Source organism: Podarcis vaucheri (genome assembly GCF_965113315.1).
Source record: "Podarcis vaucheri genome assembly, chromosome: 11".
Classification (NCBI taxonomy): Eukaryota; Metazoa; Chordata; class Lepidosauria; order Squamata; family Lacertidae; genus Podarcis; species Podarcis vaucheri.
The window spans coordinates 526,266-655,357 of record NC_138749.1 but is presented as its reverse complement, the minus strand read 5'-3'; the positions used below and the strand labels follow the sequence as shown (position 1 = coordinate 655,357).

General features: G+C 52.4%; 8 protein-coding genes and 1 long non-coding RNA gene across 13 annotated transcripts in view; 4 read left to right on the top strand and 5 right to left on the bottom strand.

The window, feature by feature from the left end:
• Positions 1-1,890, top strand: part of LOC309514316 — a 2,077-nt gene extending 187 nt beyond the window's left edge. Inside the window, exons 1-2 of the long non-coding RNA XR_014211917.1 lie at positions 1-655; positions 839-1,890. The exon at positions 1-655 is cut by the window's left edge and continues 187 nt beyond it. This is a non-coding gene — a long non-coding RNA (uncharacterized lncRNA). The remainder of the gene's footprint in view (positions 656-838) is intronic.
• The window catches only part of TESK1 (testis associated actin remodelling kinase 1), a 27,812-nt gene extending 21,482 nt beyond the window's left edge, over positions 1-6,330 (top strand). Inside the window, exons 8-10 of the mRNA XM_082242088.1 lie at positions 2,311-2,400; positions 3,439-3,586; positions 4,370-6,330. Coding sequence (XP_082098214.1) covers positions 2,311-2,400; positions 3,439-3,586; positions 4,370-5,313 — 1,182 coding nt within the window. The 3' untranslated portion in view covers positions 5,314-6,330. The remainder of the gene's footprint in view (positions 1-2,310; positions 2,401-3,438; positions 3,587-4,369) is intronic.
• A 1,757-nt stretch (positions 6,331-8,087) lies between these two features.
• LOC309543007 (B-cell differentiation antigen CD72-like) lies at positions 8,088-28,815 on the bottom strand. Its single transcript, XM_082242176.1, has 8 exons — positions 28,418-28,815; positions 28,223-28,330; positions 23,466-23,555; positions 22,892-23,197; positions 13,605-13,786; positions 12,149-12,240; positions 9,952-10,072; positions 8,088-8,563 (listed from the first exon to the last, which is right to left on the bottom strand). The coding sequence occupies exons 1-7, from the start codon at positions 28,485-28,487 to the stop codon at positions 9,955-9,957; spliced, it is 966 nt and encodes a 321-aa protein (XP_082098302.1). The 5' UTR covers positions 28,488-28,815; the 3' UTR covers positions 8,088-8,563; positions 9,952-9,954.
• A 6,545-nt stretch (positions 28,816-35,360) lies between these two features.
• Positions 35,361-44,985, bottom strand: LOC309543009 (B-cell differentiation antigen CD72-like). The gene is made up of 7 exons (XM_082242180.1): positions 44,670-44,985; positions 44,491-44,580; positions 41,690-41,779; positions 40,363-40,749; positions 39,008-39,177; positions 38,073-38,152; positions 35,361-36,151 (listed from the first exon to the last, which is right to left on the bottom strand). Exons 1-7 carry the CDS (start codon positions 44,737-44,739, stop codon positions 36,013-36,015), a joined length of 1,026 nt encoding a protein of 341 aa, XP_082098306.1. The 5' UTR covers positions 44,740-44,985; the 3' UTR covers positions 35,361-36,012.
• Positions 44,986-47,138: 2,153 nt separating this feature from the next.
• On the bottom strand, positions 47,139-53,235 carry LOC309542981 (B-cell differentiation antigen CD72-like). Its single transcript, XM_082242130.1, has 6 exons — positions 52,773-53,235; positions 52,386-52,475; positions 51,398-51,700; positions 50,366-50,535; positions 49,199-49,281; positions 47,139-48,396 (listed from the first exon to the last, which is right to left on the bottom strand). Exons 1-6 carry the CDS (start codon positions 53,206-53,208, stop codon positions 48,258-48,260), a joined length of 1,221 nt encoding a protein of 406 aa, XP_082098256.1. The 5' UTR covers positions 53,209-53,235; the 3' UTR covers positions 47,139-48,257.
• A 4,432-nt stretch (positions 53,236-57,667) lies between these two features.
• Positions 57,668-64,054, top strand: LOC309543014 (uncharacterized protein). 3 transcript variants are annotated; one of them, XM_082242188.1, is made up of 5 exons: positions 57,668-58,669; positions 60,171-60,542; positions 61,783-61,932; positions 62,813-62,962; positions 63,525-64,054. In XM_082242188.1, the coding sequence occupies exons 2-5, from the start codon at positions 60,197-60,199 to the stop codon at positions 63,866-63,868; spliced, it is 990 nt and encodes a 329-aa protein (XP_082098314.1). In that variant the 5' UTR covers positions 57,668-58,669; positions 60,171-60,196; the 3' UTR covers positions 63,869-64,054. The 3 variants fall into 3 exon arrangements, with proteins under 3 accessions (XP_082098314.1, XP_082098316.1, XP_082098315.1); XM_082242190.1 differs by lacking the exon at positions 57,668-58,669 and adding an exon at positions 59,059-59,128; XM_082242189.1 differs by lacking the exon at positions 57,668-58,669 and having other exon boundaries at positions 59,936-60,542.
• LOC309543003 (beta-1,3-galactosyltransferase 5-like) lies at positions 64,008-67,486 on the bottom strand. Its single transcript, XM_082242168.1, has 2 exons — positions 66,826-67,486; positions 64,008-66,302 (listed from the first exon to the last, which is right to left on the bottom strand). Exons 1-2 carry the CDS (start codon positions 67,198-67,200, stop codon positions 65,634-65,636), a joined length of 1,044 nt encoding a protein of 347 aa, XP_082098294.1. The 5' UTR covers positions 67,201-67,486; the 3' UTR covers positions 64,008-65,633.
• Positions 67,487-71,191: 3,705 nt separating this feature from the next.
• On the top strand, positions 71,192-82,718 carry LRPAP1 (LDL receptor related protein associated protein 1). The gene is made up of 8 exons (XM_082191696.1): positions 71,192-71,394; positions 72,703-72,847; positions 74,580-74,704; positions 76,179-76,299; positions 77,314-77,478; positions 78,352-78,434; positions 79,976-80,152; positions 81,848-82,718. Exons 1-8 carry the CDS (start codon positions 71,215-71,217, stop codon positions 81,911-81,913), a joined length of 1,062 nt encoding a protein of 353 aa, XP_082047822.1. The 5' UTR covers positions 71,192-71,214; the 3' UTR covers positions 81,914-82,718.
• A 7,880-nt stretch (positions 82,719-90,598) lies between these two features.
• TMEM8B (transmembrane protein 8B) lies at positions 90,599-116,148 on the bottom strand. Of its 3 annotated transcripts, none has more exons than XM_082241896.1 (13): positions 116,043-116,148; positions 110,165-110,354; positions 107,084-107,291; positions 105,391-105,524; positions 104,094-104,365; positions 102,518-102,858; positions 100,083-100,179; positions 99,788-99,911; positions 98,918-99,060; positions 98,062-98,240; positions 95,352-95,498; positions 92,950-93,066; positions 90,599-91,045 (listed from the first exon to the last, which is right to left on the bottom strand). In XM_082241896.1, the coding sequence occupies exons 1-13, from the start codon at positions 116,116-116,118 to the stop codon at positions 90,701-90,703; spliced, it is 2,373 nt and encodes a 790-aa protein (XP_082098022.1). In that variant the 5' UTR covers positions 116,119-116,148; the 3' UTR covers positions 90,599-90,700. The 3 variants fall into 3 exon arrangements, with proteins under 3 accessions (XP_082098022.1, XP_082098023.1, XP_082098024.1); XM_082241897.1 differs by having other exon boundaries at positions 110,165-110,351; XM_082241898.1 differs by lacking the exons at positions 107,084-107,291; positions 116,043-116,148 and having other exon boundaries at positions 110,165-110,255.
• Between the last annotated feature and the right edge of the window lie 12,944 nt (positions 116,149-129,092).

Sequence of the window (129,092 nt, the reverse complement as noted above, 5' to 3'; positions counted from 1 at the left end):
CTCTCCTGGTGCCAAGATGGAGAGGAGCTTCTGCCTGGCCGTGCTGGGCAAGAGAAAGGGGCTTGGGGGGGAGGAAGCCCTTGCTGTGGTAGCCCCCTCCCCACCTCTAATTCCACAGCAGCCTTGACTTCAAGGTGAAGAAGACAGGAGGGCCGCAAAGAGACCCCCTGGGTTTTCTGCAAGACTTTCTCTCCTTTTTGCTTCCTGAAATTCATTCTGATTCTGCAGATAAAATATCTGGGAGAGAATTCAGCAAGATGTGTTGCTAGTGGGCGAGAACGGTCCAGATCCAAGGATCCCCGGGGGTGCACCGTGTTGTAAACAGAATCTGCCCTTTTCCCTTATGGGGTATCCAAGAGCCCATATAGAGTCCTTACGTGGGTTCCCTATTGGTAGGAGAGAAGAACAGAGGCCAAGCAGAGAATATTGAGAAGCAAAGCAGCTAGTAAGCGTGATCTTTATTAAACTGTTGCAACAGGGTCCCCACGAAGGGAGGGAGGAGAGAACGCAGAACAATGGGTTCCAAAATGACTCCCAGGCTGCGCACCTGGTCCTTCAGTGGCACTGTTACCCCATTCAGGACCAGGGAGTCTTCCACACACCCCGCCCCATCCCCCCAAAACAGGTCTTCTGTCTTGTCATCTAATTTTAGAGTGTCAGCCCCCCACTCTTGATGATTGTTTGAATGTTGCCTGTGGATGGCATTGTGCCGATAATACTCCGTCCCCAGAACTGCCCCATCATCCCAGAAAGAGGCCTGCTCCGTGAGATAAAGGCTGCCAACCTTCCGCCTCCGGAGAATGCCAGATGTGAGGGGGGGGGCCTCTGCCAGGCTGAGCGCTTCCCCTTTTGGAGGGGGGCATGGAAAGAGGGACTGGTCCACCCTCTGGCCCTGCGGAGAAGGCCCTGCTTGCCACCTCGTGGCCAGGAGCTGCGTTGCACAGATCTCTCTCTCTCTCTCTCTCTCTCTCTCTCTCTCTCTCTCTCTCGGCGAGGGAGGGGCCTGCGATAGCTCCTTTAGGCAGGATGAGCACAGAGCCGAATTTGTTTCCTCCCCTCACCAATACTTGTGACCCTTCCATCATTTTTGGCTGGGTCTGCACTGACCACTTAGCTTAGCTTCTCCAAATGCATGTCATGTTTGGGTCAAGCAGACAGGTGAAGGGTGACAGAGGTTCATGAATTGATTTTAGAATGTATTTCAATTAATTGATTGTGATTTTATGTAAACTCTTTTATTTTACAGTTGTTATCTGCTCTGAGCCCAGCTTTGGCGGGGGAGGGCGGAATATAAATAAAATTTTATTATTATTATTATCGGTCTCCAGCAGGCTCTCAGGCAGTGGTGGCAAAAAATTTAGAGATCGAGTGCCCAAACTGCAACCCAAACCCACTTATTTTTCGCAAAGTGCCAACACAGCAATTTACCGTATTTTTCTGTGTTGTTGAGCTATTTTGGGGTAAGGAAGGTCATAAGAACTTAAGGAGAGATGGCTGGACCACCTAGTCCAAATGCCTGTGCAAAACCAGCAAGCAGGATTCGAACACAAAAGCCCTCTTCTCCCCTCCTGAGGTTTCCAGTGACTGGGGCACAAAAGCATTGCTGGCTCCAACCGCAGAGGCCAAGTCCAGCCCTCCTGGCTAGTAGCCATTGCTAGCTCTCTCCTTCTCCATAAATTTGTCTAGTCCTCTTTTCAAAGCCATCCAGGCTGGTGGCCATCACTGCTTCCAGTGGCAGTGAGTTCCAGAGTTTAAGTATGTACTGGCTAAAGAAAGACTTTCTTTTCTCTGTCCTGAATCTCCCAATGTTCAGATTCCTTGACTGTCCACAAGTTCTAGGGTGGAAGGAGAAACTCTTCATTTTCTTCATGTCATGGCTATTATTATTTTTTTTAAAACTTCTATCATGTCACCTGCTGATCTTTTCTCTAAACTAAAAAAATCCCAAACGCTGCAACCCTCCCTTTAGGGGAGTCTCTCCACCCCCTGGAAAATTCTGGTGGCCCTTTTCTGATCCCTTTGCAACCCAGAAATACCCTTTTTCGGAAGAGGCATTCAGAACCAGACACAGCCTTCCTGATGTGGCTGCAGATTTGTATAATGACATTATGACATCGACAGTCTTCTTCTCGATTCTTTTCCTAGTGATCCCTAGCATGGGCCATTTCCTGCAATTTAATCTTTCTTGGTTTTAAATATTGAATCCATTCATCACAAAAAGAACTGCAGTTTAATCTTTATTGATTTTAAATATTGGGAACGGGCCTTTCTCACGGCCGAACTCACCTCCCTCTCCCTTCTTCCCTGCAGGACTTTGGTCTGGATGTGGCCGCTTTCTGCAACCTGGTGGGAGCCGACTGCCCTGCAACATTCCTCCAGCTGGCCTTCCACTGCTGCAGCGTAAGACCCCCCCATCACCCCCCCCGACCCGAAGGAGCCTTCAGGCTGCCAGAAGGGAGCCTCTTTGCCCCTCCTGGCCCTATACCCCTGCGAGAGAATCAGCCCTGGCTGGGTGTGGTGGTTTTGCAGGGGCTGGAGGGGGGCAAATCCTGAGGAATGCAGAGCCCCAGCCCCAGCCATGACCACGAATGCATATCACTGGCCTTGAGAGCACCTTTTGGGTTCAATTTAAAGGAAGCTTTCCTGGCTACTTTCCTCCCTTGAGAGCCCTCTGCTTCTAGCCTCCTGTGGCAGGAAGTTCCACCGTTTAGCTACATGTCGCCCCCAAAACTACTGTATTTGTTCTTGTATAAGACGATGCTTTTTGCTAAAAAAGGGGGGGGATTGGGTGTCGTCTTATATACAGATAGTGAATGGTGGGGGGGCGTGCGATTAATGGCAGCAGCAAGCAGGAGATTGGCAGTGGTGATTGGGCGGGTGTTTGGCAGCTGTGCCCAGGCGGGCAAGCAATTGGCGGCTTCGGCAAGTAGACAGGTGGACTGTTGGTGGCAGCGAGTGGGCAGACAATTGGTGGCTGCGGTGAGGTGTGTGATTGGCAGTGGCGGGCAGGCAGGTGAGCGATTGGCGGAAGTGACCTCCCCCATGTCCCCCAAAAGCTGAACAACTTAATTTTGGGTTAAAAGAAATAGGGGTCGTCTTATACACAGAAAAATACAGTACTTCCCTTTAGGAGGGACTGAAGTTGGTGAGAACTGCGTACCATGCCCAGAAATCTGTCCTGCTCCCAGTCTTGGTGGGTCTGGGTCTCCGAGGGGAAGGCAGCCCTCCCCCTGAGGCAGGCTGGACCCCCCGCTTTCCGTCCCATAGACCCCCCTGGTTCCTGGCCAAGGCGACCTTTTTGTCTGCTGGGGAGGCAGCAGCCCACCAAGCCCCCCACCCACGAAGCCTTGGGGCTTTGTTTTGCAAGTGCCCCCCCCCCCAGACGGGGTGTGTGTGTGTGTCTTCTGCTGAGCCAGCTGCCTTCTCCCCCTCCTCCAGATGGAGCCCACCTCAAGGCCCTCCTTCCTGGAGATCACACAGCGCCTAGAGGGCATCTTGAAGCAGCAGCTGGCAGCCAGAGACGCCCGAGACGCCCTGCAGAGCGACAGGACCAGCGCCCCGGGGAGCCCGGCACTCTCCCTCCGTGGTACCTTTCCCAGTTTGGCTTTCCATTCCTGCGTCACAGCGGGTTGGACTAGATGACCTCTGGGTCCCTTCCAGCCCTGCAATTTTTTATTTAGATAATCTTTATTAATTTTTTAGTTACATGCTGTACATTACATTTTACAATGGTACTTGCTCCTAAGAGCTGACTTTCCTCCTTCCTTCTCCTGGCTTTTTTATGTCGTCTTTAACTTTTCGCAATGTCTTCAGCTCTGCACTGCTATGGTTCTAAGTGCACAGCCTGTTTGGGAAAAGGCATTGGACTCTAAACAACAGCTTAAAAAGTATTCCTTTTAACCAGCCTTCTGCCAACTGCCTTGCCTTGAAAGTGGCATATAATATATTTTTTTGCAAATTAGTATTCTATTTATTCATTACATTCATACATCACCTTTTCCTCCAAGGAGTTCACAGTGGTTTGCATGTTCCTCCTTTGCAACAAGCTTGAGAAGTAAGTTGGGCTCAGCGCCAGGGACTGCCTGCCAAGGTCAGCTTCCTAGCTGAGTGGGGATTCGAACCCTGGGCTCTCCCAGCTCCTAGTCCAGCACTCTAACCACTGGGCAACACTGTAGTGTCGTGGTAACGCCACGCCTGCTCCAAAGGACTCCTGCCCTCCTGAGTGATGTGGGTCCAAGCCACAGCCTTCACTTGGTCCTAGAAGCAGAGAACGGCAGAGCTGGAGGGGAACCTAAAGGCCATCTAGTTGTCATGCTTTGAGGTCTGCCTCTGGGTGACCCCCTCACCCCACTTTCTCCCTCTGTTCCAGACAAAGCCGCCCAGGACCCCCTGCTGCCCGCCACGCCCCCCAGCCTGCTGGGCCAGCCTCCCGTGCCCCCGGAGCAGCGCCTCTCGCGCAGCCAGTCGGACATGGTGCCGCCCAGGGCTCCGCAGGACACCCCCCAGCGAGTCAACCCCTTCTCCCAGCGCCACGACCTGCAGGGCGGCCGCATCAAGCTCTTCGACACGCCCAGCAAGTCTCTGATCTCGCTGACCTTCGACCTGCCACCCCCCTCGCCCTTCCCGCCGGGCACCCCCGTCACCCCGGAGCCGGCCGTGGAGGCCCACTGCGACTTCTCCGAGCCGGCTGCCCTGGCCCGCAGGTGCCGCTCTCTGCCCGCCTCCCCGGAGATGCCCCGCCGCGGGGGTCCTCGTCCCCCCCAGCCCCTCCTGTCCCTGGACTGCAGCAGCCTGGAGCGCCCCCTCCGCTCCCCTCCCTCCGGCGAGCTCATGGACACCAGTCCCGACAGCCCCCCCTGCGCCCTCCCTGCGGAGCCGGCCGCCCCCCTGGCGCCCTCCGTGGCCAACGGCAGCTTCATCCGCACGGCCGTCTCTGGGATGGAGCCCTGGCCCTCCAACGGGGTGCTCTTGAACAACAACAGCAAGCCCCCCAGCTGGGGAGGGGGCTTCTCGGAGCTGAGCGTGCCCCCGCCCGGCTCGGGGCCTCCGCTGGAGCACGCGGGGTCGGCCCTGGCCCTGAGTGGAGGGGGCAGCGTGGGGGTGCTGGAGCAGGAGGAGGTGCTGAGCTGCCCCGCCTGCTGCCTGGGGCCCTTTGGCTTCAGCTTCGCCTCCGTCTGCCACCGGCCCCCCGCCAGCGCCCCCGCCTACCAGAACCTCAACTGCGAAGCCAAGAGCCTGCTGTGCCCGGAGAGGCACCACAAGGGCCCGGTTCTGGCAGAGCCCAGCCTCAAGCTGCCCGAAGCACAGTCCTAAGGCGGGACACACAGAGGCCCCCCCTGAGCCCAGCAGGGCGAAAGGGGGGCTGCGGACCCACGACGGACACTCTTTGGGCGGCCTCAGGGTGCCATAGCGCATTCAAGATGGCACAGCCGGTGCCAGCGCTCGGCCGGTTCTCAGGGCCTGGCGAAGCAGAGGAGCCTGTGGGGCCATGTTTTTTGGGGGCGGGAGGTTAAGATTCCATCCTGTGGCCTTTTGTAGCAAAGGGGCTTCCCGGTGCCTGGAAACCCCCCTCCCCACCCCTGGCAGGAGCTGTGGGAATGAAGGGGGGGTCCCTTCCCATGAGCCAGGCGGAAGTGCAATAAGGTGGCCGCCCCACGGACCCCCGTGCAGTTGGACTGGGGAGGGGGGCCACACACCAGCATCCGAGAGCCCCCCCCCCAGGTTTCTTTCTGGGTGGGGGGCTTTGCCCACCCCAGTGCAGTGCCTCCCTCTGCAAACCCAGGCCTCGTGAGACCTCCTGGTGTGGGCTGGAAATAGTGGCCTGGGGACCAGTGGGTCTTGCCCCCCAAATAATACTTGCCCTGCTTGTTTGGGGGGGCCACAGAGGAGAAAGAGACTCTAAGGACCGGGGGCGGGGTCAGGAGACAGAAATGGGGGGGCAGGGAAGTGTGCTTGTTTGCGTGTCATATTTGGGGACTAGGAAACTGGGAGACACAAGTTTGGACCCGCAATGTTGGGGGGCTCAGCCTCCCCCCTGGGTGCTCCTGAGCTGTACGAGTGTTGGAGGGGGCAGGCGAGTGGGGGGGGGAGTTGGGGGCAGAAACCGGCTTCTGTTCCCAGCACTTCTCTCCTGCCCATGTGCAATAATGATGAGTACTTATTTCTGGCTGCATCTCGCCCCCCCCCCGCGAGGCTCAGCGCCCCCCCTCCGGCCCCCCTATACTCAGTGCCCTGGTGGGATGCAGCTGCATTTTTAATAACGACAAATGCTGCTTTATGTATTCAGCTTATTTAAAGTGTTGGAGAAATAAAACATGACGACGGTCAAAACGGCCTGGTTTTTGCCCAAAGTGTCCTGGGATCTCAGATCTGGCTGGTCAGGGGGCTTCAGCAAAGGGCTGGGTCTTTGGCTTGGTCTGCATCTTCCTTTTTTGCTTTAGAGAAAAGACGAGGAAGAAGCCGCGCAATAGGAGTTTATAAACTCCGCATGGCATGTGAGAGTGGAGAGAGAAAGTTTGCCTCCCTCTCTCATAACACGGGACACACAGAGAAGCTGGATGTTGGAAGGTCCTGTGTGAGTGTCTGGAGCATAGCTGTCAACCGTCCCTTATTTGGCGGGAAAGTCCCTTATCCCAGCACCGTGTCCCACTGCTGTCCCTTATTGATGATGTCCCTTAAATTTCCCGGGTTTCAAAGGAAGCAGCTCCTCTCCCTCCCTCCCTGCCGACCGGGGGGTGGAGCTTGCATGCCTTGTGCTAATCAAATCGGCCGTGTTGCCTGGGGACTTGCCTTTGCTCAGCACTTCCCAGCGGAGAGGGGACGGCGCAGCCTGGGAGTTATTTTGGACTCACAGCTGTCCATGGAGGCGCAGGTCAGTTCTTTGTCCAGGGTGGCTGTCTGCCAGCTCCATCTGGTACGCAGGATGAGACCCTCCCTGCCTGCAGACTGTCTCGCCAGAGTGGTGCATGCTCTGGTTATCTCCCGCTTGGACTACTGCAATGCGCTCTACGTGGGGCTACCTTTGAAGGTGACCCGGAAACTACAACTAATCCAGAATTCGGCAGCTAGACTGGTGACTGGGGGCGGCCGCCGAGACCACATAACACCGGTCTTGAAAGACCTCTCCCAGTACGTTTGGCTCCCAGTACGTTTCCGAGCACAATTCAAAGTGTTGGTGCTGAACTTTAAAGCCCTAAACTACCTCGGCCCAGTATACCTGAAGGAGCATCTCCACTCCCATCGTTCTGCCTGGACGCTGAGGTCCAGCGCCCAGGGCCTTCGGGCAGTTCCCTCGTTTCGGGAAACCAAGTTACAGGGCAGAGGGCCTTCTCGGTGGTGGCAAATGCAATCCCTTCAGATGTCAAAGAAATGACTATCTGACTTTTTGAAAACAACGGAAGGCAGCCCTGTTTAGGGAAGCTTTTAATGACTGATGGTTTGATGTATTTTTAATCATTTGTTGGAAGCAGTCCAGAGGGGCTGGGGAAACCCAGCCAGATGGGCGGGGGTATGAATAATAAATTATTATTATTATTATTATTATTATTATTATTATTATTATTATTATTATTTCCAGGACAGGCAAAATAAAGCCCTTCTTCATGCAGTGCAGGGTTAATACTGTGGAACTCCCTCCCACAGGAGGCAGAGACGGCCACCAGGTGTGACCAGGCTGGTCCAGTGTCCCAATGTCAAGGCCTGTGTTAAGATTAGGGCTGTTCAAGGAATTTTGCTGCCCGAGGATGAGATGGCACCTCATTCCATGCCCAAGATCTGATGGGACCAACAGCTGGATTGGACTTTGGTGCTTCCTGTGGGGCCACATCCTTTCCTGCACTTGACGGCAGCATGCGAAGAGGCTCAGGCCTGGCAGCTCACACAGGCCGGCCCAATCCAGACACACCCGCCCATCCGCAGCCCAAGGTGGCTGCCTCTCTTGGCCTTGCAAACGTGATGGTGATGCTGCCAAGGAGCGTGAACAAGGGATGCCCCTCCCCATGTGGACAGGTGAGCCTGTTGGGAATCTCAGGTGAGATCCCCACACGGTGGAAGTTGCTCCCAGTACCAGGCACCATGCAGCAGCCGAGAAAGTTTCAGATAGTTTACTGTTGCAGAAGATAAGGCTCCGTCAGACAGTTCCAAATGTTGATACAGCTTGCAGGCTTTTGCAGATACAGGTACAACTACAAGTACAAATGATCTCCGTTGCTCCAAGTTGAGCCATTCGAGACGTAGCATTGGGCAAGCAACACAAATAACAGACAGACAGACAGACTAACTGCAGACTCACAGACTGACACTCGTGAGCTGACACGCATTAATTACAAATATAGTTGGGGCACTGGGCTGCTATCATAGCAACTGGCTTGGCTGACCTTGCACCTGGGATTAGCTCATCCATGGGGAGATTTACATTCATGAAGGAAAGTGACCCCTTCTCATGTCCAGTTGTTCCAGCAGAACTCTGAGGCCAGAGCAGCTCCAGAAGCGCCGTCCCTTCTTCAGAGTCCACCAGTTCAAGTCCTGAGACGTCCCGATTTGTGCGGCTAAGACCTGCAGTGATCTGCAAATTCCAAGCATTAAATGGATGCCCATGAGGAACATTTCCTGGGTGGCTAGCTAAACAAATAACTATGGACCCCAACACAATATTAGAAATACATTAATGAGAAGAACAAAATGGGTTTTCTGTGGCTTGTCGTTTGTTCCCGTTCAGCAGTAAACAGCGGGTTTTCCCAGAAAAAGCAGCAGGAGGAAAAGAAGCAAAAATCCCCACCCTCTGGACCCGTGACTTGAATATTGTGGGACAAACATCATTACCATCATCATCATTTTATTATTTATACCCTGCCCATCTGGCTTGGTTTCCCCAGCCACTCTGGGCGGCTCCCAACAGAACACTAAAAACAGAATAAAACTGCAAATATTAAAAACTTCCCTAAACAGGGCTGCCTTTAGATGTCTTCTAAAAGTCAAAACAAATTCCATCCAGTAGCACCCTAGAGACCAACTAAGTTTGTTCTTGGTATGAGCTTTTGTGTGCATGCACACTTCTTCAGATACACTGAAACAGAAGTCACCAGACCCTTATATAGAGTGAGAGGGTGGGGAGGGGTATTACTCGGAAGTGTAGTGGGAGATGGGTGACTCAATGGGCATGGTAAACTTCTTGACCACTGGTCTTACAGGAAAAAGCAAGCGGTGAGATGGCCAAAAACAGCTGTATCATGTTTAACGAGATAAGAATCCAATGTCTCTATTCAGACCAGGTCTCTCAGTTCTTTATTTCCTTGACATCTGATGGGAAGTGGGGGGGGGGGCTGAGTTGCAGGAACCAAAGAGTAGGAATAAATGCAAATGGTAAAAATTAGAAAGAAGCCCCCCAAGGATTGGGGATTAGGACCTGTGGTTTCTAGCTTGTTCATAACTGATCCAAAGTTAGCAGTGAGGTGACCAAGTCTGCTAATGACCCGAAGCTGTTCAGGTTGTTGAAAGAGCTGTGAAGAGCGGCAAGGAGACCTGTCCAAACTGTGCGAATGGGAGGGGAAATGGTGAACGCCGTTCAGTGCCAGCCAGGGTCAAGTGATGCACTTTGAGGCAGAAAATTCTGATTTCATGTACAAGCTGGTGGTTGTCTGAACTGGAAGCGATGGACCAGGAGCGAGACCTTGGGGTCACAGCAGAGAGCTTGTTGAAGATGCAGACCAAGTGTGCCTTTGCCGCGAAAAAGGCAAAATCTCTGCCGAGGTCATTAGGAAAGGAATTGAAAACGAAACTGCTAATGTCATGAAACTGCCATGATACAAATCTGGTGCAGTGACTGCACGTGGAACATTGTTGTAGTTGCCACACCTGAAAACAGATATTGCTGAGGTGGAAAAGGTTCAGAAAACAGCAGCCAAAATGACCGAGGGGCTGGAGCAACTCTGCCTCCCCTAATTCATCTCTTACCTCTCAACCAGGAAATGGCTGCTCAGGGCTGGCTGCCGCCTCACAAATGTACGGATGTGGCGTTTCTTCCTTATCCACTGAGATGATTCCACTCTTCAGAGTTCCAAACGGATATTCCCATCTCTGACTTTCACTTCTGAAAGGTTCAAAAAGCAATTTATGAAAGAACTCAAGGGACAAAACCCACCCTAATTCTCTCTCACTGCACAATGGGCTTCCCACTGTTGTAAACAAAATCTGCCCTTTCCCCCTTATGGGGTATCCAAGAGCGCATATAGAGTCCTTACGTAGGTTCTCCATCACTTGGAGAAAATAACAGAGGCCAACCAGAGAATACTGAGAAGCAAAGCAGCTAGTAAGCCTGATCTTTATTGATTTGTTGCAACATTCATATCTAAATGTGCCCTTAAGACAGGATTTGTGAGGAAAGAGACAATGGGGAGGTTTCCCACTTTGACCTTGCAGATAAATAATTGAGGTCAATTTGTTCAGGACTTTTTGTGGGGGGTTTTCAGGCATGTGGTTTATATATTTATGTACGTGTTTGCTTGGTACATTTATGAACATTTAACATATATCTAAGACCTCAAAATTCCTATCACAGGGGTGTATGATGTCTGCTGGAGAGCAACCCCCCCCAACACAAACACCCACCCAATGCCTTGCTGGATCTAAGCCCGCCTGCTGTTCTCAGAGTGGCCAGGCAGGCACCTCCTGGGAAGCCCCCAGGCAGGACCTGAGGGCAGCCTCTCCCTGCTCAGGCTCCCCGGCCCCTGGGATTCAGAGGGGAAGTTGCCTCTGTCCTCCCCCTGCCCAGCTCAGACCCAGTTCTGGACAGGGAGTCTTCAGAGGACAAACCCGACGCACCACAGACCAGGGAACTTGGGGGTCAGGCAGAATCCCATGGAACAGGTCTGGAATTTCTACGGCAGATATCGTGCCACAATCTGAAAAGTCTGTGCGGAGAATTTACAGTTGCCTGGCTGGGAGTTTCTGTGCATTTCCTGCGCTGGGAAAGACTTTAAAAACACAAGGGGCATGTTCAGCTTTCGGCATCGCAGAATCCCAAAATTAGAAGGCAGGGAGAAACACAGAAGGGGACGCCTCCTGGTCTAAACAGGGAAAGGGCTCCTCGTATACAGACTGAAATATATGAGGGTGGGGACTTCTCTGTTCCAGTTCAAACGGGGAGGAAAGTGGATGATAACAGCTAGATGATGCTGAGATGTGCACAGCAGGTGGAGCCAGAGGCAGGCAAGGGAAGCGAAGGCTCCTCGGGTCCCCATCCTCCTCCCTGCAGAGTCATGCAAGGGCCACAATGAGATTCAGGAGGAGGAGGGGGAGGAGGGCTGCCTGGTGGGTCTGGCTGAGGGGTCTGGGGCAGCCTCTCCCCTGCCTCCTTGGATTTTGTCTGGATTCCCCTTCAGATTGACCTTGGGCTGTTTTGGACCTGGAGGGAGACTGATACCCCACTGAAATTGATGGCAGGATTAACTCAGGTCTATTCCTTCTGATGGAATGCGGGTGGCGCTGTGGGTTAAACCACAGAGCCCAGGACTTGCCGATCAGAAGGTCAGCGGTTCGAATCCCCGTGACGGGGTGAGCTCCCGTTGCTCGGTCCCAGCTCCTGCCAACCTAGCAATTCGAAAGCACGTCAAAGTGCAAGTAGATAAATAGGTACTCTTCCGTCGGGAAGGTAAACGGTGTTTCCGTGCGCTGCTCTGGTTCGCCAGAAGCAGCTCAGTCATGCTGGCCACATGACCCAGAAGCTGTACACCGGCTCCCTCGGCCAGTAAAGCGAGATGAGCACCGCAACCCGAGTCGGCCACAACTGGGCCTAATGGTCAGGGGTCCCTTCACCTTATTCCTTCTGGTGGCTCTGCTTTGATCAAAGCTGAGTTGGATACAGCCCTCTGTTTTCAAAAATGTGCTCAGTGTAATTCATCTCTCTTGCTTTGCATTGCCTTCTTCTTTTGCCAAAGTTTATGATCTTTTTTCTTTTCTGCCGGGGTCTTTTTGCCCTTCATAACTTCCTCAATTCTGCTTGTTGACCACCCTGCCATCCTCTTGGCCCTGATGGTTCTTTTCCTGAGAGGCTGTGGAAATTCTACCTGAGCTAATGTGCTTTTGCCTTCTGGGGGGATTGGATCTTTCCAATCCTGTAGTCATCCAAAAGGACCTTCTCTGGTGCACTTACCCTTCATAAGGGGTGTCATCAACCCAAGTGAAAACCCAACCCCGCTTCTTTGCAGACCATGTTATTTGCAGACCAATCCAGTAGTTATTTGGCTGTTGAGGAAAAAGATTGTTTTTAGCCAGTGAGTGGAGTCAGAATTGTGATGGATGAGTGAGTTATTTGGACAGTGAGCTGTAAGTATCCCTGAAGGAGCGTCTCCACACCCATCATTCTGCCCGGACACTGAGGTCCAGCGCCGAGGGCCTTCTGGCGGTTCCCTCACTGTGAGAAGCCAAGTCACAGGGAACCAGGCAGAGGGCCTTCTCAGTAGTGGCACCCGCCCTGTGGAACGCCCTCCCACCAGATGTCAAAGAGAACAACAACTACCAGACTTTTAGAAGACATCTGAAGGCAGCCCTGTTTAGGGAAGTTTTTAGTGTTTGAAGTTTTATTCTGTTTTTATTGCTCTGTTGAAAGCCACCCAGAGTGGCTGGGGAAACCCAGCCAGATGGGCGGGGGTATAAAATATATTATTATTATTATTATTATTATTATTATTATTATTATTATTATTATCATCATCATCCCTGGGGTCCTAAGGAGCTGCTGTTTCCGCTCCCCTTGACTGCATTTGTCCTGCTTCTGTTTCATTTTCTAGTCTCTGAGGCTCCCCCTTCCTTTCTTCCTATCAGCCAAAATGCCTCTTTCCTCAAGTGTGGCTTAAACCCTGCTCACTTTGGCAGCTTTACATCCAAGGTCCTTCCTGATTCAGGGATGGGTTTTCACTGAAAGGCTGGCTAAAACGGAGGAGGAAACCTTTGCTTAGCAGTGCCTTGCAGGGACACTGTGAGGTCAGGTGGGGCCAAACGGGGTCCCCACCCCTAGTGCTGAATATCCTTTCTTGTAGACCCCTGGATATGCTCTGCAGGTGGCGGGGGGGGGCTATCCCTAGGAGCCCCCCCTGGCCCACTTTGCCCATCATCAGAACAAGTTGTGGGTAATGGCTGACTATGAATGAGCAGCAGGCCGGATCATTCCTCCTTCATCGCTCCCTTGGAGGAGCAACAGGAGAGGAAGCCAAGCTGAGCGCAATGTCTGGACCGGGGTCTCCGTTTGCCAGCTGATTAGGGTTTCTTCAGGGCAGGTGAAACATACCTGTCTTGGTTCAGAAGCAACTGTTTGTTCACAGCAAGCCAGGAACCATTGCTCACAGCCATGTGTGAACTGGGCCACGCTGCACATCGCTCGCTCCCTGCATTCTCATTGCTTCCACTTGTGTGATTTTGACTTCCCCTTCTATGGTTTGGGTCCCCAGCAGTGTGAAATCAGTGGGTTTCATTTTGGGTGGAACTGGAGAATAACCTGCTTCTGGGTTTCTCTTACTGGCCAGTAAGGCTTGACTCTGGACTCAACGTCCTCTGCCCACCCTCCACCCCCTTGCATTATGTTGGAGCTACTTGTACCCTACAGTTATTACCTCCTCATCCCTTGCTATTACACCATCCCATAATTCCCTTGCGCTCCAGGGCTTTAAAATAAGCAGCTGAGATGATCTGGCTTGGCAGGCTTCTTGGCTGTTTCTCCAGCTCTTCCTTTCTGACGAAGGTGAAACCCACAGGCATTTCCACCTGAAGATCTTCCATCCATGGGGACAGCAGCCTGGGGGAGAGAAGGTCAAGGGAGCAGCTTTCAGCTTCTGAGCGGCTGGGACTGGCAGGTGGCCTCAGGCTGGCAGCCAAGACCTGGTGGGACACAGATCTATAGGTGGTACATGACCCCAGTCAAGCTAGCAAAAATCTACCATTTGCCTGATAATAAGTGTTGGAAATGTAAAGAAACTGAAGGTACTTTTTATCACCTTTGGTGGACATGCCCAAAGATTAAGGCTTTCTGGGAAATGATATTGTCAGAGCTGCCACCCAGTCCCAGCTCACATAGGACTAAGTCCGCCAGCGTTCACTTTATAAGAGTCTTTATTAAGTTACAGGTTTCATTTCCGAACTGCAGCGTGCAGCTCTACACCTTCTGCCCTAGGTCGGCGAAGACCCGTCTGAGTCCCCGCCTCTTGCACACCAGCTTAATACCCTAGCCTTGCTCCACCTCCTTCGCCTCTCCCTACGTCTCTGGGTCCTTCTGCCCCCCTGGGCCTCCTCCCTTCTACTCTCCTCTGACGCTGACCCCCCTGATCCTTCTGCCTCCTTGCGGCGGGCTTTGGGACCTGGCTCACTCTCCGGGCTGCTTACTGCTCCAGCTTCCGCTGCATTTGAACTTGGCGCGCGCGCCCAACTCTCTACTTTCCTCTTAACCGTTGCCTCGCTCTCTGAGGAGGGCGTGACCACCCCTGACTCGTGCCCTCCCTCCTGCTGACAGCCTCCGGAACCCGATGCCTGGCTACCTTCCTCCCTGCTGCTCTCAGTCTTGAGCGTGGGTCCCGACTTCCAGCTGCTACTCTCTGAATCTCCTCTGTTCCCTTCCTCCTGGGGTGTCCCCCCGGATCCCCCCCTTGCTCTGCTCACTGGGGCTCCCTTTTGGGAGTCCTCTGACTCACTGCTTAGGCTTGGAGATCTCGGGTCGTCATCATCACTCATTTTCCCTTCGGATTCCTCCCCCTCGCTCTCTGCTTCCTCCCTTCTCTGCGTCTCTGCTCCTGAACCCCTGACATCCATCCCCCCCTCGAAGCCCCCCCTTCCCCCCTCCCCGCTTTCAGGTGTGGGTGCTGGGTGCTCCATCATCACGGGAGGGAATGCCGGATACAGTTCGCTCCCCGTGGTTGGCCGCCAACTGAAGACCTCCGAGTCTTCCTCCTCGCGGTCGCCGACGTTGACCTGTTCCGCTTCCATCTCTGTACCGCCGTGCTCGAACCCAAGGTCCTCCCCGAACACGTCCATGTCAGTCTCTGCGTCGGTCGCTCGACCTGGCATCTCCAGCCACTTCCGGCGCCATTGCTCCTCCGGTCGATCGTCCCACCAATACGAGGTGTCTGACGCCGAACCCGCCGGCGATCCTTCTGGGGAACGGGTGCTCAGTGCGGGTTCCCCGTCCGAGTCGAATCCATGGAACGTGCTGGAAGAAAGTGTGGGCGTGAACAGCCAGTCGTCGAAGAAGCTCGCTGGCATGGGTCTGTGTGGGAAAAGGGCATGAAACTCGTCCTTGAGCAGGGGTTCCTCCAAAGCGTAGTCTGGCACCCAGCTATTGGCGCTGGCCCGGGTGCCCTCTCTGGCTAGGAGGTATTCGACTCCCTCTTCCCCCCATCTGGAGTCCAAAATCTCCGTGACCTCGTTGATGGGGTCTTGCTGCGTCACCCCTCGCGTCTCCGTCCGCTCCCGGAACGGACTCGGTGCCGTCCCTGGCTCCTGGAATCTGTGAGGTGCCTTGTAGGGAGTGAGCACCGACCTGTGGAACACCGGATGCATTCTGGAACCCTCCGGCAGCACCAGTCGGAAGGCTACCGGGTTGATCTGTGCTTCGACTTGGTACGGACCAATTTGCTTGTGTCCCAACTTCTTCTTGGCTAGTGACCTGGTCGGCACTGCGTGGGCTGCCAACCAGACCCAGTCTCCCACTTGGATCTCTTCGCCAACCCGCCTGTGCTTGTCAGCTTGCACCTTGTAGGCGTGCTTAGCTAGCTCCAGCTGCCGTCTGAGTTGATCGTGTACCGCCTGCAACTCTGACGCGAACGCGTCCGCCGTCTGTGGTTCTCCGTCCCCCACTCTCTCCCGTCCCGGGAAGGTTCTGGGATTCCTCCCATTGTTGGCGAAGAACGGCGTCACCCCTGTGGACACGTGCTTCGTGTTGTTGTAAGCGAACTCGGCGAGCGGCAGGTAATCCACCCAGGTCGCAGGTTGTTGATTGGCATAGCATCTCAGGTACTGCTGCATGATGGCATTGACCCTCTCTGCTTGCCCGTTGGTCTGCGGGTGTCTTGCTGATGCCAGATCGACCTTGACATTTAGAAAACTCATCAGCTTCTGCCAGAAATTCGAGACGAACTGGCGCCCGCGGTCGGACAGGATAGACCGCGACAGACCATGCACTTTGAACACGTGATCTATGAACAGTTTGGCGGTTTGTTCCGCCGTGGCCACCTTCGCACACGGAATGAAATGTGCCATCTTGGTGAACAAGTCCACCACCACTAGTACAGCTGTCTTGCCTCTCGAGCTGGGTAGATCCGTAACAAAGTCCAGGGCCACCCTCTCCCACGGTTCAAACGGCGTTTGCAGCGGTTCCAGCAGTCCCGCCGGTGGTTTGTGCACCGGTTTGGCCCTCTGGCAGGTGTCGCACCTCGCAACGTAGTCCGCGACTTCCCCTCTCAGTCTGGGCCACCAAAAGTCCCTTGCGACTAATTCCACCGTTTTCTCCGTGCCAAAGTGCCCGGCCGTGGGTGCGTCGTGCAGCTGCTGCAGTACCCTGGCGCGAAGTTCGTCTCCCGGCACGTAGATGGCCCCTTTACGTAAGAGCAAGCCGTCTCGTATCTGGAACTCGTCGCCCTTCGCCGTGCCCTTGTGCACCTCTGCCATCTTCGCCTGCGCGAAGGAGTCGTCCTGCAACGCCCGCCGCACCGCATCCAGGTCTACTGTGGCTGAAGCGCACGCCCACGCTGTTGGCGCGAAGATGTGCATGGCTGCCGCTGGCGTCGCCTCTTCGAGGTATTGCGGTTTGCGGGACAGTGCATCCGCCATGACGTTGGTGTCGCCTGGGACGTACTCTATTCGGAAATTGAAGTCAGCAAAGAACTCCGCCCAACGTATCTGCCTCTGGTTCAGGAACTGAGCCGTGCGCCAGTGCTCCAGATTCTTGTGATCCGTGCAGACCTGCACCGTGTGCTTGGCGCCGATCAGGAAGTGCCTCCACGCCTTGAAAGCTGCATGAATGGCCAGCAACTCCCTGTCCCAGATGGTGTAGTTCTGCTCCGACTTGCTGAGCTTTCTGGAGTAGAACGCTCCCGGCCTCCAGACCCCCTGTGGGTCCCTTTGCAGCAGGACAGCTCCCACTGCTCTATCGGACGCGTCTGTCTCTACCCGCATCGGTCTGCTGGGGTCGATATGCAGCAGTTGCTCTTCCGACGCGAAGAGACGCTTGAGTGCTTGAAAGGACTGCTCCGCCTGCTCCGTCCAGATGAATTTCTTTTTCTTGGAGCTTAGCGTGTCCGTAATGGCCGCCGTCTGCATCGCGAACCCCTTGATAAACTTGCGATAGAAGTTGGCGAAGCCGACAAACCGCTGGACCTCCTTCCGGTTGCGCGGGCTCTTCCAATCCAACACCGCACGAACCTTGGCGCTGTCCATGGCTAGCCCCTTGTCCGACAACTTGTAACCCAAGAAGTCCACCTCCGTCGTGTCGAACTGGCACTTCTCCAGTTTGGCGTACAGTCTATGCTGCTGCAGCCTCTTCAGCACCTCCCGAACATCTTGGTCATGGGCTTGCTGCGATTCGGAGAATATCAGGATGTCATCCAGAAAGCAGACGCACTTCTTGTAAAGGAGTCCCGCCAACACATGATGCATGAAAGCTTGGAAACAGTGAGAACCGTTTTGCAATCCAAACGGCATCACTCTGTATTCGTAGGTGCCCAGAGGCGTGAACATGGCTGTCTTCCACTCATCGCCCTCCCTCATGCGGATGAGATTGTACGCACCTCGCAGGTCCAACTTGGTGAACACGCGTCCCTTGCGCACCGTCGCTAGTAGGTCGTCAATCCTGGGCATGGGGAAATCAGAAGGCTTGGTCATCTTGTTTAAGAGGCGAAAATCCACCACCAGTCTTTTTTGGGGCGTGTCTTTCTTCTTCACGAAGAAAACAGGACTGCCCCCTACTGCCCTGGACTCCCGGATGAAACCGCGCTGCAAATTGTGATCTATGAACTGTTTGAGTTCCTGTAATTCGTCCTCAGACATGGAATACAGCTTCCCTTTCGGCAGCGTCGCCCCTGGTAGGAGGTCAATCTTGCAGTCATATTGCCTGTGCGGTGGTAGCTTGTCAGCCTCTTTCTCGCAGAAGACCTCCAGAAAGTCTGCGTATTTGTGGGGGACTGCTTGCAACGTTCCCAACTGCAGTTGTGATTCCTCCTCCTCTCCCTCCTGTCTGGGCAGGATGCAGTGTTCTGCGCAATAAGAGGAGCCGAAGATCAGCTGTCTCTGGTACCAAGCCAGTGTCGGACTGTGCCTGTCCAGCCAACTCATGCCCAACACAATGGGCGTGTCCGACAGTTGGGTGACATTAAAACTGATGACTTCCCTGTGGTTGCCAAGGCGCATCACCATCGGTGGCGTTTGCTTCACCACCTGCCCCCCTAGCAACTCTCTGCCATCCACTGTGACGACTTGCAGGGGCAGAGTGGCAGGCAGTAGCTGTATAGCGTGCTGCTCCACAAAATCCTGCGCTATAAAGTCTGCGTTGCTTCCAGAATCCACAGAAAGCGGCACTTCGATAGTGACGCCATCGGGTAGCTGGAGAGATGCTGTGAGCTGCACTACTGGTTTGGGTGGGAGGGGGTCCGTGGGTTGCAAGATCGCTGGGGACTGCTTCACTGATGCGTCTGGCTGGGCCCCAGTGCCTCTGTCTCCAGCCAGACATCGTCGTTTCCCTGCTGTGGTTCTCCTTGCTGCGTTGCTGCAGTCACCATTGCTGAGGCTGCAGTGTGCTTGTGGAGCCTCCGGGGACACTCTTTCGCCAAATGGCCTGGATCCTCGCAGATGTAACACTTCCTGTTCCCTCTAGGAGGCTTCGCTTTCACTGCTGTCGGTGCTTGGGCTCTGGCTGCTGACTGAGCCCTTGCACCTCCAACCTCCATCGGTTCCCCTCCCCCTCCAGGCGGAGGTGTGGATTGCGCACGCGCTGCTTCTCTTGGAATGAAAGAGAAACTTCTCGCTGCTTCGCGCCCTCCACGTCCTTCATCTCTGCACCATGGACGTTCTTCCAGCCTCACCCCCACAGTCAGCGCCCTTTGGACCACCTCCTGCGTGCTTCGGGGCCTCTCCCCCCTTGCAATCTCATCCTTGACCGCAGAGCTTAGACCCTCCCAGAACAGGTCTCTGACAGGGGGCGAATCCCGGTCCCACTCTAAGGCACTGACCAGCGCAAAAAAGCGGGCGTGGTACTGCCGGACGCTTGCCCTCCCTTGTTTTAGTCCATGAATCTCCCGTCGGGCAAGATCCACATCAATAGTAGACAAAAAACACGCATCCATCGCTTTGATAAAGGCATCTGCATTCTGAAGCGCCGGATCTTTATCCCTCCACAAATTGCGTAGCCACGCTTTAGCATCCCCATGCAAATGGGATAGTATGAACCCCACTTTCTCTTCCTCATCTCTAAAGTCTTTTGCCAGCAGTTGCAGTGCGCACATTACGTCTGCTCGAAAATTGGGGTACTGTTGTAAATTCCCATCGAAGTGAGCCACAAGCCCTCCTGCTCTCCGTGCCAACCCAACCCCCTCCGGTCTGGGTCCTGGCTGCCCGTGTTTAACCCATGCTTCAAACCTGGCGTGGAGATCTCTGTAGGCGGCTGCCGCATCCTCCTCCCTCTTCTTGGATGCCAGTACCTCCGCGTTCAATTGGGTAACTGCCTGTTGCAGCGCTGCAACTGTCTCTGCTTCCGTCATCTCTGCTAACCGTCGTGAGCTTGCTCCCAAACACCGATCCCCTCCTCCAGCTGCCTCTCTCTCCGCTGCGAGATATCAGGTGTCCGAAGCTTTTGAGAGACGGGTCTTACTGTCAGAGCTGCCACCCAGTCCCAGCTCACATAGGACTAAGTCCGCCAGCGTTCACTTTATAAGAGTCTTTATTAAGTTACAGGTTTCATTTCCGAACTGCAGCGTGCAGCTCTACACCTTCTGCCCTAGGTCGGCGAAGACCCGTCTGAGTCCCCGCCTCTTGCACACCAGCTTAATACCCTAGCCTTGCTCCACCTCCTTCGCCTCTCCCTACGTCTCTGGGTCCTTCTGCCCCCCTGGGCCTCCTCCCTTCTACTCTCCTCTGACGCTGACCCCCCTGATCCTTCTGCCTCCTTGCGGCGGGCTTTGGGACCTGGCTCACTCTCCGGGCTGCTTACTGCTCCAGCTTCCGCTGCATTTGAACTTGGCGCGCGCGCCCAACTCTCTACTTTCCTCTTAACCGTTGCCTCGCTCTCTGAGGAGGGCGTGACCACCCCTGACTCGTGCCCTCCCTCCTGCTGACAGCCTCCGGAACCCGATGCCTGGCTACCTTCCTCCCTGCTGCTCTCAGTCTTGAGCGTGGGTCCCGACTTCCAGCTGCTACTCTCTGAATCTCCTCTGTTCCCTTCCTCCTGGGGTGTCCCCCCGGATCCCCCCCTTGCTCTGCTCACTGGGGCTCCCTTTTGGGAGTCCTCTGACTCACTGCTTAGGCTTGGAGATCTCGGGTCGTCATCATCACTCATTTTCCCTTCGGATTCCTCCCCCTCGCTCTCTGCTTCCTCCCTTCTCTGCGTCTCTGCTCCTGAACCCCTGACAGATATATAATGAAATGAAAAAGGTACTTAAATGTACTTTCCTTAAGAAACCAGAGGCATTTCTCTTGGGCATCGTCGGCCAATTGGTGTCAAAGAAAGACAGAAATTTTTTTATGTATGCTACAACAGCAGCAAGAATACTCATCGCAAAGTATTGGAAGACACAAGATCTAACCACTCTGGAAGAATGGCAGATGAAGGTGATAGACTACATGGGACTGGCTGAATTGACTGGCAGAATCCGTGACCAGGGAAAGGAGGCTGCGGAAGAAGACTGGAAGAAATTTAAAATTTATCTTAAGAAACATTGTAAAATTAATGAATGCTAAAATGTTGAGGTTTGATAAATATGGGGATTATGGCTGTAGAAGATTAAGTAAAAGGGGGAAAAAAAACAAGGTGAAAATTAGATAAATTTAAGGGTGAGGATTTGCTGAAACAAATTTGGAAATTGGGATGCAGAAAGGGAAGGTACGGGGAAGTCGCTGAAGTAAGGTTTAAGAAAAAAGGATCTGAAATTATACATGTTTGTTTATGTGTTTGTTTGTTTGTATTGTTTTGTGTTTATATAAATGTGAAAAACCAATAAAAATTTTCAAAAAAAACAAAAAAAACCAAGACCTGGTGGGAGACAGACTTGTCCTGCCAATCTGCTGAGAGTCCAGGGTATCACCATTTGGGGGTGAGATTCATAATAAACAACTATCTGACTTTTAGAAGACATCTGAAGGCAGCCTTGTTTAGGGATTTTTTAAATGTTTGATGTTTTATCGCTGCTTATTATTATTATTATTATTATTATTATTATTATTCTGTTGGGAGCCACCCAGAGTGGGTGGGGTATAAATATTTTATTGTTGTTGTTGTTATTAATATTATTATTAGCATCCTGGCTGATTCCGATTTGGAGCTCTTCAGCAACAAATCTTGTTTGTTGCTTTGCAGAAGAGAATCTGTGCTAGGTCCAGTTCATGCGATATTATAGAGCAGCAGTGTCCAACCGGTTGACTGCGACAGACAGGTAGATTGCCGGAGTGTTCCAGGTTGATTGCAGGAGCCAAGAAAGTGACCCCCTGTTGCTCCTTAGCGCTCGCGACGTGCCCCACCCCTGGTGCTACATCCCATCGTTGCTTCTGATGCTGCTTAGAAATGTTGTATTCCCTCCCCTCAGCAGAGTGCGGGGAATGAGGGAGGGCAGCGGACTATAGAACAAGTGTTTTAATTCAATCCTTCCCCCCAAAATTTCAACAACTAATGCCAACTCTGGTTTGTCCCCCTGAAAAAGCTCAACAACTATGGGCAATGCCAATGGGCAGATCACTGCCAGTTTTATTATACTGGGAGCAGATTGCAGTCTCTATAGAGCTGGACGTGCCTGGTATAGAGAACAAGTGATGATTGGTGGTGCATGGTGGCTGCTGGGCACAAAAAGCAACATGTGACCTGGGAGATGCGCCCCAGAGGCTGTGCGAGAGTTTCAGTTTCATTTTGTATGTTCCTGGGATGTGGTGTGTGGATCACACGGAGCGCAGAGATGGGGCCCAAGGTTGTGGCACAGTTGCCATAGAGTGGCACCAACAGAGCCCCCTCCCAGCCCATCAACAGGCCACACCCCTGAAATAAATGCTCATCTGTCTAAGCAATGAACAGGGTGAGGGCTCCCCCAGCCCCCCATGCGGGAAGTGATACATAGGTAGCAGTCAAGTACAACATTCCTCGTTTTCCTAGAGTGGACATGCAAGGGGATGTTTGGTCCAGACAGTCGGAACTTCCCGTTTCCTCCTGGCTGAGACATACTTCCTTTTGCAAGTGTCTAGAGATGGGTGTGACCTTACCTGACCAGGTAACAAAAGGACAAGGCACGCAGCTCTCTCTCTCTCTCTCTCTCTCTGACTTCCTCCATTGTTGGAGCAGCTTTTTAGCTAGAAATGTCCTGTTGGCTTTCAGCCGACAGAGGACACTGGGATTATCCCCATATGGGACAGACTCACATGTATATCCTTTGTAACTAAGTCTGCCTTCAGGGATCCATCTGTGAACTGATAATGTGAGTAAACTTCTTATATATACGTGTTTATGGTGTGTTTATTCTTTTAAGAGGGATCTAAGGGAACTTACCAGGAACCTAACAGTGAGAGGCTTACACAAGCCTGCAACCAGCTACCTGCTGTGCGTTTAAAGGGGGAATGTAAAACTCTGCCAAGTAAAGGAACTTGCTAGCCCAAGTTAGGAAGGATATTAACAAACAATATATCCTCTCCTGCCTCTCTGAACATCCCCACACCACAGACCTACCCATCTGCTGGCAGGAGGTGGCTTGGCCCAGCGCTCTCTCGACCTGCTCCTTCTCATGCTTCAGATGCGTCAGGTTGCGGTCTGCTTGCCTCATTTGGTCTTCCAGCTGCCGCTGTGTCCTGTTCCCATCCCTCCAGCTCTCCTCCAGGGCCTTCCGGGTGAGACGGAGATCTCTTTCAGCCTCGCGGAGCAGCTTCTGAGAACCGGACAGGCTCTCCTCCAAGGTGTTGAGTCTCTGGGCCAGGAGGCTGCTCTGCGCCGCATGGTTTTGGGATTCCCGCTGGAGCTGCTGGGAGAGCTGCCCATCTGCAGAGGAGAAGGGGGGGGGGACACCAGGCTGGGCTCTTCCCCACCAAGAGCAGCCAAAGCAGCTGGTCTCCCTTGATGGCGTTTTCCCAGGGGACCACCCCCCTCAAGGCGGGCCCCATGAACGACATTATTCAAATGCACCTTTTCATGCCCAGAGCCCAGGGCAGAGAGGGCAAGCGGTGAGCCAACTGTGATCCCTCACCTCCCCCAATTGATTGGCTTTTCCCAGGGTGATGGATTTGGGCAAGGGGCACCCGCTACTCACATCGGACCCCCAGTCCTACGGCGGTGGCGAGAAGGAAGAGGCAGGTGGCCAACAAGGCCAGGATGGCATACCAGGTCCGGCGGTCTGACTCTGCAAGAGAAGCTCACTGGGATCAGCTGGGGGCTCTTCCTGACTGCTTTAAGCCCCAAAGCTGCCCGGTTGCAGTTGGGAAATGGCCACTTGCCCCTGGACCCTGTAACAGCTGGCGCTCCGAGGCATGTTCAGGGCTGTGTGTCTGTGCTGTGCATGGGAAGGAGGCAAGAAGGTGCACTTGTGCAGGGATGGATCCTGCCTTCAGTGCCCCTCGCTGGGAAGGCCTTCCTGAAAATGTTGAATGAATAGTTGTCGAGGAATGAACATGTTTTGAACTGGGTGCAGCCAAGCCTCATTCTCTGGGGAGTTTGGCCCATCCAGTCATTGTTCTCTAGTAAAAGTGGGAACTGGGAAGAGAATTAGCTGAGTGGCAGAACAGCCGCTCTGCATGCAGAAGGTGCCAGGATCAGTCCCTGGTGGCATCTCCAGGGGGGGATGGGAGAGGCCCCAGTCTGAAACCGTGGAGGGCTGCTGCCAGCCCGTGGAGACATTGCTGGGCTGGGTTCCCAAACACTCTGTGCTCCAAAACGCTCTGTATGGAAGATGTCTGGAATCTAGATCCCAAGTAGGAAAATGATTAGTCTCAGAATACACCTTTCCCCCTAAAAGGCAGCGATCCCCACCTCCGAAGCATCCATGATGATAACTCCAGTCTTTCCCCTCCATCTCCTCGGCTGTCTTCACGTTGCCCAGGGAGGAGAAGACTTGGTGGTGCAGACTGAAAGTTGGAAGCAAAGGGAGAGGGAAAGATAAAGGCCCGGATCCCATGAACCTGACACTGAGGCGCAAGGGTTCCAGCAACTGTATTGGGATCCCCCCCCCCGCCTCTCCCTGGGCTCCCCAAATCAGCTCTGGGTGGTCAAGAGAACCCCCAGGACAATGTGCAAAGGGAGGAGAGTGGGGAGAGTCGTTCAGCCTGGCAAGCAGAAATGCTTGTGCTGGTGGAACGACCAGAAGAGCAGGACTCTGGACTCTGAAGGACCCTTGATGGATGGTAATGCTGTCACTGGATGTGGAGGACAAGGGGCTGCAAGGAGGACTTCAGCCTGGGGCCTGTGGATTTAATGGTGATTAGATACCTGGCACAATACTCAGACTGCCTTACTTTACAAGGTCCTTGTAAGCGAAACTCTGAATGCTGAAAGTCACATGCATGTGGAATATTATTGCTTGGCTTATTATTCATTTTTTGAGCCGACAAAACCAGCTGGGCAGATGGGTTTTTAATGGTGTTACCTGTCCAGAAGACAAGGCAGGTCAGAAATCTATTGAGATAAATAGCCCTTTCATCATCTTGAACTTGTATTTTAAGTTTCTCAGATAAATGGAGAACCTTTCTTATCTATGCTGCTTTCTTACTTCTGCAAAACACCAGAATGAGTCATATTTGCTTGATAAAAAAAGTTCCACTTACAGTAAATAAGGAAAATAAAATGCAGACTTTGCATCTTAAATGTCAGTGGTCTCAAGACGTGCTGATTTGCTAAGCAAAGTGGCCCTTGGGGGAAGGGGAAACTGGCTTGGGCAACTTCAGGCAGTCTGTTCGTTGAGTATTTACTTGCGCCAAACTTAGGTGGACTTATTTATTCAGCATTTAGGTAGAGGTAAAGCATTTGTTCTGCATTGTTTGTGACTGCTTGCCCTTAGTCATTTGTTCACCACCCCACACTTTTGAATCCGTTTCCCCATCACTTTCCAAACCAAGAAAACTCAGATTCTTGCAGGTTGTACAGGATTTCTTTCCCTTTTAAAGTCTGATCCTTTTAAAAAATGGATTTGCTGCAGTTGGGTGTCAGAGTCCCGTAATCTGTGCAAACCTAAATGTCACCTGCAAATCAGTGGCAACCTTTGCTCACTTGTTTACGTAGAAGAGTTCTGTAACGCAGGGCGCTTCAGAATAGCACAATATTGCATAAAACCAGTCATCATCCTGAAACAACCTGCTCCCCCCCTCCTGCAACATGTGGAATAAAATGTGGCCCCTACTTTTAAAGCTGAAGTTTCGCACTCCCAGATTTGGAATTGTATTTTGAAGCTGCCTGCCTGTGTCAGATAAAAGACTGGATACTGCTGGAAAAGACACAGCTGCTAGATTTGGAGGGTCCTGATGTCAAACATGGCTGGCATGCTTGTATCTGGCATGGCAAAGAAGGAATACGTAAAAGCTTTGCCAACAAAGTTATTAGAAAAAACTTAATTAGGGTGTGGGGGAAATACAAAAAAATAAAACAAAATAGAAAACAAAACACCAAGGTGGTTATCCCCAATAGAAGCTGAGCCAAGGAAATATAATAATATGAGTGGTAACTGGGGTACCTATAATGATTTGTTATACTTTTCAGGAGAAGAAAAAATGAAGAGATTAAAGAATTTGTTTCAGACTAGCTAAACTATCATCAAATCACTTAAAAATGTAAGGTGAATAAAAAATGGGGATTTGCAGAAAAACCATCACAATTTGAAAAAGAAATATTAAGATCTAGAGTTTAAAAATTTTCCTCAAATATATAGGATATTATTAGATTGGGAAACTAAATAAAAATTTGTGAAATCATCTATGTTCAAATGGGCACAAGATATGGGTCACAATATTGATCTGAACCTGTGGGAACATTTGTAGAAAATAAATTTAAATTTAAACTGCTAGTTTAAACTGTTTAAAATGATCCACAGGTGGTACTTGATGCCAAGTAAACAAGCTAAAATGTTTAGAACTAAAAGTGGCCTATGCTAGAAATGTAAAGAAACAATTGGCACATTTTATCACTCATGGTGGTCTTGTAGAATAATAACATAATTATGGGAGGTGGTTTGTAATGGATTTAAGAAAATGTTTAAAAGAACTTTTCCTAAAAATCCAGAATCTTTCCTTCTGGGAATAATAACAATATAAATCCCCCCCAAAATCAAACTACTCTATGGATGTGACTACAGCTGCCCAAATTCTGGTAGCACGAAAGGGGAGAGCAGATGGCAGTACCATCAAGAGAAGAATATCTAGAACTTGCCAGTATGACAGATTAAGAAATAAAGACCCTATGGATTTATAAGGGAACTGGACATTATATATAGAATAAACAGAAAAACATTTTAACAAGAAAATAAGTGTAACAGACTGGGGGGGGGGAATGCTCAGCAATGGATGTGACAAAGTGGGACAGTGTAAGGCAATGGAAAGAATTTAGTAGAAGAAGAAAACGCAGAAAAGACAACAGACAGGAAACCAGAGAAAGAGTGGACAGGGAGTTAAAATTAAGGTTTTTAAGAGTTAGATATGCAGATGACACAACCTTGATGGCAGAAAGTGAGGAGGAATTAAAGAACCTTTTAATGAGGGTGAAAGAGGAGAGCGCAAAATATGGTCTGAAGCTCAACATCAAAAAAACGAAGATCATGGCCACTGGTCCCATCACCTCCTGGCAAATAGAAGGGGAAGAAATGGAGGCAGTGAGAGATTTTACTTTCTTGGGCTCCAGGATCACTGCAGATGGTGACAGCAGCCACGAAATTAAAAGACGCCTACTTCTTGAGAGAAAAGCAATGACAAACCTACACAGCATCTTAAAAAGCAGAGACATCACCTTGCCAACAAAGGTCCGTATAGTTCAAGCTCTGGTTTTCCCAGTAGTGATGTATGGAAGTGAGAGCTGGACCATAAAGAAGGCTGATCGCCAAAGAATGGATGCTTTTGAATTCTGGTGCTGGAGGAGACTCTGGAGAGTCCCATGGACTGCAAGAAAATCAAACCTCTCCATTCTGAAGGAAATCAGCCCTGAGCGCTCACTGGAAGGACAGATCCTGAAGCTGAGGCTCCAAGACTTTGGCCACCTCATGAGAAGAGAAGACTCCCTGGAAAAGACCCTGATGTTGGGAAAGATGGAGGGCACAAGGAGAAGGGGACGGCAGAGGACGAGATGGTGGGACAGTGTTCTCGAAGCTACCAGCATGAGGGAGGCAGTGGAAGACAGGAGGGCCTGGCATGCTCTGGTTCAGGGGGTCACAAAGAGGCGGACATGACTAAACGACTAAACAACAACAAAGAGTTAAATAAACTGGAGGAATAAGTTATGTTGCTATCATTATTAACAAATTATAATTTATTATTTACAAATAAAAAATTGTCCAGGAGCACCTTATAGACCAACTAAGCTTGTTCTGGTGTAAGCTTTTTGTGTGCAAGCACACCTCCCCTGGCTGCGTCAGACCAACACGGCTACCTACCTGAACCTATTATTATTTACATTATTATTATTCCCCCCCTTTCTTACTATTATGGGTCTGACTTTAACATATTATGCATTGATGATATGATAAAACAGAAAAGAAAAATAATTAAAAATCACTAAGTAGGCAGCATAGATAGATGCCATCCTATGGCCCCCATGCTTTTTAGGGAGCCCCGGGCAAAATAATAAAATTGGCTCATTAAAATGGTTGGTTGGTAAAATAAGAAAAGTATTAGGACATGATTTGTGAGGCCCTCTTCCCCCGAGGTTTTGACTACCTGGGGGCCTAAACAGGGTTTAATCCAGCACTGGTGAGGAGCCTCCATTTGGTGGAGGAGAACAAGCATCTCCAGAGCCCCCCCCCCTTTCCCTTCCCTTCCCTTCCCTCCTTCCTTCTCTGGCATCCTCCTCCTAGTGGGGAGGGTACCAGAGACTCACCTCTTGCATCTTCCGGTTCCCTGGGGGTCTCCTCTTCCTCTTCTTCCTCCTGCCCCCTGGTCCTGGGCCCCTGGATGTTCTCATAGGTGATCTCCCCATCATTTGGCTCTGGAAGACAAGGTGGTGTGAGGAACAGGTGGTGACATGGGGGGGGGGAGCTGGAGGGGGGGAGATCTGGGCTGGCTGCGCCTCTACCTTCCTCCTGGCTCTCCCTTCGAGGGACCTTCGCAAATCTCAGGTCAGCGTAAGTCACCCCCTGAGACATCCTGGGCGCTCCAGCCCTGCCCTGAGATGCCCCTGGGGTGGGGGGAGCAGTTGCCTGAGCCTCACATGCTCTGAGCGGGGAGAGTGGGGCTGGGCCACTGGTCCCCGGGAGCAGGTGGGACCCACGGAGCACCAGATCCGGACTCCTGCTGCCCCCGCTCTGTCAGGTGGGGTCTGGAAGGGAACGCCCTCCCCTGGTCCCCAGAGGGCAGGCGCCTGATGTGCTCGCCGTCTGTTCCTGCAGAGCAAAGCATGTGCCATGTGCGCAGTGTGGGGCCACAGTTCACTGGTTAAGTGTAGACCTCGTGCGCATGATTGAGGACGTGGGTTCATTTCCTTCCTCGTCTACAGTACAGCCATTCAAGCAGACTCCTCTAGAACACCTCTGGGGAATGTCCCTGCCACATCAGAGACAGGAGTATGAGCTGCCGTATTTTTCCGTGTATAAGACTATTCCCCCCCCCCCCAATTTTTGAAGTTTAAAATAAGGGGTTGTCTTATACACAGATAGTGCATTGCGTGTTTTCTTAATTTTGAACCCCCCCAAATATTTATACACTGGGGTGTGTTATACACGGGAAAATACGGTATATACAAAATATTAATTGAGGGAGAATTTGGCCATCTTACGGCCACAAAATGAACTTTCAAGTAATAATCACTATTGAAAATAAAAAAACCAGAAGACACTTTGGGGGCTTTTAAAACAGTTTTGGTCCAATGAAGGGAATCCTTTTGAAACTCTTACTTACGCCAGATATTTCCCCCTTGCAAATATCCCACATGATCCCAGGGGCAACATCAACCTGAGGGAGGGGATATAATAATAATAATAATAATAATTTATTATTTATACCCCGCCCATCTGGCTGGGCCTCCCCAGCCACTCTGGGCGGCTTCCATAAAAACCAAAAATACAATAAAATATCACACGTTAAAAACTTCCCTGAACAGGACTGCCTTAAGATGTCTCCTGAATGTCAGGTAGTTGTTTATCGCTTTGACATCTGCTGGAAGGGCGTTCCACAGGGCGGGCGCCACTACCGAGAAGGCCCTCTGCCTGGTTCCCTGTAGCTTTGCTTCTCGCAATGAGGGAACCGCCAGAAGGCCCTCAGCGCTGGACCTCAGCGTCCGGGCAGAATGATGGGGGTGGAGACGCTCCTTCAGGTATACTGGACCGAGGCCGTTTAGGGCTTTAAAGGTCAGCACCAACACTTTGAATTGTGCTCGGAAACGTACTGGGAGCCAATGCAGGTCTTTCAAGACCGGTGTTATATGGTCTCGGCGGCCGCTCCCAGTCACCAGTCTAGCTGCCGCATTCTGGATTAGTTGTAGTTTCCGAGTCACCTTCAAAGGTAGCCCCACGTAGAGTGCATTGCAGTAGTCCAAGCGGGAGATAACCAGAGCATGCACCACTCTGGCGAGACAGTCCGCAGGCAGATAGGGTCTCAGCCTACGTACCAGATGGAGCTGGTAAACAGCCGCCCTGGACACAGATTTAACCTGTGCCTCCATGGACAGCTGTGAGTCCAAAATGACTCCCAGGCTGCGCACCTGGTCCTTCAGGGGCACAGTTACCCCATTCAGGACCAGGGAATCCTCCACACCTGCCCGCCTCCTGTCCCCCAAAAACAGTACTTCTGTCTTGTCAGGATTCAACCTCAATCTGTTAGCCGCCATCCATCCTCCAACCGCCTCCAGACACTCACACAGGACCTTCACTGCCTTCACTGGTTCTGATTTAAAAGAGAGGTAGAGCTGGGTATCATCCGCATACTGATGAACACCCAGCCCAAACCTCCTGATGATCTCTCCCAGCGGCCGCATGTAGATGTTGAAAAGCATGGGGGAGAGGACAGAACCCTGAGGCACCCCACAAGTGAGAGCCCAGGGGTCTGAACACTCATCCCCCACCACCACTTTCTGAACACGGCCCAGGAGGAAGGAGCGGAACCACTGTATAACAGTGCCCCCAGCTCCCAGCCCCTCAAGACGGTCCAGAAGGATGCTATGGTCGATGGTATCGAACGCCGCTGAGAGATCCAGCAGAACTAGGAAACAGCTCTCACCTTTGTCCCTAGCCCGCCGGAGATCATCAACCAGTGCGACCAAGGCAGTTTCAGTCCCATGATGAGGCCTGAATCCCGACTGGAAGGGATCCAAATGGTCCGCTTCTTCCAGGCGTGCCTGGAGTTGTTCGGCAACCGCTCGCTCAATCACCTTGCCCAGGAATGGAAGATTTGAGACTGGGCGATAGTTGGCCATCGTGGCCGCATCTAAAGATGGTTTTTTAAGAAGCGGTTTAATAACCGCCTCTTTCAGCGGGTCTGGGAAGGCTCCCTCACGGAGGGAAGCATTCACCACCCCACGAAGCCCATCGCCCAGTCCTTCCCGGCTAGCTTTTATAAGCCAGGATGGGCAAGGATCCAGGAGACAGGTGGTTGGTTTCACTCGTCCAAGCAGCCTGTCCACATCCTCGGAGGTAACAGATTGGAATTGATCCCACTCAACTTGACTAGACAGAACTCTAGCACTCTCCCGCCCCGGCCCTGCTCCCACGGTGGAGTCTACTTCTTCCCGATGTGGGGAGACTGGATCTTACAAACGTATGTGGTAGTTTTGCAATTCCGCTTACCCATTCTGGGTTTTGGTATTTAAAGAATTGAGTTTAGTCTTGTCGTCTGCCATTCCAGCCTCCAAGCAGTGGGAGATTCCAGGGGTTCCTGGTGCTCACCCAGGGTCCGGTTTCCTCACAAAGAGCCACGCAATGGCGCACTGCTTTGGGCTTGAACATTGAGCATGGGCAATAGCCCCGGCTGAAAAGCTGATGTGCTAGAATCATGCAGCCAAAGAAATTCTAGCCCCCGTCTTTTCTATGATGTGTGGTAACCATTTTTGGATTACAATCATACCTCATGTTACGCTTGCTTCAAGCTACGTTTTTTCAGGTTGTGTCCCGTGGCGACCCAGAAGTACCGGAAAGGGTTACTTCCGTGTTTTGCCGTTCACACATGCACACAGCACAAGCGCTAAATCACGCTTCGCACATGCGCACAAACACCAAATTGCACCACGCACCTGCGCATATACGGCACTTCAGGTTGCGCTCTTTTCATGCTGTGAACGGGCCTCCAGAATGGATCCCCTTTGCAACCAGAGGTACCACTGTGTATGTGTCAAAAAGATTGTGTTTATAAGCCTCTCCCCAAGATTTCATGGTCAAATGTGGAAAGAACTGCAGAAATCTGATAGGTCTAAGCAACATGGTTGACGGCCTGTGAGTGATGCTGTCTTTGTATATGGGGGAAATGAATATTACTAAATATTTCCCTCAGAGAGGGAGTGCCAGAGTTTGGGCTCCACCTCTGCATCAGCCAGCACAGCTGAGGGTTGTTGTTTTTTTGGGGGGTGGGGTGGGGAGGATCCAACAGCACATAGCTGGGATTTTCTTTCCTTGGCATGAAAGTCCTTGGAGTTGGTAGGCATTATCTCTGATAGAATTCTTTCTTCTTATTATTTCCATGCACACATGCAAGCTGAGCCTCAGGTGGAAGGGGTCTCCCAGCACTAGCCCACAAGGCAGGGCAGTGGCCTCGGCCGCCCAAGGCTAGCAAGCCATCGGGGGGGAGCTTCTACAGCAAACGTTTTTCAAAGAGGGCCAGACTTGATGAAGTGAAGGGCCGTGAAGGCCAACCAAAGGGCCAACCAAAGTTGTTGACCTCTTTTAAGGACTGAAGTTATTGGGGGTCTTTTAGGATTTTACCCCAGGAAATAAACTGCCACAGGAGCTGGACTAAACCAACCAGTGGGCTGGATTAGGCCCCGAAACAGACTTTGGACATGCCTGTTCTACAGGATCCAACCGTTTCCTTTCTGAGTCAGGCATTATTCCCGCCCCTGTTTGATCCCAAGCTGTTACATCAGGTAAGCTTATCTGGATTGTGTCATACAATGTTGCATTGGTCCTTCCATGTGGTTCCTTCTTGCCTTCAGGATTATTTCAAATTGTTCCTAATTTCTCTTAATTGTTATACTTATTGATACTTATTTGATACATTTTGATCCCTTTTGGGCCCAGTTTTGTGGGAAAGTGGCATGGATACAAATAGAAATCTCTCCCCCCCCCCATTGTATATGGCTTGGCATAGGTTTGCCGTTCCCTAGACAGTCGGCGCTTATGGCTCACGAGGCCACTGAGAATTCCAGGAGCCTCCGACAGGCTCAAAGCAGGTCTGCAGCTCATAGGCTTCAATTGCAGGTTAGCATTGGGTCTGGAACACAGAATTTATTTATTTTTTTGAAAATTTTATTCATTTTTCATTTTCATTCATTACATACATCTCAAATTCTTAACGTTTACTACATATTCCTCCCTCCCTCCCCTCCAAGACTTCCCACAGCTTGCGATTCTGCTTTGTTTCTAATTTCATCCGCTTTGCTATCTCTCAACAGAAAAGGTTATTAATAACATCACATCAAACCTATAAACATAGAGATAAAAATAAAATTAACTGGAAATGGAACACAGAAATGGAAATGGAACACAGAAATTTAGTCCCCATCCTTCCTGCTCAATGAGTTCTGCAAGGGAGCAGCACTGAGGATGAGCAGAGGAAGAGGAGGAGGAAGCTAACAGCCAGGACCACCCCCTTGGGCAGGCCGGTGGGGAGTTGGGTGGGGGGAGACGGAGGTTGGTGGAGCATGGGAATGTAGAGTGGGAATCTAGCCCAGCCACTGCAATGCAGGAACCACAGCTCAAGAATCCCTGGCAGACGGCCACCCAACCCCTCCTTGACCACTTCCAATGAAGGAGAGTCCACCAGCTTCCAAGGCCAGGGGTGCCAACTTGAATAAAATATTGTAGGGGCCCAGGTAAGCCCCACCCCACACGATCGATCACATAATGCAGTGCACACACAGCATTTGAATGGAGATGCCCATCAGCTTTGTGGGAGCCCAGCCCCCTCAAATAACCCCCTAGGAGTTGTCCCCTATGTCCAAAGGAGTCTGTTCAACTGCTGAATGGTTCTTATTGTTCTTCCCAATATGGTTGGAATCCCTAAACTCCCCATTTAGGGACTAAGAATTCCCCACGTTCGATATTGGTCAGAGAAGAATGAGCTAAGTCAGGATCCGGTGAAAGCAAGGCAGATCTTTACTATTCTGTTGCAACAACTGTACCCACCTTCCTTGGTAGGCGGTGAGGACCCAGAACAAAGGTGCGCAGGAACTTTTGAAGGCTTTAGAAATTGCCCAGCCCCTTAGTTAGGACCACCCAAAAAGGATCAAACTTGTGCCACACAAAGAGGGGGTCTGCAACAGAAATTTGAGTCTGTGGCTTTTCTTCTGTCTGTCAAGATATCATGATGTGCCGCTTGTCCTATCTGACCAGTCTGGGCCATTCTTTTGAAATGATAAATACAGTAGCACCTCAGTTTGCATTACCCTCAGGTAACGCAAACTTTGGGTTGCAAAAGTGGCAAACCCAGAAGTGTTTCACCCCGTGCGCATGCACAGAAGTGGTCTACTACTCTGGTTGCGAATACCTCAGGATTTGGCCAGACCTCCGGAACGGATCCCATTCGCAACCGAAGGTACCACTGTACCTTAATTCCTGAATCCCATTCATCAAATTTCTTCTTCTTTCTTCTTCTTTGTTGATCCCTCATAGCCGAGTAAGATTGTCTTCTATGAACAGGGTCTTAACAGTGAGTCTGTAAGTGACTGTGGAGGCCAGTTCTGGATCCACATGTCCTTCCACAGTGGGGACATTGGTTTCCAGGTGGGAATGGAGCACGGTGAAGGTTTGCCAAGCGTGCCTTCCTCTTGGCACGTTTCTCCCTTGCGTCCTGAGTTCGAGTGTCTTCAAAGCCCAGGACACCTTTGGTCAAGGCTGTTCTCCAACTGGAGCGCTCACAGACCAGTGTTTCCCAGTTGTTGGTGTTTATACTACATTTTTAAATATTTACCTTGAGAGCACCTTTAAACCTCTTTTTTTGACCACCACCACTGCTGTTTAGTCATTTAGTCGTGTCTGACTCTTCGTGACCCCATGGACCAGAGCACGCCAGGCACTCCTGTCTTCCACTGCCTTTACCTGTTGACCACCAGCATTACGCTTTCCATTTTTAAGTTCAGAATAGAGTAGTTGCTTTGGAAGATGACAATCAGGCATCTGAACATCATGACCAGTCCAACGAAGTTGATGTTGAAGAATTATTGTTTTGACACTGGTGATCTTTGCTTCTTCCAGGACACTGGCACTAGTTCGCCTGTCTTCCCAAGTGATGTGTAAGATTTTTCGGAGACACCGTTGATGGAATCTTTTGAGGAGTTGGAGATGGCGTTTATAAGTGGTCCATGTTTCACAAGCAGACAGTAAGGTTGGTAGTATAATAGCTTTGTAAACAAGCATTTTGGTTTTCTCTGCCAATGTCCCGGTCCTCAAACACTGCACTTCAATCAGGAGAAAGCCACACTTGCAGAGCTCAGGCGATGCTGGATTTTGGCATCAATGTTGGCCCTTGTGGAAAGACAGCTGCCCAGGTAGGAGAAGTGATCGACATTTTCCAACATTAGAGCACTGAGTTGGATTTGTGGTGCTGCAGAGGGGTTGTTTTGGCCAGTCTGGGCCATTCTTTTGAAATGGTAAATACTTCAATTCCTGAATCTCATTCCCCAATTTTACACCTATTGATGTACAGAAGATGCTCTGTTGACAGGTCTGCTCTGCTTAACAGATACTTGCCAGACTGTTTTTTGCAGAGTGGGATGTGGGTCTAAACCACAGAGCCTAGGACTTGCCGATCAGAAGGTCAGCAATTCAAATCCCCGTGACGGGGTGAGCTCCCGTTGTTCTGTCCCAGCTCCTGCCCACCTAGCAGTTCGAAAGCATGTCAAAGTGCAGGTAGATAAATAGGTACCACTCTGGTGGGAAACTAAATGGTGTTTCCATGCGCTGCTCTGGTTTCGCCAGAAGCAGCTTAGTCATGCGGGCGACATGACCCGGAAAAACTGTCTGTGGACAAACGCTGGCTCCCTCATTCAATAAAGCAAGATGAGCGCTGCAACCCCAGAGTCATCCACGACTGGACCTAAGGGTCAGGGGTCCCTTTACCTTTAAGGCCCTTCATTCCACGCAGTTTACAGCAGTTTGTTTATTTAGAGGATTTACACATGAAAAATAGCAATTTGGAAAGGCACCCCCCCCCCGGCCAATACTCTGCTTTTGCAGAGAAAGATCTGAGGTCACTTAAGAGTGTGGCTCCGGGATTGCTGTCCTGCACCATTTCAGAATATAGTTTGTATGTGTGCCCACACTGTGTATTATTGAACATTTATTTTATTGTTTTGACAATTAGAGGGGAGTGTGCTTTGGTTGTTCTCGTGTAACACGCTCACCTGGAGACAAATAAGCTGCTGGTGATGGCAAGAAGGGGGTTCATTGCTGGAAGAAGGCATGCTGGCTCCTCCAGAGAAGGTCTTGCCTGTTGGGGGTCTTTGTGCGTACTTTGGCCCTACTGAGCTCACACTGGCCATGGATATTGAGCATTCTTCTCGCAGATGTATCTGGTTTTTGTTGAACAGTAACACATTTGTAGGGCTCCGTTGCTCATTTGAGCACAGGTGCTGTGGTAACCACAAGAAGTCACAAAATTTTCAGTTCTAGAAAAACAAAGATGACAGTCAAGGCAAAAAGCCCAAATTCCTCCTCACCATTCATCATTATCTAAGGCCCTTCTTCATCTGCCTCCTCCATGAGAGATCTGGAGGGTGGCAACATGGGAATGGGCCTTTTCTGTGGTGGCTCCCTGCCTGTGGAATGTTCTCCCCAGGGAAGTTCGCCTGGCGCCTTCATTGTACACCTTTAGGCGCCAGGCGAAAATGTTCCTTTTTAAACAGGCCTTTGCCTGATCTACATCCTATACCCTTTTTTAAAATGCTGGCTCTTTTTTGGGGGGGGTATTGAGTTATTGTTTTGATTTTGATTTTATATATGTGATATTTTACGTGAACCGCCCTGAGACCTTCGGGGGGCAGTTAAACTGCTCCCCCCAAATCCCAAGTTCCCACCACAGCCTCTAACTAAGGCCAGGACAATGACCGTTGTCACAGGCACCAGACATACACAACAGCAAAGAAGCTCAGAAAAGTAGTCTATAAAATTGTAGCAATAAGTGGATACCATGTATTGTATTGTTTCTTCTGACTATCCAATATAGAATCAAATAATAGGCCAAAATTTAACGGTTTAACCCATTTCCTTGGTTCCAATGGCTAATGGGTCCTTCGGAAGAGGGGAATCCAGGGCTCCCCTGCGGCCATAATCCCTTAAGTATAAGGTCAGGTACTCCTTGCCTCTCCCCAGGAAGTGGGAAAATGATAACAATGGACCAGACAGATATCCGTTGATGGGGTCTGCTGAAGCTAGGTGTTCACATAGCCCATGGGTAAGTAAACTAAGGCCTGGGGGCAAGATCCGGCCCAGTCGCCTTCTAAATCTTGCCTGTAGATGATCTGGGAATCAGTGTGTTTTTATATGAGTAGAATGTGTCCTTTTATTTAAAATGCATCTCTGGTTTATTTGTGGGGCATAGGAATTCATTCATTTTTTTGCCCCAAAATATAGTCCATCCCCCCCACAAGGTCTGAGGGACAGTGGACTGGCCCCCTGCTGAAAAAGTTTGCTGACCCCTGACATAGCCCATCTTCAGGAAAGCCCAGAGGGCAAGGATAGGTGTAAATATGGTAGTTCTCTTGGTGGTGGGTACTTAGAAGTTGTTGGGGACTCCTGTTACCAGGCAAGATCCCCTCCTTCTTTGGTGACACACACTGGTGATGCATTGATGATGTATCTGGAAATGTACTATTGGAGGGTGGGGGGAGGTCTTAAAAGTCCATGCAACCCCATGCTCGGGGTTCCTGCTCTGTGTGTTTGAACCTTGTTGCAACAATATAGATCAGCTCCACTGACCACTGTTGCTTCTTTAACTTGTCTGGAGATCCCTTCTTTTGCTGACCAGGAGAAACCCATGGGGAGTGGCACCCCAACGAGCTGGGCAGTGGAGTAAACTTGCACCCAGATTTTTTCCATAACAGGGTATAGGGCGGTATAGTAAGTAAGTAAGTAAGTAAGTAAGTAAGTAAGTAAGTAAGTAATGATAAGTTCTCCCAGCCACCCCAAAATGAGTCTCTGTGGGGCTGCCCTCATTTGCACCAGCCACAATTTTGAAGAATCTGAATTGTCAGTGGTGGCCAATTTAGGAGGAGCCTGTTTGGGGGCTGCAAAATATCTTCCGGGAGGAGAATCCAGATCCGTCCAAACCAGGGACAGGCAAAGTCTTTTTTTGCCCTGCTGCTTTCCCCAGGATAACCGGATCTTTACCAGTGAATCAGAGCAAAGGTCAATTCAGGTTTTCCACAGAATTATTTTCATTGATAAAGGGAAGGGTTTTGTGAGGCTAAGCCCTACAAGAAGGGGAAAGGCTGCAGATTCCAGGGGTGGCTGTAGGAGGAACTCTGCTCTCTTCAGCCCAAGCAAATCTGATTTAATGGGTAGCAAAGGGACCCTCTCTCTTCCACTTACCCTTCATAGCCCGTACCATCAACCCATTTCCAGGATTCTGATTGCTGGTCTTTTTCAAGTCCAATCCAGTATTGAGTTTTCTAAAAAAAAAGAATAAAATGTTCATGGAGAAAGACCTCCTTCCCAATGAGACTTTCCCTTCTCACTTTTTAAGAGGTTCTTATATAAAAGCAATACAGTTAATTAGAGTCTACAGGAAACTAGAGAGTAGCAGGAAAATTTGCTTTTTCTCTATCTGGCTATGGGGCAACTAGATACTCCAAAATCCGGTGCCCTGGTTGGCTTCCGGCCTATGGTCACCCCAGCACACACCTTGCTCAGGTGCAGAGTGGTCTGGAAGAAGACCCAGGTCCAGAATGCAGAAGATATGGACTGAGGATTAATTCTGTAAAGTGAAATTTAAAACCTTCTATCCCACATGTGTGGGCGAAATAAAAAACGGAAACGGGAGGTGAAGCCTTTTTAGCAGAATAAAACACTTAAATGTTTTTGCAGCTTACTGAAGTTTAGGAATGAGGCAGTTATACATTTCTATCCCCTTTTATTTGTGGTCTGCTGACCTTCCCCTTGTTCACATCTGTTTCAGAGACTGAATTGCATGTTTTAGTAAAAATTTTTTTTTTAAAAAAAAAACCCGTTTACTCACATTTCAGTGCAGGCAGCATTTACAGCAAATATAGTATGCTGATAAATACTTCTAAGCTACAGTAAAATAAAAGTTGGTAGTCTTGGCTAACATGGCTGCAAACCCCACACAGAATGTGCCATGGTACCCCTTCCAGTTCATGGGGGAAGGCTGCATCTGCACTGAGAAATCAAGGGGTTATCTGTCTGGTGGATATTTCTTCATGATCTGCTAGACTCTGGACTTGACTCCCCAGCACCAGCAGCCCCCTTCCTTAAAGTCTGAGGCATTTGCACCCCAGAGGTATTACCTTATCAATGAATGTGGCATCCCATAGTTCTTTTGCACTCCAGGGCTTTAAAACAAGCAGCTGAGATGATTCACTCTTGCAGGCTTCCTGGCTGTCCCGCCAACTCTTCTTTCCCCATGAAAACCACAGGCATTTCCACCCGAATAACTTCCATCCTTGGGGACAGCAAGCTGGAGAAGGCAAGGGAAGGTCAAGGGAAGGTGTTCAGCTGAAAGCCACCTGGTCTCAGGCTGGCTTAGGGTGGGACCCACTCCAGGGGGACCCAGGTCTGTCCCCAGTCCATGGGCTGAGAGTCTATGAGAGGGAGAGGGGGTGACGTGGGTGACGTGGATCATGGTGCCCACACCAAAGAGAAGTGAGTCTCAGGCTGGATGGGGGAGGGGATACTTTCCACATGTATTCCCAGACAGAGCCAGGGCTTTAGCAGGTGGGCCAGGGAGTCTGCAGGTGCTCCTCTGCCGGCGGGCAGCAGGCTATGCCTGCGGGTGCCATCATAGACACAGTGCCGCCTGCACAGGAATCCAGTGGAGAGACTGGAGCAGGGGGTCCTGGCCTCCCCAGGACCTGCCTCTCTCCATGTGAAGGTGGGGGTGGGGTCTGCAGGAAGTGCCTTGGCTGGCGTGGCACTTGGGGGCAAAGGCCAGTGTGCTGTGCCAGAGGCCAGGGCTCCTTGCTGACCGGGCTCCTCAGCCGGCTGGCCCAGACCCACCCTAGCTGCTGCTCCTCCTTTCATCAGCTGCCTGAATCCTGCCCTGCCCAGCAACCGGGAAATACTTGTGTATTTTATTTGTATTTCTATTTATTTGTTTCATAAATACATAAATACATTAAATCTATTGAGTGTGTATTAAATGTGTATTTAATTATATATATTTAATTAAACATATTACAGTCGTACCTTGGAAGTCAAACAGAATCTGTTCCGTTCGACTTCCAAAATGTTCGGAAACCAAAGCTTGGCTTCTGATTCGCTGCAGGAAGCTTCTGCAGCCAATTGGAAACTGCGTAAGCCGTGTTGGATGTTTGGTTTCTGAAAAACGTTCAAAAACCAGAACACTCACTTCTGGGTTTCGATCGTTTGGGAGCCGATTTGTTCGGGAGCCAAGGCGTTAGAGATCCAAAGTACAACTGTAATTGTGTACATTAAAAAATATTGATTATATTGTGAACACTTTAATATACAGTATGGAAATCTAATTCAGTGCGTACTCTTGCAGCCCACATGCTCTGAGAGGTTGGGCCACCCTGCCCATCCTGTAGGATCCCAATCCTCTTCCACCACCTGAGAGGCAGGTGATAGAATACGGTGCGCAGGGAGCCTGCCCAGCCTCCTGACCTGAATGCAACAGACATACCCTTCTGTTGGCAAGTTATAAGTAGCTCCAGTTTCCCCTCCATCTCCTCCAACTGCTGCTGAATGGTCTCCTTCTCCTCCTGCAGCCTTGCTGTGTCCTCTTGCTGCTGCTCTTTCTCCTCTTCCAGCTCCTCCTTCTCCTGCTGCAGCTCCTCCTTCTCCTGCAGCGTGAGCATCAGGCTCTGGTTGGCTTGCCTCAGCTGCTCCTGCGTCCGGTTCCCGGCAGCCAGGCAGCTCCGGAGGGTCCCGTTGGTGGAGTGGAGCTCCTCCTGGGCCTCTTCCAGCTGGGCCTGGGTCCGGGCCAGGCTGCCCTCCTGGGAGCCCATTCTCCGTTCCAGGGCACTGCCATCTTCCTTCGCCTGCTGCAGCTGCCGTGAGACCTGCCAGTCTGCAGAGCACAAGCAGGGGCAACATGAGAGGAGGAGGAGGAGGAGGAGGAGGAGGGAGCTTCAGGTGCCAGGCAGGCAGCGTGGCAGAGGGGAGCCAGGCTCCACTGCGGGAGCCCAAAGGCAGGCTGCTCAGAGAGATACAAAGGGGGGGTATACATCAGGGGAGTTTTGAGTTATGGTCCTGGAGGAGACTCTTGAGATTCCCATGGACTGCAAGAAGATCAAATCTCTTCATTCTGAAGGAAATCAGCCCTGAGTGCTCACCGGAAGGACAGATCCTGAAGCTGAGGCTCCAAGACTTTGGCCACCTCAGGAGAAGAGAAGACTCATAGAATCATAGAATCATAGAATCATAGAATCATAGAGTTGGAAGAGACCACAAGGGCCATCGAGTCCAACCCCCTGCCAAGCAGGAAACACCATCAGAGCACTCCTGACATATGGTTGTCAAGCCTCTGGAAAAGACCCTGATGCTGGGAAAGATGGAGGGCGCAAGGAGAAGGGGATGAGATGGTGGGGCTGTGGTCTCGAGGCTACCAACATGAGGAGGGCAGTGGAAGACAGGAGGGCCTGGCGTGCTCTGGTCCAAGAGGCGGACACAACTAAACGACTCAACAACAGCAACAACAACACATCCGAGGAGACAGTGAGGTACCCTCCAGATGTGAAGCTCCAGCTCGCCTTGAACCTGACCACTGACCATGCAGGTTGGGCTGGTGGGAACTGGAGTTTAACACTTCCTGGGGGGCACCAGACAGACCCTCTCTGAGCCCAGGCTCCAGGGTGGGCTCTGCATCAAATGCCTGCGACACTTATTATATTTTATTTATTAAATTTATGTGCTGCCCTTTATCCAAAGATCTCAGAGTGGTTCACAGACATTTCCCCTCCCCCATTTATCAGCCCAATGGGCTTGGGCAGGGGGCACCCGCTACTCACATCGGACCCCCAGTCCTATGGCGGTGGAAAGAAGGAAGAGGCAGACGGCCAACAATGCCAGGATGGCGTACCAGGTCCGACGGTCTGACTCTGGAAGAGAAACTCAGTGGGGTCAGTCTGGGGTTCCTGTGGGAAGGGGTCAATCCTCAAAGGAGGCCTGATCCTGTGTGGAGACAGGGAGCTGAAGGCAGCCCCCAATTCCCTGTCAGGGCCCAGCAAGCTTTGCTGCAATCGTGGCCAAATGCGTAGGCATTTGTGGGGAAGGAGCAGTCTCCTTTGGGGTCCTCTCTCCTCTTGTTCGGCGGGGGGTCCTCTCCTGCAGAGCCCAAACACCCCAAGCCACTGCCCCAAGTCAGACTGGTGGAATGGCTGCGGAAACCCCAAGATTCCCCCCAGATTTATATTCTGCATAGTTGAAAAGGGTCCAGTGATAAATTGAGTAAAAGGTTCGTGAAATTAAAGCCTCTTTGGGAGCCCTTCTTAAGTCTGAAAATCTGGAGGTACAAAATCTCAGGATGAAGAACATTCTAAACCCAGAAAAACCCAGGATGGGCAGCCTGTTCATGACCCCAGAACAGTTTGGAGGTGCCTGTTGTCTCCTTTCTGGAAGGCCCCAAACCCCAAAGACTCCCCTTAAAACAGGCTAGGAATTTCCCCAGCCCTAGAACTGCCTGGTTTGTTGGTGATCGTGATGCTATAAAGGGCTGTAAGTTTTACTTACTGAGTGCCAACCAGCTTTCAAAAAGGAAAAACCAGGACACACCAAAAGTTGTTGAACTTTTTTTTAGGAAGACCCCAAACCTGTTGAGTTCTGCTTTTAACTACGGATCATTATGGCAACTCTCATTTGAAATGCCCCCACTACAGTATATGTAGGCTATAGAAGCTGTGAGCTATTGCTAATAGCAATGCTCTTAACTTTCAACAACAAGGTTGCTGCTTTCCTTCTAAGTCACACGACTGCCCCCTTTAACTCTAAACTGAGGCTTTGTCCTTCTATCTCTGAACTGAGGGAGTGGGGGGGGGTCGGCCAATTACACTAATTAGTGAAAGCTGAACCGTTTGTATCATGTGTAACATTTTGGACGTTTTACTTGTTCCACTTCATGAGTTAAATGTTCTGCAATGGTCTCCAATCCTTTGTGCTTCTGGCCCAGTAGAGACTTGGTGCCTTGAGTTTCTTCTTGTTCATGATGACAGCGAAGTTCCCAATGAGGTTGTCAGAGCCTGTGCAACTCCATCTTTTTGTGAAATGGCCAGGACATCAAAGCATAGTGATGTCTTTTCAGGCACTATAACCCAAGCCAGATGCGGTCAAACTCTGCCTTCCTCAAAGCAGCTCAAGACTGAAGGGTAGTTAGGAGAGAACAATGTCTTCTTCCTTTTCATCCCACTGTTTCTTGCAGCAGTGGAGGTGGCGGTTGCTTTCCTGGTGGTGGGAATATTGAGCAACTGCCATGAACAGGACTCCTGAATCCTCTCTGTGGCTTTTAGTGGAGGGTGAATGGGTGTAGGGGATAGAGAAGCTAAGATAGAAATGTGGGGCTAAATAAAATTAAAACAAACCAAAAAACTGAGGGCGTGGGGCCACCCAGTTGTCTTCTTGCACGGAGCCCATTTCCTTTGTTCTCCTAATAACTGCTCACCCAGGCGATCCCTTGACACAGGAAGCTAGCCTGGCTTCTAGTTTAACAACTGCCTACACCCTTCCTTCCACAAACTCATAACAATATTAAGCAGTAGAAACTGCTCAAGGAGGGCCCCAATCCAGCAAGGGGAAAAAAAGCAAAGATATAATTAGGTGCTCAGTTTGTGAGCTTCCTGGGCAGCGAGTGTCACTGTTTCTTTGCACAGCGCCTGCCGAATAGTAGTGGGAGCTCAGTTGGCAGAGCCTGAGGCTCTTAACCTCACGGTCATGGGTTCAAGCCCCACACTGGGCGAAAGATTCCTCCGTTGCAGGGAGTTGGCCATCTGAAGGGGATTCTTTAGCTGTGATGCCTGCATTGCCTGTTTGAGGTTTGCTGTGACTCCCTTCATTAAGGACTTTGAGAAACAAAAGAAAGTTAAGAACCATACATAGAATTCTTTGGTTAAAGTCGCAAATTCACGTGAGGTTCTTTTGAGCACTTAAATTGTCCTACCTAAGATGTGCAATAATACAGGGTAGTATTATTGACCTATATTAATGGGCTTCTTGCCGTGAGCGCAGAGGATGAGGCAGATAAGAAACCGATTGGTTTTTTTAAAAAAAGAGAAGCCTACATTTTCAGACGATTTCTGAGAAATGTGTTTGTTTGTTTTTTTAAAAAAAACTTCTGCAAAACACCTGAAAGAGCCCTTTGGGGTTGATGGAGCTTTTTGCTTAAGTGGGAGAAATCCAGCCTCTGTCAGTTCTGTGGCTGCAAGGCCCCCAGTTGTAATCAAAGGGGTCCTCTTTTGAAAGAGAAACAGGGTCCTTACCTTTCAGAGAAGCCCCCACTGTATTCCTAAAAGACTGGAATAATTTTTAACATACTGAAAAGACCACTGTAAACAGTTAAAACCATTGGCAAGGATGCAATGACACTTATAATGTGAAATGAACTTTGGAAACTATGAATATGCAACAGATAGATAGATAACAGAAAAAAGATGCAGAAAAAGAAAACATTTTCTTTGGAAATGGAAGCCATGGAGGGAGGGGAGGAAGTGCGAAGGTTCAAAAGAACCTTTTTATTTTATGTTTTGAAATGGTTAACGTTATAATGTATAAATTTATGTAAAACCAATATATATATAAAAAGGACGTGGCTGACACTCACCTTTCGTGCCCTCGGTGGGGGTGGGAGTCCTCTTCTCCTGGCAGGGGGGGCCCTGGACGTTCTCATAGGTCAGCTCTCCCTCGCTGGGGTCTGGAAGAGGAGCCGAGGGGTGAGTCACGGGGGGGGGGACCTGGAGGGGGACCCTGGTGAGGGGATCGGGGCCAGTCGGCTCTGTGTACCTTTCTCCTGGCTCTTCTCCGGAGGGGTCCTCACGAAGCGCAGGTCAGCGTAGGTCACACCCTGTGACATCCTGGGGGGGGGGTCTTGTCTCACCTGGACTAGTGGCAACGAGAGAGGCTGGGCTGGGCTGGGGGGGGTCTCCTGGGCTCTCTGCAGAATAAAGAGGAAAGTGGTGGCAAATTAAAGAAAGTGAAATGTGAGAGACTTCCTGCAGTGTCTGAAAATAAAAGTCCTACCTTCCCCCTCCCCTGCAGTCTCCTCAGGGGACCCAGGCCAGCTGCACGGCCCCCTCGGCGCACCGTGGCGCATCAGAGCATGGCTTCCTCTTTCCCCTTTGCTCCTTCTCGTAATCGGGCAAGTCAGCGTCACAGGCCCATGGAAGGGGCTTCCCCTGCAGGGCGTGTTGCCCCGGCAGCAGAACTTGGACACCCCCCTGCTGCCCCCCTGCAGATCCAGGCCCTCCCCCTCCCGGACCAGTGAATTAGTCTGAGGCCCAGAGATGAATCATAGAATCATAGACTTGTAGGCTTGGAAGGGAGCCCAATCTAGTCTGACCCCCAGCAATGCAGGCACCACAGCCACCCAGCTTCTGTTTAAAAACCTCCTTTTCTGCCATTGGAACCCATTGCTCCCCCCACCCCCGGGCAGCAGGAAACAAGCTTGCTCCCTCTTCCGTGTGACAACCCTTGAGATATTTGAGGATGGCTCTCCTCTCTAGAATCATAGAGTTGGAAGAGACCACAAGGGCCATCGAGTCCTCTCTCCTCTCAGTCTCCTCTTTTCCAGGCTAAGCATCCCCAGCTCCCTCAACCGTTCCTCATCAGGCTTGGCTTCCAGACCCGTGATCCTCTTGGTTGCCTCCTCTGCACACCTTCCAGCTTGTCCTTAGTCTCCTTAAACTGGGATGCCCAGGACTGCAGGCGGGGTCTCACCAAGGCAGGAGACAGCGGTACTGTTACTTGCTTGGATCAGGACACAAGACTTCTGTGGATGCAGCCGAGTGTAGCATTGGCCTTTCCCCCTCTTCTGCTGCTGCTTCATCCTACTGTTGAGGTGCTAGGGAAGGGGTAGGACCTCTGGTGGGGGACGTATCCTGCTCCTTCTGGGGTAGTTTGGCCACCTTTGGTCCCCACCCTGCACTCTGCTCTCACCAGTGGCTCCTAGAAGCTGGCAGCAGGTGGCAGTGGCCACACCCCAGGAACGGCTTCAAGCAGCCAACTAAACAAGGCGAGGGAGGCTTGTTAGAATTCCTGTTCCGTGATTGCAGTCATGGGATTGTTGTCTTTCACATGACTGTGTATGTTTTGACTCCACAGAGTGGGAAGTGACAGAGACAGGATGTTTGTGTTCCTGTGTTCCGTGAAGTGGGACTATTGTCCTTTGTTCTTTGCTGTCTGATGCTAGAGAGAGAGGGAGCCGTGTTGCAGTGCTCCATGTGTGTTTATATGCAAATAAAGTAGATTAGCCAAAATGCTGAGTTGCTGAGGTCTGTCACACGAAATGCGCAAACTCCGCGGATCCCTAAGTGTGCCGGTGTCGGTTAGCATCGGTCGCTGTGATGTTCGGGCAGAAGAAAGCTTTTGAAGCTCCCGAACAAAAGACCAAGAGGGAGAGAACATGCCAGTCGGGCATGTGTCTCTGCCAAGGTCCTACTCGAGTGTAGGCCAAACTCCTAACAGAGCCGATGGGTCTCCAACCCATGAGGAGTTAGGGACTTACTGGATTCTTGTCTCATTACTCATGCTAAAGCTATATTGGGTCATTTGCATACTATCCCTTGCTTTTTCCTGTAGGACTAATTGCAGTCGTTAACAGCGGTCCACAGGTTGACCATACCCACTGAGTCAATCACCCATCTCCCACTACCCTTCTGAGAAAAACCCCACCCCACCCTCCCACTATATATAAGGGTCTGGTGACTTCTGTTTCAATGTGTCTCAAGAAGTGTGCATGCACACGAAAGCTTAGACCCAGAAAAAACTTAGTTGGTCTCTAAGGTGCTACTGGACAATTTTTTAATTTACGTATTTTGACTGCGTGAGACCAACATGGCTGCCACCTGAATCTCCCGGCATGTGAAGACAGGCTCTGGAAATTGAGCAGACAAGAGCAATAGTGGGTCCAAGGGTCAAGAAGGCGATTTCTGCCTGTGCTAAAGAGGGCAGTGAGGGGCAGGTGGGGCTGGTCCATCTGGGAGAAGGAAGACTCTGATCCTAAACCTCGGCTGCCTTGCAGGACACCTTCGGGAGAAGAAAGGCTAACCCTACACAAATCTGGAGTGGAGTCCCTAAGATGGTTGGCTGGCGCCTGGTATGCCTCTTTCCGGCAACGCCTGCAGCCAGGCTGCTGCCCAGCGTCTTGCTCTGAGAGAGAGGGGGGGGGGTGTCCATTGATTTGTTATAGCATTTGTCCAAGGAGAGGGACCAGCCATGAGCTCACACTCAGTTCCAATCTTATGTTTATTATTACTATTATTAGTATTGGTATTCTTAACAATAGAAAAGTCTTCATAATTATAAATAAAATTTGTTATATAGTTGCCTGAAAGTAACAGTTTCCTGAGTGGTCTTACGAAGCAAAAAGCAGCAACAACAAACCATAATACAATATCAGAAACAAAAAATGCAATAATTTGAAGAATGAAATGAAAGAAAAAGAACAAGACTTTCCTGCGAGTAGAGAGAGAATAAAGCCATTTGCAGCTCACCATAAACCACCCTTTCCTTTCGTGTGTTCCAGATCCAATACAGTGGTATTTCGGGTTAAGAACTGAATTCGTTCCGGAGGTCCCTTCTCAACCTGAAACTGTTCTTATCCTGAGGTACCACTTTAGCTAATGGGGCCTCCCACTGCTGCCGTGTCATTTCTGTTCTCATCCTGAAGCAAAGTTAGCAGAGTCTGCAACCTGAAGCGTCTGCAACCCGAGGTACCACTGTAATGGATCTGGCAGTGGCCCTCTAGAGGCTGTGTCACCTTGGAAATGTTCCCCTGACCCTCTGGCCTCGGGGAGGGAGAGGAGGAGGCCCCTCTCTGAAGGCAACCATTCGGAGCCTGACGCTGGAAGGCACAGCTTCCCAAACTGGTCTTGTCGGTGACACATGCATCGTGAGACATGCATCATTTTGCAACACAGTAATTCATGTTTACTACCAAACCGGAGGGTGTGTATCCACAGCAGGACCAGAAGAGGAATGACCGCTGGGAGGAGCAAAGAGAGAAGGAACGCCCTGCTGCATCTGCAGCAACACAACCGGATGCCTTCCTCTGCCCCAGCTGCAACAAAACATGTCTCTCCCTTATCGGTTTCTACAGCCACAGCCGCCGCTGCTGCTGCTTCTTTGGTGATGGGAACTGTAGCTCTGTGAAGGGGGTCTCTCCACACCCCTAACAAACTATGGTTCGCAGGATTCGTGGATGGGGGAACCATGGCTGTTATGAGTAGCACAAGATACACATTCAGTGTATATAGTAGAAAAGTTAGGCCTGATGGCAGGAAGGGGGTTCATTGCTGGGGAAAGGCATGCTGGCTCCTCCAGAGAAGACCTTGCCTGATGGGGGTCTTTGGACATATCTTGGCCCTACTGAGCTCACACTGGCTGTGGATATTGAGCGTTCCTCTCGCAGATGTATCTGATTCTTTTTGAACAGGAACACGATTGCAGGGCTCCGTTGCTCATTTGAGCGCAGTTGCCGCTAGAACTGCTACAAGTCCCAATATTTTTAGCTCTAGAAAGACAAAGATGACAGTCAAGGAAAAAAGCCTCAATCCCTCCTCACCATCCATCGTTATCTGAGCTTCTGGGCTTCAGCTCTCCCACCAATCCTGAGGATGATGGAAGTCTAGCCCAAAAAAGCTCACCTGAGGTCACTGTAACATCAGCAGAAGGGTGGGGAGGTGGGGGGGCACCAGTCAGATTTGGCCTAATCCTGTCCCTCAGCCAGATCCACTCTCACACACACTGCCCAATTTACATGCTAGATCAGGGCAAGGGAGGGGGGCAAATTAGCCCAGCTTCCTGGTCTCAAAGTGGCCCATCGGACACCCCCAATGGGACGCTCCAAAGCAAGGCTCCCCTCATGTGGTTCCAGCGGCTGGCATTCAGAGACCGTGGAGGCAGAGCAGAGCCTTCAGGGTCACTTGGACTGATTTTGTATCTGAATTATTGCTTTGCTCCCAAATTATTGTCCTGGAAAGGTTTTGTTCTGAATAGGCTGGGCACACTTTTGAGAAAATCAAAACTTTCCAGAAAACCTCAAAAATGGCTCAGTTTCTCCTGGGATACCAATGGAAACAATTTCACAGAAAACCCAGTTTTGCCCAGTGAGCAAATGTCAGCCTGGGTTTTCTGCAGAATTGTTTCCATTGGTAAAGAGCATGTTTCTGTGGGGAGGAGCCCTAAAAGAAGGGGAAAGGCTGCAGGCTGCAGATGCGGGGGGGGGGGGGCCCTGACGGGAGGAACTCTGCTCTGTTCAGCCCAAGCAAATCTGACTTGATGGGTAGCAAAGGGACAGTCTCTCTTCCACTTACCCTCCAAAATCCGTACCATCAACCCATTTCCAAGGGTCCCAGATTGTCCAAGCTTTACTAAGTCCAATCCAGTAATGAGCTCTCTAGGAGAAAGAATAAAATATTAACAGGGAAAGACCTTCCCAATGGATCTCTCCTTCCTCCCTATTTAAGAGGCTCATATATGCAGAACCAATACAGTTACTAATAGTCCTCAGGACACCCGTCCCAGAATCCTCCACAACACCCCTTCCCAGCTCTGTGTCTGGAGAGTTGGCTGATCTTATCTCCAGCCAAGGTCTACTGTTGCATCTCTGAGCCCCAATCTCTGAGTGGTGTGAGATCCCAAGGGATCCACCTGCTCACCCGGGCTTTGTGTCTCCTTTTGGAAATGAGGCACAGAGGAGACTGTGGTGTCTTTATGACATATGGTCTATTTGCAGTGCACATTTATGCGACCTGAGCCTGTGATGGAGGGGTTCACAGCATCAACACCCCCAAAGTGTCTTGTTTCTCACCACAGTTGCCTTGGGTTCCGTCCTGCTCGGCCTCTCTGACTTTCTCTGAATTTAGAGGAGTCTAGCACCCCTGACATTCCCTGGTCAGTATACAAAGTCTCCCAAATATATACCTCCCCTTCCCCCAGAAGTTCAACAGTATGACATCTACACCCTCCTGGGCTTCTTGTGGCTTGAGAACACACAAAATTCAGTGAGGAATGGCCCAGTGGAGGTAATGTATATGGAGCAAAATTGCTCACAGCTTCCTCAGGAGCAGATCCTGTGCACATTCTCCTTCACAATCTACATATGGGGCTAGAGTGACCCACTGAATCCCCACCAGTTCTATGGTGTTTCTTTGGCAAGTAAACTGAGAAATCAAGGGGTTACCGTATTTTTCGCTCTATAACACGCACCCGACCATAACACGCACGTAGTTTTTAGAGGAGGAAAATCCGTAGGCATGCCACTTGTAGGCATTTCCTCCATAACACGCACAGACATTTCCCTTTACTTTCTAGGAGGAAAAAAAGTGAGTGTTATGGTGCAAAAAATACGGTATCTCTTTCCCCTTGCTCCCTGTCCTGGTGGATATTTCTTCCTGATCTGTTAGACTCTGGACTTGACTCCCCAGCCCCAGCAGCCCCCTTCCTTAAGGTCTGAGGCATTTGCACCCCAAAGATATTACCTTATCAATGAATGTGGCACCCCATAATTCTTTTGCACTCCAAGGCTTTAAAACAAGCAGTCGAGATGATTTCTCTTTGCAGACTTCCTGGCTTTCCTCCCAACTCTTCATGTCATCTGAAATCCACAGGCATTTCCACCTGAAGAGATTCCATCCACGGGGACAGCAGCCTAAGAAAGGCAAGAGAAGGTCAAAGGAAGGCGTTGAGCTGAAAGCCACCTGGTCTCAGGCCGGCTTAGGGTGGGAGCCACTCCAGTGGCACACAGATCTGTCCCCGTCCATGGGCTGAGAGTCTATGAGGGAGAGAGGGTGTATGTTCCCAATCCAGAGACAAGGACCCTCCGAAAAGCACCTGTGTTGGGCCCAGTTCAGACCGCGTGGCCGACCATGCCAGCTGCTGAGCAGAGACTGATAGGATGGTCCTGAGTGCCAGGCAGATGCACACAAGAAAAGTTGCCCAGTTGCCACATTCTTTCCACCTGTGTGGATGACGTGAATCATGTCCACACAGGATGGGCTATGGGGACAGGTAAAAGGTAAAAGACCCCTGGACGGTGAGGTCCAGTCAAAGGCCACTATGGTGTTGAATCAAATCATCTTGCTTCTCAGGCCGAGGGAGCCAGTGTTTGTCCACAGACAGCTTTCTGGGTCATGTGGCCACCATGACTAAACCACTTCTGGTGCAACAGAACACCATGATGGAAACCAGAGCGCATGGAAACGCCATTTACCTTCCCACCACAGTGGTACCGATTTATCTACTTGCACTGGGGTGCATTTGAACTGCTAGGTTGGCAGGAGCTGGGACAAAACAATGGGAGCTCACCCCGTTGGGGGATTCGAACCCTAATCCTATTATTATTATTATTATTATTATTATTATTATTATTATTATTATTATTATTTATACCCCGCCCATCTGGCTGGGTTTCCCCAACCACTCTGGGCAACTCCCAATCCAATATTAAAAACACAATACAGCATTCAGCATTCAACATTGCCAGCCTCCTGAGCAGAGTGCAACAGGCATACCAATGTATTGGCAAGATTTGGTGTCTTCTATACTCTTCATGGTCTGGTCCAGCTGCTGTTGCAGCTTCTCCTTCTCCTGCAGCGTGAGCATCAGGCTCTGGTTGGCTTGTCTCAGCTGCTCCTGCGTCCGGTTCCCGGCAGCCAGGCAGCTCCGGAGGGTCCCGTTGGTGGAGTGGAGCTCCTCCTGGGCCTCTTCCAGCTGGGCCTGGGTCTGGGCCAGGCTGCCCTCCTGGGAGCCCAGTCTCCGTTCCAGGGCACTGCCATCTTCCTTCGCCTGCTGCAGCTGCCATGAGACCTGCCAGTCTGCAGAGCACAAGCAGGGGCAACATGAGAGGAGGAGGCGGAGGAGGAGGAGGGAGCTTCAGGTGCCAGGCAGGCAGCGTGGCAGAGGGGAGCCAGCCTCTGTTGGATGGGGGCACACACAGGCAGTCTTAGCCCATCGGAGCTGCTGCTCAGAGATATGCAAACACAGGCTATGCATGTCTTACGTATTGTACAAACGTTTCCTACATCAGGGGAGACGATAAGGTGCACTCCTGATGTTGTGGGGCTCCAGCTCCCCTTGACCCTGACCACTGGCCATGCTGCCCAGGCCTGATGGCAGCTGGAGTCAATAATAATAATAACAATAACAATAATAATTATAATAATAGTAATAATATTTTTTTAATTTACACCCAGCTCCAAACAAAATATTAGAAGCACAATGAAACATCAAACATTAAAAGCTTCCCTAAACAGGGCTGCCTCCAGATGTCTTGCCAAAGTCAGATAGTTGTTTATTTCCTTGACATCTGATGGGAGGGCGTTCCACAGGGCGGGTGCCACCACCGAGAAGGCCCTCTGCCTGGAGGGTGCCAGGCTCTCTGTCTCTGAGCCCAGGCTCCAGGGAAGGCTCTGCATCAAATGCCTGCGACACCCAAGGGTGCTCTCCCCCTCCCCCATTTATCATCTCAATGGGCTTGGGCAGGGGGCACCCGCTACTCACATCGGACCCCCAGTCCTATGGCGGCGGTGAGAAGGAAGAGGCAGGCGGCCAACAATGCCAGGATGGCGTACCAAGACCGACGGTCTGACTCTGCAAGAGAAACTCAGTGGGGTCAGTTTGGGGTTCCTGTGGGATGGGGTCAACCCGCAAAGGAAGCCTGATCCTGGAGGGAGGGCTGTGTGGAGACAGGGAGCTGAAGGCAGCCCCAATTCCCTGTCAGGTCCAAGCTTCTCTGCTGCATTTGTGGCCGATCTCATTTGTGGGGAAGGAACAGACTGGCCCCTCCTCTGCAGAGACAAGTAATGGGCCAAAATGCCCCCAAATCCTCCTCCTTCTCCTCATGGCAGGTGGAGGATCCAGGTGGGTTAAGACCTGGCTGGCACTCACCTTTTGTGCTCTCTGTGGCAGTGGGAGTCCTCTCCCCCTGGCAGGGGGGTCCCTGGACGTTCTCATAGGTCAGCTCTCCCTCTCTGGGGTCTGGAAGAGGAGCCGAGGGGTCAGTCATGGAGGGGGGCATCTGGATCTGGTCCCCTTGGCTCCATGTACCTTTCTCCTGGCTCCTCTCCGGAGGGGTCTTCACGAACTGCAGGTCAGCGTAGGTCACATCCTGTGCCATCCTGGGGTGGGGGGAGGCCCTGCTGTGCCTGAACAGATGGCAAAGGGAGAGGCCTGGCTGGCTGGGAGCTCCTGGGCTGTCCGAAGAAAAGATGAAATTGATGGCAAGCGAAAGAAACTGAAATCTGACAGGGTCCGTCAACCAACCACGAGCACCAGACTTCCTACAGCACTTGGTGTCTCGTCTATTTGGCATGCAAAGTCTCATGCAAGCCCGTCAAGGGACCCAAGGCATGGCCCCTTGGTGCACAGCGGAGCAGCAGAGTGTTGCAGAGAACGTGAGGCTTCCTCTTTCTCAGCTGCTTCCTTCCTCAGTTGGTTGCATTTGTTGGTGGTGCTTTTGTACAGAGCGATATTTCAAGCATTGGGCATCTGTCAGGGGTGCTTTAGGTGCGATTCCTGCATTGTAGGGGCTGGACAACATGATTCTTGGGGTCCCTTCCAATTCTGAAATTCTATGTTTCCAATGATAGTAGCTATATGGTATTATTATTAATTCAACTTATTAGGGTGTGATTAACTTGGCTGGGAAACAGGGAAATGTAAAGATCTCTTTTGTTACACTTGATGGGTGTTTGGTGGAGGGCAAGGAGAACCATGGGGCAGGGGCCAAGATGCTCAGATTACAGCCACCAGACCTCCCCTTTCATGATGTAACCGTGATGTATGAGTGATGTAGTTAGGGGGGTGTAACATGGGGATTAGCAGCTAATAAAAGTTTGGTGGCTCTTTTGTTGGGGGCTTCCACCTTGTTGCACCTGGTGGCAGGTAGGAGTCCTGTCTCGACGTCTTCAATCAAGACCAAGCCTCCTGGTTGCTGTTTTGCTCTGGTATTCCTGGCTTTTTGTCCAAAGGCTTTCTGTCCTTGTTTTTTGTCCAAGGGAGCCCTCAGATTTCTCTATTAACAAAAGGAACTTTAAAAATTGAAGGCAACATGTGGCATGAGTTTTTTAAATAACCAAAATGGTGTTACGGCTAAAATCTGGGTGCGGGGTTACTCTGCCACCCAGCTCATCGGACTAAGTCCGTGGGTCCCTGCGGAAGAAAATGAGCTCAGCCGGACGCAGGAGCAAACTGCAGAAGATCCAAGTTTATTGCGCAACAGGTTCAAGGCGAGATTGAACAGAGAGAAAGGGGTGACATGAACTTTTGAAATTTCCCTCCATATCCCAGAATACAGTGCATGAAACGTCACGAATACATTACGGGAAGGTTGGGTTTCACAAGTTACATCATGAATATACTTTACACGTCATGAATACATTATGAAAAGGTGGGATTACATTAATTAGCATTTTCGGATGAGGGAGGGGGGATATGCGGAGAGGGAAATATACATAGATACACATTTATTGAGTACCGGTGGTGGCAAGACAATGGGTCAGAGATATACATCGTCTGCCACCTAATATTGCCTAGAGGAAAGGTTTGGCGAAACGATCTGACAGGATTAAGAAGTTCCTGCGTACGTGACCTGTTGCTTTGGGGATTATGGAAGTAGGGATAGCATCATGGAGTCCACGGGGAACTGAGTTGAATGACACCGAGAGCGAAGAAATCGGAGTTACGGTTGATTTTATATCAATTCCTAAAGATTTCAATGATTTCAAACCCATTCTGTACTATAGGGCAAAAGCAGAAACAGAATGGATACATTGTAACAGGAGGTCCCTGGTTTCGGATCCATTGTTCTCGCCGTGGGGGGCCGTCAGCAGCTTGTCAGGGGTGAAATGAGGCGTGCAGGAGCTCCCTGAGCTAGCTTCTGCAGGACGAATGCATGGCTGTGATTGGCCAAAGCGGGGCCATAGGAATAAGCGGGGCCTCGGATGTTCCTAGAAGGAAGGGGGAAAGGAGCCCCCCCCTTCCATTCCGTATCAATGGTTATACCTGCATTCCATCTCCCATCAAAGGCTTGACCACTTATGGAATGGATGCTGCCCCCCCCCCAGACATATAGTCCCTGCAAGCACTAGGGAAGGGAAATGTTGTTGACCTCCCCCTCGGGTGTTTGTTTTCCTTCCCCTTTTCACTTTCTCTCATTCCTGCCCCCCCTTTCTTCCATCCTGGAGCCCAAGGCGATGCAGATGTGGCTCCCAGGCAGGTGCTGCCAGAAACAAATCTGAAAATAAGAAGAGCCTGCAGCTGGATCAGGCCAACGCCCCATCCTGGCCAGTATCCTGCCCCCCCCCAAGTGGCCAACCAGATGCCTCTTACAGGAAACCCGCAAGCAGGATTTGAGCGCAAGAGAATATCCCCTTCCTATGGCTTCCAGCAACTGGGATTTGGAAGCCCTGCTGCCCCCAGCTGTGACCATTGTGGCCAGGATCCATGGACAGAGCCCTCTCCCCCTCCAGGGATTCCTCTCATCCTCTTCTAAAGCCGCCCAATTTGGTAGCCATCTCTGCCTCCTGGGGGTTCCACACTTTAACTGTGCTGCGTGAAGACGGTCTTTTTCTTGTCTGTCCTGAACCTTCCAACATTCACCTTCATTGGAGGTCCATCAATTCTAGAGCCAGCACTTAATTTCAGAAAGGTGGTTGCCTCTTTTGCCTTCAGACACACACCACCCTATCACCAAAACATCCCCTAACTCCACCTGCAGGGGAAGATTGTGGGATGCCAACGGGTGGAGTGATCCTGAGTGCAAAAACTGCATGGCGGATAAGCTAAAGTTACCAGATTTTTTCCAATGAATCTGGGGACACTTTAACTAACTAACTAACTAACTAACTAACTAACTAACTAAAAAAAATTCCTTCCAGTAGCACCTTAAAGACCAACTAAGTTAGTTCTTGGTATGAGCTTTCGTGTGCATGCACACTTCTTAAGATACACAGTGTGCATGCACACGAAAGCTCATACCAAGAACTAACTTAGTTGGTCTTTAAGGTGCTACTGGAAGGATTTTTTTTTATTTTGACTATGACAGACCAACACGGCTACCTATCTACTAACTAACTAACTAACTAACTAACTAACTAACTAACTAACTACACATTCGGGATGTTGATGCTGCAGCGATGGCGGTGGCAGAGGGGCAGCCTCCTCCTTGACCTCAACCGCCACGTTTCCCCTTCCTCTGAGGCTTCTATCTCCTTTCTCCCTGAGCCTGGGCAGCCCCTGAGTAGTTGACTCTTCGGTGGTGGGGGGGGGGAGCGGTGTGCGGTGGGTCAGGCATGCAAGGCGGAGAAGGAGGGCTGAGAGTGGCAGCAGAGGGGAGGCTCAGGCAGCACGATGCCTCCCTTTCCATCGGAGCAGCCCCAATCCCATTCCTACTTGCGTGCAAGCAGGAGGGGTGGGGATCTCTCAGCTGGGAAGGGAGGCTTCCCGTTGCCTAACTGAGAGATCCCCGCCCCGCTCCTGCTTGCACGCAAGGGGGAGTTGTGAGGCTGCTCCGATAGGCAGCCTGAAGCTTCCCTTCCCAGCTGAGGTGCTGGGGTCAGGGAAGGTGGAGGCAGCCCAGAAGCTGCGTCTTTGAGCCCCTGCACCACCATCACATGGGGACTTCCGAGCAGCTCCTGAAGCCAGCCAGAGCCAACTGCTCCAGGCTGCTGTGTTTCCTGGGGACATTAGATGAAATCAGGGGACATTCCCTGGATGGAATTTGTCCGGGGACTTATTCGCAAATCCAGGGACTGTCCCCGAGAAATGGGGACATCTGGTAACCCTAGGATAAGCGCTGATCCTCCCCCGCCTGCCCCCAACTTTGCCTCTTTTGAAACAGGAAGTTTGCTTGAGGGCTCCTTTTTCACATGCCCTGAGGGTGCTTCCTCCGGAAAGGAGGTCTGCTTTCTGCTCTGCAACCTTTGCTAGCTGCACTTTCACTGAGTGTGCCAGCTGCGATATTGTAAGTCGGGACCCCCTCCCATTTGGGGAGGGGGCAGAGCTCTAATTGTTACATTGCTGCATTGTGCTGTGGATGAACACCTGATCTGTGGGTGCCTCTGGGACCCAATTCATCTGTGGGGCATTGCAGTGCAAGGAGGGTGTCACTATTTAGCTAGAATGAAGGCGTGTGCTGGCACCGGATATGGTTCTGGGGACTGAGGAGGCCTGTGTCTCTGATGCGCTCCACAGGCATGCGCCACTTAACGCACAGCTTCTGCTTTGGGATGGGGTTCAGCTGGGCATGTTTAGCCTGGAGAAGAGGAGGTTAAGGGGTGATATGATAGCCATGTTCAAATATATAAAAGGATGTCACATAGAGGAGGGAGAAAGGTTGTTTTCTGCTGCTCCAGAGAAGCGGACACGGAGCAATGGATCCAAACTACAAGAAAGAAGATTCCACCTAAACATTAGGAAGAACTTCCTGACAGTAAGAGCTGTTAGACAGTGGAATTTGCTGCCAAGGAGTGTGGTGGAGTCTCCTACTTTGGAGGTCTTTAAGCAGAGGCTTGACAACCATATGTCAGGAGTGCTCTGATGGTGTTTTCTGCTTGGCAGGGGGTTGGACTCGATGGCCCTTGTGGTCTCTTCCAACTCTAGGATTCAGCTGAAACCAACCTCCCACATGTGGTGACCATGACAGGGTCCCTGCTAAAGAACCCCCCTCCTGACTCCAGGCCCAAGAACAGGAGCAACAACATCCCAAAGGGGTTTCGCCAGTCCCCAAAGGAGGACTCATGGGAGTGGCTGGGGGCAGGGATACCAAAAAAGGATGTGGAAACATTGGAGTGATCAGTTCTAGTGCTTTTTTTTGAGACAGGTGCAGAACTGCAGCAAATCAGCCGGGCCTCCCAGGCTTTACAGACGCAGAACAGACACAGAAGCCAGGAGGGGGCTTGTCCACACCCAAGTCAATGTGCAGGTATTCATTAGACACAAAGCAGCAGACATCACTTTGGCCAGGACTTCCCCTCGCTTCACCTGACCAGATGAGGGCATAGGTGCCAAATAGCCCAATCCTACAGGTAGCTCCTCTTTCTGGACTCAGAGCCCAGCACCCCAAGATCACAGATAAGGCAAAGCCAGCTAATAATAATAATAATATTTATTATTTATACCCCCATCCATCTGGCTGGATTTCCCCAGCCACTCTGGGCGGCTCCCCACAGAATATTAAAAACAAAGAATATCAAAGCAAATAAATATAAATACAGATGAGCTCATTGCTGCAACCACTACCAGCTAATTGTGGGCTATCTTGACCACCAAGATGGTGTTTGCAGAGCTTCTGGAACAGTCTGCCTTTGGTTCAACCCCCCCTGGAGCCTTGTCGGAGCAGGTGCCAGGTGAGCTGCAGGGAGCAAGCAGCTGCAAAGGCCCTCTCCCTTCTTGCCACCCTGAGAACCTAAGGCTGAAGCTGGATCAGGCCAGTGGCCCTCTAGTCCAGCCTCCTGTCCTGTCCTCGCAGTGGCCGACCAGATGCCCTCAAGGGAGGCCCCCAGGCAGCGCCCCAGAGCAAGAGCTCCTCCCCTCTGCTTTCCAGCCACTGCCCTTCAGACGCGCGGCTGCCTCTGGACCGGGAGGCCGAGCCCGGGCATTGTGGCTGCAGCCCAAGCCGGCCTCCTCCTCCAGGGATGCCCCGGTCCAGGTGGGCGGCCATCGCTGCCTCCCGAGGGGGCGAGATCCGCAGTTTAAGGCTGCGCTGCGCGGAGAAGGACCCTCTCCGAGCTTCCTTGGGAGGGGGCGCAGGCAGGGCTGCCTCCGGGGGCGGCCTCGGGGTCCAGGTAGGTTGGCACGGGAGGAGAAGGGCTTCTTCCCTCAGGGTTGGGGTCCAGCCAGGGCGGCCGCGTTGCGCAGCTGGGAGAGGAGGGAGGCTTCCGGGACCCTGGAAGGGGGGGGGTCCCCTGGCTGCCCCCCGAAGGGGTTCCCTTCCCCCGGCCAAGGGTCCAGTCGCGCTCGCTGGTTGGCAGAGGCGCGGCGGGTGCAGCCCCCGGACAGGCCGGGCGGGGTCCTCGTTGCTGCTGCTGCTGCTGCCCTCGCCGCCTCCGCGCGCGCCCGGGTCCTGCGCAGCCTCGCCCGGCCCGGCCATGCGGAGCCCCGAGCCTCGTCGCCGCGGGCGGGCGGGCGGGCGGGGGCAGCTGCCGGCGGGCAGGCGGGCGGGCGGGCGGGCGGGCGAGGGACCGGGCGCGGCCGGGCATCCGCAGAGCCGCCGCTGGCCAGCCGGACCCCGAGCGCAGAGGCAGGTCAGGCGCGCCGGAGCCGGGAGAGGCGGGCGGGCGGGCGGGCGGGCGGGCTGGCGCTCCCTTCCCCGCCGGGTGCGCGCCTTGCCCTTGGCTCAGCTGCAGCCCCGGCAGGGAAGGAGGATGGGCGGGCGGGCGGGCGGGCGGAGCCCGGGAGTCGCGCTCCTGCTCGCGGCAGAAGACAGGGCCTCTGAGCGTGTGCAGAGGGGCGCCCGCCAGCTGCTGCGCGCTCTGGAAAAACAAAGGGCTGCCGGAAGCGGCCTCGGGCCTTCAGTCCCTTCGGGGGCCAAGAAGGAGGCCTGGCCGGGGGCCGGGTGGGCAGAGAAGGTGGCCCCCACGCTGCCGCTCGCCAAGCCTAGCCCGGGTAGAGTGGCAGGGGGAAATCTCCTCCGCAACTGCAGGCGCCGCTCTCCATGAACGGCGATTCCCCCATGCAGCTAGCTAGGCAGGGCTTCTTCCTCTGCCTGGTCCCGCCAGCTCTGCATGCCAGACAGCTGCCCTTCCAGACAGGTGCCCTTCCCTCCAGACGGAGGGGCATACCCGGCTGGCCTTGGGCTGGGCCGTGCAGCTGGGCATTGTTGACACTGGCCGGCATAGGCTCTCTCCCAGGTTTCAGGCAGGGCACCTTCCCAGCCCACCTGGCGATGCCAGCAGAGACCCCCCAGCTGGGGCCCCACGTGGGAAATGGCCATAGGGCCAGTCAGAGGCTCAGTATTGTCTCCCCAGTGGGAGGCAAGTGAGCAGGACCTGCTGCTGGGAAACTGGGAATTGTGAGGTGGGGGGAGTCCAGGAGCCACACTCAGGGATGCTGAAGAGGGAGCTGTCTGGGGTCAAGGGGAATCTGAGGCCCAAGGCAGGAGGTCTTGCAGGGGTCTCATCATTGCCTGCATGGGGGAGCCTGATGGTGGCAGCAAAGGGGAGTCTGGTGCAACTCCCCCCCCCCCCCAGCAGAGCTCCCTGGTTTCCTGCTGACCCTGGGCCCATCCGGCTCCTTCCTGGTGCCCGCCCTGGTCCTGCGAGCCCCTTCCTTCCGTCTTCCCTGCAGGTGCCCACCCCACGGAGCCGCCCTGAATGATGCCCAGGGGCCGTGCCTGGACCCAGCAGGAGATCGCCTGCCTCCTGGCGTTCATCGGAGGCTGCCGGCAGGTGACGCTGCTGATGGCCTCCACCTCACGCCCCAACGAGGCCCTCTGGCGAGACATCTCCCGCCGGCTGGCCCTGGCCGGCTACAGCCGCAACGTGGCCCAGTGCCGCTCCAAGTGGAAGGCCCTTAAGCAGGCCTTCTACTCCGAGTGGGAGACCCGGAGGCAGCAGGCTGGGGGGCGACCCGCCCCACAGGCACCCCCCCACTACAAGACCATGAAGAGGATCTGGGAAGCCGCGGGGAGACCTGTCTTTGGGGAGAGGCGCCTGCCAGGTAAGGGAGCCTCCTCTCCCCCTTGCCCCCCTTCCTTAGCCAGCTTTGGGGTGGGCTTCAGTGAGCCCCGGTCCTCTCTGCGCCACCCAGGATTTGGGGGATGTGAACAGGTACTGTGGCAGAAAGAGGCAGGTGGTGGGAGAGGAGAGGTAAGAGAGCAACACCAGAGGCCTCCCTACTCTTGCCCCCCCCCGGGTATTTTTCAGTCAGGAACAGGAAGGAACAAACCCTCTCAGTTTGAGCAGGTGCTGTTACCTGTACAAACATTTTATCCACAAGAATGAGGGAGAGACTCATTTTTAAAAAAAGAGAGAGAGAAAGAGAGAGACCAGAAATGCCCTGGATTTGCAAAGGATGGAGCTGTGTGGCCTCAAGCCTTGAAAATTTCTCTACTTACTGGCCCCATCTGAAGGTAACTGGGAATGCCAGTGCCTGGGTCCTGGACAATGGCTTGGCAACACAGGGGTGCATGTGGGGGGTCTGGGGCATACCCAGGCCTAATGCTTTTTTTAAAAAAAAAATGGGGATCGAGAGAAGCTGGCAGAGAGAGAGAGAGAGAGAGATGAGCAGAAGAAAAAGGCTGGAATGGATCTGGAGCTGTGACCTGCGCCAACGCCCAGCAGCAAGGCAGATCCATTCCAGCCTTTTTCTTCTACTTGCATCTATCTCTGTCATGTGGTTCTTCCTCCATCCAAGCACCACTTGCCACCTTGGGTGCATGTGAGATCAGTGGGGGTGAGGGGCTGCTTTTGTGGCATGCACGTAAGGAGGAGGAGGAAGGACTATCCTGCCCTCAGCCCCCCAGATCTGCCCTGCTTCTGCTCAGCTTGGCATGGGGCTTTTTCTCCTGCTTGGCCTTGTAGACCACTCTTGTTGAAGTTCTTTTGCCTCTTTACCTCTTCCTTGCCCTTTTTTGTTTGCTTGTCATTCCCCCCTTCCTTCATTGAAATATGTATTTTTTTAAAATCCCAGAATGCCCATCCTAATCAAATGTGCTGCTCGCATCTGTGCTTGTCAACTGCTGTCCTGCTTGGTTACTTGGTTACCTGTAGGCCATTGTGTTGGACTACAGCTCCCATCAGCTCTGGGCAGCACAGCTCTGCTGCCGCCAGCATCCTATGGCCATGCAGGCTGTGCCTGATGGGAGTTGTAGTCCAAACAAATGGGAGGACATAGGAGGAGACCAGGTTGCCAATGGCTGTCCTATGAGATTTGCCTTACGAGTCCATTTTCCTTCCAGATCTAGGGAAGCTGCCTCCCCACGAGGACGGGGGTGATCCAGAGGCCAAGCCGTCTCTGTCCTTGCCACCAGAGATGGCAGGCAGCAAAACCCAGGATCTGTGCGATGGGAGACGGTTGACTTGCGCAGCTTCTGCGTGTCAGGCTGCTGGTAGGTGTGTAGCTGAAAGCAGGGAGGGGAGAACCCACCAAGGCTTCTCCCAAGGCAGCAAAATCTGCTCCTCTGTTGGAGAGGCAGTGACGGCCACCAATCTGAATGGCTTTAAAAGAGGAAGAGACAAACTCCTGGAGGAGGAGAGGGAGATCTGTGGCCACTAAGCCGTGTTGGCTCTGCTCTGCCTCCATGGTCAGAGGCTGCAATGCTTCTGAATACAGAGGTCCCTTGGTTCTCAAAGTGAATCTGTTCCAGACGTCTGTTCCAAAACCAAAGCATTCCAAAACCAAGGCACGCTTTCCCATAGAAAGTCATGCAAAATGGGTTAATCCGTTTCAGACTTTTAATAACAATCCCCCAAACAGCAATTTAACATGAATTTTACTATCTAAAGAGACCACTGATACATAAAATGAAAGCAATAAACAATGCAGTTCATGCAATCAATCAATCAATCAGAAGCCGAACTGGGTTCCAGTCACACACACACACACACACACAAAGAGCCACAAAAACACAAAATAGCAAAAACACAGACCTCAGTGTAACACTCAAAATGGAAGTGTGGCACTTAAATCAGAAGCATAACACTCAAAATGGGGCATGTTCAACTTCCAAAAAAAGTTTGCAAACTGGAACACTTACTTCCGGGTTTGCAGTGTTTGGGTTCCAAGTTGTTTGAGAACCAAGGCACCACTGTATCATTTGCTGGAAACCGCAGGAAGGGGGAGTCACTCTTCTGCTCGGGTCCTGATTTGGGGTTTCCCAGTGGGGCAGCTGGGCCCCTGGCCTGACCCAGCAGACTCTTCTTCGGCTCTTAAGGAGAGAAGGGTTGCCTGCAGGAGTTGAACCACGAGCCCTTTGCCGACTCTTGCAGATTCCCCCTTGGCCTGCGAGGGCTCCTTGAGGCTCTTGCCAGGGAGCCCGGACCAGCCAGCCTGCACTGCAGAGAAGGACTCGCCTGAGACTGCAAGAGAGGAACAGGCGGCAGCGGACGATGGGCAGCCCTCTGGGCCAGACTGTCAAGGTGAGCGTCACTTCTTTGCTCTGAATGCTCCAAAAACAGGTGGGGTTGAAAGCACCCCAACATCACTGAAGCACACTTTTGTGTTGGTCTTCTGCAACCCCACATTCTCCCAATATCCCTCGACTGTGGCAAGGTGTGATTTGACATGCGGCACTTCAGGCCCATCTAGGGGAAAGTTTATGTTGTTGTTTTTACAGATTTTGGGGTCCTATTGAAGGGAATGAGAAAAATGAAAAAGGACACAAACTGCCTGGGGCCCAAGTGACCCCACAAACAACTGCTGCAGTTCCTTCCTTACTTTTCATGTCTGCAGATGCTCAGCTCAGAATCTCTTTCCGTTTCTTCCGGGAAGAGAATGCATTCATACAAGGCAATTTGCTCACCTTCCCTGATGGGCATTTACAAATGGCATAGGACCCCCCCCCCCAGGCTTACAAATCTCCTTCTGAAATCAACAGAAAATGTGTCCGTTCTCTCTGGTGCTTTTGGAGAGGTCCCCCTTGGGTGGTGTCTCTGCCCGGGCCCCCTGACCCTTGCTCCCGCCTCCTCCCTCCCCTCTCAGGGCCTGGCATCGTCAGTCTTCTGCAGAGCATGCAGCAGATCCTGGTGCAGATCCTGCGCACGTCGCGGCAGCAGCAGCTCCTCCTGGAAAGCCTGGCCAGCGACACCGTCTCCCACCTGCACGTCATCTCGGACAACCTGGTGCAGGTGGGCGAGACTCTGAACGAGTTGCTGCTCCACAGCCACGCGCACTCGGCCGATCCGTACGGCATCCGCACCCCTCTCCACGGGGGCCCATCCCAGCCCTGTTCCCCGGGGGCCCCACCTGCCTCTCCCCTCCTCAAGGAAGAAACTTGGCTGCTGCCTGCCGCTGGCTTCCGACCTCACGGCTCGGCCCCACCCTGAGCCACCTCCCTCTCCCAAGTTTTTGAGACTCCATCAGATTTGGGCAGGGGCAGCACAAGGGACTCCATTTGCCCCACTGTTCTGAGGGGGGGGGCATTTTCCAAGGTCAGTGTTTGTATCCTTACAGAAAAGCCTCCAGACTTTTGTAAAATTTTATTTTTTCAATAAAATTTGAAAATGAGGAAATGTATTATGCCTCTTTCCTGTGCAGAAACCTCAGAGGAGGGGAGAGAATATCCTGGCATGTTTGGGAGGGACACGTTATTCTACTCTTCTTGACATCCTAGCTTTCAACGTGCAGGGATTTATTTATTTACAGTGGAACCTTGGGTTGCAGACGTAATCCATGAGGGAGGCACGTCCGCAACCTGCAGCACCGTGTCTGCGCATGCACGTGACGTGATTTAGCGCTTCTGCGCATGCACGAGTGGCAAAACCCGGAAGTAACCCTTTCCGGTACTTCCGGGTTTCCCATGGTCCGCAACCTGAAAACATGTAACCCGAAGCGTTTGTAACCCGAGGTACCACTGTATTGCTTTTACTTCACTTTTGTGAGCCTTTGCCTAGAGTCTGAAGTGGTGTGACACAGGCTTCTTCCACAGGAGAACCAGAACCATTTCTGAACCGAAGCCGATTGCTGCAAAAGTATAAGCCTTGAAGGAGATAAAAGGCAGATAGCATCCCCCAAGGGGGGAGAAACCCTCCGTCCATTAGGACTCATGACTCTGGGTCTTTCTGAAGGGCCAAGGGCTGTGTGCGCTGGCCCTCCAGCCCTCCAGCCCCCCAGCGTGGGGAGAGAACATCTTGCCCCATTCATTTCCAGCTTGCAGCACCAACAAGCTGAGCTGACTGTTCCAGGCAGGGGCTGGGGGTGTGTCCCCCTCCTCCCCTTCCACCCAAAAAGCACCACTTTACAGATCAGAAACCACAGATGGGCTATAAAATACTGGGAGGAGCTGAGATGAGTTTTAGTTGAAATTAGTAATCCTAATGAGTAATATTAGGATTAGTTGTTGATTAGGATTAGCATGTGTTGTTAATAATGCTTGTTTGCAGAATCTCAAAATTGTAGTTTGGGAAAGGACTCAAAGGCCCATTTAGTCTGACCTCTGCAATGCAAGAATTGCTGCTAAAATGCAAGAATTGCAGCTAAAATGCAGGAATTGCAGCTATTCAGTGCCTCGCAGTCCCTCTCTCCCATGGTCGGAGGTAGGCTGTCCTGAAATAGGTCAGGGGTGTGTGTGCCTGAGTGGCTCCTGGCAAAACAGCCGCCCCCTCTGCTCCCTGAAGTGCCACTATATGTGTGAGGGGAGGGTGTTTTGCCCAACTGATGCAGAGTTTCCTGCAGGCTTCGCAGTCCTCATTCCGGCTGCTGCAACAGGCACAAAGAAAGCCCCCAGTGCTGGATCACATCCTCCAGGTCCAAGTCCAGTGACAAGGCCCTCCCTCTGCCTGGGATGTTGGAGAGCTGCTGCCGGTCAGAGTGGGCCGTGTTGGGCCAAGGGTGCCTGGCAGCCTTGAAGGTGGAGCCTCGTTTCTTCCTGGGGCTCCCTTTTTCATCCAGGCACTGCTGGGCCTACAGAATATTGTTTGTTTCCTTTACATCCCACCTTTCCGCCAAAAATGCCAGCAGGACTTGCTTTCTCCAGCAGGAGGTTGGTGTTGGGGAAGGAGCCTGAGGAGGACAGCGCTAGGCTCTTTCTGCAATCCGCACTCGGAGCAGGAGGAGGGCAAGGCCCCCCCCCCCAATGCTGCGTTCTCCAGCTCACCACCTGGTGACCTCCGGCCTGTCTCTGCAGGCGTGCCGGGCTTCCCGCATTCTCCGCGTGGCCAGCTCCTGCTCTGGCGCACTGAGGCTGTGGATCACCATCAGATAGCGGAAGTTGCACACTCGCCACCTGGCGTTCTGCTTGGCAAAGCGGGCACTGGACTTGGGCCACAGCCCGGCCCGCTGAGCCAAGATGCCCACGTAGGCGTCTTCCACCGGGATGGGGGGGACGCTCTCTGCCGCCCGCAGGACCCTCGCGGCTGCATCCAGGGACAGGATGTAGCCGATGCCACTGGCGTACGGTGGGTATTCTTCCGGGTGATAAGCTTCCCTTGGCACGTACCACTTGCTGGAGGGATGCCGGATGACTTTCCGCTTCTCCCGGGCAAAGACGGAGCCTGCATAGAGGCCGCTCCGGAGGGTGTTTTGCCTGGCCAGGAACTCCGGCAGCCGCTCGGTGTTGACAAAGCAGTCGTCGTCCGTCTTGAGGAGGTAGCTGGGCCGGCAGCGGCCGAGGGCCCACCGGACGCCATGGAGGACCTTCAAGGTGAGGTTGCGGTAGGTGTCCAGGTAATTCCCCACCAGGACATCCCCAAAGTCCTCCTGCTCTTGCTGGATCTGCCGGGAGGCCTCCTCACCTGCGCTCTGGCCTACCAGGAACACGACCTGCCAAAGAAGTTGAAAAATATCTTCATGTACCGTATGTGATAATGGCAGCGAGAGTCTTAATAGCCCAAGGATGGAAGAACGAGGAAATCCCGACTAGAGAATCGTGGCAAGAGAAACTGATGGACTATGCAGAATTGGCAAAATTGACACATAAACTACAGGACAAGGATAACTGTGACTTTAAAGATGAATGGGAACCCTTTAGAAAGTATCTAAAGATGCAACAAAGTGAACTGGACTCCTTGGCAGGTTTTGAATAAACACTCACAAACCTTTTATTGATAATAAGCAGTTAGACAAATTAAGGATTTATACAATTTTGTAACATGAAGAGAATAGCATTTATAGAGAAACCAGAGATTGGAACTGAGGGAAGTCAAGGGGGGCGGGGAGGGGGGGTTGTTTTATGGGAGGGAGGGGGAGGAGGGAAAATGGGGGAAATTAAGGATGATATGTTTTAAGATAATATGTTTTGTTTAAATTCCTAATAAAAATGTTTTTTTTAAAAAAGGAACGCGACCTGCCACGGGTAAGGCTGGGGCTTCTCTTGTGCAGCCCAGGTCCTCCGTACCACCTGCCGGGATTCCGTGTTTCCTGGGGCCGAGGTCACGAGGATTAAGAGCACCTGTCCAGGCTCACAGTGCGGCTCCCAGCCAGCTTCTGAGAACAGAGGCCCAAAGTCCACCCCCTGGCGGGCTGCGTTTCCGGCCCCAGAGTGGGTCCTCTCGGGGGGCTCCTGCCAGGCAGCAAAGAAAGGGCTGGAGGCCCCCAGCAGCTTCTGCGCACCATCGTCCAGGAGCAGGAGGCACCAGAGCGGGATGGCAGAGAGCAGGAGGCAGAGGCAGGCCAGACCCTTTGAGCCCCAGGGGCGCCTGGGGGCCATGGGGAGGGGCATGGCAGTCCCGGCAGCCTCTGGTCACATCCTGCCGCTCGAGGCAAGGAGAGGCAGCTGGGCAGGAGTGCTGGCCTTTGCTCTCGCCTGCCGGCCAAAGGGCAGCTGCGAGAGGGAGGAGATCTGCAGGGGCCGAGCGGCCAAGCGCCACCTGGCCTCTGACTATGGCAGCCAAGGCCAAAGGGGGACTGGAGCGCCACAAGCAGGCTGAGAAGGGGCTCTCCAGAATGCCACCTGCAGGCCCTTCATTTCGGCTGCTCGGAGGGAGGGCAAATAGGAAGGACGCTTTGCGGGGATCCAGAGAGCGGGGCGCGGGGACCCTGCTGGGTGGCAGATCCGTGATGGTTATCGATGCTGCTGGCCTGGGCCTCTCCTGCTCCTCTTGCATTTCCTAAGCAAAAGAAAGAAGGCAAATCTCACGTGTGTGCGCCGGGAGGAGGGATACGTCTTTGCACAGCACCTAGTCAAACTATGGAACTTCCTCCTGCAGGAGGCAGGGGTGGCCCCCAAATTGGATGGGACAAATTCCTGGAGGAGGAGAGGGAATGTCAGAATTCTTCTGGAAAGCCCAGGAGGGAAGGGGCTGTTCTTCTGCTGGAATCCTGCCTCCGGGTTTTCCATGACTGCATCTGCTTGGCCCCTGTGAGAACAGGGGGCCGGACCCGATGGGCCCCTTTGCCTTGATCCAGGGGGCTCTTCTAACCAGGGCAAGACTGAGGCTGGATGAGGCCCTCAGCTCCTGAAGGGAATGGGGCCCTTTCTATGTGCAGCTGTACTTTGTCAACAACAAATTGCCACTGTTTTTTGGGTCGAATATATGCTATATCAGGCATAGACAAACTCGGCCCTCCAGATGTTTTGGAACTACAACTCCCATCATCCCTAGCTAACAGGACCAGTGGTCAGGGATGATGGGAATAGTAGTCTCAAAACATCTGAAGGGCCAAGTTTGCCTGTGCCTGTGCTATATATTATTGATGGATCTGATAGGTATCGAAAGCCATCCGAACATAACAAAATATGTATTTTATCAAAGTAATTGTTGAACTGAAATACAATTGAGAAGATGTATATTAATATATCTTATATTTTGGAAATGTACCGGTATATCCAGGTTTTTTTTACCTTTAATTTTTTGGGGGGCCCCCAAGAGGGTGGGGCCCTAAGCTAGAGCTTGTTTAAAAGGTAAAGAGACCCCAACCATTAGGTTCAGTTGTGGCCAACTCTGGGGTTGCGGCGCTCATCTCGCTTTACTGGTCGAGGGAGCCGGTGTACAGCTTCCGGGTCATGTGGCCAGCAGGACTAAGCCGCTTCTGGTGAACCAGAGCAGCGCACGGAAACGCCGTCTACCTTCCCGCCGGAGCGGTACCTATTGATCTACTTGAACTTTGATGTACTTTTGAACTGCTAGGTTGGCAGGAAGAGCTTGTTTAGCTCAGACGTCAATCCAGCCCTGCTTCTTCCATTGCGCCAGGACACCCACAAGGAGGGCCAGGTTGCCCCAAGGAGGACCCCTTCCTGCCTGGGGGACACTTCCTTCCCACCGGACAGACGCGGCTGCTGGCAGCCCCTGAGCCTGGGCGGGGAGGGGTCTCTGGGCCTGGGCTCCTGCCTGGGGGCTTCCCCCTGGGGGCATCTGCTTGGCCCCTTGGCCCTGATCCAATTAGTGCCATTGCCTTCCGTTAAGAGTTTGCGTGTAATCCTTGACGCCTCATTTTCCATGGAGGCGCAGGTTACAGCAACAGCCAAGGCGACAGTTTCCCACCTTTGCCGCATCAAGCAGTTGGTCCCTTACCTTTCCCACCCCGATCTGGCCACAGTGATCCATGCGACAGTCACCTCCGGGCTTGACTACTGTAATTCGCTCTACATGGGGCTGCCCTTGAAGCTGTCCCAGAAACTCCAGCGGGTGCAGAATGCTGCAGCGAGGCTCCTCACGGGGTCCCTGCCATGGGAGCATAGTCACGCAGTGCTTTTCAAGCTGCACTGGCTCCCGGTGGAGTACAGGGTCAGATTTAAGGTGCTGGTTTTGACCTTTAAAGCCCTTCACGGCCTAGGACCCTCGTACCTATGGGACCGCCTCTCCCGGTCTGCCCCACAGAGAGCCTCAAGGTCCATAAATAGCAACACCCTAGTGCTTCCGGGCCCTAAGGAAGTTAGATTGGCTTCAACCAGAGCCAGGGCCTTTTCAACTCTGGCTCCAGCCTGGTGGAACGCTCCGCCTCATGAGACCAGGGCCCTGCAGGATCTGATTTCTGTCCGCAGGGCCTGGAAGACAGAGTTGTTCCGCCTGGCCTTTGGCTTGGAATCAGCTTGATCCCCTCCCCCTCTTTCTTTTTTCATTTTCCTTTCTCCTCCTGTGATGAGGCTGCATTCAGTATTTTAATGTCGCATTTTAATCTTGTTTTTAAGTTGTATTCATTCAACTTGTTTTTATTATTGGTTATTAGCTGCCCTGAGCCCGGCTCTGGCCAGGGAGGCGGGTATAAATAAAAATCATCATCATTATTATTATTATTATTATTATTATTATTATTATCCAGCAGCCCCGCTCTTCTGAGGCTCCCATTGAAGCTCCAGCTGCAGAGGCAGTCTATCTCCAGGGGGCGGGGCTTGGAGTCCTTACTCGGGAGGGCAGGGGCGGGGCCACGTTTGCTCCTCCCTCGGCGCACCTGGTTGCCCCGGCAACGAAAAGGCGGCGCCGCCCACTCGCTCCCGAAGGTCGAGAGAGGCCCCTGGCTGGGCTGGCGCTCCCGTCGAGGCCCGGATGGACGGGTCTTTGGCCAATAGCTGCCGCGAGGCTCTTGCGAGAGACCAATTGGGAAGAGGAGAGGGAGGGGTGCCTGTTGGGGGGAGGGATCCCGCCCAATCGGAAAGCGACAGGAACGCCGCAGAGATAAGAAATGTAGAGGTGCAGCAGCGCCGGCTACTTGTGAGGCAGACTTCCCTATCAAATGTTCACGTTGGGAGAGAGAAAATGAAAGCGGCTGGTCAGAAGATGCTCTGCAAGAAATACCAAGAATAGAAGAATGGCAGGTGAAGATGCTGGATTTTTTGGAGCTGGCCGACCAGACGGGAAGAATCCGCGACCAGAAAGAAAAGAGGATTGGAAGAAATTTAAGGCATATCTAGCTAAATATTTAGTCGTTAAGAGTCGTCAACAGGCTCATCTCAGCTATCTGCCAATCTCCCATTCCCACCACCCTTCTGAGTAATACCCCTCCCCACCTTCTCACTATATAGAAGGATCTGGCAACTTCTGTTTCAGTGTATCTGAAGAAGTGTGCCTGCACACGAAAGCGCATACCAAGAACTAACTTAGTTGGGCTTTAAGGTGCTACTGGAAGGAATTTTTTTATTTTAGCTAAATATTGTGATAGAAGATAAAGAGAAAATTCTTGGCAATAATAAATAGGCTTAGGGGTAGAACAAGAACATCGGATAGTAAACTTTAAGGACTAGATTATTAATAAAGGAGAAGAGGTTAGTAAATGAAAGGAGTTAATATGATTAGAAATATGAATTTGGAGAACTGTTATACAGGTGATATAATGAGGTTCGGTTAGAGGAGATTCGAGGAAGTCAGTTATCAATGTCATGAGAATTAGGTAATTGAAGAAACATTTTTTCTTTGTATTTATTATTGTGCAATGTGTTTTTCTTTGTTGAGTGTTTTGTGAGGGTATTTTGGGGGTAAATGTCGAAAATCAATTAAAAATATTTGGGGTGGGGAGAGGAAGACGCCCCTGGCTGAAGCTGCGCCCGGGAGGCGGCGTCGGCAGCAGCAGCAGCAGCAGCAGCAGCTCCTCTCTCTACCCTTTTCCTATCTCTATGGGTGACGGCAGGAGGAGGACGTCCTTTCCTCCCCTCCTTTCCCCTTCTTAACCAATCAGCAAGCCGCCCGTGTCCGGCTGTTGGGCCGGGCGAGAGAGGGCGCGCGCGTCTTTTGCGTCCCGCCCGCGCGGTGCATCCCGGGAGGCGTAGTTCTCCTGGCCTGGCGCTCCTCCGCTCTCCGCGATGCTCCGGGCGACGCGGCTCTTCCTGGCGGCGGCGCTGGCCGTGCAGGCGGCGGCGGCGGCGGCGGCGGGAGGCAAGTACTCGCGGGAGGCCAACCAGGAGGCCAAGGCGGCGGCGCCGGCGCCCCCCGCCGAATTCCGCCTGGTCAAGCTGAGCCAGGTGTGGGCGAAGGCGCAGCGGGTGAGTCGGAAAGGGACCCCGGGAAACCCCCCCCCCGACGTCACGGGATCCGCCCTCGGAAGGGAGCCCCCCCCAGGACCCCCCCTGGAAATGCGGGGCTCCGACCTCGCCTGGGAAACCTCCAAGGAAGGGGAGGCCAGAAGGGGGGGGGGCGCTGCTTGATGGTTCTTGGGGGGCTCCCTTCCGACGCGAGGGGGTATCCCGTGACGTCGGGCTCTCCTTCTCGGGGGGTTTTCCAGCGGAGATCGTCCTGCTGAGATTCCTGCCCCCCCCCCGCTCTCCGACGTCACGGGATCCTGCCCCAGAGCGTCGGAAGGGAGCCCCCCCCCCCAAGAAGCATCTAGTCCAGCCCCTGGAAATGCGGGGCTCCGACCTCGCCTGGGAAACCTCCGAGGAAGGGGAGGCCGGCACCTTCCCGCCCTCGAAGGGGCGCGTTGCTTGTCTCTTTCGGGTTCTTCGCTATTTGTGAGCCGCTCTGGGGTTCGTTGGAACGGAAAGCGGCGCAGGAATGCAAAAGAAATCCGATTTCGTACTCAAAGTTACTCCTCACGTCGAGTCGGAGCCTCCATTCCCGTAACGAACCGTCCCACCCCCTCGGAGGGGCGGCTCCTGCTGGCCTCCATCGGGCCACTTGGCGGCTCCTTGGCGAGGCTCTGGAAGACCCCCCGCCTGCTGGGAAGGGTGCTGGGGGAGGGTCCGGCAACGTCTCCTGGATCCAGGCGGCCGAGGCCGGACGGGGCTGGCGCCCCGCTCGATGGCGGATCACTGGGTTAATCTTTAGCCGGATCCCGCCTGGACGGCGCCCGGAGGGGTTAATCTTCAGCCGCCCCACCGGCTGGTGGTCTCTCCAAGGTGCCTGGTCGCCCTCCGATGGACTGGCCTGGGGGTGAGGAGGCGCATTACAAGGGGGGCGAAAATCCAGTCTGAACAGGCGAGCAATGAGTAGGGTCCCTCCGTCGTTGTTTTTTAAAAGCCTGCATCTTTCTCGTCCATTTAGGGCAGGTCCAGTTGGGGGGTGATTTTGGCCAGAGGGCTTGTCAATGGGAGAGGGGGCAAGCAGGGAGGCAGCATCAAGGCAGTCTGGCCCCTTCCTCCATCTCCCCTGTCCCCCTCCCCACTGCCACAGCCAAAGACCTCCCCAGAAAGGACTCTTGTTCATGCTTTTTCCCACCCAAAGAATGGAGGAGACTCTTCATGGAGCAGATCTTCCCTCTAGGGAAGCTGAACACCACTTGAATTGGATTCTCAGTGCAACTGATTCAGACCCTCCTCTCCCCCCACCTCCCCAAATGCCTTCTGTTTTTGCAGCTCCACCTCTCTGCTGTTAAATTGGCAGAGCTACACAGCGATCTAAAAATTCAGGAGAAGGATGAGCTGAGCTGGAAGAAACTGAAGGCCGAAGGGCTGGATGAAGATGGAGAGAAGGAAGCCAAGCTCAGGCGCAACCTAAATGGTAAAGAACTGCTCTGTTCTGCAGACCCGGCTTTGGGTCACTGAGGCTTTTTAAAAGAAACCCCAAATAAATAGGAAAACCACCCCTTCCCATTAGAAGTCTGCATGCCTTAGCTGTCTAATGCATTCAGACAGGCTGTGGTGCAGTGATAATTGAGAACACTGTTGGCTGCAAACTCACTGATGCATCTGGTGTCAAGAGATCTAAGAGGCTGTGGGAGCAGCTTTCATTCATCTGGGTTCTTTGCATGGAAGCTCCCCTCTGAGTCACTGCAGAACTTCCTGCAAAGTGTTTTGCAATTTAACTGGCTCCGTCTTCTGCAAAAATTCCTGAGCATGAAAAGCTCTGCTGCAAACAGTGGCTCTTGTCGAGCTGGCTCCAAGCTGCTTCAAGGTCAGCTCTTGCCTGAGCTTCCTTTCTGCTAGGTTTTCCCAGGAGGAGGCAAATGTCCCGTTGTCTGTCTTGCTGGCTGCTTCTGGGCACAACAAACTGGCTTCCCAGGCTGCTAGGGGGGCCATTTGCCTGGGGAGACCTGTTTTGGTGTCTCCACCTACCGTTAGATGGAAGATACAAGAGCAGGATTTGGGGCAGTCCTAGTTGAGAAGCAGGGCAGTGTTCTGGGTGCAAATATCCTCCACTTTCAAGAAATTGCACTTTTTTGACCTTTCCTAAGCAGGAAGACCTCTTCAGGATGCCCTAACCATTGATGCTTGGTGGAAATATGGTCCTAAGACTGCCCTCGTGGTCCTGGGCAGGCATGCGTTGCTTTGCTGAGTCAGACCAAAGTCCCTTTAATCCAGGATTCTGTCTCCCATAATGGCACATTAGATGCCTGCGGGGGAAATGGACTGCCCCCTGGACAATGACCAGTGGTCCACTAAATTTGGCTTTGCTCGCCTCTGGCAAAGTGAACAAACAGGCCTATCTCAGCATTTTTTGGTCTTGCTTCTGACATACAAAAAAATTGGCGATGGCCTTTAAAATCCAACTCCCTCCAAGAGACCTGGTACCCCCAAGTTCATTATCAGTCAGAGAAGCATGAATGGAGGCAGGAGCAAGGAAGAAAGAAAGGCAGATCTTTATTTCTCTGTTGCAACAGAGTCCCTCCCCCCAGAACTTGCAAGGAGGTGAGGACCCAGAACAAAGGTGTGTAGCAACTTTCAAAGGCCTTATAAATTGCCCAGCCCCTTAGCCAAAGACCAGCCCAAAGCACCATGCACCACAAAACTGGGTTGCACATGTAACTCAGGCCAAGCTGAGAGCTCAGGTTTCTGCAACACATTTGCATGTCTGTCACTCAGAGATTTGAGCAATACCAGATCCTTGTTTTTTCTGGCATGCCAGAGCATCTATTGAAATGCTGCATACACAGGTACAGAATCTATTGACATAAGATTGGGTCCCATTCCTAACAAGATGTTTATTTATTAACAGGGCTTCAGACTTTCAAATATAAAGACTGCTGGCTGTGGAGGAATGGTTTTAGCAAGGACTTCACTTCCTTCTGTCTGTTTGGAAGTGGGTCTCACAGTCCAGCTGGAGGCTTAAGATGGCCTTGCTTTTGCTCTCTGAACTGTCTAATAATGCACTCAAATAAAGTGTCTGTTTTCCCAGAAAACATTTCTTAAATTTTTGAAGGGTGAAGGATCAGGTGTGGGTTTTTTTAGGGGGAGGGTTTCTTGCTATGTGTGTGTTCCTTGAAATTTGTGCGACCCTTCTGTTGCCCCTCCAGTGATTCTGGCCAAGTATGGAATGGATGGGAAGAAAGACGCGCAGTTGGGAGACACAAACTACGTCAAAGACAGCCTGGAGAACGATGTGCTCGATGATCCCCGGCTGGAGAAGCTCTGGAACAAGGTCTGCCTTTGAATGGGGGGGGGGGTCTTGTTGTGTCCACAATGTCAGCAGGTGCGTGGATCTAGCCCCTGAATTGCTAGTCTAATAGGAATGCCAGCACAGGGAGAAGCAAGCAGCAGTGGGGGGGGGGCATTAAACCCTAATGCTGTACCTGCAGATTTCCCCCCTGCAAATGCAGAGGCCCCTCCCCCCCCCGAAAGACTCGCATCTGATTCCAGAGCTTGGCTGTAGTGATAGATAGAGAAATAGATAGATAGATAGATAGATAGATAGATAGATAGATAGATAGATAGATATCAAGGGGAACCATCAGTTTTTGGAGCATTCTGCCCTCCCCTAATTCTGCCCTGAAGATGCCTCCCAGCCTAATTCTTGCAAGGGAAATTCATCTCTGACGGATAGTGACATTGGGAGACGCTGAATCCTTTAAGAAGGGGAGTGGGTCCATTAAAGGGGCACCCCCTATTTTCTGGTGACAGTTCCACTTCACACGTCTTCACTGATCAGTTACGTTCTTGCTGTTGGCTGTTCTGGGGAACTGAAGGCATCTGGCCTCGCCCCAGAATCAGGTGCCTCAAAACAGGATTTCCAGGGAGAGAAAATTTGTAGGACAAAGCAGCAGGACTCAAAGAAATTTTGTGTGCCCCACATTGCAGTCCAACACCTTCCAAAGCAGGATATTCCACAAAACGATGCATCCCTGCCCAGTTGGCAAAGTGTGGGATTACCCTTGATACTGAAAAATCTAGGTGTGAGGCTGCTCAGTCCCCCAGCTGGTCGGGCAGAGACCGCGGGTCCCTGCGGAATAAAGGAAGGATTCCAGCCACCAACCGGAGCAAATAGCTGTAGATCAAGGTTTATTGCGCAACAGGTTCAAAGAGGAATTTTGAACCCCGAGGATGGGGAGACGAGGACTTTTAGAACTTTCCCACCATATCCCAGAGTACAGTTCGTACAGCATCATTGCTACATCACTGACATATCACAAAAGGGAGGGGTAGACAGGGGTTACACTAGTTTAACCTTGGCAGACATGTCCAGACGAGTCCTTGGTACAAGATTAGCCTAAGCAGACATGGCAGGGCAAGACCCAGGTATAAGATTAGCATAGACAAATACCTCTGAAGTCCCACCACCCGAAGTACAAAAGAACTTCCTTTGCATGTCTGGCCCCTTGGCAAGTTTGGTGATGGGATTTGGCTTTCCTTGGCCAACAATCAGCTCCGCAATTGTCACCTCTGGGCACTTCCTGGAGTCCTTTTTCAAGGGGGAAATAGCTTTGGAATGGAGGAAACTGGCAAAGGAGTTGGTTTTATATTATTTTTAAAGCTAGGTAACTTCCCTGAGCTGTCAAGTTGAAAGGATACATTCAGGCATAATATTTGTAACATCTAACAATTTTAAAGATGTGCCCCCCCCCCATAATTTCCATAACACCCTCCTGCTACTGTTCTTCCTTGGATCTCTCTTCAAGGCCAAAACTTCAGGCAAGTTCACCGAGGAAGAGCTGGACAAGCTGTGGCGGGAATTCAGGCACCACAAAGAGAAAGTCCAGGACTACAACATCTTGCTGGAGACCGTCAGTCGGACGGAAGGTATTTGCACCCCTCCTGCCACCCCCTTTTTTGTAAATAATTTTTATTCATTTTTCATTAATACCACTCCAATTGATAGAATATCATATCTTCCCACATCAAAATACAAATAATAAAGCCAATCACACATTCCAAATTATATATTTTAATTAGACTTCCCGTGTTCTGGCTGGTCAAGAGAGATTTTTTTAGTTCTTGTTCCTGCTTTTTCTCTCTTGTTTATTCCCAATATCATAGTTCCGATCTTAATCCTTTATCTTATCAACCACTGGTGTGAGACTTTCACCTCCTGCCACTCCCTTGAGCCCCTTAGGTATTCCCACCCCTCACTTTGGGACAGGGTGGATTTGATTTAAATCAAATTGATTTAAATCATGATTTAAATCGCTAGTCAGTAAGACTTGATTTAAATTATTTTTTTTACGGAAAGACTCATTCTTGCATATTTACAAACAGATGAAGGTTTCATTTTTGGAATAATAAATTTTCAGAGTAGTTTTTACAGTTACTTCGAAAATTACTGATTTGAAATACATAGGCAGAGAATTATGAAATTATTGCGAGGTTTAATAAGTTAAGTGTTTATATTTGGACAACTTTTCTGCTGTGCTTTATTGGAAGGAGAAAAATAATCATTTCCTTAATAACAATTTAAACAATTTATTTAACTAAAATGATAACATTATAGCATATATATCCATGTTTATTAACTGATGTGGTTAAACAATTTTTTTAAAACACACACATACCTTAGACTGAGTTTTAGCACACATGAAAAACTTAAATCATTATTTCCTAATGAATAGCCTTTGGACTATAATGTAACTTAAAACAGAAAATTTTTAGAAATATTTTCCCTCCAAAAGCATTTTATTTTAAAAATCCGAATTAAATTTAAAAAATCAGTTGTTTTTTTTAAAAATCACCCATTCATTTTAATCTTCCCTGCTTTGGGAGCCTTCTCCCACCCGCGACTTCCTCCGGCTGATGGTGTTTTGCGTTTCGCCCTCCCAGACATCCACAAGAACATGATCTCCGGCCTGGAAGAGGAGGAGATTTCCCGCAAGCACGACCTGCTCCACCAGAAGCACTCCGAGCTCAAGGAGAAGCTGCACAGCATCAACCAGGGCTTTGAGCGGCTGCGCAGGGTCACTCACCAGGGCTATGATGACTCCAGCGGTAGGTCTCCCCCCCCCCGCTTGCACCTGCGAGTTATCTGGCCAGGTGGGTCTTGGCCAGGGGTCAGCAAACTTTTTCAGCAGGGGGGCCAGCCCACTGTCCCTCAGACTTTGCGGGGGGGACGGACTATATTTTGAAGAAGAAGAAAAAGAATAAATGTCTATGCCCCACAAATAACCCAGAGATGCATTTTAAATAAAAGCACACATTCTACTCATGTAAAAACACGCTGATTCCTGGACCATCCGCGGGCCGGATTTAGAATGCAGTTGGGTCGGATCCACTCAGCGTTGCCTTCACAAATTCCACAGCTGTTCTCTTGCCTTGGAGAAAGATCTGCTTTTGACACCCCCCCCCCCTGGCAGCCCTGTGTGATTCCAGGTGATCGTTGGGGGAACCGCTTGGGCGCCTGTGGGGAGCGGCATTTGGGCTGGCAGGGAGGCAGCAGGGAGGGTGGTTGTCAAGGCAACGGGGCAGGGAAGCCGATGTGCCTGGATGCTGTGGCTGGAAGTCGCAGGATGGGGGCTTGCAGGGGGCTGTGGGGCTTCTGTCTTGCTTGGGGGCTGCTTCTCTTTGGGGGCACCTGGCTGTCCACTATAGGAGCCAGCATCCTGGACCATGTGGGCCCCCTTTGGCCTGATCCTGATGCAGCCAGCCGCTCTCCTGAGGTTTTCCCTCTCTCACTCTTTGAACAATTGAAATAAGATGGCCAGAACTCCAGGAGCTTCTCAGCTGGAGTTTAATAGAGGGGAGATACGTTCTCTTTTCGTGCACAAGTATTTCCTGGGTGCAGAACAAATAGCAGTGAAGCCTTTTAGCAATCCAGCTGCCGCTGTTCGAGTTTCCACACAGAAATCTCCTTTGTCCCTCCAGAATTTGAGGAGCCCCGAGTGATTGACTTGTGGGATCTGGCAAAATCCACCAATTTCACAGAGAAAGAGCTGGAATCGCTTCGGGTATGTTGGCGTCAACCTCTCTGGTTTGGGGGCTTTTCTGGCCTAATTCTGATCATCCTCTTGGCCGAGAGGCAAATGCCTTCTTGCTTTAACATTTGGAGGGAGCAGGGGCTCCGGTTGGGTGCCTTGCGCTGCGTTAATCGGGAACAAAGCCTGGGATCTGGAAGAGCTGCGTTTGGAAGGGGCCCCAGACTGATTTGTAACAAATGCCTCCGTCTGAAAAATGCTTTGCGTTCCTTGCGGAAAAGATGGTCCTGGTGCTCTCTGTCCTTCCTTGGTTCTCTCTGGGTGGCTGAGGGTTCAAAGGATCATGTGTGTGTGTTTGGGGGGAGTGCTGTGACATGTGGGATGTGATCCATGAGAGGCAGTCAAGTACAACATTCCTTGCAATGCTAGAGAAGACACGCGAGGGAATGTTTGGTCCAGCCAGTCAAAACTTCCTCTTCCTTCTGGCTGGAGCATCCTTCCTTTTGCATGTGATAGAAGGTGGGCGTGACCTAACCTGTCCAGGTAACAAAAGGACGAGTCACGCAGCACACCTCTCTCTTTGTGACTTTCTTCTTCGTTTGACCGGCTTCTAGCTAGGACTGCTCTGCTAGCTCTCAGCTACCAGAAGCACTGTGATCATTCCCCCATATGGGGTAGATCCACATGTACATATTTGTAACTAAGTCTGCCTTCAGGAATCCAGCTGTGAACTGATGTAAGTAAACTTTTATTGACTTTGAATAAGATGGTGGCATCTTTATTCTTTTGAGGGATTCAAGGGAATTTACCAGGAACATACAATTCAATCTGAGACAGACTGAATTGTGTAATAGTGAAAGGCTCACACGAGCCTGCAACCAGCTATCTGCTGTGCATGTAAAAAGGGGAATGTAACTCTGCTAAGTAAAGGAACTTGCTAGCACAAGTTAAAGGTAAAGGGACCCCTGACCATTAGGTCCAGTCATGCCCGACTCTGGGGTTGCGGCGCTCATCTTGCTTTACTGGCCGAGGGAGCCGGCGTACAGCTTCCGGGTCACGTGGCCAGCATGACTAAGCCGCTTCTGGCGAACCAGAGCAGTGCATGGAAACACCACTTACCTTCCCGCCGGAGCGGTACCTATTTATCTACTTGCACGTTGACGTGCTTTCGAACTGCTAGGATGGCAGGAGCAGGGACCGAGCAACGGGAGCTCACCCCGTCGTTGTGGGGATTTGAACCGCCGACTTTCTGATCGGCAAGTCCTAGGCTCTGTGGTTTAACCCACAGCGCCACCCGCATCACTAGCAAGTTAGGAAGGATATTAACAAACAATATATCCTCTCCTGCCACCCTCAACATTCCCGCATGACATGGGTGTGCTCACCGTCCTTCCTTGGTTCTCTGGGTGGTTGAGGGTGCAAATGGTTGTGTGTGTTTGGGGGGTCGCTGTGACATGGGTGCTGAGGACCTCGAGGGCACGGGACGCCGCCATGCCCACCGGCGTATTTATCGTAAACCCCTTTGAGCTCTTTCAGCTACTGATAAAAGGAAGCGCTATCTCCTGCTTTTCTAGGAAGAGCTGAAACACTTTGAAGCGAAGGTGGAGAAGCACCACCATTACCAGAAGCAGCTGGAGATTTCGCACCAGAAGATGAGGCACATCGAAGGGATGGGAGACGAGGAGCATCTCAGCCGCAACAAGGAGAAGACGGCCATGCTGGAGGAGAAGACCAAGGAGCTGGGCTACAAGGTGCACAGGGGAGCCTCTGGGAGGGGAGGGGGTCCAGGAGCCCCCGTTCTTCACCCCCCCCTGCACATTCATCTGGGGGTGCTCTGTGGTCTCAGGGAGAGGCGGGAAATCTGAGCCTGCCTTGTTTGAGGGGAGACAGCGCTGGAGACGGAACGGGGTGTGAGCGCCTTCCTAAGGGATCTTCTTGTCTGCAAATGCGCAGGCGCTCCTGGTCCCAAGGCAATGTCCTTCCAGCACCCCAAGATCCTAAGAAGTGCTCCCCCCGATCCCCCCTCGACACCTCGCTGCTCTTCCTCAGACCCCCTTCCAGAACGGCTTTGGCCTCGCACTGCTTGCATGTGTCTGGGCAGGATTCCTTGGGGCAGCCGTATTCAAAGCAGCAGGAGCAAGCAGCTGTTTGGCTCTTGGCTGAGCTGCACCCAAACTGGCAAAACCTATTGGTGTTTCGCAACATTCTGACTAGTTGCAGGACCTTAGCCAGACCTAGCAGAGTAAACGCAGAATCCACGGAAGCAATTGGCGACTTGGCTGCAGACAGGATAGACGGAGCAGGAACCAGGAACTTGTAGTTGGGTGTTTATTATATACAGTGGACTACCGTATTTTTCGCTCTATAACACGCAGTTTTTTCCTCCTAGAAAGTAAGGGGAAATGTCTGTGTGTGTTATGGAGCGAATGCCTACGGATGGCAGGGGAATCCGCTGCAGTTTTGAGCAGTCCGTGGCTGTCTTTGAAACTGCAAAGCGGGTGTAAGCGGCTCCTGTCAGCCAGCCGAGCCGGGAAGGAGGGAGAGAAGCATAGCAGGGTTGGCTGCTTTAAAGCAACCCCGTGCTCTATGTCCCTGCCAGCAGTTTTTTGCTGTCCGATTTTGGATTAGCCACTGTAGGGGCTGTGTGTGTGTGTGTGCTTGAGCTATCGTTCTCCTCCTCCTGCTTCCTGTTCACTCTCCCAGCGCCCCAGCACTCTCCTGCGACTTTAGGATTGATACTCTCTGTGTGTATGTGAGAGAGAGGGGGGGGGATCGTTTTCCTTCTCTTGCTTCCCACTCCCAGCGCCCCTGCCTCTCCTGTGACTTTAGGATTGATACTCTGTGTGTCTCTGTGTGTGAGAGGCATCATTCTCCTTCTCTTGCTTCCCGTTCACTCCCCCAGCGCCCCTGCGACTTTAGGGCGACTTTAGCATGGATCCACATGGATCCTCAGGATTTTTGCATTGGGCTACCCCAAACTCACCATCAGATCACATGTCTGTGGCCACAGCATGAACCACAAAAATCATACATCCACTGTTTTGTTTAGAATTTTTTTTCTTGTTTTCCTCCTCTAAAAACTTGCGTGTTATGGTCTGGTGCGTGTTATAGAGCGAAAAATACGGTAGTTACAGGAACAGAAAAGAACACGGATCTTTGACTAGCTCTCTCATACATGACTCACAACTCCTACACTGACACTGAACCACAGAACTCCCAAACTCTCACATTCCAGTCAGTAGGCCATAAATCATCATTCCCGTGAGAGAGCTTGACCAATCAGGGAGGTGTCTCCATTCCTCTGTATCACCAGGCAGACTTACTCCTTCACATTGCCTTGGCTGTCTGCCAAACCCTAATTGACTCTGTGTGCGAAGCTGCACATATTCAGATTCCCAACAACCCATTATTTTACGCTGACATGCACCTGTCTCTTGTCTTCTCAGGTCAAGAAACATCTTCAGGACTTGTCCACCAGAATTTCCAGAGGCCTTCAGCACAATGAACTTTGAAACGTCCGTGTTCTCGTAGGATCTTTGTACAGTGATCAAAATCAGTATATATCCCGAGGTTTATATAATTAAAATTCTGGTGCAAATTGTCTTTGGTACAGTCGCCGCCTTCCTAGTTTCTCTCCTAATCCTTCATATCGGTGAATCTTTGAAGACTCTGGGCGTGCAGGCCTCCATGCACTGCAGAACAGAAGGCTCTGAAGTGAGAGAGGGGTGTGGAAGGAAAGGGAAGGTTTGCAGAAGTCACTTAACTGCTGGGAAGCACATTGGCAGGTGGGGAGGTTGCTAAAGATTTTCATGCACTGTGTTGATTTCTCCTCCTGAAGGAGCAAAATGTGGACATAGCCGTGAGCCCCTGAGCCTAGAAGAACCGTGATCATGTGTGCCTTTGCTATGGCACCTGCAAGGACCAAGTTGTTGTGTGTGCAAAGTGTGTGGTGCAAAGGACCCTGGAGAGACCGGCCAAATAGGCAGAATCCCCCTTCCTCCTTCCTCATCCTCCTCTTTCCTATAGCCAGCAGAGGAGGAGGAGAGGGTGCCTGTTGCTGCTGAGTCCATGTCCTGCTCTTCTCTTCAGGGTCCTCTGCCCCTCCTCACCAGCCGAGAGTGTAGGACAGACCTTTTCCTGTGAGAGTGAGCTGGCCGGCTCCTGGGGAAACTGAGGCTGCCTGTGGGGTGGTTTCCCTTGAGAGCATGTGGGGAACTGGGGGGAGTTGCACTGCTAGGAATGACACTGAGTAGCTTGGGCACTTTTGTTTAATTCTGTGTTTCTGTTACATTTTGCGAAATAAATGGTCCGACTGAAGTCTTGGTCTTGTAATGATTGCAGGAGCTTCGCTGCGCCGGAGTGCTTGCCGTTTTCTCTGGGCTTTCCATCTCCCAGCGGCTGACAGGATGACACAGTTGGGGGAGACAGGAAGGTGACTTGGGGGGGGGTCCTGGCCAGGGTCCCTGGATAGCCCCTCCCAGCAGGAAGCTGTGCTTTGAGGAGACCCCTGTGATGAAAATATTGGATCAAGGCTAGCTCAGTCAGGTACCTTTTAGCCAGACACATACTGAGCAGGGACTCAGTGTGGGATCCTAGTCCTGGTGTTCTAGCGATTTTTGCATTGATTAATTTGTTTTAGCATCTCTGTGGTTTTGATTACTGTATTTTTCCGGGTATAAGATGACCCCGATTTTGGGGGACTGAATTTAGAGAAAATGAGGCTCAAAATTGTTTAGCTTTTTTTAGGGGGAATTGCGCGCATGCTCCCTAGAGCACACACACCTCCCACAACGGCTGGGGGGGACTTGTGCGCCTGCTAACCAGCTGCCTGGCGGCGCACAGCTTCCCCCCCGCTATCCGTGTATAGGATGACCCCGGTTTTTTGACATGATTTTTGAGTCAAAAAACCTCGTCTAATACATGGGAAAATACAGTAGTTGCTCACTGCTGTGAATACACAGAAGGGTCTGAAATGGCCACAGTCTTGCTGGTGCAACAGAAGCCCATTTCTCCCCCAGTGCAAGGACATTTCTCTCTGTCTCCATCACTTGAATAGCAAAGTGGGCGGGGGGGGGGCAGACAAAGGCAGGGACGACAGCAGACCCATCTCCCCAGGGCCTATTTCTCTAGGCCATCCGCCCTGCAATGAATGGGAGCTGCTCGACAGCACCCTCCTTTTGCTTCGTGCAAGGGTGTGTGTGTGTGAGAGCCCGTGAAAAAGAGAGTCCGCCCTTCTTCACGCCTCTCCGGGTGGAGATGTTGTGGAAGACAGAAAAAGAAACCAGGCGAGAGGGCATCCTGGGGCACAGCCTTCTTGCCGGCTGCTCCACTGGGCTTCACTTCTGTTTAGTGTTCTTCAATAATTGAAAACTTAGAGGGGGAAAACCACTGCAGCCTCCCCCTCTTTACCTCTCAAGGCCTGGCTTCTGGCAGGCTTTTGGCTGTTCCTGCGCTGAAAAGCCAGGATTTGTGTGGGCTGCCTTGAGCAATTGCGGCCAGCCTGGCTCTGAGCCACACGTGTTTTCTTCTCTGCTGTCCTCTTGGCTTGGCCATTATTCCCCCCCCCCCCCCAGTTTAATATATTAATTGTATTTACTTAGGTCATATTTTTAGCCTGGTGTTCAGTTGTATTGATTTCCAAAGCAGAACACAATTGAATTACAATACAGTAGTACCTCAGGTTACATACACTTCAAGTTACAGACTCCGCTAACCCAGAAATAGTACCTCGGGTTAAGAACTTTGCTTCAGGATGAGAACAGAAATTGTGCTCCGGCGGCAGCAGGAGGCCCCATTAGCTAAAGTGGTGCTTCAGGTTAAGAATTTAATTCGTTCTGGAGGTCCGTTCTTAACCTGAAACTGTTCTTAACCTGAGGTACCACTTTAGGTAATGGGGCCTCCTGCTGCCGCCGGAGCACGATTTCTGTTCTCATCCTGAAGCAAAGTTCTTAACCTGAAGCACTATTTCTGGGTTAGCAGAGTCTGTAACCTGAAGTGTCTGTAACCCGAGGTACCACTGTAAGATCAAAAGCCAACATTAAGGAATGGATCTACGGTTCATCTTTCCGCCAGCAGGGAACAGCTTTAGCGACAAAGTTAGTTGAATTGCTTGGCCGTTTCTGAGTGGGAAGCAGGTTGCCCTGAAGATGCTGAGCTCTGCAGTCTCCCCCGGTCCTGGCGCAAGGGAGCCCCAACCCCCACCCCCGCTGAATGACTGGCGCATCCCTTGGCACAGAGAGGGCTGGATGCTTCTCTCAGATGCTGATCCCTGGGCTGAGGCCTGCGATGGGCGGGTGTTCATTTCATTTTTTATCACCCATGCAAATTGGCACCACCCTGCAAATGGTCATTTGCATTTTCCTCACCTGAAGTGCTTCCCATTTTCAGTTTGGTTTCTCAAAGCCCCCCCCCCACCTTGTTCAGACTGCCCCCCCCCGGACTAGAGTCTGGGCCCAGGAGGGGTTGCCTTGCCTTCTCCATCTGTTCTCCTCCCTTCCCACAAGGGGGATGTGGTGGGCGGCACATGTGCCCTCGTGCTGGGAGAAGAAGAGGAGGGTTTGCTCTCTCTTCAGAAAGCAGCTGCAGGTGGAAGCTGGAGGTGGCTGGGGCCCAGTGGCAGAGTTAGCTGCATGGGCACCCGGAGCAGGGGCTATGCATTGCACCTGCGGGGGGGGGGAGGTGATCTGCCACATGGGGGTGCGGCAATCCACAGTGGTGGTAGGATCCTCCGCAGCTGCAGAGGGGGCGGCACGATTCTCTGCACACAGCGCGATGGTACCAGGTCGCACCGCCACTCCCGGGGGCGATGGGGCAAGCCTCCGTGGGGTGCCTTTTTGTCACCCCCTCAGAGGTGGCACCCAGGGCAGACCACCGACCCCCTTTGTCCGCCAGTCCTGGGGCCGCCCTTGATTCAAGGTGATAAGATGCACCTGAGTCCAGAATCCAAGCCTGCCTGAAGATCCTTTCTGAAATCTGGGCCTGGGGGTGAGAAATATTACCTGCAAAGATCCACTGCCTACTCGGGGAGCCTTAACTGAAAGGGCTGCTTCTGTGATCACCACCCGCTCGGTCCTCTCCTCTTGTGAGTTTGGCACAGGCCCGGTTTTCCTGGGTGCGAGCTTCACCCCCACAGAGGAGGAGGCAGTGGTCAAGGCCGGGTTGTGGGATCTGCTGGCGCTGGCATCCGAGTCCCAGCTGCCTGGGCCCTTGGCAGGATGCACAGAACATCTTTAATCACACTCTCTGTGTATTTGCAGCCCTGCAATGGCTGCCCAGGGAGCCTCTGGATTCTGGGCTGCCGTTTAATTCTCTCCTCCTGATTTACTGTGCATGGGCTTCCTGTCAGACTTGGTTTGCTGGACTGCCAGAAGGAGCTCGCTTGCTTGCAGTGATGGATTGTCCCCCACCCACCGGGTGCTGTATGCGTCTGTGCGTGAGAGAGAGAGAGAGAGAGAGATGATCTACTTTGCCGCAGGGAAGGCTGCATTTGCTGCCAGCTCAGGGCCCAAGGGGGGCAGAGTCTGCTGCAGTTGGCCCCGGTCCAACCGGAGGGTTGCTTTGGCTGTGACACATCTCCCTCTTTCCAAGGAAGAAAAGCATAGACACCGTCCGGCCTGTGAGATTATTCTGCCGTAATTTCTTTACTAAAATACTTGTATACTGCTATGTCACTTTTTAAAAAAACCATAGCCCACTCAGCTGCATTTGTAAGAATTTGGTCTTTTAGTGTGGCAGCACCTGCACTTGGGGAACTCCCTGCCTATTGACATCAGGTGGGCGCCCTCCCTGTACTTTTCCTCGGCACCTGCTAAAAGCCTCCCACTGCCGCTGGGTGCTTCTGTTGTCTGGGATGGAAGAGCAGTCACTGCTGCCGCTTCCAGGGACCTGGTGAGGCCAGAGAGAGAGGGGGGGGGAGGCCAGGTCTCTGCCACAGCACAGCTGTTTTCTTTGTTTGGTAGACCAGAGACAAATGTCCTCCCAGGTGCTTGCTGGGCCCAGAGTTGGATGAGTCCCTGACCCCAGTTTCTGGCTCATTTACCGCCGTGCTTCTCCAATACTGACATAATCCCTGCAAAATGTACCTTATGCACAGAACTAACCAAGCCACATTCAAATATAAAACAAGTGCATTGCTTTATATTTCTTCTGTTCTTCCTCTTCACTGTCTGCCTGAAAGCGAACGTCCTGTTTTTAGCTTGCTGAGAGAATGTCAGGTTTGGTGGGGTAATTTCCCCGCCATCCTATCATCCAAACTTGTGTCCGTTGAATTCTTTGGTCCCTTTCATACACACCCAAAGCCTTTAAGCCGGCTGGTGTTGGAGAGGGAAGTGTCCTCTGTTATCCGCTCAGGGGAGGGGAAATGCTTCAAGGTGACGCAGGCCCCTTTTTTGTCCTCTTCACATGATTTCATCATCTTCGCACGCTAAAGTTAGCAGGAAGGTGTGAGGAGGAAGCCGTGGAACAACTGGGCGCTCCTGGGTTGCCGAACTAGTCAGGGCCGCCCAGGTTGGGTGGCTTGGGGAAAGCTACTCTGCCGAGACCCTCCGATGAATGCCCCATACCATGTCCTGCCTGGTAAAGGACCCCTGGACGGTTGAGTCCAGTGAAAGGCAACTCTGGCGTTGCGGCCCTCATCTCGCTTTCAGGCCGAGGGAGCCGGAGTTTGTCCACAGATCATGTGGCCAGCAGGACTAAACCTCTACTGACGCACGGAGGACTGTGACGAGTGCCAGAGCACACGGAAACGCCTTTTACATTCCCGCCACAGTGGTACCTATTTATCTACTTGCACTGGCGTGCTTTCGATCTGCTAGGTTGGCAGGAGCTGGGACAGAGCACTGGGAACTCACCCCGTTGCGGGGATTCGAACCGCCGACCTTCCGATCGGCAAGCCCAAGAGGCTCAGTGGTGTAGACCACAGCACCACCCGCATCCCTGCCTGGATCTGGTTCCCGTCAGAAGGAGGGCGCACCCTGCCCACTGGAACAGGCACAAGCCTCCTGCTTCCCAGAGCACAGCTGTATGTGGTTGCTCTCCCACCAGCCGTAGAATCTCTCCATCACTTAAATCCTACTCCACCCCCCTTGACCGCCGACTTTTTGCCCTTTTGTGGGGAGCAGGAGTGAGGGGTGCTTCTTCTCCAATTGCGGTGCGGTCTTCCTTTCTGCTGCTGCTGCACCTGCTGAATTCATACCTCCTCCCCCCTCCTCTCCCGAGCGTGTCTCCTGCATTAATGCCCCCCCTCCAGTATAATCAATTGATCCATTGATAGGTTACTTGATGGCTCCATTTTAATACAGTGGGTGCCCCCGATTACTTTGGCAGCAGATTTATTTTAAATAAAAAAATCAAAATACAAGTAGCTTATAAAAACTGCAGTTGACAGGCGGCTCCGTGGGAAAGGAGCTGTTTGAGGTGCGTGAGAGAGAAAGGGGAGGCCCTCTTGGAGGAGGAGAAAGGACCCAACAGAAGGCAGGAGGCTGAGTTACCCTTTAGAGATGTCTTTCTCCTTGCATGGAAAGAGGTGCGTTTGAATGCACAAATCAGCTGGAACCCATTTGGTTTAATTGACGTGTGCGCAGCTGCTCCTCCCAGAAGGAATAAATGTGGGCCTTTTCTGTTGCCAGGTTGGAATCCTGCAAATATTTGGATTCTGAAACGTCTTTTGCTCAGACTGGAAACAGCATTATTTAAAGGGCGAGTCCTACTCCCCTTCCCCAGACATTTTGGACCACAGGGGCTGATGGGAATTGTAGTTCAAAACATCTGGAAGTCACCAGGCTGACCCTGCATGTCGGGATCAAGCCCTGACCTGCATTCCTGCCTTTGCCCCTTCCCTCAACCCCTTCCCCCCCAGTTAACCCCTCCACCACCACCACCATGTGAAGTGATATGGCTGAAGGAGGCGGGGGGTTGCATTTCCCTTTATGGGAAGGCGAGGGGCTGATTTGCTAGACAATCTGAGAGCGATGATGTCTTTGTTAAGTGGGAAACATAATGTGAGAAAATAATCCAAGTCTACCTAAGACTCCTTGGATATCATAATTATTCTGGAATGTTATGCAGCCTTTGCCCTTATAGCTTCTAGAAATAAGGATGGTGACTTTTCACCCTGCTGAAATAGATATTTGGAAGTATAACTGCCAAATAAAATATCCTCTCCCACTTCTCTAAATCCATCCAACGCTCTGTTGCTTTTACTCCTCTCCAAGCAGCCACTGTCCTTTTTACCCTGGGGGGCTAGACCCCATAGCTCCCCTGGCTTTGCTCCTAAAGTAGGAGGCCGGCTGTGTGGAGCTGGCCTGAATGGTCCATCTAGCATCCATCTGCAGCAACGGCCTGGGGAGGTCCAGAGGTGGGGAAGGGCAGCCTGGAAAGGCATGGAAGGGCGGCAGGCAGCTCTCCTCTCTCCTTTGCCCCCCAGGATCTTGGAGGCAGACTCCCTGGGCTGTGGGGCTTCTAGCTTTTGCTCTGCTGCCAGTTGTGGCTGCTGGCCTGGGACAGGGAACATCTCCAGCCCTTCAGCTCCCTGACTTCACCCACAACTGCTGGCCTTGCTGGCTGCTGGGAATCAGAGTCCCTCAACGCCTAGAGCAGCGGTTCTCAACCTGTGGGTCCCCAGATGTTGTTGGACTACAACTCCCATCATCCCTGAGCTCTGGGGTGATGGGAGTTGTAGTCCAACATCATCTGGGGACCCATAGGTTGAGAACTGCTGGCCTAGAGGGACATGGCGTGGGGTCTTCTGCACTCCCACCAGCCAGGCACTTTCCAAGGCATAGGCAGGATGTTTGAGTGAGAGTGTTGCATGTGCGTAGCTCACTGTGCAGCCAAAGGCACCTTGGAGAGGGAAGGTGGAAGGCTTTGTGACACGCTTGGCAAAGAGGAGTGCCCAGCAGAAGGCAAGCGGGGGGCGGGGGACAGGGAACACTCCTGCTTGAGTCAGCCTCCTATGGCTACCCAGATCTGCTCCCCACAAGCCTTCCAGACCCCCAGAGGCGAATGCTGTGTGGGCAGCCCTGGGGGTCTGTTTCCAATGCTCCTCTTCCTCCTCCTCCTCCTCCCCAGTCTGCCAGGCTTTCCTCCCTCTCTCCTTTCTCCTGCCAAAACCAAGAATGAACTCCCTCCTAAAGGCTCCCCTGGGCACAGTTTGGGTCTTTCTGAAGGCAGCCAGGCTGAGGTGGAGAGGAAGCCATAATGCCCTGTGCCACCTGGTGGCTGGGCAGCAGGCGGGCAAGGGTCTTTAGCAAGCTGGACGGTCACATCCTGCCCCTCTGACTGAGCCAGCTCTGACTGGTACATTTCCAATGCCCACCTAGCCAGGTGCGCAGACGCTGACCTCCCATGAAAAGGGAAGCAGTTGAGAGAAAAGACACAAGAAACACCCTCAAAGCAAGCGGTGGTCCCACACCAGAGTGGCGCTCAGGGGGAGCGAGTGCCGTGCCCTCCCACTCCCTGCCAGTGGCCAAGGATGAGGGGAGCTGGGCACCTGGAAGCAGGGGGGGCCTGTCCCATTTTGCCACCTGAGGCATCAAGGGAACGTGCCGCCCTCTGCTCCCCACGCCCTGCCCACCCAACCGCTTCTGCCACATGATGTGCGGAGGAGAGCCTTCCGCAAAGCCTTGTTGCTTGTCTGCTCCCATTCTGGCAGTGGTGGAAGCAGCAGTGTGGGCAGGGGGCCGCCTCTGGTCCTTCTGCCACCCGAGGAGGCTGCTTCACCTGCCTCATGAGTGGGCCAGCTCCGTTGGGGAGGCACCCCTTTGGCCACCCCCAAGCAGGCTGCTCTTTCCTTCTTGTGGGGCAATCAGTGCCCAAAGGGCAGTGTGGGTCCCACCCACAAGCCCTGGCACATTCAGGAGCTCCTGCAAACCTTGCCCCACTCCTGTTTGGGGCTGCTTTGCCCCCTCGAGTCCTGATGCTGGGTTGCTCAGCACACAGCTGCCCCCCCTCCCATTCTCTTTCTGTGCTCTTCTTGCCCTGCTCCAGGCCTGTCCAGGATTAGAGGTCCGTTGGCACCGCTGGCATATCAGATGGTCTTTCCAGCAACCCTGGAGCCACCAAGGGGGCGACTCAGCTCCTTGCCACGGATCGTGGTGGTTCTGCAGCCGCAACTCCTCCTCCTTTCCTGCCACGGCCCTGCAGGCAGCCGGGTGGGCATCCCATGGAGGAACCTTGGAATGTTACTGGTGAGGTGGGTCTGGGCGCAAGCGTCCAGGCAGGTGGGCGTGTCTCTGGCCATGGGGCCCCGGGAGAGGGACGCTTGCCCGCCTGCCCCCCTCCCCGGGCAGAGCGGCCCCCCATCAGCTGGTGCAGACGCTGGTGACGGAGGCCCCCGCCCCGGGGTCCACCAGCCCCAGCTCCTCCTGCTCGTTGATGCAGAGCTGGTAGCCGCAGCCTTTCCGGCGAGGGAGGGGGCCGGCCAGGCCGGGGGACTCGGGTTTGGCCTGGGGGGGCAGCAGGAAGCCCACGCTGCCGGCGATGAGCATGTGCCAGATGCTGTGGATGTAGAAGTAGTTCTCCTCCGTCTCCACAAAGGCGTAGAGCAGCACCGCCGAGGCTGCGATCAGCGCTCCGGGCAGCAGGTAGAAGCTCCAGCGCTGCCACGTGGGAGGGTAGCAGTGCCTCCGGCGGATGCTACGTGCCGTCTGCGGAGGAAGGAGAGGGGTGTCAGGACCAGGCGACCCAAGTCCAGGTGGTTTGGGGAGAGGAAGGGCTCCCTCATGCCCTCCACCTTGGGATCCTAGAATTGTAGCATTGGAAGGGGACCCCCAGAGGTCATCTAGCCCAACCCCCTTGCAATGCAGGAATCAGAGCTAAAGAGCCCTGGGCAGACGGCCAGCTGACCCCTGCTTGAAAACCTCCATTTCCTTCCTTGTGCCTCCCATTGTAGGGAAGAGCTCCAGTGGTTCATGTGGGATGCAATCCACTGGGAGCAGTCAAGTACAACATTCCTTGCAATGCTAGAGAAGACACGCGAGGGAATGTTTGGTCCAGCCAGTCGAAACTTCCTCTTCCTCCTGGCTGGAGCATCCTTCCTTTGCATGTGATAGAAAGTGGGCGTGACCTTACCTGTCCAGGTAACAAAAGGACGAGTCACACAGCACACCTCTCTCTTTTTGACTTTATTCATCATGTGACTAGCTTCTAGCTAGGACTGCTCTGCCAGCTCTCAGCTAGCAGAAGAACTGGGATTATTCCCCCATATGGGGTAGATCCACATGTACATATAGTCGTACCTCTACTTACGTATCCCTCTGTATATGGGATCTTCGGGTTATGGCCACGGCAAACCCAGAAGTATATTCTTCCGGGTTTCGCCCCGCGCGCATGTGCAGAAGCACGCCTCTATTTACATAGACCCCCCAGAACGAATTAAGTTCGTATCTGGAGGGTCCACTGTATTTGTAACTAAGTCTGCCTTCAGGAATCCAGCTGTGAACTGATGTAAGTAAACTTCTCTAATTGACTTTGAATAAGATAGCGGCATCCTTATTCTTTTAAGAGGGATTCAAGGGAACTTACCAGGAACGTACAATTCAGTCTGAGACAGACTGAATTGTATAATAGCGAGAGGCTTACACAAGCCTGCAACCAGCTATCTGCTGTGCATATAAAAAGGGGCAATGTAACTCTGCTAAGTAAAGGAACTTGCTAGCGCTATTTAGGAAGGATATTAATAAACAATATATCATCTCCTGCCACCCTGAACATTCCCACAATTCAATGCACTGCATGCAGTAGATCCCAGGTTCAGTCCCTGGGGGCATCTGCAGGTCGGGATGAGGAAGACTATGCTTCCTCCATTCTTGGAGAGGTGCTGCCGGCCAGAGCAGATCATTGTGGGCTAGCTAGGACAACAGTCTGGCTTGGTGCGATGTAGCTTCCAGAGTGGTATAAACATTACGGAGCTTGGTGGACCACTGACCTGCTTGGCATAAGACCACATCCTGCCTTCCTCATTCAACCCAAGGCAAGGCACTTGCGGTTCCCAGGCGCTGATCAGGCCCAGAACAGCTGAGCTTTCGAAGGCAGTGACTTCCTGTGACTTCGGGCCACACTCTGGGGTAACTCCGAGTTGCTATTCTTGGGGGTGATCCCAAGATCACTGACCTCTGCACCACAGCAGTTAGGGGCATTAGTAATCAGTTTCCTTGTGCAATGCCCCCGCTGAGGGTCAAAGGGGTTCTGTGTGCAGCCCCCTCCCACAGATGGCAGCCTTAGCCATTTCCTCACGGACTCAGCATGTTCCCTCATCGGGTCTCCAGGATTTCAGTCCTATTCCAGGCTGAAAGAGGTGAGAGGAGAGCCCCTGATCTTTCGAGGAGCTGTTGGGCTGCTTCCACCCCACTTGGATCTGCGTTTACTGATTTATGACATTTGTAAGACACACGTTCTCTGGGTGCCATACAAATAAGTTCTCTATTCATGGAAACAAACGAGAGACGGACCGGATTTCAGGGGCCACAACCCCAGGTATGTAAGCCAGCCAGAAATCCTTGCCCAGCGGCCCTGCCTGCCCCCAGCCCTTCTGGCAAGAGTCCCTACTCACCCAGGCGACGGCCATGATCCCTAAGGCAAAGAGGCTGGGGCCCAGGAGGTTCCAGAGCCCGTGTCGATCCAGCTGCAAGGCCATGGAGAGCAGCATGGCTCCCAGGAGGTACAGCACCTGCCCAGGGGAGAAAGGGGGGGCGGGTGAATCCTTTGGTGTGGATGCTGAAGATGCACAGGCAGGGAAAGGGTTAAACCATGTTGGGAGGGGGGAGCCGAGAGGTCTTCCAAAGATGGGGGGAGGAATGTCCTGAACTGGATTCTCCCTGTGTGCCTGAGAAGTTGCTTTCTGCTCTGTTCAATTACAGAGGTGCCTTGGTATTCAAATGCCTTGGTTCTCAAACACCAAAACCCCAGAAGTAAGTGTTCCGGTTTTCTAACGTTTTTTGGAAGCCGGACATCCGATGCTGCTGTCGGCTATTGATTCCGGGGCAGCTGCACCAATCAGAAGCTGCGCCTTGGTTTTCAAACATTTCAGAAGTCAAACAGACTTCCAGAATGGAGTAAGTTTGGCTCTTTTGTTTTTGCTATTTATTTTGCGTTTTCATTTTTGAGGCTTTTCCGGTTAATTTGTTTTTGCGACTGTGTGGAACCCAGTTCAGCTACTGACTGATGGATTGTGTGACTGCAGAAATTGATAAAAGCCCCCCATCCAAACAATGACTATCATCAGTGCAGGTAAGGGGGGGGAGTGCTGTATTTTTCCATGTATAAGATGCCCCCTATTTTTGCAGCAACAACCAATCACCAGTCCACCCTCAGCACTATCCGTGTATAAGACGCCCCCTATTTTTTGACATTATTTTTTAGAGAAAAAACTAGTCTTATACATGGGGAAAAAAATAATAATCTGCAATACTGTCTTTTTAATTTTATGGTACAGTACATTGCTTCTTGCTTTCATTTTATGGATCAGTGGTCTTGTTAGAAAGTAAAATCCATGTTAAAATGCTGTTTTAGGGGTTGTTTTTAAAAGTCTGGAATGGATTAATCTGTTTTGCCTTACTTTCTATGGGAAAGTGCACCTTGGTTTTGGAACGCTTTGGTTTTGGAACAGACTTCCAGAACAGATTAAGTCTGAGAAGCAAGGGACCACTTCTTGCAGTTCTGCTTGCTATGCGACTTAATTTCTGTGCATGTGTAAAACCCATTTTCTCCTGCACCAACTTTGTCCAGGCTTTGCAGAAGTTCTCCCCAGGAGCGCTAAGCTGAATCCCCCCCCCATATTGATGGGGCTGCTATGCCCTGCTGCTGCCAGCCAAGTGCCTGGGAGCCCTCCATGTGCCCCCCTTCCCACTGAGGATCTCCACCAGGGATGCGTGGGGCGAAGCGTCCATTACCAGCTGGTGGGGGGCAGGGATGGTGGGCTGAGTCAGCCTGGCTGGACTGGCCAGACTGGGGGGGGGGTCTTATACATGTGATGTCATGAGTGCGCAATGCCACCCTCCAAAATGTTGGGTGCAACTCAGCGCACCTGGCTCTCCCCCACCAAGGCCCTGGCTGCCTCCTCTCCTCTCCTGGTGAGGCTTGTGGGATGTGAAACACAAGAGCAGTCAAGTACAACTTTCCTAGAGTGAGCATGTTTACACAGGGGGAGGAATGTTTGTCCAGCCAGCAGGTCAACTTCCTGTTTCCTTCTGGGCTGGGACAGACTTCCTCTGCATGTGACTAGAGGTGGGTGTGGCCTCACCTGTGCAGGTAACGACAAAAGCACAGGGCAGGGCAGCCATCTCTCCCTCTTTGACTGCATGCATCGAAGAAGCAACATCTGCTTAGCCAAAGGCTCTAGCCAAGCGGAGACAAAGGGACTGTCTTCCTATGATATAGTTTCTAGGTATATGTTACTTTTCTAAGCTAAGTCTGCCTTCTGGGATCCGATTGGGAACAGAATGATGTGTGAGGAAACCTTTTTATACTTTTATAGAAAACTGTGCCGTGTCTTATCTTTTATGAGGGAATAAGGGGAAAATACCAGAACAGTTATTATAGAGGCTTTAGCGAGCCTGAGCAAACGCATCCACTGCAAGTTTAAAAGGGGGAATGTTACTCTGCTAAATTGTGGAACTTGTTAACACAAGTTGGAATGGCTATAATCAGACAATATATCCTCTCCTGCCTCCCTGAACATTCCCACAAGGCTCCCCCCCTCTTCTTCCAAGGAAGCGCCCCACCCCCCAGCCACATAAGTGGCCCCACTGGTCCTTCCACAAACACCAGTGACTCACTGTGGGCATCCCGCGTGGCACTGGCCTCGCAAGGAATCCCTTCCCCTGTCCTTCTTGCCAAGCTTGTTGCAGATCATGGAATTGTAGAGTTGAAGGGGGACCCTCAAGAGTCATCCAGTCCAACCCTCATGATGCTGGAATCACACCTAGTGACTCCCCACACCTTTGGTCACCTCACCTGCTTAATGACCATCTGGAGGCGGGCCATGGCAATGACGGTGACCCAGACGGACATGAGAGACCCCAAGAAGTCGCAGAACTGCAGCACGTCGTAGTCCATGATGCAGAAGACCACGATGCCCGGCTGGTCACAGGCGTGGTAGAACTGGAGGGACGGGAGAGGGAAGGGGCACCAGAAGCTGACATTTGTCACGCAAAAGCTGTGCGGGACTTTCAGGTGGCACATGGCGTCTTTGCTGTTCTCACTGCCTGCGATGCCCTGATGGGGTCTGCGCTGGCGCTGACTGAGCAGGAGGAGCAGAGGCGGAGGCGGGGGGGGGGGGTTAGGCAGTGTGGGAAGCGCAAGGGAAATGCCAGCTCCCCATGTGAGAGTGAGGAAAGTGTCTGGGAAGCGGCTGAACACAAAGCAAGCTGTGAGGGCCCCCCAAGAAGGCAGCAGTCCTCTTCTCTCGTTGCTTTGAAAATGAGGCTGCAGAGCTGAAAGGCGCCCCAGGGACAGGGACAGAACTAGCTGTTGGTGAGGTTGGCAGTGCCAAGGCTGCAGGCCCAGGGAGGGCATTGCATTAGCAGCAGAGACTGCAGCCCTGGCATTGCACTGCTCAGCTCAGGTGCCAGGGAACTTGCCCCGCTGAAGGGAGAGAGCTATGGCACCGTGAAGGTTGTTAAAACCGGGAATGGAGGGGGCACTTAAACAACTCCCAAAAAAACCCAAGTCCCCACCACAGGCTCTAAGGCCAGGACAATGACCGTTGACACAGGCACCAGACATACACAACAGAAAACCAGTCCATCAATAAGCAGATACCATGTATCGTACTCCTGACAATCCAATATAGAATTAAATAATCTCCAAAATTCAATGGCTTGACCAATTTCCTTGGTTCCAAGGGCTAATGACTCCTCTGGAAGAGGGGAAACCAGGTCTCCTCCCCTGGCTCCATAATCCCTTAAGGATAAGGTCACACCCTCCTTCCCCCTCCACAAGGTGGGAACTTAGCCACACAATAGGAGGCAGGAGGTGATCAAGACAGAAACCCATCAGGATGGTGGATTGCATCCTGGTACTTTCAAAGGAGAAGCCTAGGAAAGCCTTGCAGCCAGGGGGATGTGCAAAAACGTTTATTGTTCTTTAGGAAAGAGGGTACTTAAAAGGTATTGGAAATTGGAGTTATTGACAGGGGTGGGGGTGGGCTCATATTTCTAGATGCCAAACATCCTACTCTGTGACATATTTGTGATGGATCAGTCCTTCCTCGCTCCCAGAATCTGGGCAACCAAAAGTCCCTTCATGGTCGCCATCTGTTGTAAACAAAACCTGCCCTTTCCCCTTATGGGGTATCCAAGAGCCCGTATAGAGTCTTTAAGTGGGTTCTCTCTTGGTAGGAGAAAATGACAGAGGCCAACCAGGGAATAATGAGAAGCAAAGCAGCCTGATCTTTCTTGAACTGTTGCAACAGGGGGCTGCCCTCCCACACAGGAAAGGAGGAGGACCCCGAACAAAGGTGTGCCCGCCCTTCTATAGACATTTTAAATTCCCTGCCCTGGAGCTCAAGACCACCCCTCCATACATCATGCATACATCACAGAAGGGGTGAAACCTAAGACTACCCCCCACAAACATCATACCTACATCACAGAAAAGGTGGTCTACAACAGAAATTTGAGTGTTGTTGTTTTTCCTGTCTGGCAGGTTTTTCTGATAATGCCGTATCTGATTGCCTGGTGATTACCCACTTCTGAGACAATGGGAAAGTTCCCTCACCCCCTCCCTCCTTGCAAAGAAAACATTTGGTCAGTTTGGGAGTCAAAATTGTTTCAGGGAGTCAAAATGGCTTCAAGAAGGTCTTCCTGTGCTGCTCCAGACATTGGTACATTTATGAACATTTTATTTCTCTCTCTCTCTCTCTCTCTCTATATATATATATATATGAGACCTTAAAATTCTTATAACACAATGATGCTGTTGAAGAATGTATTATGGGAAATGGGGAGAGGTCTTAAAAGTTCAGGCAACCCCATGCTCAGGGTTCTTACTCCAGGTGTGTGTGAACCCTGCTGAAACAAATAAAGATCCGGTCTACTGACTGCTGTTTGCTTCTTTACTTGGCAGGAGATTCCTTCTTTCGCTGACCAGGAGAGACCCATGGGGAGTGGCACCCCAATGAGCTGGGCAGTGGAGCAAACCTGCACCCAGACCTTTTCCTTAACAAGGTGCACAGGAGCTGCGCTGCGCTTTGCCCCCAGTGTAACTGCTGCGGTTTTTATTCATTTTAACTTGGCTGCAGACTCCTTTTTGAACCTGACTGATTTCTGGACCCGCAGAGCTAGACCCTGGTGGAGTTGGGAAACCCCTTTTGCAGGGGTACCCCAAGTTTTATTGCTCTTTAATGCATTGGGGCTCAGTGTCATGCAGTCAGTGGCCTGGGGGACTAGGCTGGTCCCCTAAATGTTCCCAGTAAATTAGAGTATTAAAGCCTAGTGCCTCCTTCCCCAAACCCAGGAAGCTTCTGCTCAGCTTTAGGGCAGGAGGTGCAATCCTCTGATTGACACACACACACACACACCCCTCAATCACCTTCACAGGCTGTCGCCTCTGGGACTACCTGTTCCCCTACAACCAATTTCACTGCATGCCGCTGTTGGGGCTCCTGGCAAGACCTCTGGGGCCTGGACCACCCCCCCCCCGCCCCCGGCCTCCTGCCACTCACCGTGGAGAAGAACATGGTGAAGATGTAGACAGCAGCCTCCAGGATGTAGTTGCTCCGGACAGCGATCACCACCGGAGGCACAAACATGAGGTTGCTGAGGCAGAGAAGGAGGGTGGAGAGGAGTTGGAAGCCATAGGAGAAGGCAGCTGTGTTGTCCGTACAGCCCCAGCCGCTCCAGCCTGAGAGAGAGAGAGAGGGGGGGGGGAGTCAGGGCTGGCAGCCACAGGGGGGACCCAGAACAAGAGATGCTGCCATTAGGGATTGTTCTTAGGTAAATAACATAAATAAAGTATACCATTCATTTCATCAAATCGCAGATTTCAACGGAATTAACTCATAAAGTTCAACAAACGAACAAAGCTGAAGACCCAGTGGATCAAATCATTCTCTAGTCAGTTCACGCATAAGGTCCATCCGTGCAATAGTGTCTGGGCTTCATCAGTAGGTAAAGCTCATATGTGATATTACAGGATGGCAAAACAAGGCCAATATTCCGGAAATCCTTGTCTTAGACTCTGTGAAAGGATTCTGAAACAACCTTTTATGTGGATTGTTTGGAACTTATGAACAGACAGGTGGAATAGTATACTTTATTTACCTAAGAACACAGCCGGTACGTCTCATGTGTTTATTATGCTTTATGTGACCATAGGTTTGTTTGTTTGTTGTTTTGCCATTAGGGATTGAGCCTGGGACCCCCCACTGAGCTGTGGCCCCTTCTCTTCCTCCCGGGCTCTGGTGACTGGGCAGAGCAAGGCAGCTTGCTCTGAGAGGACGGTGGCATCGCCCGGCCTCCCTGGGGTCGCCGGTGGGCCAGGCTCCCTGCTCTGCAACCCAGACTCCCGGAGCAACTCACCCGCTTTGCACTCGCAGGCTGCATACAGGTAGTTGTTGGTGCGCAGGAGCTTGCACTGGCCGTAGGGGCCGCAGTCGTTAATGCAGGGGGACAGGTAAGTGCGCAGGTAGACCTCGGCCGTCACATTGCCACAGGGCTCCAGCCTGGCAGGGGGAGAAGGAAGGCAGCTGAGGACGGGGCAAGGGATCAGGGGCACTGCAGGGTTCCTGTGGGAAGGGGCCTGAAAGGGAGGGAGGCAGTGTGGTGTAGAGGTTAGAGTGTTGGGTTCGGACCTGAGAGAACAGGGTTCAAATCCACACTGGGTGCATTTGGAGCCAGGCGCTGCCTCTCCGCCTCAGCTCCCTCACCAGCTTCTAGTGTGAGGATTAAATGATGAGTGGGAGGGGCACTTTGCAGGGGGTTGGACTTGATGACCCCTCTGGGTCCCTCCCAACTCTACAATTTTATATGCCCTTGGGAGGCCCCCGGAGAATAAAAGAGAAATGCAACAAACAAGCTATAAATGCAACAAACAAGCCAATGGGAGAAAGCCGTTGCAGAAGAAGGGGAGGGCAAAAGTGTTGAAAGAACCCTCCCCCTTCCTCTGGGCCCCCCCACCCCGCCCCCTAGACAAGGGTCAGGTCTTATTCGTCTTGCAGGTGTCAACCCCAAGCCCAGTGGGGTGCAGTGGGGCAGCTCTGCTTGTAATGACAGCAAACGCACACCCGGATCCCACTGGGGTGGGGTAGAAGTGGCTTCAGAAGTAGGATTAAGCCCCCCCATGTGTGTCCCTGGAAGGAACACCCCCCCATTCCAGCCAGCCCCTGCTGGAAAAGGAGCCTTGGGGGGAGGGCAGGGGGTGGTCATTGTCTCTCCTGCTGGCAGCCTCACCCACGGTCGGCGGCACAGAGCGAGCGCAGACTCAGGTACCAGCTCCCAGTCTGGGGGTACGGGATCCGCAAGCGGGTCAGGGGGGCTGTGGCATTGATGGACAGGAGGTACCCCGCCAGCAGCTCTGCCAAGGGAGAGGAAAGCAGCAGGTGAGCCCAAAGGGTGGCCCAGAACGTCACCCGCTGGCCACCCACCCACCTTCCCGCCTGGCAGGGGCTGCTCCCCTTCACTCTGCAGGGAGAGCAGCCCTGGCAAGCCACGGGGGGGGGGGAGGCTAACCTGGCCTGAGCCTTACCTGTCTCGCAGGTGACTGAGGAGTTCTCTTCAGACGCCAACGGGACCTCATGATTCAGGCAGGCGAAAACAGTGGCGTTCTCCCCTCGCAGAGAGGACTGTGGAAAGAGACAGCAGCCTCTGGTCTTACTGAGTTGTCAAATGTGCCGTTGAGCTCATTGCCTCAAGCATTCTTCCATGGGGGGGCAGGGTGGTGTCCCAAACCCACCCACACTTACCCTGGGCCACTTGTGAACTGCTGAGGGTCTTCGTTGACCACTCACAGATTTTTCTGCCTGTTGTAGAAATTGTAATGCGCCGGGCCAGATGTGTGATTTTAAAATTTCAGTTTTCATTGCTTCACTGCTTTCTTATGTTGCATTTTAGTACATTAAATCCAATATAAGAAAGAAAAGTAGTAATAAAAATACAATTTAAAAAATCAATGTGGGTATTTAATGCGGACGCATCACAGACTACTTGAATGAATGGGTTCTAGGTCTGGTTTCTGTTTTGATTTTATATTATGTATTTTGTATTCTCATTTTGCATTTTTCTGTTGTGAACTGCCCTGGGATCTTTGGATGAATGATGGTATACAAATTTAATAGATGAAGAAGAAGGAGGAGGAGGAGGAGGAGGAGGAGGAGGAGGAGGAGGAGGACGACGACACAGACCCTCGTCATCAACAGACCAGGGTCTGGGAACGCTTGAGCTAGGACACAACAGATGGATGTTTAATATATTTTAAATAAAATTTAAAATTGTGGAACGAACCCTTCCTGAAGCTGGCGCATCAGACTATTAGTAAGAACAAAAGAAGAGCCCTGTATCTGGATCAGGCCAGTGGCCCATCAAGTCCAGAATCCTGTTCACACTGCGACCAGCCAGATGCCCCAATGAGAAAAACCCACAAGGGGGATTCAAGCACCAGAGGCCCCCCCCCTCCTGCAGTTTCCAGCCCCTGGGATTCAGAAGCATCACTTCCTCTGACCATGGCTAGTAGCTGTTATAAGAAAAACTGCTCCTTTTCCCTTATGGATACTCAAGAGCCCGTACAGAGTCCTTATGAATTGTTACAACAGGGTCCCCCACGCAGGGAGGGAGGAGAGGAACCCAGAACAACGGTGCACAAGCTCTTAGATAGACTTTTGAGATTGCCCACCCTGTAGCCCAAGACCACCCCCCAAAAGCACCATCCATATATCACAGGAGGAGGCTGTCTCCAGCAGAAATTTGAGAGTGTTGCTTCTCTCCTGTCTGCCAGGATACCTGATAAGGCCTTACTTAGTTGCCTTTTCTGGGTAGTCTGGCCATTCCTTGGAGATGGTAGATCCTTAGTTCCTGAATCTCTTACGCATATTGAGAGTGTGCTCAGCTGAACAGATACTTGCCAGGCTGTATCCGAAAAGGGAGGTGTAAGCAACCCCTACGGTCCACAGACCTTTGGAAAGCTATCTCCTTCTCCTTCCTCCTTGCAGAGAAATATTTGAAGTCCATTTGGGAGAGTCAAAATGGCTTCAGGATTGTTCTCCTGTACTATTTCAGACACACGGTTTATATACTTATGTATGTGTTTGTACATTTATAAACATTTATTTTATATATATAAGACCTTAGAATTCCTATAACAAAGCCATCGAGCGCCCTCCCCTTGTGATAGGAATGTTGAGCTCTTAGATATATGTTCAATGTTTATAAGGGTACCAACCAAGCACATACATAGATCAGCACAGGAAGACCGACCTGGAACCATTTTGATTCCCAAACTGACCAAATGTTTTCCCTGCAAGGAGCGGGGGGGGGGGGGTCAGGGAGCCTTCCCATTGTCTCAGGAATTGAATAACCAGCATTTTAATGGGGGACAATCAGGAAAGACAATCAGGAAAGGCAATCAGATAACCTGGCAAACAGGAAAAACAACATTCAAATTTCTGTTTTAGGCAGCCTTTTCTGTGATATATGTATGATGTTTCTGGGGATGTCTGAATCTACAGGGTGGCAATTTCAAAAGTCTATATAAGGCCTTTCGCGCCATTGTTCTGGGTTCCTCCTCCCTCCTGCGTGTGAGGGGAGCACCCTGTTGCAACAGATCAATAAAGATCAAGCTTACTAGCTGCTTTGCTCCTCAATATTCTCTGGTTGGCCTCTGTTATTCTCTCCTACCAATAGGGAACCTATGTAAGGACTCTATATGGGCTCTTGGACACTCCATAAGGGAAAAAGGGCAGATTTTGTATACAACACCCTCCTCCATGGATTTGTCTCATTTAAAGCCTTTGGGGTTGGGGCCATGACTGGGATCGAATTCCATGTTCAGCCTCAGCACCCCACACTCCAGCGGGGGCCCCACAGGCCTGAGCTCCCCACTCCCTTGCCAGCGCTTCCCTTGCCCCCTGCCCACTCTGAGGTCCCACAATCTGAGCCCCCCACCCCACGCCCCGCCTGGAGACTCACCACATTCAGCCTGAGCTCCAGGTTGAGGGCTCCTCCGCTGTCCAGGATGGGCAGGAGGTGGATGGCAAAGACGGCCGGTCGGTCGGGGGGCACCGAGACGTTGGGGCCAAAGAAGATGTAGAAGTGGACGGAGAAGGTGTCCAGCTCGTTGCGCAGGGTGGGGCGGATGGGCCGGCAGGACTCGCTGGCCGCTGGCCCCGGGCGGTGGGTGCTGTTGAGCTCAGAGGGGGGCAGGACCTCTGCCAGGGGCAGCCCCCCCATGGAGCCAAAGGAGTGGGGCATGTTCAGGCTGGAGCCAGGCAGCTGGAAGAGGGCGCGAACCAGGCCAGTCCGAGAGCAGTCTGGGGGGGGGAGGAAGGAGGAGAAGGGGGGCAGGTCAGGGGACAGGTGCTGGCAGGGCCCCCTCACCCCTGCCCCCTCCCTTGGCTCCCAGACCTCCCAGGCTCTGAACCCACGCTGGGCAAGCGCCAGGAACCCCCCACAGCCTTGCACCGCTTGGAGATTGTGGTGATGTGTAATGGTATTATTGCAATGTAATAATAATATTATAATAATAATTTAAAATTTATACCCGCCCATCTGCAGTCAAACCAGCAATCCATGTTTTGCTAGACAGGCGCATGATAGGAGCTGAAGCTCATGGAGTTTTCCTGTAAGTTTGCAAGGGGGAACTCTGTGAGAGAGACTCCCACTGCGCCCTGACAGGCACGCAGCTGTGGATATTCTGCTTACCTGCAAGGTCTTCCCCTCGTCTCTTCACCACCAAGCCAGAAATGTGAGGACATCTGCTAAGTCTGAGTTCCAATTCAAGCTAGACTTAAGGATGCCTTTGTACCCAAATTATGGTACCATTGCAAGCCTGTCTGAGCAAAGCTGCTATATCAGAGTATTCTGATTACAGGTAGGTAGCCGTGTTGGTTTGCCGTAGTTGAAACAAAACAAAATAATTAAAATAAAATAAAATATAAAATAAAAAATTCCTTCCAGTAGCACCTTTGAGATGAACTAAGTTAGTTACAGTGGTACCTCGGATTAAGTACTTAATTCGTTCCGGAGGTCCGTTCTTAACCTGAAACTGTTCTTAACCCGAAGCACCACTTTAGCTGTGCCGCCGGAGCATGATTTCTGTTCTCATCCTGAAGCAAAGTTCTTAACCCAAGGTCATATTTCTGGGTTAGTGGAGTCTGTGACCTGAAGCGTATGCAACCTGAGGTACCACTGTATTGGCATGAAGAAGTGTGCATGCACATGATAGCTCATGCCAATAACTAACTTAGTTGGTCTCTAAGGTGCTACTGGAAGGAATTTTTAAGATTATTATTATTTTAATTATTTTATTTTGTTTTGAGTATTCTGAGTAAATGTTATTTGCACCCTCCTGGGCGGTCCTCCTCCTCACCCAGCCCCTGATTCTTCCTTAGCTGAGGATTGAAGGAGCCTCTCTGTAGCTTGCCTTGTTCCTCGTCCGCTTGCAGATTCCCAGGAGGCCTTTGTAGATGCCCCCCGCCCGCCTGCTCTGCCGATCCTGCCCCAGTTCCTCCCACCCCACAGCCACCCAGCCCAGCCCCTCGCTCACCCTTCAGCTGCACCACCAGCTGGAAGTTGACGTTGGTGGCCACTCCCAGGTACTTCTCCACCAGGATGTAGTACCAGTTCTGCCAGAAGGGGAGGTCCAGGGCCAGGCGGCAGGTGGGGCGCCCCCGGCAGTCCACGGCGGTGGAGTTGTGCAGGGGGGGCGCCTTGCCGCGCACTTTTAGCCACAGCGGGCAGCCCTCCCCGCTCTGGTTGGCGCCGTGGCAATTCCTCAGCTGCACCAGCACCCGGGATGTGTAGCTTGGGATGAAGACCCTGGAGAAGGCATGAGGAGGAGATGGGTTGGTTGGTTGATTGATTGATCCAAGGATCTAAAGGGCTCCCACCCTGCCCGTCAGCCCTGGCTCTCCCTTCAGAGAGAAGCAAAGTGCCTTTGAGCCCCAGGACTCATTCCTGGGGGGAGGAGGTGGGGGCTCTGAGCCAGGAGGAGCTCATCCCAGGCTGCCTGCAGGGGGCCAGCCCTACCAGGAGGCCATGTGAGGTGGCTGCCTCAGGTGACAGATGCAGAGGGGCGAAGAACAGACTGCTGGGTGCGCACCAGGGGCTGGTTACGCCAGCTTTCGGTGCAGGAAGCTGCTGGCCCACTCCCAGGGAGGAAGGAAGAGTCAAGGGCCAGTCTGGCCAGAATGGGGGGGGGGCATTTCTCCATTGCCATGTGTCTGGCACTGGCCCCCTCCTACTGGGCAAGGAAAGGTGGGGCTTGGGGAAGAACTAGGGGGCAACTAAGGAGACCCTTGGCTTTTCTTTAGGGATGCAGTTCCAGCCCTTGAGACTGCAAAGTGTTGAGTGTTGGGTGGGGCAGGATTACTGGGGGGGGGGCACCTCAGGACCCTCATCACCCCTTCCTCTTTGCCATGCGGACTTCCAAGGAAAGGAAAGGTTGAATCCAGCAGGAAGGCTGGGACCGGCATTCATTGATTATGAGAATCAAGCAAGTCTTCCTGTAGGTGTCCCACAGCAGGATTAATTATGCAAATGAGGTCACTCTTCATGCAGATGCACCTCTAGCATTATTCATTATGCAAATGGGGTCACTCTTTGTGTATATGCCCCTCTAGCATTATCAATTATGCAAATTAAGTCACTCTTCCCATAGGTGTCCCTCTGGCCTTATTAACTATGCAAAGGAGCTTATTCTTCCCATAGGTGCCCCTTTAGCATGATTAATTATGCAAATCAAGTCGCTCTTCCCCTGGGGACCCTGCTAGCATTTCCCCCCCCTCCTCTTCCCTACAAGCAGGGGCAGGGCATCTGGGGCGCTGTCTCCTTTGCGCACTCACTTGTACAGCAGGGAGCGGTTGTGGGGGGAGAGGACGTGCTCCGTCACATAGCCGGGGTACAGCACCCCAATCCCCACCAGGCGCTGAACGATGAGCTGGGGCTGGAAGAGGTACTGGCAGTCCTCAGCAAGGCCCTGTTGGCGGGGGGGGCACAGTTAGAAGGGGGACCCCCAGCACCCTCAGTCGGGCGAGGGGCCCAGATTCACCACCAGAACTTTCAGGAGGACCCACACAGTTGCCAGGATGACACCAAGCTGGCAGCCAGGCACCCCACCCCCAGCAAGCTATAGACTGCCCAATCACAGCAGCACAGCATTCCTGCCCCCCCCAAGCCTGTGATTCCTGGGGCTGGACTAGATGACCCTTTGTGCCTCTTCCAACTTTTCTACCATCCTTGTGGTCTGCAAAGAGGGCAAGCAGGGCTGTGCCCTGGCAACCCCCTTTCCCCACCACCCTCTAGGCCCCACTTCAGATTTCCACAGGGCTGCACCAATTGCCCCCCTCCCTAAACCTCCTGTGCCAATAATAATAATAATAATAATAATAATAATAATAATTTATTATTTATAACCTACCCATCTGGCTGGGCTTCCCCAGACACTCTGGGCTGCTTCCAGCAAAATATAGAAATACAATAAGTGGGTAGGTGGAAGCCCTATACCTAAGACGTTGGGTGCTTGGTTGTAGAGGGGCTGGGGCTGAAGGCAAGGAGTGGCCAGAGAGGGGGCTGGAGGTTGTGAGTGGGGCTGGGCTGCTGGCATTCACCCCCAAGAGTCGAGCCAAGATGAGCTGCCTTGCGCTGGGCCAGATTCCCTTGGAGCTCATGGGCGCTCCTTCCTTAGAGGTTTCAAGCCAAGCTTGGATGGCCGTCTGTCAGGGATCATAGAATCATAGAATCATAGAATCATAGAGTTGGAAGAGACCCCAAGGGCCATCGAGTCCAACCCCCTGCCAAGCAGGAAACACCATCAGAGCACTCCTGACATATGGTTGTCAAGCCTCTGCTTAAAGACCTCCAAAGTAGGAGACTCCACCACACTCCTGGGCAGCAAATTCCACTGTCAAACAGCTCTTACTGTCAGGAAGTTCTTCCTAATGTTTAGGTGGAATCTTCTTTCTTGTAGTTTGGATCCATTGCTCCGTGTCCGCTTCTCTGGAGCAGCAGAAAACAACCTTTCTCCCTCCTCTATGTGACATCCTTTTATATATTGGAACATGGCTATCATATCACCCCTTAACCTCCTCTTCTCCAGGCTAAACATGCCCAGCTCCCTTAGCCGTTCCTCATAAGGCATCGTTTCCAGGCCTTTGACCATTTTGGTTGCCCTCCTCTGGACACGTTCCAGATGCTTGAGTTGAGATGCCTGCATCCAGGGGGTTGGACTAGATGACCCCTCGGTGTCCCTTCCAACTCTATGAGACCACCTGTCCTCACAGCCCAGGGCTTTTCACCTTGACTGCTTGCCCCATCTCACTGCTTCAGGTCTTCCCCAGCCCTAGTCAAGAGACTCTCTTAACTGAAGGAAAAGCCTTAATAAAAACTATTTTGCAAACAATAATGAAGGCGTCATCCTCACCTAGGGCCGGCCCACCCATGAGGCAAGGTGAGGCAGCCACCCAGGTCAGGAAGCTCTGTGGCCCTTCCCCAGCCCAGCCCTGGCTGGCCAGCCGAGAGGCTGAGCGTCTTCCTCACCTTGACGGAGATCTTGCCCTGCTCTTTGGGCAGGTGGGCAGCCAGGAACCAGTCCCCAGGCAGGGGGCTGGTGATGTTGAAGACGCCCGTGGTCCTGTTGGGCAGCGTCCAGGTGAGCGTCAGGGCAAAGGAGCCTGGCACAGCTGTGTCCCGGGGGAAGTGGGTGCGCAGAGGGTTGATGACGGGGGGCGCCCCAGAGCGGAAGTACCTGCCAAAGAAAGAGGGGGAAGGTGAGCAGCAGAGCCAGTGTGCGTGAGAGAGAGAGGGGGGGGAATTCAGAGGGAGGGGGGAAATGGAGAAAATAGGGGGTGGGTGGGTGTCTTTATTGATTTATTCCATCCTGTGCCCAAGCCAGCAAGCTACGAAACAGCAACAGCAACACATGCCAAGCTCAAATGAGGGGTGATTGAGTCATAGACTCCTGGAATCCTAGAGTGGGAAGGGATCCCGAGGATCATCTAGTCCAACCCCCTGCAAGGCAGGAAGATGCAGCTGTCCCATTTGGGGAATCGAACCTGCAACCTTGGCGTTCCTAAACCTCTCTTTTGAGTTGGGGAAATCTATCCCCAGTGTATCCTGAGCAGAGTCCTCCCAGGACAGAGTCTCCAAGCCGGCCATGGCCCCCTTGACAGCCCTCCCTATGGCCAATCTAGTCTGAGGGAAGTACAGTCCATCTCCCCCCCCCCCCGCTTCTTTCCATCCCACAAACAGATGCTTGCCTGCTTGCCATGCCATCAACACCTCCAGCCAAGCTTCAGGCCATCAGGGCTGCTGGGGGCAAAGAGAGTGTTTGGGGGCATTCATGCTCCCCCATGTCTGGAATAGTTTGGGAAATGTTGTGGAAGCTCACTCCTCTCTCTGTCCCACCTCCTTCAACATGGGGGGGGGGCTGCAGAACCTCTGCTGCAGGTTTGCCTGACAAAAGTGTGACAGGTGGGCCACCCTGTGTCCCCCCCCATTGCCATGCATCAATCTCCCCTGCCCCCCCCCTGGCCTGGCCCGGCTTCCCCCACCGTGAGCCCCTGTGGGAGGGAGGAGTGGGACCCTCCGGCCAGAGAGGGGGGCTGGTTTCTTCTCCCCCAGGCTTGCTGGGGACTTGGCAGGAAGTGATTTTCCATCCTCGTTCCCCATTTTCTCCTGCGGGGAAGCAGATGGCGATGGGAGGGGGAGGGGAGCACTCCGGTTGCCTTGGAGAAGCAACCATCGCTTCTTCCTTCCCCTTATTCTTTCGAAATTTCATTTCAGTGCTGGGTTATTAATATTGATCTTCAGCGTCGTGGTCTGTGTGTTTGTGTGTGTGTGTTTGTGTGTTTGTGCTCACGTCTCTGTGTGTGCGGCTTGGAAGGGAAGGAGCAGGAAGATGACTCATGCGGAAGACAGTTCCCTATCTGGAAAACTCAGGAAACATTCCAGGCAACAGATGGTCCACGTGGCCAATGCCTCTTCCACCCTCTGAGCCTGGCTGGAGATGCCCACCAGAGCCACCTCTTTGGGGGGAGCCATGACCACCGAAGAGGCCCAAGGGAGCTTCAGGGGCCCAGGTCCTTTCCCCCGCCTCCTGCTGCAGAGACGTGGTGAGACAGCTGGGACTTCTCCTCAGCAGAAATCTCCTTGACATAGCTATCCATAATATCCGTAGATTCTGGTATATAGGACAACTTGTTAACCCCGGAAAAGAGGTTGAAAAGTCTGGGGTCATCTTATACGCCGGGTATGGCTGCAGTGGGCAGCAGGCTCTGCTCCACACCGGGAGGAACCCGCCCAGTGAAGCTGCCCAGGGATGCTAAGCGGGCTTCGCTGGGCGGCTAACTCCTGGTGCGGAGCCCACCACCCACTGCTGCTGCCCAGCGAAGCTGCTGAAGCGTATAAGACGACCCCCCAAATTGGCAGCTGCCAATTTGGGGGGTTGTCTAATACGCCCAGCCACCTAATACGCCGGAATCTACAGCACCATATTTTTTGCTCCATAAGACGCACTTTCCCCTCCTAAAAAGTATGGGGTAATGTGTGTGCGTCTTATGGAGCAAATGCAGGCGGGAGGCTCTGCTCAGCGCTCCCTTTAAAGAGTGCATGGAGCGTGTGTGCGGCTCTTGCTGGCTTTTCCCCGAGGAGGGAGAAGGGCAGCCCGTCATAAGCCCAGAATCCTCACTGGGGCAGCGTGAAGGAATGGGCCTCAGCAGCCCCACTGGCTACAGGTCCTTCGCCAGGCTCAATCACCTTTCAGTCCATAGCTTGGCCTGAAGGATTCTGTCCCCATTTGTGCATTGAGAGCCTCATCGGAGACCTTTCTCCAGGTGCCTCCACCATCAGAGATGAGGGCAGCCTTCCCCAGGCAGATGCCCCCACCAGGTGTCATCAGCTGCGTTTGACACACCTTTGCCATTTCTAAGTTTGATGTGCGTCTCTTAAATATTGTAAACTGCTTTGAGACCCAAGGTGAAAGGCTGCTTCGATTTTATGTTTCAATAAAATGAAATGAGCAATAATTTGGACTACACAGAGAAGAGTTTGGATTTGATACCCCACTTTATCACTACCCTAAGGAGTCTCAAAGAGGCCAACAATCTCCTTTCCCTTCCTCCCCCACAACAAACACTCTGTGAGGTGAGTGGGGCTGAGAGACTTCAGAGAAGTGTGACTGGCCCAAGGTCACCCAGCAGCTGCATGTGGAGGAGGGGAGACGCGAACCCGGTTCACCAGATTACGAGTCCACCGCTCTTCACCACTGCACCACACTGGCTCTCACTACACCACAGAGTACAAGGTTCCCTCGCTAGGTCTGCCCCATTCTGAGCATTCCCCAAGAGATCAGGAAGCACTTGGCTGTCCATCTGACCTCAGGAGGGATGGCGTTGCAGGACAGGCCTGGCTAACAGATTTCAGGCTCATGAATCCTCTCCAATCTCACTGCAACATAGACACCACAGGAGGATGGAAAATGAAGAGGCAACACCCAGCTCTTTCTCCTGGAAGCAGCTGGGATCCTGTCCCAAACCCAGCACTGCCCACTCTGGTGAAGCTGTGGGCACAGGGGCGGCAGGAGTCCCCTCCCTTTCTCCCTCCCTCCTCCCCCTGACTCACACAGTGATGCTTCGGTCTGGGCACTGGTCCCCAAAGGTGCCCCCCTGCTCTTTGAAGGTGATGAGGTTCCAGACGGCCACGACGGTGTCCTCTGGGATGCGGAAATGGAAGAGCTCAATGCTGGTGAAGGAGCGGAAGGGGTTCAGCTTGCGGGGGGTCCGGGTGAAATAATCGGTGACAAAGAGGCCTTCTGAGAGAGAGGAGAGGAGAGAAGTGGCAGCACTGGATCAGCATTGGGCTACTGAACACCTCCTCAGAGTAGCCCTTCCTTCCCCCACCCTCTCCACCAGTCTGCACAGAGCACTCACAATCCCATGTTTGCTAGGTGACCAAAGGATTAAGACACATGGAGTTTCCTGCACAGTCCCAGGCACTCTGTGAGGCCACTTCCTCTGCTTGCCCAGGTGGGAAGGGAAACAACAGGAATATCACTTTCTGCCACCTGAGGAACAGCTTCTTTCTTTCTCGTCATGCAGCCACAGGGAGAGGATACAGGGCCTGGGCACAGAAGACCATCTTTGATCTAAACCAGGCATAGGCAAATTCCAGCCCTCCAAATGTTTGGGACCACAATTCCCATCATCCCTAGCTAACAGGACCAGTGGTCAGGGATGATGGGAATTGTAGTCCTAAACATCTGGAGGGCCGGAGTTTGCTGATGCCTGATAAACCATATATTTTGTCATCTAGAAATCTGTTTTGCCTGACTTATTTCACTGTTATTTTCAGCTTGATTCACAACTGCAACTTTATGTGATTCAGCAATATTTTTATATTCTTACATTGCAGACTTTGTGTTGCTACTTTGTTCAGAGGGATAATTGTAGAAAGTGACATAGCTTTGTCCCACGTTTCCGTGTTAACGCTGCAAATGGTGGTATATTTTTAACTCTGTTAAACCAGACTCTAATCTTGCTCAAGTGAGTAAGCAGAAAGATAGTTAATAAATAATATATCCTATTATACTTTCCAAATCCATCCCAACAATTCTCCCCCTTTATGTTGCAATGCCCTGTCCATGTGGCCAGCCCTCTCCAGACATCTCTCACAGGGGCAAACAGTCAGTGAGCCCCACGCATTAGCTTTTCCAGCCCTGCCAGGAATTAGGCCCATTGACCCACCCCCTGCCATACGCCCCTGTCTAGGCCAACCCCAAATGGCAGACCAAAGCTAGAAATGAGAATCTCTCTCACCCCCCAAATTAATTAATACACAAACCTTGTCCTTCCCAGCTGCTGCCCCTCCCACCACACCCCTTGTGCACCTGTGTGAGACGCAGCCATGAGCATGCTGGGGGGGCGTGCCAACGCCTCACTCTCCACCCAAAGCTGCCCTCTTCCTTGGAAGATTAACAGGTCTCCTTCCAGCTGAGAGAGAGAGGGGACTTTGAGGTCCTAGGGGTTGGCCAGTTTGGTTCCCACCAAGGGTACAGATCCAGGGGAGGGCGCAAAAACTGCACCTCTCCACTCTGGCTCCTCTGGCAAGGGGGTGCAAGGCAGCTTAGGGGCCCCTCTGCTTTTAAGGTGCAGCATTGACATAAGACTCAAACACCGCTTAGTGTAAGGAGACTTTCCTTCAGCCGTCCTCAGAGCAGAGAGCCTTCTGTCAACCTCCTGCCCTAGCCAGCCACAAACAGCCTCCACAGATCACCTGTTGCCTAACAGGTGGGCATTGCCTGGCACTCCCTGATCCATCCCTGTAGGAGCAGCCCAGGTTAACTCATTTCCAGCAGGAGGAGGAACAAGCAAGAAATTGCAAGGCCATTCTGTGCAGAGCAGCGAGATTTCTCTCCTGCTCTGCAGAGGATGGGAAAAAACACGCTCCAGCTTCAGAAGTGAGAGAAGGCAGCAGTTGACAAAGAGAGGAGCCCCTGCCATGGCTGGTGTGTGGGAAGAGAGAAGCAGCATGGCTCTGGAGCGGCTTCCTTTGTTTTGCAGAAGACGGATGGGAACCTGCTCTGCTTCTCTCTGCAAGTGGGCAGCAAGGAAGGGGGAGGCCAAGACTGGCAGCTTTGCTTATGATGCATTAGCAGCCCAAGGAGCCCCTAAGAAGAAACACAGAGCCTGCTGCCTCTGACCAGCTTCTCCAGCACCCTCTTCTCACAGCAGCCAAGTGGGTGCCTGTAGGAAAGCGGCCAGCAGGTTCTGATCACAAGAGCAACTCTCCCCTCTTGCAGTTGCAGGCACACGCACTAAACCCTGTCTGTGGTGCCCACCCCTTTACCCCAAATGATGAGACAAGAGACCAGAGTAGGGGTTCAGATTGGCCACAACTTGACTGAGCTTCAGAAGTGGGAAACTTGGCACAGGCCTTGGCAGGTCACCCTCTCAGCCCGCCTGGCTGAGGATATGCAGGCAGATGAGGTCCAGTGAGAGAGGACTGAAAAGCGCAAACTTACGCAGCATGCCCTTCCACCGACCTCGTCCCCGGAGTTTGACCTACATGCTGCCACTCAAGCAAGTGGGTGGTACCCGCCCAGGTGAGCCCCGCAGGGTGCCGCAAGCCCTGCCCACCTGTGGGGAAGGGAGGGCGGAAATTCCCAGCAACTGAGATTGGGAAGCCTTGCTGCCGCTGACTGTAGTGAACAGAGCAGAGCCATCCTGGCTAGGAGTTACTGACACCCCCTTCCTTCATGAATTTGTGTCATCCTGTTTTAAAGCCCTCCAGGTTGGTAGCCTCCTGGGCAAGTGAGTTCCACAGTGTAACCCTCTGCTGCATGAAAAAGGACTTTCTTTTATTTGCCCTGGATAGACTGATTCTCTCTCTCTCTCTCCAGCATATGAGAGTGCAGCTGCCTACAGGTTCCTTGCCCTTCTATGACCAGGGGAGCATTTGGAATTGTGGTGGCTTTCACAGCAGTGTCTTAACACACCATGTGTGGCCTATAGCCAGCCTGGCCAACAGTGTGGCTGCTTCACTCTGAACCAGCCAAAGTTTCTGAACACTCTTCCTGGACAGTTCTTTGGGGATTGCATTGCAGCAGTCCAAGCAAGATGTAACTAAGGAATGTCTCAATCTGGCCAGATCTGGTGTCTACACAAAAGCACTCCTGGCCACTGCTGGAGTCAGGGCTCAGTCAGGGTGTTCCCCCAAACGGCCAGCAACCAAGTCCTTGACCAGATGAGCCCCTCCTCCCTGGCCAGGACCTGGCTGTCTTGCCTAGATTGAACCTGAGGTGCCTCACCCTCCTCAAGTCTATTCCCAACATCAGGGGCTGATTCAAAACTTGGTTCAAATTCCTTCAGTTTAGATGGAAAGGAGGGGGAGAGTAAGCTTGGTGTCATCTGCATACTGGCGACACTGAACCTGAAAACCCAAAGCAACCTCACACGTTGCCACTTTCTCCCCCTCCTCCTCCCCATGAGTTTTGAACCTCCATCTGCACCAGCCAGCAGAGTCAACAGAAAAGAACTAGTTACAGGTAGGTAGCTGTGTTGATCTGCCGTAGTGGAAACAAAATAAAAAAAAAACTCCTTCCAGTAGCACCTTAGAGACCAACTAAGTTTGTTACTGGCATGAGCTTTCGTGTGCAGGCACACTTCTTCAGATGCACACGAAAGCTCATACCAATAACAAACTTAGTTGGTCTCTAAGGTGCTACTGGAAGGAGTTTTTAATCCCCCCCCCCCGACTACGGCAGACCGACACGGCTACCTACCTGTAACTAGAACTATGGAAGGCACCACACTGAGCCGCATGAAGAGAAAAGAACTGTGCAAGTTTTGGTCCAAGGCAGCAGGAGGGCCTGAGGCTGGGCATAGCTGCCTCAGTTCAATGGCCAAGGGTGTGCCAATTCCCAGCAGCCGCTTCCTCAGGTAGGGCTGGGCAAACCCCAGAGAGTCACTGCCAGGCAGTGCCAACAGCACTAAGCTGGCTAGACCGAGGGCCTGGTTTGGCAGCTTCCTAGCCACCCCTCCCTTCTCTGTGAAGCACAGTGTACCTAGGTGATTTTATATAACAAACAAGCGAGCCTGGAGCCCCTTTGCAATGGCATGGCATCTGAATCTAGCGACCTCTCCTGAGACCGTCTGCTGCCTTTAGGGTACCCAGATTTGGGGAAAGGAGATCACAGGATGGCTTCTGAACTACCTCACGGGCACGATGCTGGCAATCCCTTTCTTCCCCCTGGCATTTGCTGGGCAAAGGCACACTCCACCTTCTAGCTGAGAGCGAGCGGAGAGCGGCGACGTGCGCATTCCAAGTCTCCAGAGAAGACAAAGAGGAGATGCCTTAATGAGGGCGATCCCCTCCGAGCCTGCAGGCGAGCGGCCTTAATGGGAAATCCCAGCAGGAGCTGCCCAGACTCCGGAGCCTCCCGGGGGCGCGGAGAAGACAGCCCAGCCGGGGGCTTTGCAGGAGCAAAGGAGCGGAAGCCCCCCCCCCAGGCACGTCCTTGGCGAGGCGTGTTGGGAAGCGCATGCATGTAAACAGAGGAGGAGGCTCCAGCTGGATGCCCACTGCCCGGGGAGCGCGGTGCTTCCCTCCGAACAAAGCCCGCGCATCGCGCAGGGCCCAGGCTGTAAATCAGGCTAAGTGCTGTCAGCCTCCGCCATAAAATACTTTTTTGTAAGTTCAAGGGAGCACATATAATATTCTGCCAGCCATTTCCCTCTCCATGAAAATGATCTCATTATTCTTGCTGAAAGCCATCAATTACCAGGTAATTAAATGTCCTGGGATGTTAGTGACAGTATCACTAAATCTACGCCCGGAGTTATGAAGCCCGGCAAGCCACGGACGCCGCCGGCTCCAGAGAACGATCGGCGGGCAAGACCCAGGCAGGAGGGTGTCCATTAAAAATGGCAAATGTGCCCCCCCCCCCGCGCGCGCGCATGACCTCCTATTTAGCGAGGGAGGGGAGTAAGAGCGGGCGGGGAGAGTGGGAACTGGGCCAGCGAAAGCAGCGGAGGCGGCAGTTCCCCAGTTGGGAGCCAGGAGAGGAAGAGGCAATGAGAGCGCCGGGGGAGAGCCCTCGTGGTTTATTTAACCAGCAACGTAATGACGGGTAATTTATTCCCGTGATTGAATTTAGACGGAGAGGACAGGAAGGGGCCACCGAGGCTACAGACAAAGGGGACTCTGTGCGCGGGGGAGAGAGAAGCGATGATACTGAGAGGCGGCTCGGAGGAGGACAAGGCGCGTGCCTGTAAATCTCTTCCCAAAGTCCACCTGGCCCGTGTGACCCGCGCATCAGGCGAAAGGGAAGCTTAAGCCCCCGGGGCGACCGGGGCTCCCCCCGCACATCCTTCGACCGCTGCCCCCTCCCTTCTTCCGACCCGTGGAGGGTCTTTGCATCGCTCCCCTCACTGTAATGTCCTCAGGGCAGAGACCTGGCGCGCGCGCGCGCATCTGCCCACTTGTTTTACTCTGGAAAACAACATTATTATTCATTAAATTTCATCCGAAGATCACAGGGCGGATTACAGTACAAAACGCGAACAGCTGGTAACCAGTTTACACTTCAGAGGGAGACCTCCGAGGCTTCCCTGCTCGATTATCTCGAAGCCCTTTGGGGTTGTTTTTTAGGAGAGGGGCGTAAATCCTTAGCGGTCGGAAAGTGGCGAGCAACTCCCCAGAGAACTACCGCGTAGAGGGCAAACGGGGCCGGTCGGGCAGGCTGCGGCGACCCTCTCCCCGCCGGCCCGCCGGCCTCCCCTCCCCCAGCCAGCTGGAAGGCAGCGCCAGCTCCAGTTCCCGGCCGCCCCCTCCCCCCTTTCAGCACCAGGGCGGGGGACAGCACCCCGCCGGGCCTCCCCGCCGCGGCCTTCAGCACCACGCCGCGCCCGGACAGCTCCCGGCCGCCGCGCCCGTTTCTCTTCCCGCGGGGGCGGCGCTGGGCCCGAGACTCCCCCCCCCGGGCTCCCCCCTCCCCACTCACCGGCCGGGCGTCCCAAGCTGAGCCAGGCGAGCAGCTGGAGCAGCAGCTGGAGCCGCCCGAGAGCCGCGCGGCCCATGCTGCGCCCGGAGCCGAGCCGAGCCGAGCCGCCGCCGCCGCCGCCTCCCCGCCCGCCTGGTGGACGCTGGGGCTGCCGCGCTCCAGCAACAGCAGCAGCAGCAGCCATGACGTCAGGCTCAGCTGCCGCCCGGAGCCTCCGCGCGTCCCCCATTGGCCCAGCGCACGAGGCTGCCTGGGGAGGCCACGGCCCATTGGCCGGCCGAGCTGCCCGTCACTCGCCGCTCTGCAGCGCCGGCCGCCTCCGGACCAGAGACCTGCCAGATGCTGGAAGAGGAGGAGGAGGAGGAGGGCGCCTGGAGGAGCTGCCCGGCTGGGGGAAGTTCGGGGGGGGGCGTTCCGGGTGCCTTCGTAGTGCAAGGGAGAGACTCTGAGAGGGCTCTGGGGGTGCGCCGCCAAGCCCTCCTCCCCCCTGCGCCAGAGACAGGGTCTGCTGGGCCCACCGGGGAGTCTGGGCTTCCCCACCATCTTCCAGCTCCACAGAAGGAGCAGGAGGGCATTCCCTCCCTTGACCGGGTCGCTACCCCAAAACCAGAGTGTCCTGCCCAAGCAGAGGATGAACGTTGAAGAAGGGGGGGATGGGTTGGTCCGGCCTCCGCAAAACAACTGGACTGGTTCCTCCCCGCCCCCCACGCGAGACAATTGCAGGGGAGTATGTGGAGCTTGACGCACAGACACCCCCTCCACGCACGTCCATTCCACGCTTTCGCTTCCCTGCTTCCAGCTCAGCAAGAGGCAACTGAATTCCCAGACTCGCGGGGATGACTTAAGCAGCTGCACAGCCCCGTCTGGGTGTGACCCTCCCCCCCCCCCAGGGAGCATTGCCTCACTTGGCCGGCTGAGACACCGGCAGCTGCAGAGACCTGGCAGGGAGGAGCGGAGTCCCGAGTGGCAGAGAGGCAGAGGCCGGGCTGGGGTCGAGCGCGCGACCGGCCACGGCAGGCGCGCGGAGTTCCTCCGTGCATGGTTTCTTCCTGCGCGCCCCCTCCACGCTCCCGAAAGAAACACGCGCGCGAACAAAAGTAACTTGTGAAGTATCCTTTGGCGTGGGTACCATCCTGCTCAAGTAGCCGAAAAGGGTCTTCTTGAAGGTCTCCTGCTGAGCTGTGACAGTCGCTGTGTTTGGAAGGAAAGCCTGCAGGATCCACAGCCCATCTAGTCCAGCCTCCTGTTCTCCCCTTGACCAGCCAGATGCCTGCGGGATCCAGCAGCAGGATCCGAGCACAAGGCCCTCTGCCCTCCTCTGGTGTCCAGCCAGTGGCCTTCAGATGCATTGCTGTCTCCAACTTCTGAGGCAGAACAGAGCCCTTGTGGGAACAGTCCTCTTCTCCATGAATTTATCTAATCCTCTTTGAAAGCTGTTCAGGTTGTTGGCTAGCCTTGCTTTCTGTGGGAGGGAGTTCCACGTTTAACTATGTGCTGCATGGAAAAGTACTTTCTTTTACAGTGATACCTTGGGTTAAGAACTTAATTGGTTCCGGAGGTCCGTTCTTAACCTGAAACTGTTCTTAACCTGAAGCACCACTTTAGCTAATGGGGCCTCCTGCTGCTGCCATGCGATTTCTGTTCTCATCCTGAAGCAAAGTTCTTAACCCGAGGTAATATTTCTGGGTTAGCGGAGTCTGCAACCTGAAGCGTATGTAACCCGAGGTGCCACTGTATTTCTCCTGAATCTTCCAACATTGAACCGCATTGAGCTCTAGTGTTATGAAAGAGGAAGAAACATTTTTCTCTATCCATTTTTCTCCATAGAGTTGGAAGGGACCCCCGGGATCACCTAGCCCACCCCCCCGCAATGCAGGAATCTCAACTCAAGCATCCCTGACAGGTGTCCATCCAGCCTCTGCTTAAAAACCACCAATGAAAGAGCGTCCACAACCTCTTAAGTTGTCCTCCCAGTTTGGTGTCATCTGTAAATTGGATGAGCATCCCCTCAATTCCTTCATCCAAGTTGTTTATAAAGACGTTGAACAGCAACAGGCCCAGGACACAACCCTGCGTCACCCCCCCCCCCTTGTCACTTTCCCCCAGGGTGATGAGGAACCATTAATGAGCCCTTTGGTTTCAGTCAGTCAACCAGCCACAAATCCACCTAACAGTTCGTTCAACCCACGTTTTACTGGCTTCTCTGCAAGAATATCATGGGGGACTTTGTCAAAAGCCTAAGATACACTACATGCACAGCATTCCCCTGATCCACCAAACTCGTGGATCAAAAGAATAGATTCTTTTGACATGACTTGTTTTTGAGAAACTCATAGTAATCACACCATCCTTCTCTAAGTGCCCCCAGGCTGACTGTTGAATGATCTGTTCTAGGATATTTCTATTGGATGGATTTTATAGACAATAAAGGATATATTTTACAATTTATCCTCCATATTATTCACGTTTGTGAGCAGAAAGTTTAAAGTAATCAGTTTTGCATTTAGAAGTCATACACTTAGTTAGCAGAGTTTAAAACACCACCCCTTGCGGCATTAAAGTGGAATATTTGGGACTAGGCTGTGTGACCTTATTTTTATTTATTCAGGCTGTGGCAACAGACTTTATTTTTCCATGTTCCTTCTTAATAAAAAGAAGTACACAACAGACAGTAAATTAAGCATTAAAATAGTATTTATTCGCATAAAGTATTGCACTCAGTTCCAGCAGTCAGTAACAGAAGCAAGGCAGGCGCATTCTACTTATAGATTACAAAATACATAGTTTAGTTCAAGAATGGAGTCTCTGCTGGAGCCAAGACCAGACAGGCATCCATCTGTCTCAGAAGTATTTTGGCAAAGGGAATGAGTTGTGAGGCAGGAGAAAGTAGAAAGGATTACACCCTCCCCCTCCCATCTGCCATAAAACCCACGGGAAGGGGAGCCACACAGTGCCTACTCTAGCAATCATGAATTCTGTGAGTCTTAACTCCTTCATAGCCTTATTTAGAAAACATGCATTTGTTATTCTGACCGCAAATTCCCACTCTTTCCTGACATCAACATCAAGCTGACCAGTCTGTAGTTACCTGGGTCTTCTCTCTTCCCCTTTTTTGAAGATGGGGACAACATTTGCCCAGCTCCAGTCTGCAGGGACATCACCTCTTCTCCAAGAATTCTCAGATTATAGACAGAGGCTTGATGCTGTGAATAATTTTATAAACTCCTGTCATATCGCCCCTGTCACTCACCTTTTATCTAAACAAAAAAGTCCCAAATGCTTCAACCTTTCTCCAGAGAGGAGTCTCGCCATCCTTTAGAATATTTCGGTTGCCCTTTTCTGAACCCTCTCCAACTCTACAACATCCTTTTTGAGTTGAGGCAACCAGAACTGTACACAGTACTGCAAACGCGGCTGCACCGTAAATTTGTATAATGGCATTATGATATTGGTTGCTTTATTTTCAGTTCCTTCCCTAATACTCCCTCGCATGAAATTTGCCTTTTTCATGGCTAATGCACGCTGGACCGACATCTTCATCAACTCTGCTAGGATGCCAAAGTCTCCCTCCTGGTCCATCACTTGCAGTTCAGAGCCCAGGCGGGTGGACATGAAATTAAGGTTTTCTCTCCAGCATGCATCACTATGTAATATGTAGCATGCATACTACAGTGTTACCTTGGTTCTCAAGCTTAATCCATTCCAGGAGTCTGTTCGACCTCTGAAACCATTCAAAAACCAAGGCACAGCTTCGGATTGGCTGTAGGAGCTTCCTGCACTCAAGGAGAAGCCACGTTGGACGTTCAACTTCCGAAAAACGTTCGCAAACTGGAACATTTACTTCCGGGTTTGTGGTGTTCGGGAGCCGATTTGTTTGGCAACTAAGCTGTTCAGGAACCAAGGTTTGACTGTACATAGAACTGCATTTGCCCTTTCCCATTCACTCAGTTTGCAGAGGTCCTTTTGGAGCTCTTCGCAACCTCTTTTTGTTTGAGGAACCCTGAAGAATCTCGTGTCATCAGCATATGCAGTTTGAGCCTGAGAGTAACCACTCCTGGTGCCGCAGATGCTGGGCTGGCATGCAGGATGGTGCCTGCATCTTCAGAGCAAGAAGACACATGGGGGGGCTGGGACTTGGGCATGACGGACCCACTCTAGGCTGGCGGGGGGGGGGTGGAGGCCTTGGAGCAGGTCCTGCCAATCTGGCCCTGGCATCTCCAGCCCCCAGAGGAACTGTAACGTGATGCAATCTAAACCACGGAGAAGAACGCGGCAGGCCCCTCACCTTACGAGGATGGATGGCTGCCAGTCCCATAATTCATCAGAGCACCCGGGGGGCATTTTTGCATTGCCCTGTTTTTAATTTTGCTTTGATCATGCAAATCCAGGGCCCTCTGCACTGCCAAAGCCTTGCTAAAAGTAAAGATGGATTTATGGTACAGTCAAATCTGGTCCATAGCTGAAATATGAACTCAAAAACTAAGCTGCACTTGCGGGTGAACAAAGAATATTCACTTCCGACTATTTGGCAAACATTTGTTCTATATACAAATGATGATGACAATGTTCAAAAGACCCCTGTGAAAAAGATGACTATTTGGCATTCTCTGTGACATTTCAGCTTTAAGTGAGAATGGCACAAGACCCTGAGGACAGTAGCCTGATGTTCATTGATGAAACAAATCTTTTTAAAAAGGTTACTTCCCTGCAACACCAATACTACTACTACTACTACTACTACTACTAATGCTTTTTCCCAGAGATGGGGAATGAAACAATCCAAATTTGCATTTTCAATGTGCATGTTTAATTTCATTTTTATCCCACTGTACCATCTTTATTTCTTTATTCTTGTACATTGTGGAAAGGTGTGTTCCTACTTTAATCATTTAAATATTAGAACCATAGAATTGTAGAGTTGGAAGGGACCCTGAGGGTCATTTAGTCCAACCCCCTGCAATGCAGGCATAAATTAAAATTCAATTTAAAAAGTGCCAAATGTGCACCAGGAAAATCAGCCAGTGTAGCCCATTTGTGATATGATTTCACCCCCACATCTAGAAGTGTGTTGAATAGGAAATCCTCCAGCACCCTGGGGCACACTGCAAAGGAACTGATCTATAAATCTGCAATAAGCTGTGCTTTAAGATGGCTGGTGGAGGCTTCTGATGTGCTTCTGTCTTCTCCATTCTGTTCCTGAGTCTGTGCTGCGCCCGCCCTCCTGCTTTATGCTACCTTTCTACAACCGAAAAAAGCCTAAGGATCTGAATGTGGAAATGTTGAGGGTGGCAGGAGAGGATATATTGCACTAGCAAGCTTCTTCACTTAGCAGAGTACATTCCCCTTTACACAGCAGAAAACTTGTTGCAAACTTGTGTGAGTTTCTAAAGACAATAAGCAATTCAGTCTGGCTTGTGCAGATTGAGATAGAATCATAGAATCATAGAATCATAGAATCATAGAATCATAGAATCATAGAATCATAGAGTTGGAAGAGACCACAAGGGCCATCGAGTCCAACCCCCTGCCAAGCAGGAAACACCATCAGAGCACTCCTGACATATGGTTGTCAAGCCTCTGCTTAAAGACCTCCAAAGCAGGAGACTCCACCACACTCCTTGGCAGCAAATTCCACTGTCAAACAGCTCTTACTGTCAGGAAGTTCTTCCGAATGTTTAGGTGGAATCTTCTTTCTTGTAGTTTGGATCCATTGCTCCGTGTCCGCTTCTCTGGAGCAGCAGAAAACAACCTTTCTCCCTCCACTATATGACATCCTTTTATATATTTGAACATGGCTATCATATCATCCCTTAACCTCCTCTTCTCCAGGCTAAACATGCCCAACTCCCTTAGCTGTTCCTCATATGGCCTCGTTTCCAGGCCCTTGACCATTTTGGTTACCCTCCTCTGGACACATTCCAGTTTGTCAGTGTCCTTCTTGAACTGTGGTGCCCAGAACTGGACACAGGACTCCAGGTGTGGTCTGACGAGAGCAGAATACAGTGGCACTATTACTTCCCTTGATCTAGATGCTATACTCCTATTGATGCAGCCCAGAATTGCATTGGCTTTTTTAGCTGCTGCGTCACACTGTTGGCTCATGTCAAGTTTGTGGTTAACCAAGACTCCTAGATCCTTTTCACATGTACTGCTCTCAAGCCAGGTGTCACCCATCTTGTATTTGTGCCTCTCATTTTTTTTTGCCCAAGTGCAATACTTTACATTTCTCCCTGTTAAAATTCATCTTGTTTGTTTTTGCCCAGTTCTCTAATTTGTCAAGGTCGTTTTGAAGTGTGATCCTGTCCTCTGGGGTGTTAGCCACCCCTCCCAGTTTGGTGTTGTCAGGGGTTCAGGAGCAGAGGCAAGGGCAAGGGAGGAAACAGAGAGCGAGGGGGAGGAGGCAGAGGAAAAGATTAGTGATGACGACGACCCGAGATCTCCAAGTCTTTCCAGTGAATCAGAAGATTCACAGAAAGGAGCACCAGTGGCCAGGGCAAGGGGGGAGCCTAGGGGGACACCCCAGGGAGATAGAGCCAGAGGGGACTCAGAGGAGAGCAGTTGGAAATCGGGACCAGCGTCACCGCCAGAGAGCAGGGAAGAGGAAGAGAGCCAGGGATCAAGCGCTGGCAGCTCACAACAGGGGGGAGGGCATGAGTCAGGAGTGGCCACACCTCCATCGGGGAGCGAAGGAACGGTCAGACGGAAAGTGGAAGGTTGGGCGCGCGCGCCAAGTTCAAATGCACAGGGAAGTGACGCAGTAGGCAGCCCTGAAAGAGAGCCAGGTCCTAAAGCCCGGCGCAAGGAGACAGGAGAGTCCGGGGGGTCGGCGTCAGAAGAATCCAGGAAGGAAGAGACCCCGGGGGGCAGAGGGACCCAGAGGAGAACAGTCAGGCGGAAAAGGTGGAGCAGGGCTAGGATATTAAGTTGGTGCGCAAGGGGCGGAGACTCAGACGGGACTTCGCCGATCTAGCCATTAGACGTAGAGTTGCACGCAGCAGCTTGAGAATGGAAACTGTAACTCAATAAAGACTTTTACTTAATGATCGCTGGCTAGCGTGATCCTCTGTGAGCTAGGATCTGGAAGCAGCTCTGACAGTAAGTCCCGTCTCCTTAATTGTGGGCATCTACAGCCTCGAGGAGAGGAGAGAAGCAGGTGCCTACTAGCGAGCTCACGAACGGCAGACGACATGACGGCTGAGCAGCAGATAGCGGAACTCAGAGAAGCAGTGTCACAACTGAATGCCGAGGCTCTCGCATCCAGGAAGAGAGAGGAGGAGGCAGCTGCCGCCTACAGGGATCTCCAGATCAGGTTGGACATGCTTACTAAGCAAGGGCAACTGACACCCAAACAGGAGGGGATTGGGTTGGCGAGACGAACAGGCGGTCTGGTCTCTCACTTCGATGGGAATTTGCAACAGTACCCCAACTTTAGAGCAGATGTAATGTGTGCACTGCAACTGCTGAAAAGAGACTTTAGAGATGAGCAAGAGAAAGTGGGATTCATCATGTCTCATTTGCATGGAGATGCTAAAGCATGGCTGCGCAATTTGTGGAGGGATGGGGATCCGGCGCTCCAAAATGCGGATGCCTTTATTAAAGCGATGGATGGATGTTTCTTATCAAGTATTGACGTGGATCTTGCTCGGCAGCAGATACATGGATTGAAACAAGGGAGGGCCAGCATAAGGCAGTATCATGCACGCTTTTTCGCCTTGGTCAGTGCCCTGGAATGGGACAGAGATTCGGCTCCTGTAAGAGACCTGTTTTGGGAGGGATTGCACAGCTCGGTTAAAGATGAGATTGCGAGGGGGGAGAGACCCCGGACCACGCAGGAGATCGTTCAGAGGGCGCTGGCGGTGGGGGTGCGGCTGGAAGAACGTCCGTGGAGCAGGGACGAAGGGCGCAGCGGGCGCGAACCAGCCAGGGGCTCCTCCTTCCTTCCCAGAGAAGCAGCGCGTGCGCAATCCACGCCTCCAACAGGGGGAGGGGTGGAACCGATGGAGGTTGGGAGTGCAAGGGCTCAGTCAGCAGCCAGAGCCCTAACACCGGCAACAGTGAAAGCGAAGCCTCCTAGAGGGAACAGGAAGTGTTATATCTGCGAGGATCCAGGGCATATGGCGAAAGAGTGTCCCCGGAGGCTCCACAAGCACACTGCAGCTTCGGCAATGGTGACTGCAGCAACGCAGCAAGGAGAACCGCAGCAGGGAAACGACGATGTCTGGCTGGAGGAAGAGGCACTGGGGCCCAGCCAGACGTGTCAGTGAAGCAGTCCCCAGGGAATTTACCACCCATGGACCCCCTCCCGCCCAAGCCAGTAGTGAGGCTCACCGCATCGCTCCAGCTACCCAATGGAATCACCATGGACGTGCCAATCACCGTCGACTCGGGAAGCAATGCAGACTTCATAGGGCAGGACTTTGTCGACCGGCACGCTATACAGTTGCTGCCTGCCACGCTGCCCCTGCAGGTTGTCACGGTGGATGGCAGGGAGCTGCTAGGGGGGCAAGTGGTGAAGCAGACGCCACCTATGGTGCTGCGGCTTGGAAATCACAGGGAAATCATCAGCTTCAACGTCACTCAACTGTCGGACACGCCTATTGTATTGGGCATGAGTTGGCTGGACAAGCACAGCCCGGCGCTGGCTTGGTACCAGAGGCAGCTGACCTTCGGCTCTTCCTTTTGTGCTGAACACTGCATCATGCCCCGGCAGGAAGGAGAGCAAGAGGAGTCACAGCTGCTGCTAGGCACGCTGCAAGCGATTCCCCACAAGTACGCAGAATTTTTGGAGGTTTTCTGCGAGAAGGAGGCAGACAGGCTACCCCCCCACAGACCATATGACTGCAAAATTGACCTACTGCCGGGGGCGGCGCTGCCTAAAGGGAAGCTGTATTCCATGTCTGAGGACGAACTGCAGGAACTCAAAGAGTTCATAGATCATAATTTGGAGCGCGGTTTCATCCGGGAGTCCAAGGCAGCGGGGGGCAGTCCTGTATTCTTTGTTAAGAAGCGGGACACGCCCCCAAAAAGGCTGGTCGTGGACTATCGCATCTTAAACAGTGTGACCAAGCCATCGGACTTCCCCATGCCCCGAATCGACGACCTCCTCGCAAAGGTACGGAAGGGCAGCGTGTTCACCAAGTTGGACCTGCGAGGGGCGTACAACCTCATTCGCATGCGGGAAGGAGATGAGTGGAAGACAGCCATGTTCACGCCACTGGGCACCTACGAGTATAGAGTTATGCCTTTTGGATTGCAAAATGGCTCCCACGTTTTTCAAGCGTTCATGCATCACGTGTTGGCGGGGCTCCTCTACAAGACGTGCGTCTGTTTCTTAGATGACATCCTGATCTTTTCGGAATCGCAGCAGGAGCATGACAGACACGTCAAGGAAGTGCTGAGCAGGCTGCAGCAGCATAGGCTCTACGCCAAGCTGGAGAAGTGCCAATTCGACGTGACGGAGGTGGATTTTCTGGGCTACAAGTTGTCTGACAAGGGGCTCGCCATGGACAGCGCCAAGGTTCGAGCGGTGTTGGATTGGAAAAGCCCGCGCAACCGGAAGGAGGTCCAACGATTTGTCGGCTTCGCGAATTTCTATCGCAAGTTCATCAAAGGCTTCGCTATGCAGACAGCGGCCATCACGGACACGCTCAGCTCCAAGAAAAAGAAGTTCATCTGGACGGAGCAGGCGGAGCGGTCCTTTCAGGCACTCAAACGTCTCTTCGCGTCGGAAGAACAGCTGCTGCATGTCGACCCCAGCAGGCCGATGAGGGTCGAGACAGACGCCTCGGACAGAGCCGTGGGAGCAGTCCTGCTGCAGAGAGACCCGCAGGGGGTTTGGCGGCCGGGGGCGTTTTACTCCAGGAAGCTCAGCAAGTCCGAACAGAACTACACCATATGGGACAGGGAGTTGCTGGCCATTCATGCAGCGTTCAAAGCGTGGAGGCACTTCCTGATCGGCGCCAAGCACAGTTCCTGAATCAGAGGCAGATACGTTGGGCTGAGTTCTTTGCGAACTTCGACTTCCGAATAGAGTATGTCCCGGGGGACACCAACATCATGGCGGACGCGCTCTCCCGTAAGCCACAGTATCTGGAGGACGCCACGCCAGCGGCCGCCATGCACATCTTCGCACCAACAGTGTGGGCGTGCGCTGCGGCGACAGTGGGCCTGGAGGCGGTGCGACGAGCGTTGCAGAATGACTCCTTCACGCAAGCAAAGATGGCAGAGGTGCAAAGGGGCACGGCAGCGACCGACGGGTTCCAGCTGAGAGATGGATTGCTCATCCGTAAAGGGGCCATCTACGTGCCGGGAGACGAACTTCGCGCCAAGGTACTGCATCAGCTGCACGACGCGCCCACTGCCGGGTACTTTGGCAAGGAGAAGACGGTGGAATTAGTCGCCAGGGATTTCTGGTGGCCCGGAATGAGAGGGGAGGTCGCGGACTACGTGGCGAGGTGCGACACCTGCCAGCGGGCCAAACCAGTGCACAGACCGCCGGCCGGACTGTTGGAACCGCTGCAAACTCCGGTCAAACCATGGGAGAGAGTGGCCCTGGACTTTGTCACGGATCTGCCCAGCTCGAGGGGCAAGACGGCCGTGCTGGTGGTGGTGGACTTGTTCTCCAAAATGGCACATTTCATCCCGTGTGCGAAGGTGGCCACGGCGGAACAAACCGCCAAACTGTTCATAGACCACGTGTTCAAGGTTCACGGTCTGCCACGGTCTATTCTGTCCGACTGCGAGCGGCAGTTCATCTCGAATTTCTGGCAGAAGCTGATGGGCTTCCTAAACGTCAAGATCAACCTGGCGTCGGCGAGACACCCGCAGACCAACGGGCAAGCGGAGCGGGTCAATGCCATCATGCAGCAGTACCTGAGATGCTATGCGAATCAACAGCCTGCGACGTGGGTGGATTACCTGCCGCTCGCCGAGTTCGCCTACAACAACACGAAGCACGTGTCCACGGGGGTCACGCCGTTCTTCGCCAACAACGGGAGGCACCCCAGAACCTTCCCGGGACTGGAAAGAATGGTGGAGGGGGAGCCGCAGACAGCAGATGCGTTCGCGTCGGAGTTGCAGGTGGTCCACGATCAGCTGCGGCGGCACCTGGAGCTGGCCAAACATGCATACAAGGTGCAGGCGGACAAACACAGAAGGGTTGGCGAAGAGATCCATGTGGGAGACTGGGTCTGGTTAGCAGCCCACGCAGTGCCGGCCAGGTCGTTGGCCAAGAAGAAACTAGGGCATAAGCAACTGGGGCCCTACCAAGTCGAAGAGCAGGTCAACCCGGTGGCTTTCAGGCTGGCGCTTCCGGAGGGTTCCAGAATGCATCCGGTGTTCCACAGATCGGTGCTCACTCCCTACAAGGCACCGCACAGGTTTCAGGAACCCGGAACGGCGCCGAGTCCGCTCAGGGAAAGAACCGGGCACGCGGGAGTGGCACAGGAGGAGCGCATCAACGAAGTCACGGAGATTTTGGACTCCAGGTGGGGGGAAGAGGGAGTAGAATACCTTCTCGCCAAGGAGGGCACCCCGGCCAGTGCGAACAGCTGGGTGCCGGGCTACGCCTTGGACGAACCTCTGCTCAAGGACGAGTTTCATGCCCTCTTCCCACATAGACCAATGCCAGCAGACCTTTTCGACGACTGGCTTTTCACTCCCACACTTTCTGCAAGCACGTTCCGGGGGTTCGACTCGGACGAGGACCCGATACGAGATGCCCGTTCCCCGGAGGGGTCACCCTCGGGATCTGCCTCAGAACCCTCGTATTGGTGGGACGATAGACCAGAGGAGCAGTGGCGCAAGAGGTGGCTGGAAGGTCCCGGACGAGCAACGCCGCCAGGAGGCAGTGAGGGAGAGACGGACATGGACGTTTTCGGGGACGACCTTGGTTTCGAGCACGGCGGCACAGAGATGGACGCGGAGGTGACCGTCGTCGACGAGAGCAGGGAGGAAGAACCGGGAGACTTCAAATGGAGGCCCACCACGGGAAGCGAACGGTATCCGACGTTCGTCCCTCTGCCGCAGCAGCACCCAGCTCCCGCACCGGAAGGAGGGGAGGGGGGAACGGGGGGCTTCGAGGGGGGATGGATGTCAGGGGTTCAGGAGCAGAGGCAAGGGCAAGGGAGGAAACAGAGAGCGAGGGGGAGGAGGCAGAGGAAAAGATGAGTGATGACGACGACCCGAGATCTCCAAGTCTTTCCAGTGAATCAGAAGATTCACAGAAAGGAGCACCAGTGGCCAGGGCAAGGGGGGAGCCTAGGGGGACACCCCAGGGAGATAGAGCCAGAGGGGACTCAGAGGAGAGCAGTTGGAAATCAGGACCAGCGTCACCGCCAGAGAGCAGGGAAGAGGAAGAGAGCCAGGGATCAAGCGCTGGCAGCTCACAACAGGGGGGAGGGCATGAGTCAGGAGTGGCCACACCTCCATCGGGGAGCGAAGTGACGGTTAGACGGAAAGTGGAAAGTTGGGCGCGCGCGCCAAGTTCAAATGCACAGGGAAGTGACGCAGTAGGCAGCCCTGAAAGAGAGCCAGGTCCTAAAGCCCGGCGCAAGGAGACAGGAGAGTCCGGGGGGTCGGCGTCAGAAGAATCCAGGAAGGAAGAGACCCCGGGGGGCAGAGGGACCCAGAGGAGAACAGTCAGGCGGAAAAGGTGGAGCAGGGCTAGGATATTAAGTTGGTGCGCAAGGGGCGGAGACTCAGACGGGACTTCGCCGATCTAGCCATTAGACGTAGAGTTGCACGCAGCAGCTTGAGAATGGAAACTGTAACTCAATAAAGACTTTTACTTAATGATCGCTGGCTAGCGTGATCCTCTGTGAGCTAGGATCTGGAAGCAGCTCTGACAGGTGTCATCTGCAAATTTGATCAGGATGCCCTTGAGTCCATCATCCAAGTCGTTGATAAAGATGTTGAATAAGACCGGGCCCAAGACAGAACCCTGTGGCACCCCACTAGTCACTCTTCTCCAGGATGAAGAGGAACCATTGATGAGCACCCTTTGGGTTCGGTCAGTCAGCCAGTTACAAATCCACTGAGTGGTAGCATAGT

Excerpts from the sequence above, each read along its gene's own strand:
- LOC309543007 (XM_082242176.1), bottom strand. The coding sequence starts at position 28,487 with ATGTCTCAGGGGGTGACTTACGCTGACCTGAGATTTGCGAAGGTCCCT. Across the intron at positions 23,198-23,465 it reads CGTAGGACTGGGGGTCCGAT|ATGGGCAGCTCTCCCAGCAG; the intron begins GTGAGTAGCGGG and ends TCTCCTCTGCAG. Across the intron at positions 10,073-12,148 it reads GATGACACCCCTTATGAAGG|ATGGGAATATCCGTTTGGAA; the intron begins GTAAGTGCACCA and ends TGAAAGTCAGAG.
- LOC309543009 (XM_082242180.1), bottom strand. The coding sequence starts at position 44,739 with ATGTCACAGGGTGTGACCTACGCTGACCTGCGCTTCGTGAGGACCCCT. Across the intron at positions 44,581-44,669 it reads GGAGAAGAGCCAGGAGAAAG|ACCCCAGCGAGGGAGAGCTG; the intron begins GTACACAGAGCC and ends CTCCTCTTCCAG. Across the intron at positions 41,780-44,490 it reads CCCCACCGAGGGCACGAAAG|AGTCAGACCGTCGGACCTGG; the intron begins GTGAGTGTCAGC and ends TTTCTCTTCCAG.
- LOC309542981 (XM_082242130.1), bottom strand. The coding sequence starts at position 53,208 with ATGAGACTTTGCATGCCAAATAGACGAGACACCAAGTGCTGTAGGAAG. Across the intron at positions 51,701-52,385 it reads CATAGGACTGGGGGTCCGAT|ACTGGCAGGTCTCATGGCAG; the intron begins GTGAGTAGCGGG and ends TGTGCTCTGCAG. Across the intron at positions 48,397-49,198 it reads GATGGTACGGATTTTGGAGG|AGCTAAAAATATTGGGACTT; the intron begins GTAAGTGGAAGA and ends TTGTCTTTCTAG.
- LOC309543014 (XM_082242188.1), top strand. The coding sequence starts at position 60,197 with ATGATGCCCAGGGGCCGTGCCTGGACCCAGCAGGAGATCGCCTGCCTC. Across the intron at positions 60,543-61,782 it reads TGGGGAGAGGCGCCTGCCAG|ATCTAGGGAAGCTGCCTCCC; the intron begins GTAAGGGAGCCT and ends TTTTCCTTCCAG. Across the intron at positions 62,963-63,524 it reads CTCTGGGCCAGACTGTCAAG|GGCCTGGCATCGTCAGTCTT; the intron begins GTGAGCGTCACT and ends CTCCCCTCTCAG.
- LOC309543003 (XM_082242168.1), bottom strand. The coding sequence starts at position 67,200 with ATGCCCCTCCCCATGGCCCCCAGGCGCCCCTGGGGCTCAAAGGGTCTG. Across the intron at positions 66,303-66,825 it reads CCCAGCCTTACCCGTGGCAG|GTCGTGTTCCTGGTAGGCCA; the intron begins GTCGCGTTCCTT and ends CTTCTTTGGCAG.
- LRPAP1 (XM_082191696.1), top strand. The coding sequence starts at position 71,215 with ATGCTCCGGGCGACGCGGCTCTTCCTGGCGGCGGCGCTGGCCGTGCAG. Across the intron at positions 71,395-72,702 it reads TGTGGGCGAAGGCGCAGCGG|CTCCACCTCTCTGCTGTTAA; the intron begins GTGAGTCGGAAA and ends CTGTTTTTGCAG. Across the intron at positions 78,435-79,975 it reads AAGAGCTGGAATCGCTTCGG|GAAGAGCTGAAACACTTTGA; the intron begins GTATGTTGGCGT and ends CTGCTTTTCTAG.
- TMEM8B (XM_082241896.1), bottom strand. The coding sequence starts at position 116,118 with ATGGGCCGCGCGGCTCTCGGGCGGCTCCAGCTGCTGCTCCAGCTGCTC. Across the intron at positions 107,292-110,164 it reads CCAGACCGAAGCATCACTGT|GTACTTCCGCTCTGGGGCGC; the intron begins GTGAGTCAGGGG and ends TTTCTTTGGCAG. Across the intron at positions 100,180-102,517 it reads TGGAGCTCAGGCTGAATGTG|TCCTCTCTGCGAGGGGAGAA; the intron begins GTGAGTCTCCAG and ends CTCTTTCCACAG.